Source organism: Hemiscyllium ocellatum, chromosome 23 (assembly GCF_020745735.1).
Source record: "Hemiscyllium ocellatum isolate sHemOce1 chromosome 23, sHemOce1.pat.X.cur, whole genome shotgun sequence".
Taxonomy (NCBI): domain Eukaryota; kingdom Metazoa; phylum Chordata; class Chondrichthyes; order Orectolobiformes; family Hemiscylliidae; genus Hemiscyllium; species Hemiscyllium ocellatum.
In genome coordinates, this window is record NC_083423.1 from 56529262 (window position 1) to 56666575 (window position 137314).

Consider the following 137314-nt stretch of genomic DNA (forward strand, 5'->3'; position numbering starts at 1 on the left):
TTGCCCGTAGTGTTAGGTAAGGGGTAAATGTAGGGGTATGGGTGGGTTGCGCTTCAGCAGGTTGGTGTGGACTTGTTGGGCCGAAGGGCCTGTTTCCACACTGTAAGTAATCTAATCTAATCTAATCTAAAATATATACCAATGAGGCTTTAGCCTCAGTCAGGAGAATACCATGACCACCTAAATCAAAGTTGAGATGTTGGCAAGTGGAGAATCGAGTAGGTGCAGGGTGAGGGGTCAATTCACGACAAGTTTCAATACACAGGCCCAGTTCCTGCCAGTCAGCAGGGATCAAAACCAAATTAGATGGGGCTTGTTACAGGACAGTAGATATTGTTGCACAGAGGTTCCAATCACAGAATTGTGACAGCAGAGAAACAGGCCTATCAGCCCATTCCTGTCAGCACTAGCTCTCCAAACAAGCTAGTTCCTTTGTGCTGATATACCATCTTCTCCCTGTAATCATACACATTCTTTCATTTTGGATCTCAGTCTAATAGCTTATTCAATGTTTCGATTGATTCTGATCCCACTACACTCTTGGGCAGGGGGTTCATTCATTTGTCGCATGAAACGTTTTTTCCTGATGTCACTTGTGGTTGTTTACCAATTACTTTAAATCTGTGTGATCGGTCCCTAATCCTTTCACAAGTGGGAAGTTTCTCCCTGCCCCCTCTGTCCAGGCCTGAAATGATTTTGAATATTGCTTCAATTCTCCCTTCAGCCTTCTCTTCTTCAAGGTAAACAGACTCAGCGACCTTAAACGTGTATGATGATCAGAAGATTAGATAGGGTAGACAGTGCAAGTCTTTTTCCTAGGATGATGACGTCAGCTTGTACGAGGGGCATAACTACAAAATTGAGGGGTGATAGATTTAAGACAGGTGTCAGAGGCAGGTTCTTTACTCAGAGAGTGGTAAGGGTGTGGAATGCCCTACCTGCTAATGTAGTCAACTCAGCCACATTAGGGAGATTTAAACAATCCTTAGATAAGCACATGGATGATGATGGGATAGTGTAGGGGGACGAGCTGAGAATAGTTCACAGGTTGGTGCAACATCGAGGGCCGAAGGGCCTGTTTTGCACTGTATTGTTCTATATCTCTCCAGGTTTGGATGAGATGTATCTCAGGCAACAGGGGAAAGCAAAGGTGAAGATAAGTTGAGGCCACAGTTGAGGTGCCAGGGGACTGCTAACATTGTTCCATTATTAAAGAAGGAAGGCAGAAATAGACCAGGAAATCACAGGCCGGTCAGTTCAACCTCCCTCCACACGTTCATCAATTATTAGAAAGAATTCTGAGGGATAGAATACATTTGCACTTGAAGAGACACAGATTAATCAGACAATGTCCTTGTGGATTTGTTAAGGAAAGGTCAAGTTTGATAGATTTGATCAAAGGTTTTGAGGACACAGCCAGGGGTTTTGATGAGGGCAATGCATTTAATAAAAATAAAGCTGAGATGAGGACAAATTTCTTCAGCCAGAGGATAGTGAATCTGTGGAACTCACTGACACAGAAGGCCGTGAGGCCACGTCATGGAGTGTATTTAAGACAGATACAGAGAGGCTACTGAATAGTAAGGGGATCAAAGGTTACGGAGTGAAGACAGGAGAATGGGGTTGAGAAACATATCGGATGGTGAAGCCAACTCAACTGGAGTTGCATGTAGTTCTGGTCACCACATTATAGGATGAATGTGATTAAATGATATTGGGTAGAGAGGAGATTTACCAGGATGCTGCATGGGCTGGAGGGTCTGCGCTATGAGGAAGAATGGATAGACTTGGAGTGTTTTCATAGGAGCAGTGAAGGTTGAGTCAGGACCTAGGCGAGGTGTATACGATCATAAGGTCCACAGACAGGGTGAATTGGAAGGCACATGTTTCATTATTAGAGGGGTTGGTTGAAGATTAGAGATAGAACGCTAAGGGGAAGAGTTGAGGATTATTTTCACTCAGCGAATGGTGAGAGTCTGGACTCACTGCCTGAAATGTGTGGTAGTGTCAGAAATCCTCATGCCGTTTAAATGACAATCAAATGTTGCTGTGCTCTCCAGGATAATGGGGCCAAGAGCTTGAAATGGGATTAGCCTTGTCAAATCTTTGTTAACTAAGGGACCTGAGGGGCAACCTTTTCATGCTCAGGGTGGTGTGTATATGGAATGAGCTGCCAGAGGAAGTGGTAGAGACTGATACAATAACAACACTTAAAAGGCACCTGGATAGGTGTATGAATAGGAAGGGTTTAAGAGGACAGGGGCCAAATGCTGGAAAATAGGACTAGATTAAGTTAGGATATCTGGTCGGCATGGATGAGTTGGACCAAAGGATCTGTTTCCGTGCTGTATGACTCTATGACCTGCATAGACATGATGGGGCCAAATGACCTCTTGCTGTAAATGTCTTTGGAAATAGTACCGAAATTTTCAATCTATCGTTTTAAATGAGGTTCCCTGGAGCTGTTCTCATGATTCTTCTCTGCCCTCACCAATGACTTCACATCCTTCCTAAGTGCAGAACTGGACATAACACTCCAGCTGAAGCTGTGACAGTCTCCTAATCAAAGTCAACATAACCTCTAGCTTGAGTTCTTGTAGTTCTGTATACCTTCTCAGAGGCTTTGTCTGCAACAAACTTTCTACTCATCAGAAACAAGACTTTTATTTCCATTATTTTAGTAAGGTATTGTGACCTCTGCTTGTTGAAAACCTGTACTGCTGTTGATTTAAGAAATATATATATATATAATATATATAGTAAAATGCCACTCTTGTAACTTGGCCCGTGTAAAACAAGGTAAAAACAATGACTGCAGGTGCTGGAAACCAGATTCAACAAGCTCAGGGTGTTTCACTCTCAACATTTTCTCATCTCATCAACTAACTCAAGGATTCATGAGAAAAGGCTCAAAACAATGTTAGGACGTAAGGGCACACACTCATTGTTTCATAGTGTGGAACTTTGTCAGGGTTTGTAGTTATGTTGATATGTGCTGAGATTTCAGATTGAGTTCAACTGGGCTGCAGCAAAACCGCCCCTGGTTTAGACACACACAGAGCAATTCCAATAACAAGACTGGCTATAAGGCCAAACAGCTCCCCCTGTTGGTGTGTCTCATTCACATGTGCAGAGGTTTCAGATCTCGTTTACCTGTCACATTCCCATAATCTCTATAAATCCTTTTACATCATTCAACTATCCAACTTAATCTTCAACCTGGGTGTTTCCTTGAACATGAAGACTGCTAGGAAATTCCATGATCTTGCACCTTCCCATGGCCATACTGGTTGTTGGTGCAGTGCAGATTGGAGTCGCTCAACAGAATTCCTGGTGCAGATAGCTGCTAGGGAATTGCCTTGCTGTTTTCTCTATGGCAATGCCTCAAGCAGTCAAGCTCAAATTGTATTTCCCTGAAATTAATGCAATTCTGTGGAAAGATATTAGTTGCAACCATGTGGAATCTGTATGGGTAGAGCTGAGAAACATCAAGAGGCAAATACAGCATGAGTGAGAATTGTACATAGACCCTCAAACTGTAGGAATAACATTGGGAACAACATTAAACAGGAAATTAGAGACGTGCAGTAAAGGAACGTCTGCAACTGTCAGTGATTTTAACCTGCATTTAGATTAGGCAAACCAAATCTGTAACCATGATTTGGAGATGATGGTGTTGGACTGGGGTGTACAAAGTTAAAAATCACACAACACCAGGTCATAGTCCCAACAGGTTTAATTGGAAGCACACTAGCTTTCGGAGTGACGCTCCTTCATCAGATACCACCTGATGAAGGAGTGTCGCCCCGAAAGCTAGTGTGCTTCCAATTAAACCTGTTGGACTAAAACCTGGTGTTGTGTGATTTTTAATTTCAAATCTGCAACAATACTGTAGAGGAGGAATTCCTGTAGTGTGTACAGAACAGTTTTCTGGACCAATATTTCCAAATTGAAATGGCTTAGAGGAGATGATAGTGTTCCCGTATATCTGCTGCCCTTCTCTTTCAAGATAGAAGTGGTTGTGGGTCTGAACGGAGCTGTCAAAGGATCTTTGATGAATTTCTGCAGTGCATCTTGTAGATAAAACACATTGCCGCTACTGAGCGTCAGTGATAGATGTTTGTGAATACGGTACCAATCAAATGGGTTGCTTTGACCTGGATGGTGTCAAGATTTTTGAGTGTTATTGGAGCTGCCCCCGTCCAGGCAAGTCGCAAGTATTTCATCACACTTCTGACTTGAGCCTTGTAGATGGTGTCAAAAGTGTGGTGCTGGAAAAGCAGAGCAGGTCAGGCAGCATCCGACGAGCTGGAGAGTCGATGTTTCGAGCATCAGGAATTCACTAGTTTCCTTATCTCCCCTCCCCCCACCTTATCCCAGATCTAACCCTCCAACTCGACACCATCCTCTTGAACTGTCCTACTTGTCCATCTTTGTTTCCACCCATCCACTCTACCCTCCTCTCCAATCTATCACCATCAATCCCCAACCTTCATCTACCTATCGCATTACCAGCTACGCTCCACCCAGCCCCATCCCCTCCCATTTATCTCTCAGCCCCCTTGGCCTCCAAACCACCCCCCAACATTCCTGATGAAGATCTCCTTCTCATAGGAAGGGTGTTGTGAAAGTTGGAAGGATTCAGAAAAGATTTACAAAGGATGTTTTCCATGGTTGGAGGATTTGAGCTGTAGGGAGAGGTTGAATCAGCTGGGGCTGTTTTCCCTGGAGAGTCAGAGGCTGAGGGGTGACCTTATAGAGGTTTATAAAATCAAGAAGGACATAAATAGGATAAATAGACGAAGTCTTTTCCCTGGATTTCGGGGAGATCAGAACTAGAGGGCATAGGTTTAGAGTGAGAGGGGAAAGATATAAAAGACACCTAAGGGGCAACTTTTTCACGCAGAGGGTGGTACATGTATGGAATGAGCTGCCAGAGGAAGTGGCGAAGGTTGGTACAATTACAGTATTTAAAAGGCATCTGGATAGGTATACGAATAGGAAGGGTTTGAAGGGAAATAGGCCGGGTGCTGGGAGGTGGGACTAGATTGGGTTGGGATATCTGGTCGGCACGGACGAGTTGGATCAAAGAGTCTGTTTCCATGCTGTACATCTCTATGACTCCATGACTCTAAGGGTTTATGCTCGATATGTCGACGCTCCTGCTTCTCGGATGTGCCTGCCCAGTTGGGCTTTTCCAGCACCACACCTTTTGACTCGAGTTGCTATATTATAAGTAATGCCATGACACTGCTTAAAGGGCAGGAGAGTCCTCCCACTGACTTGGCCAAATTTACTAATACACTTTCTCTCTTTTCTTTCCTTTTCTGATTTGCAGCCACTGATTGCCCTCCCTACCGGCGTTATAGGTCAACCTACAGCACAGCGGTTCAAAAGGTTACCTTCTCAAGGGGCAAGGGACAGCCATTAAATATTAGCTCAGTTAGTGACATCAATGTCTCAAAAATGAACATAAAAAACTCCGTGTTTTACTTCAGCTGGAATTGCTGGCTTGCAAATATTGCGGAAAATTTCCACTTGGGCTAAGTGTTGAAGACATTGCTCTTCTTGCTCCCAGATACCAGTGTGGTCTTGAGTGATTACAGACTAGGTTTGGTCTCTTTGGAAACTGAAGCAATCCATGTCCTTTGCAAAATCACCATTTGTGCTTTGTGGCAAAGACAAAATTACCCGCGATTATTAAAGCAAAACAATCTCGAATTCAGGACAGGGATTTTATTTTTAAACTGCTTTTGCTCAGGGATCTTCCTTGCTGATTACAGACTAGGCCTCATTGCTGTCAAACGTTAACCTGTCTGCAGCCAAGTAAAACCTTGCTTCCTTGTTCAGGGAAAATACATTTGCTCAGGTTTGCAACAGCACAATTAATGGTACAATGCTGCAACATAGAAAAGGACCTCAAACAAATAAACCTTCACATCAGGTTAGGCCAATAGTGCAGGCTTCACCCTTTCCCTGGGACTCCCCAGTCTTTCACACAAAGATGACTATGTGGAAAGCTGACATTACTGTCAATAAAGCATGTAGGAAGCAGTTTGGATTCATAGTAGCATCTTTTCATTTTCCACCCATCCCTCTTTGAGAATCACATTGTGATGGCTCTGGCCTCCTGCAATCAGTGATTGTGCTGAATCATCAGGAAGGCTAATGCAAGAGTCTCCAATCATAATTCAACACTGGGTTCATGTTCATTAATCTGCTGGAGCAAGTTGGCCTCTGTCCTTATGACCCATTCCAATCCTCAAACTGTGTCATAAAGTAAGGACTAGATATTTAAGATTGATTTATAACCTTTAGAGCCCAAAGAGATACATGTATTGAAACAGGATTCTATTTGTCAATATTTTTACTGATTGATATAACATAGTTTAGTAACAATCCTTTGAATACCCTGGGAAGTGTTACTATATTAAGAATGCGATATCAATACAATTTGTAGTTGTTAATGGAGTTTCGTTGTTACCTTTCTTCTTACTAATTTGTTCATGGGGTGTGGGCTTTTATTGGCCATGCCAGGTTGCCCTGGAGAAGGTGGTGTTGAGCTGCCTTCTTGAACCACTGTAGTCTGTTTGGTGTACAAACACACAGAATGCTGTTAGGGAGGGCATTTCAGGACTTTGACCCAACAACTGTGAAGGACTTACTTCCAAGTATGGAGTATCATTAGGAGCATTAAAATTCCCTATTTCCTCCCTAACACACATTGAGCTCTGGGTACCAATCACTTGTGGCCTGCAATTTGGTAGTTCAAGGCCATTAATCATCCTTTCTATGCCTCAGGGCCTGTCTAATTATCATCGAGCTGAGAATAGACCACTGGGTGAGTCTTAACAAGAAGAGACATTTATCTTACATAACAAGGCATTGTTTACTGTACAACAGCAATTCGTACACATTATATGAACTAATTTGGCATAATTACTGAAGAGATGACTGTGGATGCTGAAGATCTGAAACAAAAGTAGAAATTGCTGGAGAAACTCAGCAAGTCTGGCAGCACCTGTGGAGAAAGAGAAACATAGGTAACAGTTCAAGTTTTCAGAAAGAGGGAGCATGGATTCAAAACATTAACTCCTTTTTCCCATCACATTTGCTGCCAGACTGACTGTGTTCCTCCAGCAATTTATGTTTTTTTTTGCAACAGGTGTCTCCCTCAGGATCTCAAACAACACTGCTCAATTCTGCACCCAAAGTCTGTGTGGTAACATCAGACGAGGTGGAGCTTAGTGCAATTTCACATTAATTCTTTCTCAGCCATTACTTTCTGCAAAACACAACTTCCAAATAAGAATTTTGAGCCATTGTGTTTATAATTGGGAAGGATGTGATTCATATAAACACAAAAAACTCCAATCTATCCAATTGGCTGGTACAAACAGAAAGTGGCTCTCATTGGCCAGTGATGGAAACCGGCAGACGGTCTCAAAGGTTGCGCTCCCGGAGATGTGTGTTTAAAAAGGTTCTTCTGAGTTTTCATCAGAACTAAGTGAACTTCCTTCAAAGTCATCCTGTTTGCTAACCGGGGAAATAACGCTGCATCCTCAATTTCTCTGAGTCCAGTTCCTACCCAATCATGGGCTATCACTACAGGTTGAGCAGCAAGCCTAATTACTAATGAACATTTACTGAACTGAATTGAATTGAATTAGCTTTATTGTTACACGGACTCATGCGAGTGCTGTGAAAAGTTTACAAATTGCTACTTATGGCGCCATCTTAGCACAAGTACATTTCTTCAATACAAGTTCATGGGAAAATAAAATAGAAAAATGAAGAAACAAAAAGTGCAGCATTATAGATTGTAGGAATAAATTAATAAATAGAGAACTGAAAAGTTCCGAACAACAATCCTTCCAACCCAGTCCACACTGGCACCCAACCTCTCCTCCACCCTGACTCCAGCCCACTCCAAAGCCAGGAGACCATTCTGAAATCAACTCAAGCTGGAGGGTGCACACTGAGGCCATGTCAGGCGAGAAGGCCACCATGGGCCGCTGAAACCAACTCACCTTTGTGTTTAAACACAATGGAAAGGGGCTTTGAGAGTGAACAAGACAGTGCAGTGCAGAGAGGGATGAGGTGGGGAGGGAGGGCAACAAAGGAGTGTGATTGAGCACAAGCCAGGGGTGTGAGTGAAGGATAGATTCAATTGGATGGATTGTAGGACTAGGCTGCAAGGTTGGTGGGGAGCGCAATAAGTATGTAAAGGGCAAAGGCGAAAGCAGTTCACAATGAGAAAAATTAACTGCAAGGGAACCTATACAAAGGGGTGGGAGATGTAAAATAGAAAAAGCATTGGGAATTAGATTATTGTGAAAGAAAGAAGAAGGCTTTGATTTATATAGTGCTTTTCATGACCACTAAGGTAGTTATGTGCTGGGGTGGCAGAGTGGCTCAGTGGTTAGCACTGCTGCCTCACAGCATCAGGGTTCCAGGTTTGATTCCAGCCTCAGGGTGGACTTTGCATATTCTCCCCGTGTCTGCATGAGTTTCCTCATAGTCCAAAGATGTGCAGGCTAGATGCTGTGCTAAACTGCCCATAATGTGCAGGCTAGGTGGGTTAGCCATGGGAAATGCAGGGTTACAGGGACTGGGTGGGTCTGAGCAGGATGCTTTTCGGAGGGTTGCTGTGGACTCAATGGGCCAAATGACCAGTGTCCACACTGTAAAATTCAATCAATAAATTGTTGTAACAACATGTAATTTGCTACATGTCAGAAACAAATGAGATAGCAATGAATACTGTGTGGATGTGGTTCAGAATGAAGTTTTAAAAGAGACTGTGGAGTCCAAATTGACTCAACACTTAACAAATCCAGAGAAGCAACTAATTGAATTTTATTTTGAAAAAAATGTTTAATCATACTTTTTCCCTCTGGGACACTTTGGTCTATTTCCCCTCCATTCCCAACACGTATCCACATCCCCACGGCACCTTCCCAAGCAAACGCAGAAGGTGAATCACCTGCCTGTTTACTTCCTCCCTGCTCAGTATCCAAGGCCCCAGACACACCTTCCAGGTGAAGTGGTGACTTACCTGCACTTCACTCAATCTAGTCGACTGTATTCACTGTTCATAATGTGGTCTCCTCTTCACTGGCAAGGCAAAACACAGACTGGGTGACTGTTTTGTGGAACACCAATGTTTTGTCTGCAAAAATGATCCTGAGCTTTCTGATGCCTGTCACTTGAACACATCACCATGTTCCCTGGCCAGTATCTCCCATATCCCTACCCCACCCCCACACGTCAGGCCCTATCATCACATGGGCTGCTTTCAGCACAGGCAATCCCTTTTCACCTACTTATTGTACCCATTATCAACTTTTCTTCCTCACTGAATACTTAATACTCTGCGTAACTTGCTTTGTCTCTCTGGGTTCCATGTCTAGCTGTCCTGTTTTCCGTGTTTGCGGAGGTGATAACCTAGTGGTATTATTACTACACTGTTAATTTAGAGACCCAGGTAAAGTCCTGGGGACACGTGTTCGAATCCTGCCATGGCAGATGGTGCAATTTGATTTTAATTTTAAAAAAAAGAATTAAAAGTTAATGATGATCACAAATCCATTGCCAATTGTCGGAAACAGCCACTTGCTTCACTAATATCCTTCTGGGAAGGAAACTGTCATCCTTACCTGGTCTGGTCTACATGTGACTCTAGACCCATGGCAATTAGGGATGGGCAATAAATGCTGGTCCAGCCAGCGATGCCCTCGTCCCATGAATGAATAAAAAATAATATATGCCACCTTTTCCTAGCTACATTCAGTTCTGAAGCAGGGTCACTGGCCTTGAAATGCTAGCTCTGCTTTCTCTCCACAGGTGCTGCCAGACCGGCTGAATTTCTCCAGCAATTTCTGTTTCTGTTTTTAATCAACTTGCTCAGACCCACCTCTAGAGCAGTGGAACATGAATCTAACCCTTCCGACCGCTGCACCACAACAGGACATTACAGCAAAATCGACATTATAGTAACTTGCATTTTTTTAGTATATGTAATCTAATAGCAGCAGTGACCAAGTCAAAGGAGATAACAATGGAACTATACAGTGCTCTGATGGCCATTCTCTGAATGGGGGAGACTTTTCTGGAATTTTCAGAGTCATGGGTGTGAGTTATCAGAAACAATCAGAGAGACTTGAAAATTTCACTACAGCAAGGAAACCCTTTAGCAGTGATCCAATATAATATTTATTTTATAGAATTGTTGGATAACTATGGGACTGTGAAGGTAAATCTGGAAAATTACTTCAAATTAAATAGTGGATTTGGAATTAAAGGGGCAGGGGTTTGTGATGTCATATCATTTCTGAAGTCTTAACAGCACCAGAGTTTGTCTTATCATTTTCTAAACAGATTGCATTATTGATAAAGGAGACAATTACTGAAGTAAAGAGGGAGTGGTCATAGAGTTGTAGCGATATACAGCGCAGAAACAGACCCTGTGGACCAATCGTCCATGCTGACCAGATATCACACAGAAATCTAGTCTCATTTACCAGCATTTGGCCCATATTCCTCTCAGCATTTCCTATTCCTATTCATATTCCCATCCAGATGCCTTTCAAATGTTATAATTGTACCAGCCTTACTGGGGTTCCTTTGGCAGTTCATTCCATATATGTAACACCCTCTGTGTGAAAACGTTGCCCCTTAGTTCCCTTTTAGATCTTTTCCCTCTCACCTTAAACCTAGGTTTGGATTCCCCACTCCAGGGAAAAAAACTCATCTATTTACTCGATCGATGCTCTTCATGATTTTACAAACACCTATAAAATCAACCCCTCAACCTAGAAGGCTCTTCTCATGAGGGCATCTGGATTGAGCTTAGAAATAAAAAAGGCTGATTACTTTGCTGAGATTATACTACAGGCCTCCCAATGGTCATAGGGAGACAGAGGGGCAGATATGTCGGGACCTCACAGACAGGTGTGAGCGAAACAGACTTATACTTGTAGGGAGTTCAGCTTTGCTAATGTAAATTGGGATTGCCTTAGTGTGAAAGTATTAAACAAGGTGGAATTTTTAAGATGCATCCAGGAGAGCTTTTTGTGTCAGTACATAGATAGTCTACTGGAGATAGAGCAGTGCTAGACTGAATCCTAGGGAATGAAGCCAGTCAAGTGAGCAAGCATTTTAGGAATGGTGACCATAATGCTGTAAGTTTCAAATCATTATGGAAAGAATACGGGTAGTTTGGAAGTTAAGTGTCTAAATGGGGGGAAGGCCAATTTCAACATAATTAGCCAGGATCTGACAAACATAGACTGGGAGCAGCTACTTACAGGTCAGTCTATATTTGGAAAATAAGAGTCTTTTAAAAGTAATACAAGTGAGGGTTCAGGGCTGGCATATTTCTCTAAGATTGAGGGGCAAGGGCAGGAAATCCAAGGAGCCCTGGATGTCAAGGGATATTGAGAGTTTAATTTAAAAAAAGGAGGAAGCATATGTCAGGTATAGAGCATTAAAAATAGAGAGGCCTTTCAAAAATACAGACTTTGCAGAGGGTTGCTTGTAAAAGAAATTAGGAAGGTAAAGAGGGGCCACAAAATATCTTTGACAGATGGGATTAAGGAAAACCCAAGGTAATTTATAAATAAATTAAGAGTAAGAGGATTACCAGGAAAAGAGTGGAGCCTATCAGAGAGCAGAGGATGAGGGTGAAGTCTTAAATGAATATTTTTCATCTGTATTCACAATGGAGGAAGACACAGTAGTTGAAGCTTTCAGTTTAGATGGTGAGCTTCTAAAGCTTGTTAAGATTAATAAGGAGGAGGTATTCGATGTTTTAGGAGGCATAAAAATGCATAAATCCCCTGAGCCTGATGAGATATATTCCAAGTGATATGGGAAGTAAGGGAAGAGGTTGCCAAAGATATAGCAGACATATTTAACATTTCCGTTCTAAAGGAGGGTGAGTGGAACCAAACTTAATGTTAATTCTGCTTTCTCTCTAAAGATATTGCCAGACCTGCTGAGTTTTTTTCAGAATTTTCTGATTTGTTTTTGTTGTATTTAATACTACGCTTGGCCACAGGTGAAGTGCCAATGACTGGAGGATAGTTAATGCAGTTCCTTTGTTCAACAAGGGCAGCAGGGATAGGCCAGGTTATTACAGACCACTTGGTCTGCTGTCAGTGGTAAGGAAATTATTGGAAAAACATTCTGAAGATTGATCAACACTTAGAAAGACAGAAATTGATCAGGAATAGTCAGCATAGATTTATTAGAGGAAGATGCTGTCGGACTAACTTAGTTGAGCTATTTGGAAAGGCGACTAAGTATATTGATGAGGGTAATACAGTTGATATGGCTTACATGGACCTCAGTTAAGACCTTTGACAAGGTCCAGTTGGAAGGATGATGCAAAGGTAGGAACTCATAGGATCCAAGGCAAGTTGATAAGTTGGATCCAAAACATAATAGCTGTCCCTTGAATAAACTGCACATTTCTATTGTGCTCATGCCCTGCAGTTTCCTTCCCCATCCTAAATCTTGCCTGATCACATCGTAATTGTCTTTCCCCCAGCTGTAGCTCTTGTCCTCCGGTATATACCTATCCCTTTCCATCGCTAAAGTAAACAAAACTGAATTGTGGTCACTATCACTACAATGCTCACTTACCTCCAAATCTAACACCTGACCAGGTTCATTACGCCAGTACCAAATCTAATGTGGCCTCATCTAATTGGACAAAAACTGACTCGTCTAAGTACTTGAACTATAGTGTTCCCAGTCAATATTTGGGAAGTTGAAGTCCCCCATGACAGCTACCCTGTCGCTCTTGCTCCAATTGAGAATCATCTTTGCTATCCTTTCCTCTCCATCACTGGAACTATTCGGAGGCCTACAGAAAACTCCCAACAGGATAACCGCTCCTTTCCTGTTTCTAATCTCAGCCCATACTACCTCAAACATCGTTTCTGCCACCGTAATACTGTCCTTGACAAACAATGCCATACCCCAACCTCTTTTATCACTTTCCCTGTGCTTACTGAAATATCTAAACCCCGGAACCTGCAACAACCATTCCTGTCCCTGCTCTATCCATGTCTTCGAAATGGCCACAACATCGAAGTCCCAGGTACCAACCCATACTGCAAGTTCACCCACCTTTTTCTGGATGCTCCTGGCGTTGAAGTAGGCACACTTCAAATCAACTTCTTGCTTGCCCTTTTATGACCCTGAAACCTTATTTTGGAACTCCCTACTCTCAGCCTCCTCAATATTCCAATTACAATTCAGGTTCCCATTCCCCGGCTGAATTAGATTAAACTCACCCGAAGAACATTAGCAAATGTCCTCACCAGCGTATTGGTACCCCTCTGGTTCAGGTGAAGACCATCCTGTTTGCAGAGGTCCCACCTAACCCAGAAAGACACCCAATTATTCAGGAATCCAGAACCCTCCCTCCTGCACCATCCTTGTAGCCACATGTTCAACTCTTCTCTCTCCCTATTCCTCCCCTCGCTAGCATGAGGCACGGACAACAAACAAGAGATAACAATACTGTTTGTTCTAGCACTAAGCTTCTACTCTAGCTCCCTGAAATTCTTCCTTAAATCCCCATCTCTCTTCCAACCTATGTTGTTGGTGTCCATGTGGAACAAACTTGGGCTGCTCATCTTTCCCTGCAAGGATTCCAATTACACGATTAGCGACATCACGAACCCTGGCACCTGGGAGGCAACACACCAACCATGAGTCTCTCTCGTCCCCACAGAACCTCCTGTCTTGTTCCCCTAACTATGGGGTCCCAGTGGCTAATGCTCTGTTCCTCTTCCCTTCTGAGCAACACGGACAGACTCTGTGCCAGAGACCTGTGCCCATTGCTTACCCCTGGTAAGTCCCCCCTACAACAGTATCTAAAATTGTATACTTGTTGTTGAGTACTTGTTTAAGTAAAGGGTGTCCTTTAATAAAGGACACATACGCAGACAGGGTTAGAGTGGTGCTGGAAAAGCACAGCAAGTCAGGCAGCATCAGAAGAGCTGGAAAATCAACATTTTGGGCAAAAGCCCTTCCTCAGGAATGAATAGAGCTGTTAATGGGGAGTGTTAGTTGCTAATAACAGGTGGATAAAACGGAGAGTCTGGTTGATTGCTGATTATGGGAGCCCTACATCACATCAGTGACTACAAATGTACTCCACGATCTGCAAGATGCTTTGTCCTTGGGAGTGTTGGAGAGGGGTGTGAACAACACTATATAAATGTGAGTCCACCTTTCTTCAGTGATTGACTTACCTTTGACAGTTCTGGCTGAACCGAGTCTCTGATCCACCTTGATTCTTGGTTTCTCTTTCAGATCCTCTGATTGGACCACAGATCTGCTTCTGGGTGTGCTGCCGTTGGTCGATAATATACTGCCACTGGTCTGGCTCATCTTCTGATGAGCCTTCCTGGGTGCACAGATGGTCTTACATGCTGCTGTCGGCCACTGCTTCTTGTTGTAGGACACATCCTTGATGAGATCATTCCAGCTGTAGTTCAGGATGTTTTCCAGGCCCCGGGGGAAGGGGATTCCAGCAATCTTGCAGTGAAGAATCATTGCATCAATCTCACTCAACAGCGAAGGGGCGGCAATTTTCATTTTCTCGAAATACTGCATGTGCTCAACTTCGTCTGCAAACAGGGAACTGAAGGCATTGAGCACGCTGGCTCCTGAGCTGAGCCGGTCATGGGACCGAGTACCATCCTCCTTTTTCTCAGAAGAAACTGCTGAGGCTGTCAAAGACTTTTTGGCCTTTTGCGGCCTGAAAGTAATGGCAGAGACAAAGTGGGAAAAAAAGAATTAATGTCCCAGACATTGAAACCAGTGCCATCAAATAGAATGATGTGGTGCTTACAGCACAGACCAACTCATTCACATCTCCCATCTCCACAAACCCCAGCAAAGAAGTTTTCAGCTCCCTTCATTTGGTTTTAGTTAATTCATAAGGATGTGGTCATCAGTGGCTGGGACAACATTTATTGTCTCTCCATCCATATTTGCCCTAGAGGTTCTGTGGGTTTGGAGTCACATGTAGGCCAGACTCATGAATGGCAGATTTTCTAGAAACATAGAATCCCTATGGTGCAGAAAGAGGCCATTTGGCCCATCACATCTGCACTGACCCAGCAAAGAGCATCCCACCCAAACCCTATCCCGGTAACCCCATATTTAGCATGGCCAATCCTCCTAAGCTGCACATTTTAAACTGTGGGAGGAAACAGGAGCACCCGGAGGAGACTCACACAGACACAGGGAGAATGTGCAAACTCCACACAGGCAGTTATCCGATGGTGGAGTTATCCAAGTCCCGGGTACTGCGAGGCTGCAGTGCTAACCACTGAGCCTTCCCCAAAATGAACCAGTGGGATTCTATAACAATCAATAATGAAAACGCAGTCACCATTAGACTAGCTCTTTTATTATATTATATCTGCCATGCTGGGATTTGAACCCAGACCAAATTTGCATCCTTAAAGCCGCACTGATTCTTTGAATGAATGCTACTCCAATGTTGACTGCTGAACATCAGCTATTTAACTTGTGTACAAATAGGTCAACTGTGGCCATCTTATCTGCAAACTAAGTCAACAGTGACTGTCTTACCTGTGAACTACTTTAATTGTTTGTTGACCTTTGGGTTGAGTAATTGCTTCAAAACCTCTTTTAATTGGCTGCTTCCGTGGTTTTTTAAAATTCCTAAAACTTGCCTATTGGGAGAAAATTGGATTCTCACTATGGGACCCTGGTGATTGTTTAATTGATTTTAAAGAAGCTGCCATTTTCTTACCTGGTCAAAGAAAAACAAGTGGCTGATTTTCAAAGACATTGCAAAGATTGCACAGATCCACTGAAGTCACCTGTTTGGACAAACACATTATTTTAATTAAATCCTGTTTTGTGTTTTCTCGATATACGAGCAAGAAACAAGAAGCACCTTGAGAGTTTCTCACGTGTTGTGGGATCTTACTTTGCGGGACTGTGAATTGGAGAATTGATTTTTTTTGGCTCTAGGAGTTCTCTTCCACTCAATGAAAACCAATGGCCAGAAATGTAGGACTCATTGCAAATTAGCTGACAAGAGTTGGCCGAAACTAAAGTTTTGGTTAACTTTATAATGTTTCTAGCAGGCAGTTTTTGTTTCTTGTTTAATTTAGTTTGTTCAAAAAAAAACATGGAATTCTTCCTCCATGAAAATGCTACAATATTGTTTTACAGTAGAACCTTTGTAAATCTCTGAAAGTCATTTTGCTGTCTAATTCAACATGTGGACATTGTTATAAGTTGCCATTGTTGTCCTGACTCTTCACCTAGGTCACTTTTGGTATTCCCTGAGCATCCACCCTGGCTGTGATCTTATTTCTCACCTACATTGCTATCCTTCAGCAATGTCATGCAAAGGGACACTGTTAGATTTCATATGTTTGTAAATGTTCATTGATTCTACCATCCCTCAATCTCTCTCAATTTCACTAAATTGTCAATTTTTTTTTGACAAGCAATACTAGATGATAAAAATGCCTTTGACTTAAAGATTAGGGTGTTTGATTTTGTCACCACCACCTCCATCCCAATCCCTGGCTGAAGCCTTGCCATTGTATTTTAACCAACATGAGCATTTGACCACAGGTTCATGGTAACCCTGAGATCACCTATTTCCACCTTTGTTATATCATCCAAATTCATCGGTGACTTAGCTCATCTGTTGTTGAAACTTTCATTCATACCGTTGTTACTTTTAGACTGCACTATACTAACATATTCAAGTTCATTTCCAAGACTATCCCCTTTGGAAATTTCTGGCGATCCAAAGCTCTATTGTCCATGTCTTAACCGACTACAAGTCCTAATCAGCTCTCACCCCATTGCTTGCCAACATATACTGGCTCCTAGTCAACCATCCAATAATGTGAAGATATATTTTGGAAGCAGGAGTAGGCCGTTATATTCCTCAGGTAAAAAATGAGGTCTGCAGATGCTGGAGATCACAGTTGAAAATGTGTTGCTGGTTAAAGCACAGCAGGTTAGGCAGCATCCAAGGAATAGGAAATTCGACGTTTCGGGCATAAGCCCTTCATCAGGAATGAGGAGAGGGTGCCAGGCAGGCTAAGATGAAAGGTAGGGAGGAGGAACTTGGGGGAGGGGCGATGGAGATGTGATAGGTGGAAGGAGGTCAAGGTGAGGGTGATAGGCCGGAGTGGGGTGGGGGTGGAGAGGTTAGGAAGAAGATTGCAGGTTAGGAGGGCGGTGCTGAGTTGAGGGAACCGACTGAGACAAGGTGGGGGGAGGGGAAATGAGGAAACTGGAGAAATCTGAGTTCATCCCTTGTGGTTGGAGGGTTCCCAGGCGGAAGATGAGGCGCTCCTCCTCCAGCCGTCGTGTTGTTATGTTTTGCCGGTGGAGGAGTCCAAGGACCTGCATGTCCTCGGTGGAGTGGGAGGGAGAGTAAAAGTGTTGAGCCACGGGGTGGTTGGGTTGGTTGGTCCGGGCGTCCCTGAGGTGTTCTCTGAAGCGTTCCGCAAGTAAGCGGCCCGTCTCCCCAATGTAGAGGAGGCCACATCGGGTGCAGCGGATGCAATAGATGATGTGTGTGGAGGTACAGGTGAACTTGTGGTGGATATGGAAGGATCCTTTGGGGCCTTGGAGGGAAGTGAGGGAGGAGGTGTGGGCGCAAGTTTTACATTTCCTGCGGTTGCAGGGGAAGGTGCCGGGAGTGGAGGTTGGGTTGGTGGGGGGTGTGGACCTGACGAGGGAGTCACGAAGGGAGTGGTCTTTGCGGAACGCTGATAGGGGAGGGGAGGGAAATATATCCCTGGTGGTGGGGTCCGTTTGGAGGTGGCGGAAATGACGGCGAATATGTGGAACAGTCCATCTTCCGCAACTACACTGGCACCACCCCCCACCTTTTCCTCCGCTACATCGATGACTGTATCGGCGCTGCCTCGTGCTCCCACGAGGAGGTTGAACAGTTCATCAACTTTACTAACACCTTCCATCCCGACCTCAAATTCACCTGGACTGTCTCAGACTCCTCCCTCCCCTTCCTAGACCTTTCCATTTCTATCTCAGGTGACCGACTCAACACAGACATCTACTATAAACCGACTGACTCCCACAGCTATCTGGACTACACCTCCTCCCACCCTGCCCCCTGTAAAAACTCCATCCCATATTCCCAATTCCTTCGTCTCCGCCGCATCTGCTCCCAGGAGGACCAGTTCCAACACCGCACAGCCCAGATGGCCTCCTTCTTCAAGGACCGCAGATTCCCCCTAAACGTGATCGACGATGCCCTCCACCGCATCTCCTCCACTTCCCGCTCCTCCGCCCTTGAGCCCCGCTCCTCCAACCGCCACCAAGACAGAACCCCACTGGTTCTCACCTACCACCCCACCAACCTCCGTATACAACGTATCATCCGCCGTCATTTCCGCCACTTCCAAACGGACCCCACCACCAGGGATATATTTCCCTCCCCTCCCCTATCAGCGTTCCGCAAAGACCACTCCCTTCGTGACTCCCTCGTCAGGTCCACACCCCCCACCAACCCAACCTCCACTCCCGGCACCTTCCCCTGCAACCGCAGGAAATGTAAAACTTGCGCCACACCTCCTCCCTCACTTCCCTCCAAGGCCCCAAGGAATCCTTCCATATCCGCCACAAGTTCACCTGTACCTCCACACACATCATCTATTGCATCCGCTGCACCCGATGTGGCCTCCTCTACATTGGGGAGACGGGCCGCTTACTTGCGGAACGCTTCAGAGAACACCTCAGGGACGCCCGGACCAACCAACCCAACCACCCCGTGGCTCAACACTTTTACTCTCCCTCCCACTCCACCGAGGACATGCAGGTCCTTGGACTCCTCCACCGGCAAAACATAACAACACGACGGCTGGAGGAGGAGCGCCTCATCTTCCGCCTGGGAACCCTCCAACCACAAGGGATGAACTCAGATTTCTCCAGTTTCCTCATTTCCCCTCCCCCCACCTTGTCTCAGTCGGTTCCCTCAACTCAGCACCGCCCTCCTAACCTGCAATCTTCTTCCTAACCTCTCCGCCCCCACCCCACTCCGGCCTATCACCCTCACCTTGACCTCCTTCCACCTATCACATCTCCATCGCCCCTCCCCCTAGTCCCTCCTCCCTACCTTTTATCTTAGCCTGCCTGGCACCCTCTCCTCATTCCTGATGAAGGGCTTATGCCCGAAACGTCGAATTTCCTATTCCTTGGATGCTGCCTAACCTGCTGTGCTTTAACCAGCAACACATTTTCAACCGTTATATTCCTCAGCTTGCTCCTTCATTCACTAAGAACACGACTGATCGGTTTGTGTTCCGAGTTCCATGTTCCTATCTACTCCTGACAACACTGATTCCCTGTTTTCTGAGAAACTACCTACCTCCATCTTACTTCCACCACCTTCTGAGGCAGAATTATGATGTTGTACAACCCTCAGGAAAAACAAATTTACTTTGTCTCTGACCTAAATTGTAGCCCTAATTTTAAAAAGTTCTGGACTTACCTACAAGAGGAAATATTCTTTCTATATCCACCTTTCTAAGACTGTTCAGGACCTTATAAACTTCAATCAAGTCACCCCACACTCTTCTACATATCAGTGAAAACATCCAATCAAACCCAATCTGTCCAACCTGACCTTACAAAACAACTCGTTCGTTTCAATCAGCGATCTGGTAAAACCACTTCTGAACCACCTCCAACAAATTTACATCCTTTCTTATATAAAAAGACCAAAACTACACACAGTATTCAAGACATGGTCTCACCAGCACCCTAGGTAAATGAAGCATAACCTCCTCACTTTTACGTATAATTGCTTTCATAATCAAGGTTGATTTTCCATTTGTTTTATTAATTACTTGCTCTGCCTGCAAGCTAACATGTTGTGATTCATGCGCTAGACCATCCAAGTGTTTTGGCATTTCAGAATTCCAGTTGATCTCCATTTAAGTAATTAAGATGCTTTTTTATTCTTCCTGTCAATGTGAACAATTTCACATTATACTCCATCTGCCAGATTTTTGCCCACTCACTCAATCTATTTATGCCTCTCTACAACCTTCTTCTGTCTCCTGCATGACTTAAATCCTACTTCTCTTAGTATCACCTACAAATTTTGCCATCTTTGTTTCCATCATTTATATCATTGATATAAAGTGTGAAAATATGAGAACCTAGCACAGGATTCTTTGCAACATCCTGCCAATCAAAAAAAGACCTATTTGTTCATACTCTTTGTTTTTTTGCCAGCCAGCCAATCATCCATCCTTGCTAATATGTTGCCTCTACTTTATGTGTTTCTATTTTACACAATAATCTTTGATGTGACACCAAGTGACACCAGCCTTCTGGAAATCTAAGCACAGTTAATCTACCCCTTTACTGTCAACACCTGTTACTCATGAAAAGAACTCCAATAATTTGGTAAACATGATTGTCCTTTCACAACACTGTGGTGACTCTTCCAATAACCTTAAGTATTCCCAAGTGCCCAGCTGTTATCATCTTAATGATCAATTCTAACTCCAACCCTACAACAGATATCAAGCTCATAAACCCATAGGTTCTTATCTTCTACCTCTTCCTTTTAAAGAAATGTTATGTTTACATCCCAGTCTGATGGAGACTTTCCTGAATCTAACTTTGTTTGAAAAATTATTCAATGCAACTACTACCTTATTAGTCATCTCTTTAAAGGCCCTAAGGTGAAGTCCATGCGGACATGGAGATTTGTCAAACCCACAGCTCTTTCTGTGTGTGCAGTACCACTTCTCTCATGACTGTAATTTCAAAGATTCTTCTTTCCCTTCCATCTCCTGACTTATATTGATTACTGAAATGTTTTTGCATCCTCTATAGTGAAGACAAAGCAAACTATTTGTTCATTTCATCTGCCATTCCCTTATTATCTATTAATAATTCCCTGTTCTCATTCTCTAGACACTCATTTTACTTAAATGTTTCCTTATCAAATACCTGTTAAAAAAAAACTCTTGCTATCCCTTTTTACATTTCTAACTGGCTTCCTCTCATACTCTGGTTTGAGAGTACCATCACTAATTTCTTCATCCTTACGAACTTTTCGGTCATTCGTTGCATTCTTTATGTTCTGTCTGAGCTGAGCACGATGATGCCTTTTCCTTAAGTTTAACTTTTTTAGTTAACAATGGATGGTGGGTTCCTCCAAGGGACTTTGTCTTTACAGCAGGAATATACTTATTCCATGCAATGTGTAGTATTAAATGTCTTTCACTGTTTCTCTATTGATCTATTCAATTCACAGTTCAATCCAGCTAGGCCAGCTTTGATGCCCAGATATTTATCCTTGTTTATGTTTAAAATACTAGTCATAGGTCCACCCTTCTCCCTTTCAGAAGGCATGTATATATAATACATTTTACAATCACTGTTGCCTTAAGTATCTTTATTTGAGCTCATTAATTAATCTTGTCGCTTTATAAGATTTCAATTCTAGTCTAAACTGCTGTCTCTGGGTTCCAGAATGTGCTCATCTGAGAAACGACCTCTAAAGCATTCTATGATCGAGGTTTCATGCTCTTGTCTTTCTAATGGAAGTGGTTATAGGTTTGGAAAATTCTGTCCAAGGGTCTTTGGAAGGTTTCAACAGTGCATCTTGTATCTACTCACTGCTTCTACTGACTGTTAGTGGTGGAGGGAGTGAATATTTGTGGAAGTGGTGTCAATCAAGTAGGCTGCGTTGTCCTCAATGATGTCACATTTTTTGAGTGTTGTTGGAGCTGCACCCATCCAGACAAGTGTGGAGTATTCCATCACACTTCTGACTTGTGACTTGTAAATAGTGGACAGGCTTTGGGGAGTTAGCAGGTGCAGTATTGCTAGCATCTGACCTGCTCTTGTAGCCACTGCATTCGTATGGCCAACCCAGTTGAGTTCAGATCAACGGTAACCCTTAGGAAGTTGACTGTGGGGAATTGGTGATGGTAACACTACTGAGTATCAAGGTTAGACAGTCTGGATATGATCCTTGTCTTGCTGTATTTGGACATGGACTGCTTCAGCATTTGAGGGATCCAGAATAGTGCTGGACATTGTTCAATCATCAGTGAACATCTGCACTTCTGACTTGGTGATGGAGAGAAGGTCATTGATGAAACAGCTGAAGATGGTTGGACCTAGGACATTACCCTGCAGAACTCCTGCAGATGTCCTGGACAAGAGTTGATTGACTGCCAACGACCACTACCAATGACAAGTATGACTCCGACCAGCAGAGACTTTGCCCCTGATACACATTGATTCCAGTTTTGTCAGAGCTCCATGATGCCGGACTCGGTCGAATGCAGCCATGATGTCAAGGGCTGTCACTCTCACCTCCCCTCTGGAATTCAGCTTTTTTGTCTATATTTGAACCAAGGCTGTAATGAGTTCAGGAGCTGAGTGGCCCTGGTGAATAGGTGTCACTGAGCAGGTTATTGCTGAGCAGATGTTGCTTGATAGCAATGGCTGATGACACTTTCCACCACTTCACTGATGATTAAGAATAGACTAGTGGGTGGTAATTGGCTGGGTTGGATTTGTCCTGCTTTTTATGTACAGGATACAACTGGACAATTTTCTAAGTTAATGGCTAGATGCCAGTGTTTTGGCTGAACTGAGGTCAGAGGTTTAGGGTGAGAGGGGAAAGATTTAAAAGGGACATAAGGGACAACTTTTTCATGCAAACTGTGGTGTGTGTATGGAATGAGCTGCCAGAGGAATTGGTGGGGGCTGGTACAATTACAACCATTTAAAAGGCATCTGGATGGTTATATGAATAGGAAGGATTTAGAGGGATAGAGCCCAAGTGATGGCAAATGGGACTGGATTAATTTAGAATATATGGTCAGCATGGATGAGTTGAACTGAAGGGTTTGTTTTTGTGCTGTACATCTCTATAACTCTATGAAATGGCTTGGCTAAGGGAGTCCACATTCTACAGCACAGATCTTCAGTACTATTGCCAGAAAGTTTTCAAGGCCCATAGCCTTGCCTGCAACTATTTCTTGATATCATCTGGAGTGAACTGAATTAGTTGAAGACTGATATCTGTCATGCTTGGGACCACTGGAGGAGGCCGGGATGGATCATCAACTTGGCACTGCTGACTGAAGACTGTTGTAAATGGTTCAGCCTTATTAGATTAGATTAGACTAGATTAGACTTAGATTAGATTAGACTTACAGTGTGGAAACAGGCCCTTCGGCCCAACAAGTCCACACCGACCCGCCGAAGCGCAACCCACCCACACCCCTACATTTACCCCTTACCTAACACTACGGGCAATTTAGCTTGGCCAATTCACCTGACCCGCACATCTTTGTGACTGTGGGAGGAAACCGGAGCACCCGGAGGAAACCCACGCAGACACGGGGAGAACGTGCAAACTCCACACAGTCAGTCGCCTGAGTCGGGAATTGAACCCGGGTCTACAGGCGCTGTGAGGCAGCAGTGCTAACCACTGTGCCACCGTGCCACCCATAATTTATATTTTGCACTGATGTGCTGGAGTCTTCCAATATTGAAGATGGGGATATTTGTGGAACCTACTCCTCCAGTGAGTTGTCTAATTGGCTACCACCATTCACGATTGGATGTGGCAAGATTGCAGAGCTTAGATCTGATCCATTGATTGTGGTTTTGCTTAGTTCTGTTTATCACTTGCTGCTGATGCTGTTTGCCATTCAAGTAGTCCTGTTTGGTAGCTATATCAGGTTGACACCTTATTTTCAGGTATGCTTGGTGCTGCTCCTGGCATGGCCTCCTGCACCCTCCATTGAACCAGGGTTGATACACGAGCTTGATGGTAATGATTGAGTTGGCAATATGCCAGGCCATGAGGTTGCAGATTGTGCTTGAGTTTGATTCTGCTGCTGTTGACGGTCCAGAGCACTTTAGGGATGCCCAATCTTAAGTTGCTTGACCTGTTCGAAGGCTGTCCCATTTACCATGGTGATTGTGCCACACAACATGATGAGGTTATATTCAACGTGAAGGCAGAACTTTGCCTCCTCAAGGATTGTGCAGTGGTCACTCTTACTGTCATGTACAGATGCGTCGGCAGACAGCCGATTGATAAGGATGAGGTTGTGTGTTTTCCTTCTTGTTGTTTCCTTCACTACTTGTCATAGACGCAGTCTAGCAGCTATGTCCTTTAGGACCCAACCAGTCAGTAGTGCTGCTGCCAAGCGACCCCTGATGGTGGACATTGAAAAGCTTCCAAAAGTTTCATCAAGGAAGTTTAAGGCACATCATAAAGGGGATATCAGAGTTTGAGAAGTTTAGGGAGGGAGTTCCACCTATGACATTGGTACCAGTGTGGAGACGACCTCTGGATCTTACTTCTTCTACTGTTTGTTTTTCTCTAGCCTGGAGCAGATGTCCTGAACGAAGCAACATTTTAATTTTAAAATTCTCATCCTTAATTTTAAACTGCTCTACTGCCTAACTCTTCTCTACCTCTGGAATCTCATCCAGCCCCAACAATCCTGAGATTATTGAGATGCACTAACTTTGGCCTTATTGAGAATCTTCCATTTTAATTAATCCAACAAAGGTGGCTGTGCCAACATCTGCCTGAGCCCTCAAACTCTGAACTTTTTCCTAAGCATTTCAACCTCTGCCTCCTCCTTTAAGATGTACCTGATAAACCTCCTTCTTTGATTAAACTTTTGGCTATCTGCCTAATATACTTATGTGACTCCAAGGGGAGGAGGTCATAGGTTTAAGGTGAGGGGGCGTAAGGAACAAATAGCCAGAGGAACTGATTGAGTACCATTACAATTACAACATTTAAAATACATTTGGGTAGATACATAAATGGGAAAGATTTAGAGAGATATGGGCCAATCACAGGCAAATGGGACTAGTTCAGTTTAGGAAACCTGGTCAGCATGGATGAGTTGGGCCCTAGGTCCTGTTTCCACATTGTATGACTCTATAAGTCAATGTTCTTGTAGAATGTGTATGGATTCATCTTATTAAATTGAAAGCTCCCTAAACTTCACACTGTATCAGTTATGGGAAGGAGAAGTCAAAAGCATTCAGGAAATTTGGACACATCAACAATTTTGTCAATAATTGAATACACAAAATCATCTCCCTACGAAACACGTGGTGAAGCCTTAAATGACAGAACCTTATCTCCTAGTGCCTAATCTCTCCCTTTTTCTGCCATAGTCATAGAGTATGGAAACAGTCTAACTTCGGTCCAACCAGTCTATGCCATCACCCTCCATTGTCGTTTCCAACAACTTGTGCATAAGGCTCACAAGGCTTCTATGTTTCTTCCTCCCTCATTGGGCTGGTATCCTTGATTGACAAGACATCTCAGACCCCTCTGGATTAGATTAGATTACTTACAGTGTGGAAACAGGCTCTTCGGCCCAACAAGTCCACAACGACCCGTCGAAGCGCAACCCATTCCTCTACATTTACCCCTTCATCTAACACTACGGGCAATTTAGCGTGGCCAATTCACCTAACCTGCACATTTTTTGGACTATGGGAGGAAACCGGAGCATCCGGAGGAAATCCACGCAGACACAGGGAGAATGTGCAAACTCCACACAGTCAGTCTCCTGAGGCGGGAATTGAACCTGGGTCTCTGGTGCTGCGAGGCAGCAGTGCTAACCACTGTGCCGCCCACTTGGCTCTGGCTCATCACACAAAAAAACTTTCTGCGACCAACACATTCTATGGTAATTTTTAGTAGATCCCATGAAGCAACCCAGTCTTGGAGAACCCTGAATAGAGAATAAAGCTAACTACAAAGTTAATTTAAAAAAGAAATTTTAAAAACACTCAAAAGTCTTGATAGTATAAATAACAAAAGAATAATCAAAGCAAGAATGGCACCAGTTAAGGTTACAGAAGGGAAATATCCTTGTGGAGACTTATGATAATGTTAACTTGTGTACATGCTGTCGACAATCCTTTTTCCTATGCTAAACTAGGAACGTCTTAGTAGTTGTTCAGGATTAACCATAAATAAATCTCAATCAAAGAGGCTCTTACCTCAGATAACAAGATAAGGTTTAATACATCTAAGCAAATATTTAAGGTTACATTATATGATGGCAACATGAGTAGAAGACATGACTGTTCCCAATCACAACCGTCTGATAATGTGAACTGACCATGCTCTTTACAGCAGCTGTGTTATAATCTGTCTCAGAGTGGGCACAGCTTCAGCCTAGCTGTTGAATTAACCCTTTCACATCCACTACCTTCTACAAGAACCAGAGGATCTGCTAATTATGACAATCAACAAAGATATGTATGCAGTCACCATTAGGTTATGATTTATTTTTGATTTTTGTTAAATTCAAATTTCACCAATTGCCAGATTCCGGGACTATCGACTACAGTATCAGTCCAGTGATGTTACCACTATGCCATCACCTGTCCTTAGCCTTACTGGAAGTGATAAATCACGATCAAGCTTGTTGATGGTTAAGGAGGGCAATTAAGTTAATCTGCCTTGTACTTTCAAGAGGGGAGATAAATTTTGTGGCACTAAATAAGTTTTTTTGATCTAGAATGTTCTGCATGGTTGCAGATTCCAAAGAGAACTGCAATTGACAGGGAATTGTGCATACCTAAATGCAGCATTGAAGGCACACTCGGACGTTGAAATCTTGTTTGGATAATCCGTAATTCGGATAATTGATAACCGAGGTTTTTCTGTAAATACAAACTCTGGTAAAGACCCAGGAACAATGTTGTAAAAACTATGGTGAGTCATGGTAGATATTCCAGCCCCATTTCACTGCCCTTTGCTCATTCCTGACCAGGTTCAGCGAAATATAGAATCACAGAATGAGGCCATTAGACCCATCGCGTCCATGCAAGCAGCATTGCCCCTTATCGGATACAGATTGATCATAACCTTCTTGCTTTTGTACGCGATGCCCGCACTGATAAAGCGCAGAGTCGCAAACCCCTTACTAACGGTGCTCTCTCTCTCTCTCTCACTCACACACACCCAGTTACAGACTCACAGAGATTGGAGACAGTCGCTAACACAGGCACTCACGGTCACTCTGATATTTTTGGTCACACTCCAGCAGTCAGGATCCGGGCTGTCCCCCCTTCACCGTCTTGTGCCCACTCCCCACCCTCCCACCCCCACCCCTGGCTGCAGCTCCAGCTCCAGCTCCTGCGGCTAGAAGCCGGCTCCTTGTTCTCGCCTCTCCCGCCGGGGATCGGCGTCTGCTGGTTGCCTGGGCGACACAATGTTTAGTTCCAGTTCGACAGGGCAGGGCCGCCTGGACTACTACACTGGACTGGACTACACTGGACTTGGACTGGACTACAATGATCTGGACTGCACTGGACTTGGACTGGACTTGGACTAGACTACACTGGACTGGACTACACTGGACCGCACTATACTGGACCGCGCTACACTGGACCGTGCTACACTGGACTGGACTGCACTGGACTTGGACTGGACTACAGTGGACCACACTATACTGGACCGTGCTACACTGGACCGTGCTACACTGGACTGGACTTGGACTGGACTACAGTGGACCACACTATACTGGACCCCGCTACACTGGACTGGACTGCACTGGAGTGGACTACACTGGACCGTGCTACACTGGACCGTGCTACACTGGACTGGACTGCACTGGACTTGGACTGGACTACAGTGGACCACACTATACTGGACCCCGCTACACTGGACTGCGCTACACTGGACTGGCCTGCACTGGACTTGGACTGGACTACACTGGACTGGACTGCACTGGAGTGGACTACACTGGATCGCGCTACACTGGACCGCACTACACTGGACTGGACTGGACTGGGGCACAGTCTGAATGGTTTAGGCTGCTAGTCCCCTTGGGAAACCCAAATAATATTGATTTATAAAGAAATAAAATAATTGCAGATGCTGGAACATCTTCACAATGGAATATTAATCTCTAGTTTCTCTTACATTAATCCAATTTTATGCATTGCATACATTTTTATACATTATATACTTTTATTTTTTCTGTGGATTGCCACCTTGCTGTTTTGGAGGAGTTTGAGTGCTCCTTTGATCCTAAGAGTGACAGGCAAAGGTGAGCACTGTAGATGCTGGAGATCAGAGTCAAAAAGTGTGATTCCTCACGCTCAAAACATTGTCTCTTTGTTCCTATGATGCTGCCAGACCGGCTGTGTTTGTCCAGCACCACACTCCTAACAGCAATGCCATTGGGAGTTCTCAACTCCTGACAAGGTTATCCATGGATGGTGAGGGTCAGGGGGGAGGAACCAGACAAAACGCGAATGAAAACAAGTCTCCAATATCACCCATACAAAGATTCTAAACCCTGCTGGGTACACAAACTCTACAGTGATTGACGTTAGATGATGTGTGAGATCTGGCAGTGCCTAGCTTTGGACCTGCAACTGGGTTGTGGAGATTGACTCATTCCTTTCATTCTTGGAACAGAAACGAAATAGACATTTGGCAGCTCTCTCACGACTGAGCTGCCCATTTCAAGATCCACTCTGCTCACCCCACATGGGGAAGGGCTAGGAAGGGTTGAGGATTGGGCTCACAGAACCCTAGGGTCAATGGTACGGACTTTCCTCAGTGGACAACTATACTCATTGGCAGGTGATTGCTGAGTTTTATGATCTGTTAATTAGATTGGGCACTGTACTGAAGGTCTCAGGGGTGAGTGTTTAGAAACTAACTTGACATTTCATTCTGTACATGTGTCACAAGATCCTTTTAGTGACATGAATTATCTTTTTGCCATTCCCTTGTCAAGTCTGGGGTCTTTGAATCAATCTTGGTTTTTTTTGGAACAAATGGAACCTCTGGTCCAGATTTTCCTCTTCTAACCAAGAATATTCTGACACATCGGGCGACTGTGTGGAGTTTGCACATTCTCCTCGTGTTTGTGAGGGTTTCCCCTGGGTGCTCCAGTTTCCTCCCACATTCAAAAGATGTGCAGGTCAGGTGAATTGGCCATGCTAAATTGCCCATAATGTTAGGTGCATTAGTCAGGGATAAATAGAGGGGGCGATGGATATGGGTGGGTTGCTCTTCAGAGGGTCAGTGTGGACTTGTTATGCTGAATGCCCTGTTTCACACTGTAGGGAATCTGGAGGGAATCTAATCTAATCTATAAAACAGGTATTCAAACCAAGTAGTCATTCATTTGACAGCAGAGTAGCAGCACTTCATTCAAACTCCTGAGCTCGTTTGCCTCTGTATGCTTTTCTCCCTGTCTGCTTTTGCTTTTTTTTTTCTCTTTTTGTTGAAAGTCTTGTGCTTCAGTGAGACATTGGTGACAGGTCCTGCCCAAGCATATTCCAGGATCTGGTAATCAGAGGCAGCATATGGGCCCTCCTTGAGCATGTCCTGGGATCCAGCAGGGGACCTAGCAATCAGAGGTGACAAGCGAGCCCTGCCTGAGCATATTCTGGGATCCGGCACAGGATCCAGCAATCAGAAGCCGTTAGCGGGCCTTGCTTAAGCATGTTCTGGGATTCGGCAAAGGATCCAGCAATCAGAGACCGTGAGTGGGCCCTGCTTGAGCATGTTCTGAGATCCAGCTGCAGCTCTGATAGTTACAGAATTGGAGACATCAGCGGCAGCAAGCACTCAGCTCCTCCCGAGACTCCAGGCTGTAGCTTGGCTCAGGGGCCTGCAAAAAGACAGGCTTAAATAAGACTTTAATATCTGGATATTTATCATTCCTTTTTGCTTTGTTTGCTTCATTCCTGCTGATTCTTTTATTCTGGTTTTGCAATCAAGTGTTTAACTAAGATGGTGTCAGTTATGTTGGTGGAGGCAAGATGGTGCAGAGGAGTGGCAGCTGTCATTCCAGCGGCAGCCGTGTGGCAAAGGGGACTGATGCCTGACTGCCAGGCCCATGGCCTATGATGGGGCATTTAACAAGAAGGACTGTAAAATTGGACACTTTCTTTATTTCTTCATTTTTCAGCCTGCATATTCTATAGTTTGGTTTATTTTTCAGTGTTTTAAGATGGCGTCGGATAGAGGCGACATGGTACAACACTTTTCACTGTATTTTATAACTAGATACACATAACAATAAATCAATCAAATTAAATCATTATCTCTCACTTTGTGTATCACACCATGTGTTAAACTGCAAGAACTATAAGGGTAGCTGCAATATTCAAGGCAGTAAACTATACCCCATCATGATGACATTTTATAATTTTACATCAAAACAATTACAACAATGCAAACAGCGTAACTTTGCCTGAAACCGCTGGCATTCATGAACAATATATTGACACAATTTATAATGTATAGTTCTATATTAAGACTGCCAACATTACATCTCTTATATGGGTACAGCATATAACACAGTAATTGTATATGTCCACTGCCAATGTAACAGTAGCTTTATAAATTTGCAACCTTTAGTGGAGTAAGTTTATAAAAGAATCCTACAGTATTGGTTTACATGAACACAACGTCTACACTCAGTCGGGTTATATAGTTGGAACATATAATAGATTCTGCATATGGTTGGAATGACAATGTACATTTATGTAGCACCTTAACATAATAAATTACAAAGATTGAAGTAGCCAGGCTTTGAAGCAGTAGAGTGAGGCAGAGTAGATTAAAAACACTTCTTTTCCATACATTTTAAATACACTTAAAAGTGTAGTCACTGGATATTAGCTTTACCTAGTTTTTCAGGATGGAGAGATTTATTAGCTATTTCAGATAGACACCATAGCTCTATCTGATTCTATTATTTTCTATTTTTTCTCTCTATGTCTCCTGTCGTAAGACTGATAGAACTGGAATTAGATTTTATTCTGTACTCCAGGAGTACAGTGAAAAGTGTAAAAATCCAATATCCTGGCGCCATTTTAGATACAAAATCCTACGTATGAAGTAGAAAAATAAAGAAATAAGTTAAAAATTCAACATTACAGTCCTTCTTAACTGCTTAGCCATGGGCTCTTCCATCCCGATACAGTGACAAACACCAGCAGGAAGCAGTTGGCCAGCTGGAGTCATCATTCTTTGGTGCCATCTTGCTTCTGCTGTTACAAAGATGTGTACTGTACCTTTAAGAGAGTTAAAAGATAGCAGTGACAGCACCAAGGATTCTCAATAAGACACAATGTAACATGTGCTCTAGCTACTGGGGTAGCTAGGGTAACTAGTTGCCTGGAATCAATAAAACAGATTTGAATTAGGCCACTCAGTTTAAATTATACTTTGAGAAATACCAAACTCCAATCCAGTTTAAATTTAGGAAATTGACACAATCTGATGCTTTGGGGGGATATAAGACTGGGGAAAATTGAACATTTGAGAGGAGAACCGCCAAGCTACCAACATGTACACAATGTCTGAAAAATAGCTCCCTTAAAGGTACCTTTATCAATGAGTAACCTGTGAAGCAGAATCCCAAGAAGAAAACAAAACAAGAATACAGAGAAAACTGAAAGCTGTCTGGTTTTTAGATAAGAAGTTATGTTTTGTAAACCTTAATTGGGAGTTTTATCGGGCTAGTATTGTAGAAGGGGAAGATAAAAGATAGGTTAGAGGTAGGACTTGTAGATAGTTGTTAGTTATACTTTGTTATACTTTGAGAAATAAAGTTGTTAATTTTTTACTTTATATAGTGCTTGGCCTTCCGAATTTTCACAGATTACTGCATGGAATAAATCTTTTCTGTGTTGTGGGTTTTAAATTAGCAGAGGGGTTTACCCCATGTTGTAACGCTACCAATGATGTCATCACCACGAGTCCACATTGGGCCAATCTCGGTAATGCAGCCACTGCTGAAGTTACCAGGCATTATTCCCAAATTTGTTTCCCTCTGTCACTGCCAGGAACACACTCTCACTTCCCTCCTTCACGATAACTTGGGAGGACAAACTCAACTCCCTCTGCCACCAGCAGCAGGAAGAAATCTTGCATCAGACGTGAAGTCACAGAAGGTGAGTAGGCTAAAGTAAGAAAAAAGCAGTGAAAGAAGAAACAAAGTACAAGCAGACAGAACCACTGAGCTTGGGTAGCATTGGATGAAAGGTTTACTAGGTATCTGACCCAATTTTTCAATGTGTGATCAGACCACAGGTTTAATGGCAAATTCAGTAGACAATTCGAAATTCAAGGCAGATGATAGGTTGATTTTAACTTTTGGTCAGTTGACTATTCTAAAGGTAAACGTTTGTGCCCATTGGGGCTTTTGTTTGACCATAAGTTTATGGAGGACAGAATAAGAGTGTATGCCTGAGCATTGCAATAATTGTGCCTAGAGATAATGAAGGCATGAATCGAGGTTTTCAGAAGCAGATGAGCTGAGTTAGGAGCAAAATTGAGTCAGGAAAAAGAATCGAGTCAATGTTTGGAAATGGAGTTTGAAGAAGGGAGCAAAACAAATAGTCTCTGGCAGATTAATGCCCTCCACATATCTCCGTGCCATCGTAGAATCCCTACAATGCAGAATTTAGCCATTTGGCTCAGAGTCTAAACTAACCCTCCATAAAGCATTCCTCCCAGACCCCTACCCTATACCTCACATTTTCCATGGCTAACCCACCTAGCCTACACTGGGCACTATGGACAATTTAGCATGCCCAATCTTCCTAATCTGCACGTTTGGGTTGTATGAGGAAACCAGAGCACCCAGACACAGTCGGGGATGGGGGAGAGCATGCAACCTCCACAGAGACAGTGACCTGAGGCTGGAATGGAATGCAGGTCCCTGGCGCTGTGAGGCAGTAGTGCTAACCATTGAGCCACTGTGCTGCCCATGCGGATCCACCGCAGTGATGGTAAGAGATGTTTAATTCCCTGAAGCTGGAGCTACTCCAGATGATTGTGTTTTGCAAATGGTTGTTCAAGACAAGTGAGGTCCATTGAATGGACTGAGGTAGCCTGTCATCCCTATATTTAGTCCCATTGTTGGTCTTACTGTCCAGTATTGACCCTGAATCTGGATGCCTTCAAAATCCCAGCTATATGATGAAGATTTTGGTCACACTCCTGATCTTGCCACCAATGTTTTGGTCATTCTGACAATTCCTAATACAAAAATGCTGGAAACACTCAGCCTTTGAACATGTGGACAGTGTAACCATCCGTCTTGGATGCTGCCAAAGGCGCAGTTACTGTACCCTGTACAGCAGGATTTACGGTGCCACCCCTTTACCGTAATTCACAGACGATTGGTGCAGCAGAGACTGACGTCTGACGTCTGACGTAGCCACCCTTACGGCCTGGCACCGCGCATGCGCAATCGGTGCTCGAGCCAAGATGGCGGAGCAGGCAGTGCTGCTGGAGGCCGGAGGCGGCGGTGAGGGAGCGGCCGACAGCCCGCACTTGCTCAACGGTGTCCCCCACGATGAGGTGACCGAGGAGAGCACCAAGAAGAAAAAGAAGAAGAAGAAGAAGGGCAAGAGCGGTAAGGAGAGGCGGGCGCGGGGTTCGGTCGCAGGGGGAGAGCCTGGGCCCGGAGTGTCCTCACGCGGAACCCCCGGCTGGCGCTGAAACAGCCCCGGGGCCGGTCACAGCGACCGACTGTAACACAGCCTCCCTCCTACACACACTGTCCCTTCACCGCACCGCCCCCCCAAAACAAAACATCAACTCTGCCGTTTTCCTTCTCACTTCCCCAATTCCCTCCCCCACCCCCCCATCCCCATCCCCATCCCCCACCCCCCCATCCCCATCCCCATCCCCCACCCCCCCATCCCCATCCCCATCCCCCACCCCCCCATCCCCATCCCCATCCCCCACCCCCCCATCCCCATCCCCATCCCCCACCCCCCATCCCCATCCCCATCCCCCACCCCCCCATCCCCATCCCCATCCCCCACCCCCCATCCCCATCCCCCAACCCCCATCCCCCATCCCCCACCCCCCATCCCCCATCCCCATCCCCCATCCCCACCCCCCATCCCCATCCCCATCCCCCAACCCCCATCCCCATCCCCCACCCCCCATCCCCCACCCCCCACCCCCCATCCCCCACCCCCCATCCCCCACCCCCCACCCCCCATCCCCCACCCCCCATCCCCCACCCCCCATCCCCCACCCCCCATCCCCCACCCCCCATCCCCCACCCCCCATCCCCCACCCCCATCCCCCACCCCCCATCCCCATCCCCCACCCCCCCATCCCCATCCCCACCCCCCCATCCCCACTTCCCCCTCCTCCCCCCTCCCCCACCTCCCCCCTCCCCCACCTCCCCCTCCCCCACCTCCCCCACCTCCCCCCTCCCCATCATCTCCCCCCCACCTCCCCCATCATCTGCCCCCCACCTCCCCCATCATCTGCCCCCCACCTCCCCCATCATCTGCCCCCCACCTCCCCCATCATCTCCCCCCCACCTCCCCCATCATCTCCCCCCCCACCTCCCCCATCATCTCCCCCCCACCTCCCCATCATCTCCCCCCCCACCTCCCCCATCATCTCCCCCCCCCACCTCCCCCATCATCTCCCCCCCCACCTCCCCCATCATCTCCCCCCCCACCTCCCCCATCATCTCCCCCCCATCATCTCCCCCCCACCTCCCCCCATCATCTCCCCCCCCCACCTCCCCCCATCATCTCTCCCCCCCCACCTCCCCCCATCATCTCTGCCCCCCCACCTCCCCCATCATCTCCCCCCCACCTCCCCCATCATCTCCCCCCCACCTCCCCCATCATCTCCCCCCCACCTCCCCCATCATCTCCCCCCCCACCTCCCCCCATCATCTCTTCCCCCCCCCCACCTCCCCCATCATCTCTGCCCCCCCACCTCCCCCCATCATCTCCCCCCCCACCTCCCCCCATCATCTCTCCCCCCCCACCTCCCCCATCATCTCTGCCCCCCCACCTCCCCCCATCATCTCCCCCCCACCTCCCCATCATCTCCCCCCCACTTCCCCCATCATCTCCCCCCCACTTCCCCCATCATCTCCCCCCACCTCCCCCATCATCTTCCCCCCCCACCTCCCCATCATCTTCCCCCCCCACCTCCCCCATCATCTTCCCCCCCACCTCCCCCATCATCTTCCCCCCCCACCTCCCCCATCATCTCCCCCCCCCCCCACCTCTCCCATCATCTCCCCCCCCCCCCCCCACCTCTCCCATCATCTCCCCCCCCCCCCCCCCCCACCTCTCCCTCCCTCCCTCCCCTGTCCCTGGTCACAGGCCTCCAGTCTGAAAAACAACCCTCTGCCACCACCCTCTGTCTTCTACCTTTGAGCCAGTTCTATACCCAAATGGCGAGTTCTCCCTGTATTCCATGAGATCTAACCTTGTTCACGAGTCTCCTATGGGGAACCTTGTTGAATACGTTACTGAAGTCCATATAGATCACATTTACCGCTCTGCCCTCAACAATCGTCTTTGTAACTTCCTCAAAAACCCAATCGAGTTTGTGAGACGTGATTTCCCATACATAAACCTATTTTGACTATCCCTAATCAGTGCCTGCCTTTCCAAATGTGGGCTCAGCGGTTAGCACTGCTGCCTCACAACACCAGGGTCCCAGTTTTGATTCCAGCCTTGGGCGACTCTGTGGAGTTTGCATGTTTTCCCCGTGTCTGCGTGGGGTTCCTCCGAATGCTCCGGTTTCCTCCCACAGTCCAAAGATGTGCAGTTCAGGTGAATTGGCCATGCTCAATTGCCCGTAGTGTTAGGTGCATTAGTCAGAGGGAAATGGGTCGGTGTGGACTGGTTGGGCCGAAGGGCCTGTTTCCACACTGTAGAGAATGTAATCTAATCAAATACATGTAAATCCTGTCCCTCAGGATTCCTTCCAACAACTTGCCCACCACCGATGTCAGGCTCAATGGTCTATAGTTTGTCCTTACTACCTTTCTTAAACAATGGCACCTTGAAGTCTTGCCCATTTTTACTGTGAATAGGGAAAAGTGAATTATAACTTGATTTCCTTTGTATTCACGTCACAGGGTGAGCAGTTATATATGACCTTTTGCTCACTGGCTGAGATGTATCAATGTGCAGCAATAAACGGAATGTGCTTGTGATTGGTGTTGGTAGCAGGCATCGGATGTCTTCCGTCCTTCCAGCTGCTGTAGTCTGTAACATTTAAAACTCGTTCTCTCAAGGAGTGCAGAATGAATGTGAAAAGGAATCTGCAGGAACTGATGATGTCACAAAACAGCTGGAAAAGCAAGTCCTTGAGGACAAGGAAAAAGATGAAGATGGGGAAGAAGGCAAGTCAGACGTTGAAGAAAAGGAACTTGTGTTGCATGCTTTAGTTACGTTAAAGTTAAAGACACTTGTTAATTGAAAATCTGTGTCACCAACAGAAGGAGATGGTGAGGGTGAAAACTCCACAGGCAAAAAGAAGAAGAAAAAGAAAAAGAAGAAAGGACGTGAGTGGGTTTTGAATACTTTGTTGAACAAAGTGTTGCAGCAGTTCAGGAACTACTCAGCACAGAAGTGGGCCACTCTGTCCAAACAATCCCTGCTGGTATTTATTCTCTACTTAAGTCTCCAATGGTCTTTCCTCATCAAATTCTATTAATATAACCTCCTATTCCTTTCTCCTTGTGAGCTCCTTAAATAGATCTGTACTATTTGTCTCAGCTACTCCCTGTGGCAGTGGATTATTCCACAGTCTCATCGCATTTGAGGTATAGATTTTTTTTTCTGATCACCTTGTTTGTTTTCTTCGTCACACCTTATGGTTGGTGTTTAGTTTAGTTCTCCAAAAGTGGAAACAGTGTCTACACTGAGCAAAACTCTTCACAATCCTTTGTTTTCAAAAGCAAACCCCAGCCTGTTCATCCTCTCCTGCTGGGAAAAAGAAATCTTGCATTTCTGTTGTCATCTTTGTAAATTTTCTTTCATACTTTCCTCAGCCTCCTTTTTTTTTTAAATCCATAACTGTGCACTCATCCAAATGATGACCAAAATATGAGTAACCTCACTTTGTAATTCCTTTCCTCTCAAATTAAACCACAGTGCAAGGTTTGCTTTTACTAACTGACCGTATTGACCTTTGCCCTTGTTATAGGGGATTTGTGTACTTGTACTCCCAGATCCTTTCACTTATTGACCTCATTTAGATTCTTTCTTTCGAAGTAACATGCAACTTTATTTCTCTCTCCTGTTCAACATTCCTTATAAAGTGTAGTTATTGTGTGCAGTACCTTGAAATGTTTGTACTGTCTCACACTCGTTACTGACTTTAGAGGAATGTCTCAGTGGGATGCTGCAAGTTTCTCCTCCATTGTACACCCATGCGGTTTTGTGACAACAATTCTCTGATTGCTGTTCTATGAAATTAGCTTGGTGACTATTTTGCACACTTGTCAATTGCACCCTGTAATTTATTGCAGTCCTCCTCAGAATTGGCTTTCACCCAACTCCCATTTTGTCATTTACAATGTTAGAAATTGTTTTTTGTTCACTCCCAAAGTCTGCATCATTAATATAAATTGTGAACAGTACTGATCCTTGTCAGCCCTACATCTACCTTCTATCTTTCTGTATGCTGGCCTTTATTCCTGCTGCTTGTTTTCTGTCTAGCAATCCATTCTATTTGTTCCTAACGTTGCATGCTCTGACATGCAATTGTCTCATAAAACATCTTATTAAAGACCTTTTTGAAAATGAAGGTCAACTATGTCCACTGCAGTATGCTTGTTTATGGCAATGATGCTAATCAACATGAATTTATTTTGAAGTCTGAAGTAGCCATTCATGAGTTTTGCTTTGTGTTTTGTCTGATTACTCTTTTCCTTCTGCTGGAAATAACAGGTCAATCTCTCTTAAAGATAATACTGGGGCACAGCATTTTGTTGTTTGTTAGTGGGGTGGATGAAGCAACGGAGAGCCACATGTTCAACTTCTTGCTGATGCTGAGATGGGGCTGGAGTACACAGTGTAAATGGGAGCAGCATTATAAAGAGATGTGAATAAGTTAAGTGGGTCAGACTCTGGCAGGTGGTTTTCAGTGTGGGGAAGTGAGAGCTCACCTGTTCGGAGTTGAGAAAGAGAAATGAGTGCATCCTGGAAATAGTCAGAAAGTCAGGGTTGTGGAGAAGCTGAGATCCAGAATTGAAATTGTTTGTAGCCAGTAGACAGATACTGGATAGATTACAGTTCAGATTTGCCAAAACGATACTTGGGCTGCTAGCCTGTTTTGTAGACTCTGGAGTTGTAGGACACTGAAGGGTAATTTAACTTCAAAGTATTAAGTATGATTAAAGGAATTGTTCAAAGCAGATACAGGAAATATTTCCTTTGGTGCAAGGGTCCGGAACAAAGGGAAGTATCCTTAAAGTTTGAGCAGGAAACACCTTTCTCCTCAAAGTGTACTAGAACTGTCAAAAAAATGCTGCAAAGACTTGAGTTTGACCATTTCAATGGGCTCCCATTTTTAAGCTTTTCTTAAACAGCAAGTTAAGGTTTGTGGATTGTAGAGTTAAAGAACAAACATGATTAAGTTAAATAACAGTTTGGAGGGCTGGATAGCTGCCTGATCCTCTGTTATGGAACAGAGTTTAATGCAACTTGTTGTTTTACAACACTGTTAATCTATATCTTAAGATGCTTTTATCTATGAGCAGCAAAGGTTCAAACAGATCCTCCTTCCATTCCGATTTGTGAGTTGTTCCCTACTGGGGCCTTTCTTAAAGGGCAAGAATGTGAATATCCGCCTTTACAAGATGGGTAAGTTCTTCATCCAAGCAATAATGTACTTTTATTATATTTACCAATTAAGTTCTTTACATCTCTTGGTTTTAATCTAGAATTGTTATATGTCGGAAATGCCTTCTGGTCTGTTTTGTTTTTTCCATGTGTTTTGTTGGTGCTTATTGCTCGCTGAAGGTGGCTGCTCTTCACTAGAAAGTGCAAACAAAAGGCAATTTGATCTGGTCTCTCGTACTCAGAACGTGTTATTGAAGGCTTCAATAAGATTATACAATATAGAAGAGACCCTTCAGCCCATTGGGTCTGTACTACCAAAAATATACTACTACCCACACTAGTCCCACTTTCCCACACTAGGCTCATCCAAGTACTTTTAAGTATTGAGGTTACCTGCTTCAACAACACCCTCAGTTGGTGCATTCCAGTCTTTCTCCATCCTCTGGGTCAAATGGTTCTTCCTCAAATCCCCTCTAAACCATCTGCCTTTCACTTTATAAATGTGCCCCCTTGTTATTGACCCTAAGGGGAACAGCTGTCTCCTGTCCATGTCCCTCATAATCATATACACCTCTATCCTCCCTCAACCTTCTCTGCTCCCAAGTAAACAACCTGAGCTTAACCAGCCTCTCTCCATATCTAAACTGCTCCATCCCAGGAAACATCCTGGTGAATCTCCAGTCCTTCCTATGATATTGCACAGAGTACTCCAGCTCTGGGCTATTCAAAGTCCTGTACAGCTTCAAATAACCTTCCTGCTCTTGGCAAGCATTCTGTGTGTCTTCCTAACTACCCCATTAACCCGTCATGCCACCATCAAGGATTTGTGGACAAACATCCCATGGTTCCTCTGAGCTTCCTAATGCCCTGCCATTCGTTGAATGAATGACAAAAGGGTCATTTATGAGTGACACCATCAAATACATGTGACTGTTTGGAACTGGTGTTGAGTAGTTCCAGATCAAATATAGACACAGTTTAAATTTCACTATTCTTACTTGAATGACTGCCAACCTCATTATGCCTGCCCTCGCTATGCAATGCTTCCATTTCTCATCCTTTGACATCTGACTGATGAGGGTGCGATGTTTTCCATATAAGAAGGCCACTAGGGTAAGAGAATATTGTGCCATCAAAGCTTAATTGACACCTTATGCACCACTTCCCCAGTTCATCACCAGTGCACAATGGCAGGGTGTACCATCTACAAGATGAAATCACCAAGGCTTTCAAGCACTTGACCTCTACAGCCCCAGAAGTACAAGGGCAGCAAATGTTCCAAACCCCACATCATCTTGATTGCAAAGGGGATCAAAGCTTACAGGAAGAATGTGGGGAAAATGGGGTTGAGAAACCTATCAGCCATGACTGAATGGTGGGAGAGAGACACAAAAACAGCAGTTGCTGAAGTACAAAACAGACCAGCAGGAAGCTGGAAGAACGCAGCAAGCTAGGCAGCATCAGGAGGTGGAGAAATCAATGTTTCAGGTGTAACCCTTCAGGAGAAGAGCTCAACCTCTCCACCTCCTGATGTTGCCTGGCTTGCTGTGTTCTTCCAGCCTCCTGCCTGCCATGATTGAATGGTGGAGCAGACTTGATGGGCTGAATGGCCTAATTTCTGTTCCTATATCTTATGAATATGGAACTATAACAGTCTTCCCACACTCATTGGATCAAAATCCTGGAACTCCCTTTAAACAGGACTGTGGGTGTGTCCATGCAAATGAACTGAGTGGTTCAAGAAGGCAGCTCACCACTAACTTACCAGGGATAAGTAGGGTCAAACTATAAATATTGATCTGTCCCACTGCCCAGATAAATAAAGAAAACCATATTTGAACCTGTAAGATTAATTCTGAAACAGAAATTTCTGTATCGTTTCTTTAAAACTGATTTAATGCATTTGACTCCATTATAATAATTCTGCAGGAAACCTGTACAATTCAAAATTGAGTTTTGAACCTAGCTGGTTATATTTTCCAAGAAGTTTATTCCAATACGTTTTGTATGATTAATTTTTTTTAATGCCTGTCTGGCAGCATTAATGGTTGCACATTTAAACTGGTTCCTATGAGCTGCTTAATTCATTGTCGGGAATATGGGTTGTAGCTTTAAAGAATAGGTCACTTGTTTATTTTTGTTATATCATGCAGTTGACCCTGTTCAGGATGGTTTGGTGGAGCCTGGCAGTAACATCTTTTCATTAGACATTGTGATTGTCATGCCAGAAAATGCAATGACACTAAACTGAGTGTCAGTTACAAGAGGTGCAAACAACAGAAGAGTGTCAAAATGATTGAGTTTTTAATAAAGGGATGTTGCACTTTTAATATGTTGTCTTTGCTCATAATTAGCCAATTGTTTTGAGATCAGTGACCTTTATTCAATTCCCCCTCACCATTTCTTGTATTTAGTCGTACTTCTGCTTGGCGCATGACTAGTGAAGAGAAGAAGGTACTAAACCAGGCTAGTGAAGAGATCTGGAGCGATTTCAGACAAGCAGCTGAAGCGCACAGACAGGTGCGCAAATACGTCAGGAGCTGGCTCAAGCCTGGCATGACCATGATTGAGATTTGGTAAGTGAACGTTTCTGTCATTAATGGAAAACATTAGGTACGGTGGCTGTTGCCAGACTTGTAATCCAGAAAACACATAGCTAAACTCCACAAAAGTGGTTTGAGAACTTGAACTCTAATTTTCTTATGATACTCAAATGGATGTGAAGGATGTGATACAAACTCAACTCGTTCAGGAGTACCCTTCATGGAAGGAAACCTGTCCTTTAAACCGAGACCATAACAATTACATTTAAAACAAACTGTTAGCTCCCTTGATTTTCTCATTCAGAGTGAGATGGCTGAGCATCTGATCTGCTGCCCAGTCATTAACTGACTGCTGAGGCAGCCACAATAGCGAAGGTCTTTAAAGCTTAATACTCCACTTTACTGATGCTTTCTATCCTGGATCATTGTGGAACAGTGGTTGAAATGTGGCTACTCTTTCTGACTGTGCCTGATGATTTTTCTTTAAATAATGCTTAGGATTATTGACAACATATAGTTGGGGGCTTTTCTAAGGAGCTATATTGACACAAATGATTTTCCAGGTATACCGTTAATACTGTCACTGGATTTCTCTCCTCCCTTGTAACTGGCAGCCTGCAAGCATTATATTGCTTGGTTTTTAACCTCGATGACATGTCGCATCGAATGTAGGTACGTGAGTATAGTAGGTACATTACTGAACTATTAGTATAGAGATCTGCATGAGACTTCAATTCAAAATCCTGTATGGCAGCTAGGACATTTACATTCAGTTGTAAATAAATTCAGATGTAGGAAAGATTTCCTGTAGAGTCCAGAATCAGGGGTCATGGTTCAAGGAAAGGGGTAGACTGCTTATGGTTGAGATGAGACATTTCTTCACCCAGACAAAGGAGCCGAGGAGTCTGGATTTCTTTACCACAGAAAGTGGTTAAGGCCAAAAGACAATGTTTTCAGGAAGGGGTTGGATTTCATTCTCAGTTCTAAAGAGATTAAAGGGTATGGGGAGAAAGCCGTAACAAGGTACAGAGTTTAATGATTAGCCATGATCATATTAAAAGGTGGAGCTGGCTCAAAGGGCTGAATGATCACCTTGTTTTTGTTTCTATTAACCAAAAGTTAATATATGTAACAGTAAATGCTGCATTGCTGTTAATTTTTAAAAATGCATGTTCTTTAGAGAAGGAGAGCTGCTATCCTCCCCTAGCCTGACTCCGAGCAAGAAGGGTGACTGGTCCCGAAATCTTAACTCTGCTTTCTCTCCACAGATGCTGCCAGACCTGCTAAGTTTGTCCAACAATTTCTGTTGCTGTTTCAGGCCAAACCTTTATTCTTGATACTCATGGTAGACCTTTTACAATTGGACCTAATGTACTGTCTGACACAAAGGAATCAGTGCAGATCACCTGGTGTATGGTTGTTGTGGAGATGCCATTATACCTCCCTGAGGGGGAAAAAACTAAAATGCAGCTTTGATTTTGCAGTGAAAAGCTGGAAGATTGCTCCCGTAAGCTGATCAAAGAGAACGGACTGAGTGCTGGCTTGGCTTTTCCGACTGGCTGCTCCCTGAACAACTGTGCAGCTCACTACACGCCAAATGCCGGAGACCCCACCGTGCTGCAGTACGATGATGTCTGCAAAATTGACTTTGGAACACACGTCAACGGTTGGGCCACATTTTGTTTTATTTCTGAAATGTTTTAAGTCTTGAGATTTCATTTTAAGTTAACACCTAATTTGATTGTTCTCTTCCGCAGGCCATATCATTGACTGTGCTTTCACAGTTGCATTTAACCCTAAGTATGACAAGCTGATAGAAGCTGTTAGAGATGCTACTAATACTGGTATAAAGGTAAGCTGGAAATATAATAACATTGTCCATACTTGGAACCTGAGTTGAAAGCAGGTGGCAGCTTGGTTAACGCTTTGGACCTGAACCCGATAGATACTTTCTAATCAAATTGTTCAGCAATGTCATTGCACATTCAGGTGGAATTGGAACCTGGGACTTCCAGCTGAGAGGTAGAGACTCTCACTGTGCCACAACAGCCTTACCTGAGCCCTTTAGTTTTAATATATTACCTGCATTCTTTAGAATTGGATGAATGGTGTGCAACTGATACATTTGCTGCTGTATTCCCTCCTGGGTGATTAACAACATTGTATTTATGATTAATGAATGTATTTTTAACACATCAACTCCACAACTGACATGACGTTTCTGTTGCCTCCGCTGAGACCAGCATGTAGCTGGGACTTTCCTGTTATCCTGTTCAGTTATGAAGATATGAACGTGTATTCTAATGCAGTTCATAGCAATGTTTATGTAAAATCAAAATTCGATGTAATACATAAAAATACTCCTGCAGTGGCTTATTAACCTGAATAGGATTTCAGGCTTCAGTCACGTAGGTACCTGTATTGAAAATTCAAATCTAAAGGAGTAATTCAGATTTGAGCAGAAGTTTAGATTGTCCATGTTAAATTAAGTTCCACATATCTGGTGTGTTAACCTAATTCAGTTGATAGTATTGCCAGTTGCTGTGACATATGACACCCATCCAAGCTCATGAGTAGGAAATGGGTTTGAGTCTTCTTCTCAGGAGTTGCTCCCATGGCCTAAGCTGGCACTGCAGTCCAGTAGTGAGGGAGTGCAGCCCAGTTGGAAAATGTAATTTGGTCCAGCACAGTACAACAATACAACACAAACATATTGTTTGTGAGATTGGCTAACTCCTCTCATTTCTGACTGTCTGCCCTGTACTTGAGCAACAACCTTGCCTACAGCATGGTTACCGTGTACCAAATGTCTTGCAAGTGGATTTGGTGAGAAGAAAAACTGAAAATGGTATTTAACATTCAACCTTTTTAGTGCAAGTAAGGCAGATAAATATCCTGGTGTTATAGACCTAGGATTAGAAATATACCCGTATACAGAGCATTCCTATTGGTCATCATCTGAAAGGCTGTGGTTAAGACCACAATTGGATTAAGAGGAGGTAGTGGTCGAGAAAGCTGGACCATGGCAGATTCCTGTGAGCTTCCGTAACCAATCCCCTAGCCAATGACCCTTTGTGATGGCTCTGTATCTGAAGGGTATTTGAAAGAATATGTTCTCACCTGTCACTCAAATCTGGAAAAATTCTTTGTTTTAGAATGCAGGAATTGATGTTCGCCTTTGTGACATTGGTGAATCCATTCAGGAAGTCATGGAATCCTATGAAGTTGAAATTGATGGCAAAACATATCAAGGTATCAGCTGGACATGCTAACTCTGAGTTACATTGGAGTTGTCGTTGTCCTTTCTTCAGTGCCGGGCCAGCTGCATTGAGGCCATTTGTTGCATTCCTGTTGTCACCTCAGCTCGAACCCGCGATCTGTGCAGTTAAGAACCGCCTCTTAAACCTGTCGAGTCCTCACTGACCTCAAATATTCATGTGTATTTTGAATAGATCGCTCATTACTTTCAGAGTTCTATTGTGATGCTGTGGCTGAGGCTTTATTGATATATTGGCATATACAACAGTGCTGCAATTTTGTTTCATGTTAGACAGCAGAGATCAAATGAATCTTTAGAGTATAAAGGCAGTGGGAGTATATTTGAGGGAGATCAGGAGGGCAAAAAAATGACATGAGATAGCTTTGGCAAATAATGTTAAGGAGAATCCAAAGGGATTTTATAAACACATTAAGAACAAAAGGGTAACTAGGGAGAGATTGGGGCCCCTCAAAGATCAGCAAGGCAGTCTGTGTGTGGAATCACAGGAGAGTGAGCAGATACTAAATAAGTATTTTGGATCAGTATTTACCGTGGAGGAGAATGTGGGGAAATAAATAGCGACATCTTGAAAAATGTCCATATTACAGAGGTGATGGTGCTGGATGTCCTAAGATCTATGAAAGTGGATTTATCCCTGAGACTTGATCAAGTGTACCCTAGAACTCTGTGGGAAGCTAGGGCCTCTTGCTGAGATATTTGTATCATCGATAGCCACAGATAAAGTGCCAGAAGACTGGAGGTTGGCTAACGTGGTACCACAATTTAAGAAAGGTGGTAAGGCAAAGCCATGGAACTATAGACCGGTGAGCTTGACGTCGGTGGTGGGCAAGTTGTTGGAGGGAATCCTGGGGGACAGGTTGTACCTGTATTTGGAAAGGAAAGGACTGACTAGGGATAGTCAACATGGTTTTGTGCGTGAGAAATCATGTCACACAAACTTGATTGAGTTTTTTTGAAGAATTAGCAAAGAGGATTGATGAAGGCAGAGTGGTGGATGTTATCTATATGGACTTCAGTAAGGTGTTCGACAAGATTCCCCATGGGAGACTGGTTAGCAAGGTTAGATCTCATGGAACACAGGGACAACTAATCATTTGGATACAGAACTGGCTGAAAGGTAGAAGGGGGTGGGAGGGTTGTTTTTCAGACTGGAGTCCTGTGACCAGTGGAGTGCCACAAGGATCAGTACTGGGTCCACTTTGCTTCATTTATATAAATGTGTTGGATGTGGACATAGGAGGAAGGTTTAGTCCGTTTGCAGCTGACACCAAAATTGGAGATGTAATGGATAGTGAATAAGGTTCCCTCAGAGTACAATGGGATCTTGATCAGATGCCCAATGGGCCGCAGAGTGGCAGATGGAGTTTAATTTAGATAAATTAGATAAATGAGGTGCTGCATTTTGGAAAGGCAAATCAGGGCAGGACTTAAACACTTAATGGCAAGGTCCTGGGGAGTGTTGCTGAACAGAGATCTGGAGTGCAGGTTCATAGTTCCTTGCAAGTGGAGTTGCACGTAGGCAGGGTGGTAAAGAAGGCATTTGGTACATTTGCCTTTATTGGTCAGTGCACTGAGTATAGGAGTTGGGAGGTCACGTTGTGGCTGTACAGGGCATTGATTCAGCCACTTTTGGAATATTGTGTACAATTCTGGTCTGCCTGCTATAGAAAGAATGTTGTGAAACTGAAAAGGGTTCAGAAAAGATTTAGAAGGATGTTGCCAGGGTTGGAGGATTTGAGCTATAGGGAGAGGCTGAATAGGCTGGAGCTGTTTTCCCTGGAGTGTCGGAGGCTGAGGGGTGACCTTATAAAAGTTTCTAAAGTCATGAGGGGCATGGAAAGGGTAAATAGACAAGGTCTTTTCCCTGGGGTGGGGGAGTCCAGAGTTAGAGGGCATAGACTTATGGTGAGAGGGGAACTATTTGAGAGATCTAAGGAGCAACTTTTTCTCAGAGGGTGGCGAGTATGTGGAATGCATTGCCGGAGGAAGTAGTGGAGGCTGGTATAATTAAGATATTTTAAAGGCATCCGGATGGGTATATGGATGGGAAGGCTTTAGAGAGACATAGGCAAAGCTGGTGCAGGACCAGTGTGCCAAATGGTCTCCCTCTGTACTGATAAATTCTGTGATACCTAGTGTCATCTTTATTTCCATTTGTAACTTTCCCACCCCACATCTCTTTAATCTCCAACTCCTCTGTGCCTTTGTAATTCTGGCCTGTTACGCCTCCAGGGCCATACTTAATTGTACTCATGCTAGGTGTCCTGGATGCTTTATTATATTAAAGATGCATTAAAAATGTTATCTCTTGTCAAGAATGTGTGTATTCCCTAAAGTTTGATTTTGTACCTTCACAGTAAAACCAATTCGTAACTTGAATGGTCATTCCATTGGGCAGTACAGGATACACGCAGGAAAAACTGTTCCAATTGTCAAAGGTGGAGAAGCCACCAGAATGGAGGTAAAATACATTAAATTCTGTTCTTTCTTCAAACTTTTGGCACAGCACAGAGGCAGTGACAAATACTGCCTTTCATCTTTGTTGTATATAGTTCATCGGTTCTTTTTCTAGTCTCCTTCAGAATTGCTTGTATAGACGAGAAAAATGGTTAGCTTTGCCCTTTCTTGTTCCTTTAAAATTACTTCACAGGAGCAAATGGAGGCTGTTTAGTCTGCATTGTGACGTTATAAGATCGTCGCTAATTTGCTCCATTGATACCCTGATCCAAAAAAAGCTGCAATTTTGCAAAGGGGTTGTGCCAGGTCAGGAAGGTATCCCTGAGGTGTCAATGAAATAAACTGAAAGATGTAAGTCTGAGGGGACACCTAGAGGTTAAAACAAAGATTGCATTTAGATAGGGTCTGCCACAACCCCTCAGCGTCTTGTCTGACCACTGATGAAGTAGTGCTCAAGTTTTAGTATAGGATATAAAAGACTGTGTAGCCAATGGAGATTAACATGTTACTGAGTATAATTAAAGGAGTTATTGGGAGCTTCTCCAGTCAGTTGTACAGTAATCAACAAAGAGGGATGTTGGAAAGAAATAGTGAGTGGGTGTGAAGATTAGATTACTTACAGTATGGAAACAGGCCCTTCGGCCCAACAAGTCCACACCAACTCGCCGAAGCGCAACCCACCCATACCTCTACATTTACCCCTTACCTAACACTACGGGCAATTTAGCATGGCCAATTCACCTGACCTGCACATCTTTGGACTGTGGGAGGAAACCGGAGCACCCGGAGGAAACCCACGCAGTCATGGGGAGAACGTGCAAACTCCACACAGTCATTCGCCTGAGTCGGGAATTGAACCCGGGTCTCAGGCGCTGTGAGGCAGCAGTGCTAACCACCGTGCCGCCCACTAGAGTTCAAATGCAGTTGGAAGCTAACTGGGAGGATTGGGATTTACTGGACCAAAAAACCTCTTGTGAACATGACTTCCAAATAGTTTCCCACAATTTGCAGTTATGAATGACTACTGACCAAACAGCAAAGATTCAGACATCCTGAAGAAAAAGCCACCCGCTTTTTTAGTCTCGTCTTACGGTCATGAATTGCTTCCTCACCAAGTCTAATGTCTCGTGCTTTGGTTCATCATGGTGGGAGTGGGGGAGTTGAAGCTTAAAGGTTCAGCCATTGTTTCCATGTTTCCTGTTTAGGAAGGAGAAGTGTACGCAATAGAGACTTTTGGCAGCACAGGGAAAGGAGTTGTTCATGATGATATGGACTGTTCCCACTATATGAAGAATTTTGATGTTGGCCATGTCCCGATAAGGTAGGTCTGTAAGTATTCTGCATGGATGATCAGTAGGATTTGTCCCTTGATATGCCAAATAGAGATGTGTGGGGTGTTTAAGATTCTTGGTAATATCATCCCACTCAGGTGTTCCTTTCATTTAGCAAGTGTAACTGTTTTATTATTTTTAAACTAAATATGATTACATTGTGCCAAAATTGGTGTATGATAAATGGCTTGTGTTTTAATATTAAACTCTTAATGTTCCTGTTGATAGGGCACACTATAAATGTCTTAAATGGAGTCATCATTCCATTTGAGTAAAAACTAAAGGCCTTTTTTAAGCATCAAGATCTGGAGCTTCTGCTCAGTAATGCAAACTTGGCAAACCAGTGCAAGGATTTGTGCACATATTACATTCAGCAGAATTTGTGTTTCCATTGTTTTAAAAAAAAATTAAAGTATGGCTATGCCTCCAATCACAATCATTGTTCCACTAAATGTACCTCTATGCAAATAGACAATAGGTGCAGGAGTAGGCTATTCTGCCCTTCGAGCCTGCACCACTATTCAATATGATCATGGCTGATCATCCTTAGTCAGTATCCTGTTCCTGCCTTATCTCCATAACCCTTGACTCCACTATCCTTGAGAGCTCTATCCAATTCTTTCTTAACTGAATCCAGAGACTGGGCCTCCACTGCCCTCTGGGGCAGAGCATTCCACACAGTCACCACTCTCTGGGTGAAGAATTTTCTCCTCATCTCTGTCCTTAATAGTCTACCCCATATTTTTAAGCTGTGTCCTCTGGTTCGGCACTCACCCATCAGCGGAAACATGTTTCCTGCCTCCAGAGTGTCCAATCCTTTAATAATGTTATGTCTCAATCAGATCCCCTCTCAAGTCTTCTGAACTCAAGGGTATACAAGCCCAGTCGCTCCAGTCTTTCAGCGTAAGGTAGTCCCGCCATTCCAGAAATTGACCTCGTGGACCTACGCTGCACTCCCTCAATAGCCAGAATGTCTTTCCTCAAATTTGGAGACCAGAACGGCACATAGTATTCCAGGTGTGCTCTCACCAGGGCCCTGTACAGCTGCAGAAGAACCTCTTTGCTTGTATACTCAATTCCTCTTGTTATGAAGGCCAGCATGCTATTAGCTTTCTTCACTACCTGCTGTAGTGCATGTTTACCTTCATTGACTGGTGTACAAGAACACCCAGATCTGTTTGTACTGCCCCTTTACCTAAATTGATTCCATTTAGGTAGTAATCTGCCTTCCTGTTCTTGTCACCAAAGTGGATAACCATACATTTATCCACATTAAACTGCATCTGCCATGTATCTGACCACTCACCTAACCTGTCCAGGTCACCCTATAATCTCCTAACATCCTCATCACATTTCACCCTGTCATCCAGCTTAGTATCATCAGCAAATTTGCTAATGTTATTGCTAATACCATCTTCTATATCATTAACATATTATAAAATGCTGCGGTCCCAGCACTGATCCCTGCGGTACCCCACTGCCTGCCATTCTGAAATGGAGCCATTTATCACTACTGTTGGCTTCCTGTCAGCCAACCAACTTTGAATCCAAGTTAGTACTTTGCCCCCAGTACCATGCACCCTAATTTTACTCACTAACCTCCTACATGGGTCTTTATCAAAAGCTTTCTGAAAGTCCAGGTACACTACACCTACTGGATCTCCCTCGTCCATTTTCAGAGTTACATCCTCAAAAAATTCCAGATTAGTCAAGCATGATTTCCCCCTTCATAAATCCACGCTGACCCTGACCTATCCTGTCACTACTATCCAGATGTGCCGTAATTTCATCCTTTACAACAGACTCCAGCATCTTTCCCACCACTGAGGTCAGACTAACTGGTCTATAATTTCCTGTTTTCTCTCTCCCACTTTTCTTAAAAAGTGGTACAACATTAGCCACCCTCTAATCCGCAGGAACTGATCCCGAATCTATCGAACACTGGAAAATAATCACCAACGCATCCGCGATTCCTCGAGCCACCTCCTTCAGTACCCTGGGATGTAGACCATCAGGCCCCGGAGACTTATCAACCTTCAGACCTAACAGTGTCTCCGACACCAATTCCTGGCAAATATAAATTCCCGTCAGTTCAGGTCCTTCAGCCTCAGGAAGATTGCTTGTGTCTTCCCCAGTGAACACAGATCTGAAGTACCAATTCAATTCTTCTGCCATTTCTTTGTTCCCCGTAATATATTCCCCTGTTTCTGTCTTCAAGGGCCCAATTTTAGTCTTAACTATTTTTTTGCCTTTCACATACCTAAAAACGCTTTTACTATTCTCCTTTATATTTTTGGCCAGTTTACCTTCGTACCTCATTTTTTGAGTATTTCCTTCTTAGTAATCCTCTGTTCTTTAAAAGCTTCCCAGTCCTCTGTTTTCCCACTTATCTTTGCTATGTTATACTTTTTCTCTCTTAACTTTATATGTTTCTTAACTTCCCTTGTCAGCCACGGCCGCCCATGCCTCCTCCTGGGATCTTTCTTCCTTTTTGGAATGAACTGATCCTGCAACTTCTGCATTATACACAGAAATATCCGCCATTGTTCCTCCACTGTCATCCCTGCTAAGGTATTGTACCATTGAACTTTAGCCATCTCCTCCCTCATAGCTCCATAGTTCCCTTTATTCAACAGTTTATTCAACAAATCTCCCAGAAAGCTCTAAATATTAAACATTATTTTGGCGCATGGATACAAATGGACATGTTTTGAATTTTTACTCCACTAAAGCTAGAGTACACCATTGTAACTGACAAATAGTTGTCATTTTCACTGTTAAATATCTGGTTATTGTGGATGTGATTACTTTTATTGTGGTACAAAATACAATGGGTCAAATGGCCTTTGTGCGTTCTAACAATGGGAACTTTTTTTAAAAAAAAACTGAAAGAACTGTGGATGCTGTAAATCAGAAAGAAAAACAGAAATTGTTGGAAAAGCTCAGCAGTCCTGCAGAGTGTTACAAGGGGACATAAATTTAAGGTGAAGGGTGGAACGTATAGGGGAGATGTCAGGGGTGGGTTCTTTACCCAGAGAGTGGTGGGGGCATGGAATGCGCTACCTGTGGGAGTGGCAGAGTCAGAATCATTGGTGACCTTTAAGCGGCAATTGGATAGGTACATGGATAGGTGCTTAAGCTAGGACAAATGTTCAGCACAGCATCGTGGGCCGAAGGGCCTGTTCTGTGCTGTATTGTTCTATGTTCTAAAGCTCGCCAGACCGGAAGCGTTAACTCTGATTTCTCTGCACAGGTGCTGCCAGGTCTGTCGAGCTTTTCCAGCAATTTGTTTTTTTGGCTTCTGTGAATTTTAAGCTGTTATTAATCAAACTGCCAGTTTACCTATCTATACTATATTAAGGAAGTTGTGTTGAAATAAACGTTTGAGTGCATTCTAAAATGTGCTCTGATTTGGCATATACAACATCAATGATGGAATAGGTTTGCCAGAAACTCCGCAGCGAGTCGGGTGGGAAAGGAAAACACCTCAACTGGTGCAGATTGCAACCAATTACTGATTGCATCCAAAGAATAAACTCTACCTGTCACCATTAAAGTAGAAAGCAGTTAAGAATTTTTTTTGTTCATCTGATGTGTTTCCTCTGAAACCCCACACCAGAGATCAAAAAGATTTGGGTTGGTGCTAACTTAGAGAATGGATAGTTCAGCTTGACTGAAAAATCATTTTACTGCTGAATAAATGCTATCTCGGCTGATGAAAATGAGCGATTGCCTCAGATGTACCTAGCAATTAATTTTTAACTGTTGAGGAATAGGTTTACTTAGCTGATCATTTAATGCTGTTCATTTTGCTGTATTTTAGACTTCCACGAGCAAAACACCTCCTGAATGTTATCAATGAGAACTTTGGGACTCTTGCTTTCTGCCGCCGGTGGCTAGACCGTTTGGGGGAGAGCAAATACCTCATGGCCTTGAAGAATCTCTGTGATCTGGGTATAGTGGATCCATACCCTCCATTGTGCGATATCAAAGGCTCATATACGGCACAGTTTGAGCACACTATTCTGCTTCGCCCGACGTGTAAAGAAGTTGTGAGCCGTGGGGACGATTACTGAGCATCTCCATCATTTGACTTTGCTGTACTGACCAGCACTGTGTGATTGGTTCCATCTGCATCGTTCTACCAGTTTGTTTTATGATGGACCAGGTTTAGGTTTGCCATGTTTTAGAGGGTAACAATGAGGAGGATGAGCCTGTATTTCCATCTGCTCCAAAAATTTTTAATAAAAGGTTTCTGATGTCTAGGAACTTTTATGTTGACAGGACTTGTTCCTTGCACTTTCCCACTGATGGATTAATATAAAACATAACTGAATACTGGCATCTCCAAGTGGGTTGGAATATCTGCCCACAAATTGCTGCTGGATTAATGCAGAAAGTCTAATCGGGTACTGACATGTTCAGGAGCATGGGGTGCTGCTTTGTTGTAAGAAAGATTAAATGCACCTCGGAGTCCAACTTTCTCCAGTATTTTGCAGAGGCTTTTTATATAGAAAGTGGTATTGAATATAACTTATGCAAATACCTTCATTCTTGACTGTCTTCTAATACCCCAGCAAACAATTTAATAAAAATAAAAGTTAATTTCTGTTGTGATGTTACTGGTTCTACTTGTCCTTGAATATGTCACACTGTAGAAGGTGAAGTTCCTGGAAGAAATGGAAATGCCTGCATGATATCCCAGTGTAGGTGGGTTTTATTTATGAACTGTTTCTACATGAAAATTTGAACCTCAAGTTCTATTCAGGGCCTCCACATTGACTTGCTCCCTGTCTGGACTGCCAGATTGAGATTTGTAAATTCCTCTTGGGGTTTTGCTAAATAGTTCTTGATTTCACTGCTGCTGAGTCCTTTACTAACAAGGAGTCAGTCCCCTATACATTTGTGCCCATTCCAGTGCTGGTCTGTCATGAAGCACTGGGAGAAAATGATTTTAAGACTGAAATGCAATGTTAGAGGATTGGACGTTTGAATTTGTAAGCACTAGTTAAATTAAAAGTCTTTTTTAATCAACTTAACATTTCAGACAACCCACTCAATTCTCACTGATTTGTTGAGAATATTGTCAATTTTTTAAAAACAAAATACTATCCAGATTACTGAGTGTCAGTTGCTTTATGGAGAAAAGATTCAAAGTTCAATTTCTCCCTTTGGAATGTTATTGAGGGTATATGTGTACTAGCCACCATTGTAGCTATTGCCACTCCTGTTATTGTGTCACTGCTATACCTTCAGACAATGAATGTTCCTCATTGAATTGGTGAAGATGCTGCTGCCAATTACTCACTTCACTCCCACCCTTGAAAAGGGATAGGACACAGTTGGCAAACCTGCAACACTTAGCAATTAACATTTGATTTCAACCCTAACTTGTGGACTGGTACTTAAATTTATCATATCAGTTAACTGAATTTACCTAGTCTGACCTACATGATTTAAATCCTAGGGGGAATGAGCTGTAATTGTAAATAATGCCAGTGTAAATAATTTACACTGGAGTTGCAAAAAAAGCATTATGAATATAAAACATGCTCCTTTTTATCAAACTAAAGTCAAGACAAAGGAAGATTGTCTCATGTGATAGTTTACCAAAGTGACAATTTTGCCACACCAAATTGGGATAATGTGCTTGGCAATAGGTAATGAAAACCTTTTTATAACAATCTTGATGATAAGGGTGAATCTAAAATAGCAAGGTGGTACACAAGTTATGCTGCAAAGATCAAATTCAATGCACAAGGCAATTGATTGTGTGCATTCTTTAGCCAAAGACATTTAATTGAAAAATTAACAATTCACCTGGTGACTATGGGGTTGTAGCTCACTAGTCAGGAATGACAAAGTACCACATGCATTTTAATGGATACTGCACTTCTACCTGCATCTCCCACTCTTATAAATTTAAAACACTGAACAATGCTCATAGCTGTCTTTTGTTTTAAAACATCATTTTATTGAGGTAAAATATCTAGAAGTTGAGGTAACAATTTTGCATAGAATTAATTTATGACAACCAACAATTTACAACTAGCAACAAGTTTGTCAATTAACAAATCAGGTTTGAAAGCAAGATTTTTCTACTCTAAAAAATGAACTATGTGACTAGTTCAACTTGTTCATTAATGCACAAACTGTACATGCAAGAAATTCAACTGGGATACTAGCTGCATATTTGAAAAGCAGAAGCTCAAAAATGAAAACCCTTGGTTGAGACAGACAATCTTCTATTTTCTGCTTTATTTGCTTGGTGCCCTAATTCTTTTGGCACAACTATTAAGTATTTTCACTATTGTTCAGAATTCCCTCATCTCCAAGATCGCAAAAAAAAATCCCTGTAGGTTGCTTGAAGTCCAGTAAAAAAGTCCCAGAGACGTGGTCAACAGAATGTAATAATTTTAAGAAAATAGATAAAAATTTAGTCCTCAAAGCACTATTGTTCAAACAGAATTTTAGAAATAATATAGAACTGACTATTAAGGAATACTTTACAACCAGCAGCTGAGGCTGGATGAGAAAGTTATTATACTACCATGATCAAATTATGAGCAATCCAGGGACTTTGCACAGCACAAGGTTAGGCAAGTTGATAATATTTCAAATGTCGAAACCAACCCTTACTATAATAAAGTGATATGTAGGATGGCATGACATTACAATCTATAATGAGCCATTTAATGAGTTAATTATTGTTACTGTACCCTTAGACACTAGCTGAGAAATTAGTTTAAAAAGCTTTTCAAAATATAATCCAGTATTTGATTTTAGCAATTTGGAGTATGTGGATTCACAGTCACATTATGACTCACTTCCAAATGGACCAGCAAAAAAAAGAGGAAAATTCTAGAGTGATGAGACAGGTTACTTACAACAGAATCTGGGTGCAGGGTGAGACTGGAAAATAACAGGCACGGAAAAGTAATGATCTAAAGCAGATCTTTACAGGGTCTGGATCATATCCACTGACAAGTGAAAACTAGATCAGCAGCAAACCTAACATTAAATGCCCCAGGACAGGTTTCTGTATCTGAATGTCAAAGTGGACTTAAAATTAGAGATCACATGTTGAGAATTTATATACACAACAAAATACACACTGCAACACTCCTAAACTAGCTAAAACAAAATGTTTTAGATTTCCAACATCTAAGATGATCAAAAAGCTGGAAACACTCAGTGTGTCTGTAGTGAGAAACAGTCAATGGTTATTGCATCTGAAATGTTAATTCTTTCCACAGTTGCTACTGGTCTGCTGAAAATGTCCCAATATTCTCTGTTCACATCAAAAAAATAACAATCGAAGCTTTCAAAAATTTGAACTTTTCAAATTATGATAAGCTGGTTTGTCGTCATCATAAAATGGCACAAATAGTAGAATCCAAAAATACAAAAATTTGCTCAATTGACTCTGCACTGTGATTGACTTCTGTACTTTTTTAATGTGTGCAAAACCTGAGCAAAGGGAATAAAGCTACCTTAAATGTAATTTTACATGTTCAGCAAATGCATTATTGCACATTTACCTAGAATGTGGGTCAGTGTCCATCAATTTGGCCATAAATATCTGCACAAGGAACATTTTACTCTGTGCAGTCAGCATTTTGAAACTTCCAAGTTCCACAAAGGAAGGTTATACACCATGTCCCTTTAAAGTACAGGGTACCTCAAAATGTATCCTGATTTTCACAATCAACTTACTCAAAACACAATACTACTGGGATGTTTCTTTAAAAATTGTTATATAAATGCAACTTATCATTTCTATATTAAACAGATTGAGAGTCTCCAGTATGTTACATTCAAGTTTAGACTTTCCACTCAACTTGCATTGGATTTCATGACATTGTTTAGAGATATATTGTTCCAAGGTACAGGTTTGAACAGCATTTGAAAAACAGAAGCATGGCTCAAGATGGTCACAATAAAGCAAAGGAAGACAGAGCTCGAGACAGGCAGGCAGTGGATGACTTCAGGATTCCTTCAGTAGACAGTTGGCATAGATATGATGGATTAAATATCTGCCATACCGCTGTGGAGAAACATGTGGAGAAAAAGGTTCAAGGTGCAGCAGAGAAAGCTGCATTTAGGCATTCACATTTTTACAATCCATGATGCAGGTCTCATGTTTGCCAAAATGTTTACAAATCAGCAACTTTACCCTCTGCTCTAAGCACAAACCTCTGAATGCAGGGAAAATTTGGTCAGAATCAGAGTTTAAATGTCTTGTTTTGCTATTCTTTGGCAGTATACATCAGTATCATTCAAACATACTACAACAAGTATTTAAATGGCAAATAACCATATACATGTGGGCAGGATAAATATATAGGTAAAAACAATGACTGCAGATGCTGGAAACCAAATTCTGAAAAAGCACAGCAATTCAGGCAGCATCCGAGGAGGAGTAAAATCGACGTTTTGGGCAAAAGCCCTTCAGGATAAATATATGTCAAAGCAAAGTACTGTAATTGGGAAATAAATTCAAATCCATTAATAAAAAAGCCAGTCTGTTTTCTTTAGGATACAAATAGAAGTGTCGTGAACAGAAAGGATAATAGGTGACTACTTTCAGTCGTTAAGGTACCTATGATGAGAGAACATACAAAATTGTACAAGATTTAGATAAAAAGGCAGGAGCCCTTTTTCCTCCATTGAGGTGGGAGGTTGTGGAATTCTCTTCCAGATTATTAGTTGCAGTTGTACTATAATAGTTCAAGTTTAGCTAGAAAGCAAATATGGTCAGTCTTATTTGTTCACCTGCAGGTTAAGCACTGAATGATTGATGGACTTGTTTCAGTTCTGTAACTTCCAGGATATTTCCACAGGTATTCATAAACAGAACCAAATTTTGAAGGTATGGTAACTTCAGTGCTATCTTGGGCTGTTGTCCTCAACATTCCTCAGGACACAGCAGAGCTGCTGGGATACAATAAGCTTGGAGTTCTGGATAATGGCTTGCCAATGTAAAGAGTGTTCATCATCTATAGGAGCCACATTGCTGTGTCTAGTATGGGTGCTTGATGAGTTCAGGGCCAAGCCCTTCAACAATTGAATACTTACAATGCACATATGATTTGATTAGATTACCTACACTGTGGAAACAGGCCCTTCGGCCCAACCAGTCCACAGTAATCCACCCAGACCCATTTCCCTGACTAATGCGCCTAACACTATGGACGATTTAGCATGGCCAATTCACCTGATCTGCACATTTGTCATCTGAGAGAGGAAACTGGAGCACCTAGAGGAAACCCACACAAACAGGGAGAATTTGCAATCTCCACATGGACAGTTGACAGAGGCTAGAATTGAGCCTGGGACCCTGGTGCTGAGGCAGCAGTGCTAACCACTGTGCCACCGCAAAGGTTCAGGACTGACAGCAGCCTTCAATTTCAATTTCAGATGCTAGGTGGCAGCACTAAACCATGACATGAAATATAATAGTCTGGACTACATAGGGAAAAACAAGAGTCCCAGACAGCAGTGAGGCAAACAGTGAACTGAGAAATCACAATGTAAAAAGACTAAGGCCATTTGGCCCTCAAGCCTACCGTGACATTCAATAAGATTATGGCTGCTCTGAATGTGGCCTCAACTCCCCTCTTCAATCTGCCCTCCATAGTTCTGGACTCCCCAGTCAATAAGTAAGCTAAGTCAGCCTTGAAAACATTCAATAAGATAAGACTCCACTGCTGTGAAGTGAAATGAAATGCTAAACATAACTCAGAAGAAATGCCTCCTCATCCCCACCTTGAATAGGAGACCCTATGTTTTGAACCACTAGCTCTATCTTTAAAGGGAAACACTTACCCCACCCTTTCTCAAAACCTCAGACTTCAATTAGATCACCTGCCACTCTTCTAAACTCCAGAGGGTATAGGCCCAATTTATCCACATAAGACAAACACTCTCATCACAGGAATCGAATTAACTTTGTTGCTAAAGGACAAGACACCCACACACAAACAAAACTCCAGAGTCCCAAAGTCACAAGCACAAGGCAGAATGAATTCTCAACTGGGTCACTGTCTCCATTGGCCAGTCCCAAAAACAGATCATAACCTGTGACAATTTGTTCTTTTCCAGTGAGAACAAGCCCAATTTACAGAAATTGTTTATGATATTTCAATGCTTCTATGTTTCGCGATATGGATTTCAGTCCTTCCAAACTGTCACAGATCAGATAGTACAACAAATATTGTTTTAACCAGCCCAACATTATCGATAAAAGTGGCAAAAATTATATGACTATTGTATTCTACTGAAATTTACTGCATTATTCTGTCCAATTACTTTTTAAAAAAATTTATCTCAATGTAAATTACTTGTTGTTCAATCAAATGGCCATACAAATTATCAATAGCTGATTCAAGTTAGAGTAATTTCTCTTCAAATATCACAATCTACCACAATGTCAGTAGTCAGAGGGAACCTTCAAGGTTCTGTGGTGGTACATTTTATTTAAGGCAAAGTTGCGTTATTATTTAAGTGGTTTATGCTGTAAATAAAGTACAACAGTGATGTATATTCCCCCTAAATATTTTTCTATTATTTAGTGTGCTTTATATTGATTACATGGGCCTCTTGATCAACTGGAGTATTTGATTAACTAGCACACTTCTGGCCAGATAGGTGCCAGTTAATAAATTCTGCTGTAATGATGGGGTTCTGCATAAAATTAAATTTCTTAGATACTAAAAGTTGATCAAAGATAAAGTGGAGGGATATAGAATGTAGATAACAGTTCACAAAGGCTAGCACTTGGTCAGGAAGATAGGAAAGCAGTCATACAACATTGAACATTACTTTTCCATTTTAAAGTTATGGAGAGGAGCCACTCCTGAGCGATTCCACTGGTTGTGCTTGGTTAACTAGAGCATGTATGGTACAGCAAAGGGCCATCTTAGCATTGCAGAAAGGAGGTGAAAGTAGAATGTTAAATCAAATAACGCTGCATATCACTGTAAAGCCAAGCTAGTGAATCTGTAAGCATTACAGAAATACAATTCAGTGTGAAGGAAGAATGAGGAACAAGTTAGTCTCATTAATACCTTACCAAACAGCATATTGTCTGTCAGATGGGGTGAGCTGCTAATATTACAGTGAGCTCATCTATTGAATCCTCTCTCTCTATCAAATGTATGAAAAATAGAAATTCTCTGCTATATGGCTATTACTAAAACAATACTGTACGTAAGAGAATAGAAGCATTTACTCAAATTACTCCCAAGTAATTCTCTGGCAAGATAAAAAATACACTACAAAACTTATGACTATACTGTACACATTCGATAGGAAAGTTACAACTCCATCTGTGTAAAATGTCTGTAAAGTACTTTTCCACAGAATCCTCAAGATAGTTGAAAATCTTTCGAACAATGTTGCCTCCAGGCACGGACTGTGTTGAGAAAGTAGCGGCACTTCTGAGCTGCATTCAAGTCGATGCTGGTGTTGAATCATTCCCAGGCGAGGCAGGTGGTGATGGTACTTTAATGTTGTGAGGCAGACGGTGAGTATAGAAGAGAATATAGGCCTGGGCTTTACAGACTTCATCCACAGTGCAGATCGTTACTGTGGAATCGTTACAATGGACCCACAAACCTACCAGAGGCAAAAATCCCAATTAGAAGTAAATTAGTGACATAACATTGAATGTGCATTATTTCAACAAAAATGAAATTTATTCATGTCAGCTTGGTGCCTTATACAGGACAAGCTTCCTAAGATCCACAGTCAGATATCTTCTGGATCTAGGAAAGGGGAAGGCAGGAATTCACAAACTACCACTTTTCAAATGGCAGATTCAAACTGAAACAACCCAAGTATTTCTTGCTAAAGATGTCCAAGGACAAGTCAGGGTCACACACAGCCAATCTCCACTGCTCACTCAGTCCCTTATGAGGAAATATTCATTGTTGCTCATTACCAAGGAGTGCCCCTCAACAGACTAATCAGCTTACATCGAGCAAATTGAGTCAGAGGTTTAAGGCACAGAAAAAAAACCCTTCAGCTCATTGCATCCATAGCAGTCAAAAAACCTGACCTATTCTAATCTCAGTTTCCAGCGCTTGGCCCATAGCCATGTATGCCTGGGCATCACGAGTGCACAGCTCAATGCTTGCTCGGTATTCTGAGGATTTCTGCCTTTACCACCTTTCCAAGGAATGAGTCCCAGAATTTAGTGGGACTCACATCTCCACTAAACCTTCTGCTCCTAACCTCAAATCTATGCCCCCAGTCATCAATTCCATCCATCAAACAGAAGAGTCTGTTTCGACCCTACGCCCCATAATTTTCTAAATCTCAATCAAGTCCCCTTTAAATCTCCTCTGCTTGGAGGAAAACAATCCCAATCTCCCTTCAGAGCAAACTGTCCAGCCCAGACAACATCCTGGTAAAGCTCCTGTGCAGCCACTCCAGTGCTATCACATCCCTCCTAGAATGTGGATTCCAGAACTGCACACAACACTCTAGCTACAGCACAACCAACACTTTATACAGTTTCAGCAAAACCTCTCTGCTCAAACTCTATGCCTCAACTATTAAAGACAAGTATACTAAATATCTTAACCATTTAATCTATCTATCTATCCTGACAAGTTAAGCAACCAGTTACATGCACACCAAAGTCCTCTGGTCTCTGCTTCAAAGGATCCTATCATTCATCATAGAACATAGAAAAATACAGTGCAGTACAGGCCCTTTGGCCCTCGATGTTGCGCCGATCCAAGCCCACCTAACCTACACTAGCCCACTATCTTCCATATGCCTATCCAATGCCCGTTTAAATGCCCATAGAGGGAGAGTCCACCACTGCTACTGGCAGGGCATTCCATGAACTCTCGACTCGCTGAGTAAAGAATCTACCCCTAACATCTGTCCTATACCTACCACCCCTTAATTTAAAGCTATGCCCCCTCGTAATAGCTGACTCCATACGTGGAAAAAGATTCTCATTATCAACCCTATCTAAACCCCTAATCATCTTGTACACTTCTATCAAGTCACCCCTAAACCTTCTTTTCTCCAATGAAAACAGCCCCAAACGCCTCAGCATTTCCTCATATGATCTTCCTACCATGCCAGGCAACATCCTGGTAAACCTCCTCTGCACCCGTTCCAGTGCCTCTACATCCTTCCTATAGTATGGCGACCAAAACTGCACACAATACTCCAGATGCGGCCGCATCAGAGTCTCATACAACTGCAACATGACCTCAGGACTCCGGAACTCAAATCCTCTTCCAATAAGAGCCAATATGCCTTCTTCACAGCACTATTTACCTGGGTGGCAACTTTCAGAGATCTGTGTACATGGACACAAAGATCCCTCTGCTCATCCACACTACCAAGTATCCGACCATTAGCCCAGTACTCCATCTTCTTGTTACTCTTACCAAAGTGAATCACTTCACACTTACCTACATTGAACTCCATTTGCCACCTTTCTGCCCAGCTCTGCAGCTTATCTATATCCCACTGTAACCTGCCACATCCTTCCTCACTGTCAACAACTCCACCAACTTTCGTATCATCCGCAAACTTGCTCACCCAACCTTCTAGCCCCTCCTCCAGGTCATTTATAAAAATGACAAACAGCAATGGTCCCAAAACAGATCCTTGCGGAACACCGCTAGTAACTGCACTCCAAGATGAATCTTTACAATCAACTACTACCCTCTGTCTTCTTCCAGCCAGCCAATTCCTAATCCAAACCTCTAACACACCCTCAATGCCATACCTCTGTATTTTTTGCAGGAGCCTACCATGTGACCCTTTGCCAGTTTTCAAGTTTCTTCACCCTATCTGAAGAGATCTATTTATATCAGGCAATGGGCCACAACTTCAAACCTGCACTTAATGCCATGAACAAAGTGAGTCACAGATAATTCTTAGTGGTGTAGCAGTGTACTCCTAAAAATGAAGGAAAGGCAAATTCTTCAAATGATTGGAGTAAGGAAAGAACTGGCCCCTGGACAAATCTCACTCTTGACTTGGAGTTAGAAGTGTCATCACATCTGCCACCTCCACACTTGTAATTAAGTACTTGGCATAGTCCAAACGACAACTGGCCTCCCTCTCTCTGCTGTAGTGAAAGACATCTGGGTACGTATAGTATGAAGGGCACCACTCCACCAAAAAGAGTGGGACAGGTGAGGAGGCAGGACTTTCATGAACTACTACAGCTGCTAAGCGATTAAAAATGTACACTGCCAACATTATTCAGCATCATGCCCTAATCATCTACCACAGTGAACGAACTGAGCTCCCAGATTTATTGTTAAGTGGAATGGATACAGCTGTGACTTCTATCAACACAGGAAGATCTAGGTTTGGGCCACACGCTGTTTCATAAAAACTGCAGAGGTTATGGAGGAAACAGGAAATGGAAACCACAGTGCAGCCACTTCTTTCCCCAGCCAGTGTGTTTTTGCTTTAAATACTGTTGTTGCTCCCAGAATTTATTTATATGTAGAGTTGAGCTCAGTATTTCTGGGCAAATATGCATTCAGTAAGTTTAAGAAACTTGAATTCCACAAGTTATCAAGTAATTATCTAATAGATTTAATTTGTTTTCAAATCCTATACTACCCATTTCCCAACTGGGTAAGTTCAATGCAAACAAAAAGCACATACCTCCATCTGTACTGTAGCAGTATGCTGTATAATGTCCAGAGCCAAAACCCTTTCCGTGGTGCATGACCACAGCTGCCAGGTCATATATGAAGCTGTTGGACCCAAAGTCTCCTGCCAACTCTCTGCAGCAGTATGGTTCCATATTTAATAGCTGGTCGAAGTTCACATGTACTCCTATCTTCTCACGGTGATTGCGACCAGACCACCTACAATGCGCAATGACAAACTGCATAAATTACAAACAGCGACAAATCCAATTACAAACCAAACGCATACAAACAGAATACAGTTAAAACTTCCTTTCTAGAAGTTTGTGTAAAAAAAACCTAACTTTTAAGACAAAAACCAGTTTAATTACCGAAAGCGTTTGAGGTGTAGTCGCATAACCTGAGGTAGCTTGTGGACCATTAGCTGTTTCTGAGCTTCAGTCAGGACCAATGGTTTTGAAGATGACTTCCTGCGGTTTCCTAGAACATCAGACAATATTTGAACATCATACTTGATAAAAGGCTCCAATGTAATTCATTAAATGCTGCATCACTGATGGACGGTAACTGCATCAGAATTCAAATTTAGCAGTATAGTCAATTCTCGGTTACAATGTTGAGTTTTAAATGTGAAATAGATAAAGCTGGTGCCAGACATGAAGCCTACTGAATGATTTACAATGAACATTTCAAATTCCAGGGCACATTGAGCACATCAACCAGGATGATATAACACAAGCAATGAGTGTTTCTGGCTGCTAACCCAGAAATCCCAGGTGTCACTTTCACTGGCATTAGGAAGATGTGGTGGTATCGAAAGGCTAGAACAAAATGTTCGCAGCCTAAACTCTCCAAAGGATTATAAATTTGTTGACAAATGTAATAAGAATTGAGAAAAGTATCTTTGAAAATACTCATACAACATCATTTTTGGCAGAGTGTTAAAGGGGAATCCAAAATCAGAAATATTTTAGTATTTGTGTTGAAAAAGCTTTGCATTTTCTCTGCTGTCTTTAGTCATTATATTTCTCAGAACTAATTCACTATGAAATACTTTAGGACACACAGTTCTGTCTGAATGCAAGTTAATCCATACCTAACACATGGAATTGAGCAAAATTAGAATTTAAAATATTGGGCACAATACAGGTTGTTCTGCTATAACATGCGCTCTGTTAACAAATTCATCATAATACGATTGATGAATTGAGGACACTTTCTACAGGGCGAACCTTTAAAGCGTGTATTGATTATAACGTGATTCGGGTCCCATTAGTTTAAATGGTGTTATGTGAATTTATTATAACATGGGACTGCACAAGAACAGAACTCCTGTATTATAGCAGAACTGACTATTTTGAAGCTAAGAAGTGCTGTGGTGGCAATTACAATTTTAAGTTCTGACAACCATGTCAGCATTGAACAAACTCAAGGGTAGCAATTTTCCACATCCAGTAGAGATGTACTCCATTACTTTTTGGAATACAAAAAGGAAAAAACATGGAACAGGTACAAAAGGAGGAAAACAGAGGCCCGTCAGGAATAAAGTGCTGTGTGGGAAGGGACCTCAAGAAAGCAGTTAGGAAACCAAACAGTGGCCACGAAAAGGTAAGATTACAGAGAACCCCAAGATAAGCTTACAGGTCTGTCCCCTGTGGGAAGAGAATAACCAAGGAAAGTGTAGGGCCTACTGGGAAGCATGGGGCCAGTCTTTGCAGGAAGCCAGAGGACATTGATACTGTTAAAGTGAATACTTCACATCTGTCTTTACTCAGTAAGAGGAGGATGCAATAGTTCTGAAGAGTTGTGCTCCAGAACTTGGCACCCCTAGCCAAGTTCTTCAGGTTACAACATTGGCATCTACCTGACATGGTAAAATATCCAGGTATGTCCTGTACACAAAAGGGCAGGACAAATCTAACCTGGCAAATTACTACCTCAGCCTATTCTCGATCATTAGTAAAGTGATGGAAGGTGCCAACAGCAGTGCTATCAAGCAGCACTTGCTCAACAATAGCATCCTCAGTGGCTCCCAGTTCAGATTCCAATCAGCTCCTGACCCTCATTACAGCCTTGGTCCAAACATGGACAAAGAGCTGAATTCCAGAGGTGAGGTGAAAGTGACAGCCGTTGACATCAAGGCTGCATTTGGCTGGGTATTGCATCAAGGAGCCCTGGCAAAACTGGAGTCGACAGGAATCAGGAGGAGAGTTCTCCATTGGTTGCAAGCACACCTGGTAAAAAAAAGTTATGTTGGAAATCATTGACTCTACTCATGGACATCCTTGCAGTATCCCTTAGGGTACTACCCTCGGACCAACCATTTTGAGTTGCTTCATCAATTACCATTCCTCCTTCAAACAGTCAGAAGGGAGGATGCTCGCTGCCAATTGCATAATGTTCAACACCATTCGTGACTCCTTAGATACTGAAGCGCCCATGCTCAAATGCAGCATGACGTGGACAAATGGTGCCACACAAGTGCCAAACAAATACCCTCTCCTACAAGCCCCCTGATATTCAATGGTGTCACCATCACTGAATCCCTCACCATTGATCAGAAAAGGAAAAGCACTATCCATATGAATATTGTGGCTATAAAGAGTAAAAAGTGAGGTCTGCAGATGCTGGAGATCAGAGCTGAAAATGTGTTGCTGGTTAAAGCACAGCAGGTTAGGCAGCATCCAAGGAATAGGAAATTCGACGTTTCGGGCCAGAGCCCTTCATCAGGAATGGGAGCCCTTCATCAGGATTCAGCTCATTCCTGATGAAGGGCTCTGGCCAGAAACGTCGAATTTCCTATTCCTTGGATGCTGCCTAACCTGCTGTGCTTTAACCAGCAACACATTTTCAGCTATTGTGGCTATAAAACCAGGTCGGAGTCCAGGAATACTGTAGTGAATAGCTCACCTCCTGACCTCCCAATAGTCTGTCCACTATCTACAAGGCCTAAGTCAAGAGTGTGATGGAACACTCCCTACTTGCCTGGACAATAGGCGCTCCAAAGACACTCGAAAAGCTCGACATCACCCAGGACAAAGCAGCCGCTTGATTAGCGCCACGTCCACAAACATTCACTCCCTCTACCATCAATATTCAGCAGCAGTGCATACTATCTACAAGATGCACTGTAGAAATTTACCAAGGCTTCTCAGACCACACCTTCCAAAGCCATGACCATCTCCATCTAAAAAAAAACAAGGCTGGCAGATACATGGGAACACCATCACCTGTAAGCTTCCCTCCAAACAATTTTCAATCCTGATCTGATATTTCTTAGCGTTCCTTCAATATCGCTAAAATGGTATTTTGGGTTTCCCTATCCCAAATGAGGTGGGCTAAAAATGGCTATGGACCTAATGCAGGAAGGTGGGACTATAATGGCACATTTATGGTGATGGGCTATAGGACGACTTCTGTACTGAGAGTCTATGATCCCATGATTCTAAGGTAGGTGACCACAATCTTTTCAAGGACAATTCAAGACTGGGAATAAATGCCAGTCCAGTCCAGACAGTGACACCCACATCTAAAACAAGATTTGAGCAAGCCCAGAACAATGATAATTGAGGTCAAAGGTGGTTCTCTGAACAAGGAGGGGAACCAGAGTTCCCTAGTGATCAAAAATGCAAAAAGTCAAACAGTGGTCATAACAGCTCATAAAACAGGGCCACTGGAGAACATTAAACAGAGACCTGCTCTCTTGCAATGGCACACCCAAGATAAACAGCTGAACTGAGGAACTGGTCTGAAATATTAGATTAGAAAACCCACATCATTTAATCAGTTCAAAATCTGATAATGAGGGTTGTGAACGGAATTCAACAAATCTGGTATTTGGTGGTAATTCTAGGAAAGAAAACAGTAAACTTCACCTGGTCTACACTAATGTTTTCCAGGGAAGGGAGCTCATTACCCTTAGCCAGTCAGGACTGCAATCAATTCCAATCCCTTACTAAGTATGCCTTATGCTATAGCAGAATAACCGAGTCATTAACAATGGTCACGTAACAGCAGTTATGGGTTATTTTGTGAAGATCACAATCATGAGCCTCCAGCAATAAACACCAAATTCGTTTCCAAGAAATCTTTATTTTATCAATGAAAAACTACAGATACGGACTTACAAATTCCTTGCGACAAAGCAACTACCAATATGGCCCCAACCAGCAGAGACAGTTTGCCCTCTGATTCCCCATGATTCCTGTTTTGCTAGGGCTCCTTGACATCCCACTTGGTCAAATGCTGCCACTGCTCTTTATTCCAAGTTTAAATTTAAATTTCCTAAGATTATATTGAATTAACAGCATGAAAACCAGGCTATACAGCCCAATAGGCACATGTTGATTAGGCTTCACATGCATTCCCTCTGACCCTACTATCCAACAATGCTTTCATTTTCTTCATTGCACGTACTTACTTAACTTCCCTGTAAATGTATTTATTTGCTCGTCTCAACTACTCTATAAATATGAAGGGCGAGCTGGCTAAGGTAGATTGGGACATTAAACTGGAAGATGTGTTGCCAGATATGCAACAGCAAATATTTAACTGATCAGTTAACAGTTTGCAAGAAATAAATCTCCTTAAGGAATAAAACCCCACAGGAAAGGCAAAGTGTCCTGCCTACAGATACCAAGTGAAGATAGCACCCCACATCCTGCTCCCTGCCCTTCATCACTGTGGCCTCCAGGCTCGGGGCACGAAGAGCAACTTTGCCCTACAGTATGAAGTAGTGGAGGGAATCAGCAGACAGAGGGTGGGTCAGGGACAAGCAGAGGCCCATCCAAAATGGAGCCAAATCGGGTCACGCAGGCAGAAGTCAGACCCAACACAAAACAAACTTAAAACTCAACTTCTAATGCCAGACTACATACAGGCTCTGTCAAGTGACCAACTTTAAAGAGGAACAGCTTAAATTGGAGCAACTTAAAATGGAAATTTGCTGCACTGGGAATAAGGAAGTAGTGGAGACAACAAACAAGCATCTAGTTTCATCGAAGGCAACCAACAGTGTGAAGATCAGTAAATAAGTAATCCTGACAAAAATAAATGGGACTAGAAATGGACATACCCCCAGGCCAGATTCTTAGGATTTTTGATTGCAGCCTTCAAAAATTCCCCAATTTCTTAACTGTTGCCATGGATTACAAGACTATTCAGCAGTAGAGGAGAAAAAAGGAGACTATAGGCTAGTCAGCACAAAATCGATTGTCAGGAAATTGTTGGAATGATTAAGAGCATGGTAATGAAAGTATAGAGTCACAGGTTTATGAACGGTAAATCCTGTTTGTGTGGAAGTCGTCTAAATAGTAATTAATAAAACAGTAGAGGAGGAACAGCATATTATGTATTTGAATAAGGTACACAATCCTGACTAGAGACTGGAGCAAAAAATTTAAACAAGAATTGAGGATTAGACAAAGAAGAAAGTGTGTTGGAATAAAGGGAGCATTTTCAGATCAGCAAGCTGTTCCGAGTGTGTATCACAAGGCAAGCCAGAAAGATTGGGCAAAGTCAACAAAAAATGTGATAGGAAGGATATTATTAAACTGGAGAGGGTACAGCTAAGATTTACCAGGATGCTGCTGGGAATGGAGGGTTTGAGATATCAAAATAGACCAGAAAGATTCGGACATTTTTCACTAGAACACAGGAAGTTGAGGGATGACCTTATTGAGGTTCATAAAATCTTGGGTATATACATATGGTGATGGACAAGGGTCTTTTCCCTTTTCCATAGGGGGAATTCGAAAATAGGGAGCTTTTTTTTAAAGGAGAGAAGTGAAAAAAAAATTTAAGAGGACATGAGGGACAACCTTTTCTTAAAAAAAAATGGCTCAATGTATGGAATGAACGGTCAGAGAAAGTGATGGATGCAGGTACAGCTACAATATTTAAAAGGCATTTGGATACCGGCAGCACGGTGGCTCAGCAGTTAGCACTGCTGCCTCACAGCGCCAGGGACCCAGGTTCGATTCCAGCCTCAGACAACTATATGGCATTTGCTCCCTGTGTCTGCGTGGGTTTCCTTCGGGTGCTCCAGTTTTCTCCCATAATCCAAAGATGTTCAGGTTAGGTGAATTGGCCATATTAAATTGCCCATAGTGTTCAGGGATGTGTATGTTAGGTGCATAGGTCAGGGGTACATGTAGAGTAATAGGGGAGAGGAATGAATCTGTTTGGGTTACTCTTCAAAGGGTTGGTGTGGACTTGTTGGACCAAATGGTCTGTTTCCACACTGTAGGGATTCTATGAAGTTCATGACTAGAAAAGGCTTGGAGGGATATGAGCCAAGCACAGGCAGGTGGTGTTTGGGAATTTGTAGGTGTGGACTATTTGGACTAAAGGGTTTGTTTCCATGCTTGTTGACTCCATGACTAACTGATCCTATCCAAACCTGCAGAAAGCCAAGTCTGCAATCAGACTTCAAAACCACATTAGAACAGATAGATGATACTACACATACATGAAACAATCATTTTCAGTCACAGAAACAGATGACTGCCCAGAGTATCAGTGCTGGGGTCCAGCTAGTCACTACCTGTATTACAGAGTTATAGGAGAGGACTGAGTGGAGGATTCTCAAGTTCACTTGATACAAAGTTCAATGGGAAAGTAAATGGAGGTAGATGCAAATACGCAATTCTTAAGTGCGTGAACAGGAAAATAGCAAATGGGGAAGTGCTAAGTTATTGGTTTGGAGGGAAAGATAAATGAGCAGAATAGATTTTAAATGGTGAAAGAATGTGAGCTGTTGGTATGCAGAGAAATGTGTGAAACATAAGCTTACCTCAGTAATGAGAACCATAAACTAATTTTGATATTATTGTTGTAAAAATCTAACTCATTCATTAAGGGAAAGAAATTTGCTATCTGGTCTTTATGCAACTCCTAACCCACAGCAATGTGGTGGATTCTCAACTGCCTTCTGAAATGGCCAACCTTGAACTAAGAGGTATATTTTCTTTACCTGCTGCACCACATTAAATTGAACTTTCTCCAGTTTAGGACACAGCTGCTATTCAATTTTAACAGTCTGATACTAAACAGTGATGCAAATACAGAAAGAATACCAGATTGTTCTTTAATTCTAAATCTCCAGGAAACATATCCAGTACACGCTCTTTACTCACTGTTGCACTGGTTACAGGCATAAATTTTCCCTTCCAAGGCTTCTGTCTCTGTGAATTTTGCCAACATTTCTGTCAATGAACAAGGATACTGGGAAGCAGCTTCTTTCCCATTGCAGTGGTATCTCTCAGGAAATTCTAGAGAAAGGTCCCAGAAGGATTCAATCGTGTTGGATTTGTTGTCACAAGCAAGGCATGTAACCTGTTTCAGAAAGATACAAAGCAGTGATATAACTACTGATTGACCTCTCATAATTCACTCCTAATTGAATAAAGTGCCCAGTTTCATATTGTAAGGAACATTCCAAGTTCATAAAACAGAAATCTCTGGGAAACCTTAGCAGGTCCGGCAGCATCTGTGAACAGAAATCAGAAATTACATTCAGGGTACAGCAACCTTCATCAGAACTTCAAAAGTTCATATCTGAGTTGCGTTTGTAGACTAGCCTAGTAGCATTTCAAATAGAAATAGGTGCTCATATGAAGCTGGATCGAGTTTATATTTAAATGCAACAGAAACTTACATGATTAATAGCTTGCTTCCATGTTTTTGAATTTTATGAACATTAGCCAATTTTGTAGCAAATACACAAACTGGCTTAATGCTCCTGTTAACAAGTTAAAGCATTTTTTCCTGGATTTTCTGGATCAGTCTACCAAAGAAATATTTTTAAAGCAGTGGTGGGTATTTCAGTATCCCAGGCAAAAGGATAGTCAGAAACAGGGGTTGTCTCTCAAGACAGGCATGTTCAATGTGTTCCACAATATCAAAGTCCATCTCAATGCAAGTCTGTCATTGCAACTAAAAATTCTTTGAGAATCATTGTTAACTTGCTGGTATATAGGTTACTATAACAGCACTAGTTGATAAGAGGCTGGTCAAGCAATTCAGCTGGCCTCTGTGCTCGAGTGGATGCACACACAGGACTAGCCGGTACCACACCTGATTGGGCATATCACAATGCCAACATTAACAGGCTCAGGACACCGATGCAAGGATAGATTTTGAATCAATAGTCCTGATCAGTGGCAAACTTAAAAATGCACACTGGTTCCTTCCAGCCGGTCAGAAATGACAATGCAACATTAGCCTGTGAACTGCTTGCACATGTAAACTATGAATGACCGGATCGGTCAGGAGCCAACTACTTCAGCGAATGTCAAATGTCCCAAAATTCAAATCTCTTAAATTAACTGTGCATTCCACCCATCTATTTTCATTTGTTTTCCATCTCCCAATGAGGTCCCCCCAAATTCACTAACTGCATCCAAGATGTGCACCAATGTAGTCACGCTTGCAAACTCTGCTAAGATGCTCACAACATGCTAGAAGAAAGTGAGGACTGCAGATGCTGGAGATCAGAGCTGTAAAAGCGCAGCAGGTCAGGCAGCATTCAAGGAGCAGGAGGATCGATGTTTCGGGCATCTTCAGGAGTGAGGGGGGTGTGCCAAGCAGGATGAGATAAAAGGTAGGGAGGAGGGACTTGGGGGAGGGGCGTTGGGAATGCAATAGGTGGAAGGGGGTTAAGGTGAGGGTGATAGGCCGGAGAGGGGGTGGGGACGGAGAGGTCGAGAAGATGACTGCAGGTCAAGAAGGCAGTGCTGAGTCCGAGGGTTGGGACTGAGAAAAGGTAGGGGGAGGTGAAATGAGGAAGCTGGAGAAACCTGCATTCATCCCTTGTGGTTAGAGGGTTTCCAGGCGGAAGATGAAGCGCTCTTCCTCCAGCCGTCGTATTGCCATGGTCTGGCGATGGAGGAGGCCAAGGACCTGCATGCCCTTGGTGGAATGGGAGGGGGAGTTAAAGTGTTCAGCCACAGGATGGTTGGGTTGGTTGGTATGGGTGTCCCAGAAGTATTCTCTGAAACGTTCCGCAAGTAGGCGGCCTGTCTCCCCAATGTAGAGGAGGCCACATCGGGTGCAGCGGATGCAGTAAATGGTGTGTGTGGAGGTGCAGGTGAATTTGTGACGGATATGGAAGGATCCCTTGGGGCCTTGGAGGGAAGTGAGGGGCGCAAGTTTTGCATTTCTTGCGGTTGCAGGGGAAGGTGCTGGGAGTGGAGGTTGAGTTGGTGGGGGGTGTGGACCTGACGAGGGGGACAGGACCGTGTCAAGGTATGCAAAGATGAGTTTGGTGGGGCAGGAGCAGGCTGAGACAACGGGTTGGCCGGGGCAGTCAGGTTTGTGTATTTTCGGCAGGAGGTAGAAACGGGTGGTGCGGGGTTGTGGGACGATGAGGTCGGAGACGGTGGATGGGAGATCCCCTGAGGTGATGAGGTTATGGATGGCCTGGGAGATGATGGTTTGGTGGTGGGAGTTGGGGTCCTGGTCAAGGGGGCAGTAGGTGGTGTCCGCGAGCTGGCGTTTAGCCTCAGCAATGTAAAGATTCGTGCGCCAAACTACCACCTCGCCTCCCTTGTCTGCCGGTTTGATAGTGAGGTTGGGGTTGGAGTGGAGGGAGTGGAGGGGTGTCCAGGAGGATGGTGGATGTGGCAAGACATCAAACAATTCTTCTGCCGCCTCACCTCCGCACCTACTACTTCAACCAGGATTCTCGCCCACCCTCTAATGACCACTTCTCCCGCCTCCAAAACACCCCATTCCACCTAGACACCCTGTGCTGGTCTCTTACCCGCCCTCGGTCTCTTCATAGAGAACTGCCGCCGCGACATTAACCGCCTCAACCTGTCTACCCCTCTTACCCACTCCAACCTCTCACCCTCGCAATGTACAACCCTCCACTCCCACCCCAACCGACAGACAAGGGAGGAGAGGTGGTAGTTTGGTGCACCAATCTTTACATTGCTGAAGCTAAACGCCAGCTCACGGACACCTCCTCCTACTGCCCCCTTGACCATGACCCCAGCTCCGACCACCAACCATCATCTCCCAGACCATCCATAACCTCATCACCTCAGGGGATCTCCCATCCACCGCCTCCAACCTCATTGTCCCACAAGCCCACACCGCCCGTTTCTACCTCCTGCCCAAAATCCACAAACCTGACTGCCCCGGCCGACCCATTGTCTCAGCCTGCTCCACTGAACTCATCTCTGCATACCTCAACATGGTCCTGTCCCCCTTAGTCCAAGAACTCCCCACCTACGTTCGGGGCACCACCCACGCCCTCCACGATTTTCGCTTCCCCGGCCCCCAACGCCTTATCTTCACGGTGGACATCCAGTCCCTATACACCTCCATCTCCCATCACAAAGGCCTCAAAGCCCTCCGCTTCTTCCTTTCCCACTAACCCAACCAGTACCCTTCCACTGATACCCTCCTTCGACTGACTGAACTGATCCTCACTCTGAACATCCTCTCTTTCCAATCCCCCCCAACTTCCTCTAAACCCCCGCATTGTCCCCAGTTATGTCTGCCTCTTCGGATATGTGGAACAGTCCATCTTCCGCAGCTACACTGGCACCACCCCCCACCTTTTTCTTCGCTACATCGATGACTGTATCAGCGCTACCTCATGCTCCCACGAGGAGCTTGAACAGTTCATCCACTTTACTAACACCTTCCACCCCGACCTCAAATTTACCTGGACTGTCTCAGACTCCTCCCTCCCCTTCCTAGACTCCTCCATTTCTATCTCGAGCGACCGACTCAAACGGACATTTACTATAAACCGACTGACTCCCACAGCTACCTAGATTACACCTCCTCCCACCCTGCCCCCTGTAAAAAGGCCATCCCATATTCCCAATTCCTTCGCCGTATCTACTCCCAGGAGGACCGATTCCAAGACCGAACAACCCAGATGGCCTCCTTCTTCAAAGACCACAATTTCCCCTCAGACGTGGTTGACGATGCTCTCCACCGCATCTCCTCCACTTCCCGCTCCTCCAATCGCCACCAGGACAGAACCCCACTGGTCCTCACCTACCACCCCACCAACCTCCATATACATCGTATCATCTTTCGTCATTTCCGCCACCTCCAAACAGACCCCACCACTAAAAATATATTTCCCTCCCCTCCTCTATCAGCATTCCGGAAAGACCACTCCCTCTGCGACTCCCTCATCAGGTCCACACGCCCCACCAACCCAACCTCCACTCCCAGCACCTTCCCCTGCAACCGCAAGAAATGCAAAACTTGCGCCCACACCTCCCCCTCACTTCCCACCAAGGACCCTAGGGATCCTTCCATATCCATCACAAATTCACCTGCACCTTCACATACATTATTTACTGCATCCACTGTTGGCCTCCTCTACATTGGGGAGACAGGTCACCTACTTGCGGAACGTTTCAGACTACACCTCTGGGACACCCACACCAACCAACCCAACCGCCCTGTGGCTGAACACTAACTCCCCCTCCAATTCTGCCAAGGACATGCAGGTCCTTGGCCTCCTCCATCGCCAGACCATGGCGACACGACACCTGGAGAAAGAGCACTTCATCTTCCGCCTAGGAACCTTCCAACCACAAGGGATGAATGCAGATTTCTCCAGCTTCCTCATTTCCCCTCCCCCCACCTGATCTTAGTCCCAACCCTCGGACTCAGCACCGCCTTCTTGACCTGCAATCTTCATCCCGACCTCTCCGCCTCCACCCCCACCCCCACCCCCTCTCCAGCCTATCACCCTCACCTTAACCTCTTTCCTCCTATCGCATTCCCAACGCCCCTCCCCCAAGTCCCTCCTCCCTACCTTTTATCTCTGCCTGCTTGGCACACCCTCCTCATTTCTGAAGGGCTTACGCCCGAAACGTCGATTCTCCTGCTCCTTGGATGCTGCCTGACCTGCTGCGCTTTTCCAGCAACAGAGTTTTCTGCTCACAACATGCTATCTTGTACTGGCCCATTAACTGTTCAAGAGCAGAAATAGCAAATGCTATGTTTTACTCAAAAGACACTGAAAGAGCTCATATTGCAGAATATCATTCACAGCATGTGGAGAAGAGATATGACACAGATAGTGCATTGGCACTATTTACCTTTAAAGAACTCTACAACATATTTTGTAACTTTGATAGATATTTTAATAAAGGATGTTTCATACTTGCACAGTTCATGTGTTACACCTGAAATGATTGGGAATAGCCTCTCAAAAGTTAGCAATCTGTCCTCCTAGAACTGAGATACTAGAGCCAAAATGGTACAAATTATCCACTATAAACCAATCAGACGATAATGCTTTTTTCCCTATATAGGGTCACTGAGTCCTATAAGTAGGGCTTACATGAGTGCACGCCTCTACACTTACTGAGTTCTGTCCATGAATGAGTTAAAGACTATGCCAAAAGTCTGAAATAACTACACCTAAGTCACTTGAAAAGACATACTGATGCTTTTAACAACTGAAACATCAACATTGTTGGAAATGGAAAATGACTCCTAAAGTTGCCCAATTTAACATCAAACTCAAGCGATAACCTGGAGGAGTTTCAGTTTATCTGACGCCTCTTAATGTCCACACACACAATGAGAGACATTAAGACTTGGTCGGTCTTAAATTCTAATTCACTAATTACTTAAAGCAAGGACAAAAACAGCAACCAACATTCAAATTTTCTTACCATAAATGTATACAATATAGAATCATTTTGTATGAATCAGCAGAATATATAAGCTCAAGTCAGAGCTTGGTGTAAACTTGTCTGGTGTGCGCTGCCTTCATGTCCACAAACCCTAATAGTAAAACAAACAGGCTTAGATCAAAAGTATGATTTGTAGATGAGGGAGCACTGAAGTATGAAGTCAGTTTAATTGCTCTTTAGATTGGAAATTGAAACCCAGATGAAGAAATACATCAGCATCATACCTCAAAAGATCTTTTGATTTGTTCATAGAAGGTGAGCATTGGTAAGATCAGCCCTAAGGGCTTGTTAGCCCATTTTAGGCCCATTGCAGTGACCTTGGAGTCAAATATAGGCCACATCACATCAGGACCGGTTTCTTTCCCTGGAGGAAATTAGTGACCTGGATGTGTTTTCCAACAACTTTGTATTAATCAATACCACTGAGATGGCTTTTATTTAAAGGACTTTTTAAAAAATTCATTGAATTTAAATTGCACCAGCTTATACGCTAACCATGCTTTCAGCCCTGTTGGGGCACATTCCAAATCAGCCTCAGTGGAATTTATACACAAGTGGGTTTTCCTCCTCTCCAGCCTGTGATAGGATAGGTTCTTAGGATCATGGACACAGTGCAGCACGGGGTGCCCTCACCTACCTATCATCCACTCACCCTCTTGTTCCCACCACACTGTCACCTGTTGGTCAAACCTGTTCAGACTCACTCATTCAAACAGCTGTTGCCTGCTAATGAAAAGTGGTACATTTAGCATATATTAAATATAACCACCTTTTTGCAACATTGGCAAAAGTTGTGTATAGTATTCCTCCAATTTAAAAAGAATTGAACACTACCTGCACGAGCTATTCTGAAAAACCCCGGAACTAAAACAAACCCAGACATGTAATTCTTGGATACGGATTTCAAACTTGAAGCACAAATTTTTTTTTGCAACTCAGTGCAGTGTACAAACAAATTAATGCTGGTTCAGGAAATGATTTACTTGTACCTGATGTTAAAAGCTACACCAAACAGAATAAAGCACTGTACATTAAACAGTACACTGGCCTCTCTCTGCCCTTCCACTAATTATTTGATTTATTGTTAGCAATGGTAAAATATTCAGAGCAAATATACTGATATACTTCAGGCATTACAATTTCAAACAGATTTCTAGACCACAAAGCATTATGAAAACAAATAATTTCCTGCTGCCATTAAGGTTTAGGGACCTACCAAGATCTGGAAATTTACAGAAACCAACTGATCTGAAAAGGAACTGTTGTGAACAGGAATTGACTGACGCATGCTACTCTGCAAACACATTTTCTTCAATAAAAGTGGCTATCATGATCAAGGTTAGACTAAAGTGGTTAGTGATTAAACTAAATGACTAATAAAATAATTAACACAATTACTGTTTGCGTGCAAGTCAATACTGTTAAAAACAAAGCAATTTGGATTTTCAGATAAAAGGCATTTAAAGAAATCCCAGGCTTCAGGAAGTCATAGCACATCTCAAATGCCCTGCAACAATCATCCAAAATTTTAAAAAAGACTTTAAAACAGATGACTCCGTAACTAAAGAATTAGTTCCTTGGTACTACAGAACTTGAGAGATTTTTGACAAAGCTTTCCATTTTGCATGCATCAGGATAATTTCTAAGAGATAATGTAAAAGGAAAGAGCATTCATACAACAGGATAGTGCTATTTGCTGCCATGTGTACTCTGATTAACAATGACCAACACAGTTAGCTGCCAACCTCTGTTGAAATTTTAAACCGGGTAGACTAATTGGTCATGGCACTGCCCTGAAACTGATCGAGAATGGCTGTCACCTACTTGTTTTGTTGAACTGAAATAAACAATGCATATGCATGTTCTGTTATGGACTAGGCCAGACCACTCAAAACATTAAGTAGGCAGCTCCAACCACAACTTGGCAATTTATTTCAGTAAGTGTACAGTGAAAATTATCCGCAGTAAGTTAGCTAAGTTGACTACCAGATTTTAAAACAGAAAATATTATTCACAAAATTACACAATGAAACACAAAGAACAGAATAAAGAACCCATTCAGAACTCAGTCTATCCAAATGAACTTAATTATGCTGTTCCAAATATATACAACAGTCCCAATAAGCAAACCCCTTAAAACACAGTAAAAGTGAAACAAAGGTTTACAGATCGAAGTTAGAAGGGCAGAAGGAGAGACAGAGATTAGCAGCCTGTTTCCACACAGCTCCACAGCTGAATCTGACTAGTTCTGGACTGAACTGCTCAGCTAGAGAGCTGGCCATGCCCTCTTGACTTATACAGGTTACTTCTAGAAACATAAAAGCTTTGGCCTAAAAGACCCATTTGTTTACATATAAACAAAAGAGGCCTTTCATCTCTGCATCAAACCCAGCTGTTTTGGAGCCCAGAGTCTTTAAGACCCCTCTGAAAAAAAACCAAAGGACAAAAGAAAAGGAACAGCTTTTCAAAAAAAGGACCAGCTTTATGACAGTTATATCTACAAAGCCCAGGGCCCAGCATATTGAACACAAGTTGAACGAGCTGTGAGCCCAACAAACAATCCTAAACTGATTAATAATTCTTCACATACTGAGTAAATGCTGTGTAAGCGCTGAATCAGAGGAATATGGGAACACAAGTAGGCAATTCAGCTTAGACCTGCCTTGCCTTTCAATATGATCACAGCTGATTGAACACTTCAATGTCTTACTCAGACCGTCCCCATAACCCTGAAGGTCACTGGCAATCAGAAATCCATCAATTTAAACATATTTAAAGACACAGTTTTGACAAAGGTACAGAATTCCAAAGGTGCACAGCCTTTAGCAAAGAAAAAATCCTCGTACGGGACCAAAATTAAGCCCCCGGTTCTAGAATCCCCCACCAGGGGAAACATTACCTCCATCTATTCTGCCTGCCCTTTAGCTATTTTGCAAGTTTGAATAAGATCACTGCTCACTCTTTAAGCCTTGAGAGAATACAGGTGCAACTTACCTAATTTCTCTTCATAGGTCAGTCCTAACCATCCCAGGAACAAGTCTCATTTACTTTTGTTGCACTCCATCCTGTCAACAGCAATGTTGTCTTTCCTGAGATGTGGAGGTCAAAACTACACAGTACACAGATGTGGTCTAACTAAGCTCTGATACAACTGGAACAAGACTCCACTATTCCTGAACCCCATTCCTCTTGCAGTAAAGGCTAACATGTCAATAGCCTTCTTAACAGTTTGCTGCATTGACATATTAGTATTTAGTGACTGATCAACAAGGGCACCTAAGTCTCTCCGCGCATCTCCACTTTCCAATCTCTAACTATCTAAGGAATACTCTGTACATATATTGGTCCTATCAAAGTGGACAATTTTAACTTTCCCACATTACATTCCATCTGCCATGTTCCTGCCCATTCACTAAAACCTATCCAAATCTTCTTGAAGCCATTTCATACCTTCTCAATACACATCATCTGCAAATGTGAAAATATTACAATTGGTTTCTACCCCCAAATCATCGACACACTGACAGCTGTACTCATCCTTGCAGTACCTCATTAGTCATTGTCTGCCAACATGAGAACAATCCTTCCTTTGGCTGACCATGTCAAGCCAGTACATTACCTCCTATCCCACATGATTGAATATTTTTCAACATGAGGGACTTTATCAAAAGCCTTCCAAAAATCCAGGTATACTCCATCCATTGGCTCTCCTTTATAAATTTTGTTGGTAAAAACTTAAAAAAAAGTTTGTCAAGCATGATTACCCATTCACAAATCCAGGTTATACCCAATTAGAACATTACCAGATACATGTCTATTCATAACACCCTTTACAATAGATTCTAGCATTTTCCCTACTAATGTAAATCGACCAGGTTTGTACTTTCCAGTTTTCTCACTCCCTTAAATATTAGTAAGACATTTGCTTGCTTTCAATAAGTAGCCATCATTCCAGAATCTCTCAGAGTTTGGAATGTAATCACCAATGCATCAACTAGCTCTGTAGCAAATATTCGAACGCAGATGACCAGGTCCTGGGGGATTTAAAAACTTTCAGCTACATTAATTGCTCCAGTACAGTAATCTTACAAATAATCATTTCCTTTAACTCCTCATTCATCCTAATCACTTGGATCTCTGATTTAAGGAGATTTCTTGCATCTTTTTCAATGAAAAAGAGACAGTAATCATTATCTTCAGCAGTTAACTGCGATACAACAATATCCTCATCACAGACACTACAGCTGAAGTCAGGAGAGCCTGAAAGACCTCTGCTTTTTTTCTCTTCTGTGGGTCCAACCAGATCCCCCTCCACTGACACGCTTATTTGCCTGGCAAAACTGATCCCCACCCTCCACCTTTCATTTGATTCTTCTCACTTCCTACAAACCAAAGGGATACCTATGGGCACACAAATGGGCCTGAGCTATGGCTGCCTCTTTGTAGGTTTCGTGGAACAGTCCCTCTTCCAAAACTACAACAGCACCTTCCTTCACCTCTTCCTCTACTATATCGATGACTGCATTGATGCTGCCTCATGCTCCAGTGAGGAGCTCAAGCAGATCATTAACTTAGCCAACATCTTCCACACTGCCCTCAAATTCACCTTGACCATTTCTGGCACCTTCCTCCCCTTCTATAGGGCACTCAGTCTCCTGAAACTGATTCACCAAGAATATCCATTTCAAATTCACTGACTCCCACAACTACACCTCCACTCAGCCAACCTCCTGTAAAAACACTATCCCATATTCCCAATTGCTCCACCTCCGCTGTATCTGCTCCTAAGATGAGGCACTCCACTCCAGGACATTCCAGGTATCTTCCTACTTTAGGAACTGTAATTTCCATTTCTCAGTAATGGAGACTGCCCTCAATCGCATCACCTCCATTTGATGCACTTTTGACCTCAAACCTCCTGCCCCTGCTCCCTCCACCCAGCCCCCTCCCACAACAAGGGCAGAATCCCTCATCCTCCCATATCACCCCACCAACCTCCAAATCCAGCGCATCATCCTCCGACATTTGTCACCTACAATCAGACCCTCCCATCCAAAAAAAATTTCCTCCCCCACCCCGTCCACTTTCTGCAGGGACCACTCATTCCACAACTCCCTCGCCAACTCTACATTCTCCAACACAACAGGTACCTTTCCATGCAACCGCAAGAGGTGCAACATTTGCCCCACACCCACACACCTCCATCCAAGACCCTAAACAACCCTTCCAGATTCTACAGAGATTCACCTGCACATAATCCAATCTCATCTATTGCTCCAGACATGGACACCAAACATCGACGCGGGGACCAGTCGGTGTAGCATCTGCGCTCTACACGCATTATCTACCCCGACCTTTAGTTGCCATCCACTTCAATTCGCCCGGCGACACGTCCATCTTTCCCTTCCTCCACTGGCAGAGAGGGGCCAAATGGAAACCAGAGGAACAACACCTTATATTTCACCTGGGAAACTTACTGACCAATGGCCTCAACACAGACCACCAGTTTCAAAGTCCCTTCTTCCCAACCCTATCCTATGTCAAGCCCCATCCCCCCCTCCTCACTTCCCTGACCGATCCATCGTGCTACTACCTGTCAGCACCACCCTTCCCATTGACCAATCACAAAAACCCCTTACTTGCATCTACTTATCACCATCACACTTATTCTCTCTAGTCCCGCTCCCCCTCTCTACATACTTTTGGATTCCCTCCCTCTCCCCAGTCCTAATGAAGGGTTTGACCCAAAATATTGACTTCCCTGCTCCTTGGATGCGGTCTACCCTGCTATGCACTTCTAGCTTTGCATCTGTTGACTCCAAGTTCCCACATCTGCATCCCTTACCGTCTCAGTCACTAACATCCATGCAGACAATAACTTGAGGAGAGTCACTATAGACTGGGCTTGCTATTAGGGTTAGCAGCTGGAAATTCCCCAAAGAAATAAAAGCACTCTTAAAAATTCAATAACTTTGCTTATCTCAAATAACTAATCTGGATGGTTGCCTCAATCCATTGGATCTTTATTGGCTGCTGCTGTCTTCTTGATCACACACAGCATTTCTCTAAGAACATGGCTTACTTATAAAGGGAAAATCTTCCATGGCTGAAGCCAAGTCAATCTTGCATCAGAAAGCAGAACCAAACATTTACTGAAGTAAAATACCTAGACTTGAAAACTCTAAGTATTGAGTTTGATTGTATTGATAAATACTCCTTAGCATTCAGACTGATTATAGAGGTCTGAGTCAGCCATTTCATACTACAGCCCACATCAAGATAGATATGGAACACAAATAAAAAAAGGTAGCCTTTTTGAGCCTATTCATAACACCACAGTAAGATGATGAAGGGTTATGAGGAAGAGACGGGCGGCACGGTGGCACAGTGGTTAGCACTGCTGCCTCACAGCGCCAGGGACCTGGGTTCAATTCCCACCTCAGGCGACTGACTGTGTGGAGTTTGCACGTTCTCCCCATGTCTGCGTGGGTTTCCTCCGGGTGCTCCGGTTTCCTCCCACAGTCCAAAGATGTGCGGGTCAGGTGAATTGGCCATGCTAAATTGCCCGTAGTGTTAGGTAAGGGGTATATGTAGGGGTATGGGTGGGTTGCGCTTCGGCGGGTCGGTGTGGACTTGTTGGGCCGAAGGGCCTGTTTCCACACTGTAAGTAATCTAAAAAAAAAATCTGTTACGAGATATGTCTGGCACACAGTCAGCCCTCATTGAGCTGGCTCTACGGAAATATCTAGGGAAAATGGGCAGATAATAAGCATATCCAACCACTTAAAAAGCTAAGAGCCTCGGGTGGCTGACTGTGTGGAGTTTGCACATTCTCCCAGTGTCTGCGTGGGTTTCCTCCGGGTGCTCTGGTTTCTTCCCACAGATCAGGTGAATTGGTCATGCTAAATTGCCCATATAGTGTTAGGTGCATCATTCAGAGGGAAATGGGTCTGGGTGGCTTACTCTTCAGAGGGTCGGTGTGGACTGGTTGGGCCGAAGGGCCTGTTTTCACACTGTAGGGAATCTAATCTAGGGCAGCATGGTGGCCCAATGGTTAGTACTGCTGCCTCACAGCACCAGGGTCCCAGGTTCAATTCCAGCCTTGGGTGACTGTGTGGCGTTTGCACATTCTCCAATTTCCACAGTCCAAAGATGTGCAGGTCAGGTGAATTGGCCATGTTAAATTGTCCATAGTGTTAGGTGCATTAGTCAAAGGGAAATGGGTCTGGGTGGGTTACTCTTCAGAGGGTCAGTATGGACTGGTTGGACTGAAGGGCCTGTTTCCACACTGTAGGGAATCTAAGAAATTGCACCACCTCCTCTAAATCTGCTCTGAACAGTAAGACCTGGCTTACAGTAGCATTAAAAAGTAATATTGGAAGCTTACAGGTTGAAGAGGGAGGAAGCCCAGGCCACTGAAGAGGTGTTAGTGAAAGTACAGGTAATGAAAGTATGAGATGAAGAATATTGAAGCAGCTTCAGAGCACAGGGGTCAACTGGTTGTCAAGGCGTAGAAAGCATGTCCAAAATATGCCTCAAGCACAGTACCCTCCAAAATTAGGCTGGGCTATGTTCAACTTCAATAGGGAACACAAAATATCCAGAATGGACTCAGAAGATTTCTCCAAAGTGGTCTGTAACTTCTAAAAATCAAATTAAAAGAAAATGGTATTGTGGTACATTTAAACATCTGCTTGATGACGCCAAAGAATTTAGGAATGCTACTGAAAAATAAAGACAGAAAAGCCAAAATACGTGTGTTCTGGTGAAATTAGTTTGGCTCTTGCACAAGATTATTACTCAAATATACAGATGGAAAATTAGAAATCGATTAAGTTTAAGATGAGCTTGCTTGTCTAGACAAGTGCATGACGAAATGCATTGTATATTGTGGTACTAACCTACCCACGCTTCTTTAGTTTGTCATCTGGTTGCATGTCAATGCATAAGTGATGACTGAGCAAGCTCACAAACAAGACTGGCATCATGTCAGAGTCAGGAATTGCCACTTTGAAAGGTTAATATAGTAACAGTCCCTCAACAATATAGAAAATACTATTACTTCAGGACTCACTTGCGAAAAGAATGAGTGACATATCTGTCTCTGTATGTAAATAGCCTCAAATGAGCTAGACAGGCTCCAGTGACAGGGATTTAAACAAAAGAAAAATCCATGTTTCATGGGGACCATTTCAGGATGGTGTCCCAATCAATAATACTGAATGCTACCCCTTTAAATGGGTCACATTTACATCCCCAAGCTGTAACAAATGACTTCATCACAATTTAGATAGCTTTAAGGCAATATAGTTCACCTTAGTGTGACTAATCTTATCTTAGTAGGGACTAGGAAGAAAGGATAAAAAAAACAAGAAAATTACCAGTCTCTTATTAACAGCTCACCCATAACATTTGGTAAAAAGTGCACATGCAGAAAACACGTCAGAGTTCGAGTGTTAGAAACAAGGCTTCAGCTCAGTTGGTCCATGCTGACGTTTAAGTTCCACATGAGCCTTCACAACCAGCTTCTTCTAATCAAAGATATTTCACAGTGTTGTTAAGGAACAAAGTACACATTTTGTGCTGTGAATATTCTCCTAGTCACTTAGTGTTAAAAGTTCCAATGTTCTATCTTCTGAAATGAGTCACTATTTCCTAGAGTTGAGCCTTACTGCCTGAATAAATTGCAGAAGTAGCAAGGGACATTCTTTGTAAAGTGGTTTTGTCATTAGGATTTGCCAAGTAATAAAACTTGGATTTACAGTGGAGGTTTTCACGACCTTAAGATGTCCTAAAGCCCTTTGAAGTCTTCAAGCTTTTAAGAAGTATATTCACAATAGTATAGGGCAAGATAGCTTCTGAGTTAGTAAGAATGCTCCTCAAACCTACCCAGAAGCTCCCTTACAGGTTCAACATAAGTTGACTCCCCTGCATTACTGCAAATAAGAAACACACAAGACATCTAAAAGATCTGCACACTTCAATGTCTGGGCCACACACTGGGAACAGAGAATGTTAGGAACAAGGTGGAGCACTGTTAAACTATAATGCTCTGAATGACTTGCTGTCCATTCACAATTGATAAGAACTACAAAGACCTATCTTAGGATGCCAGAGCAATGCAGCATTTATTTATTACTATACAGAAAATAAAGATTTGCCTGAATCTTGTCTAAACCTACTCAGAGGAATCAGCAACAAGAATGAACTTGATACAGGTGTCTTTAACAGTACCAGGACCAAGAACAATCTGGCAAATATATCAGGACTCAGTAAGTGTCTCTTCTCTTTTCGCAGATAGGTGAGCATTTATTCAAATGTTAGGTTTGCACTTAAATAGCACATTTTAAGAACAGTATTTCAAAGTACTTCAGACACTGGGCAAGGCTGATACTCTAATGAGAGGTGAGACTGTTTTAAACACAGGCATGAAAATCACAAATGTTAACTTGTCAGACCAACAGTCAAAGTAAGTTATGAAGACAGAAAAATAATGGATATGTGGCATGTAATGTAGGATAGAGTAGACACACAAGCTTTGAATTGTCTAAGTTGACAGATATAGAATGGGAGGCGAGCTAATAAAATACTGAAGTTAATCAAGTCTGAAGGTGACAATGGTATGTATAAAGGTTCCTGCAGACAATGAACTGAGACAGAGGCAGATTAAGTGATGAAAGTAGGTCCTTCAAAAGGTATAATGTAGAATCAGAAACTCATCTTAGAACAGGATTTCAAAAGGATCCTTTCAACCCCAAGGTGACTGTGGAAGGAAATACAATTTTGTGCACATATTTTGAGATGAGCTAAAGACAATGACCTTGATTTAGCTGGGGGAAATAGCTCAATCACGATCAGATATCAAATTAGCAGTCTGACAGAAATTATTGAAGATGGGGTGAAAAGCAAGAGCTATATATGGAGGTCATCCTTATGGCAAGGATATCATGTTGAAGATGTTGTGATTAGGGGTGGGTCAAGAAGCAGTGGAACGAGACTGTGGGTTCAAGAAGTTTCGGGATAGCTGTGGAGAAAACGGGAACAAATTACAATACCAGAGACAGGAAGGGAAGCTGAACGCCTAGGTATTTAAAGGGAATGGATGGGATGAACTGCAGATGAGTTAACTCAATCACGGGAGTGCAAACAAGAATAATGAATGCTCATGGCCAGACAGGAGGGAAACTGGGGAGGCAGAACATTCTCAGTTTGTTGGTCTTTATAGTAAGGCTTTACTTCTGTAAAGCCGCCTTCCTGCTATTGTATAGAGTAATAGCAAGACTGCACCTCAGGTATTACGTACAGTTTTGATTTCCTTCCCCAAGGAAGCATACACTTCCATAGAGAAAGTGAAACAATAGTAAACCAGATTAAATTTCTGGGATGTAGATCATCAGGTCCTGGTAATTTGTCAGCCACTGACTCCATTGATTTTCCCAGTACCATTTCCTTACTAATACTCATTTCCTTCAATTCCACCCGCCCATTACAGCCTTGGTGCTCTAACATTTCTGGAAGGGTTTTTCTGGTTTCTTTTGTGAAGACTGAATCAAACTATGTATTCATTTCTTTGGTGCCAATTATAATTTGTCTGGCTTCTGATAGTCTTTACTAGACATCATCTCTTCACATATTTATTGAAACTGACTGGAAACACTCAAAGTTCCGTTCAATTTCACATTAGTATTCTCCCCTGTTAATCAAACATTTGTCCTCTTTTGCTCAATTCTAAAATACTCCCAATCCACAGACTTCCTGACTTTTATGGCAATTTTATTTATCTTCACTTCTGATCTAACACTACCTAATTTCTTTTGTAAGCATGTTCAGAGCAAACTTTTTAGATTAAAGACTAAGGGTTAAAAAAAGCAGAAATATGGAATTGAGAAGGAGGATCAGATGTGACCACATCGAATAGCAAAGCAGACTCTGAGCTGAACAGCCTACTCCTGTTCCTGGTTTCTGTGTTTCTACCACCTACTTAAGAAAAAAAAACTTCAAATGAAAGCAAAAATTCATACAGCATATGACAAGGGTCCTGACTGGCCAGACAATGGCTGGCATGGAAATGCAGCTGGAATTCTTTTTGTTCCTTTGTGGCTATCATTGGTTGGGCCAAAATTTGATCCCAGCTGCTGCAGTCCTTGGGTGTAATGACAAAGAGCTGTTCGGAAGGAAGTTCCAGGGTTTTGACACAGCGGCAATAAAAGGAACAATGATATAGCGTGTAGTTAACAGATTAAATTCAAACCACACAAAGTCAACTGAATGAACACAAGATGTAGGAGAAACTCAGCAAGTCCAACATGAACTCAGCTCTGTGAAGAGAAACAGTGTGGAGTCCAACTCTTTCAGCCTTGTGCCTGCAAAGAATGTAGCTTCTAGCATTAAAAATGGAATCACACTTGAGTTGAACTTTGAAAGTCAAGTGCTTAAAGGCAGTTAAGTTGGTATATTTCCAACCTTACAAGTTCATGACTTTCAAAATTCCCCGGAAACATGGATGTTTGAGGAACCTCGCCCACCCTCTTAACTCCATCACCATCTTAATTCCTAAAGATAATGTCAGCTAGACAAAAGAAAAGCTTTATTGTTCCAAAAGACAAATTGTGGAATAATAGGAAAGTGAACACTGATTTAGAAAACCCACTAAAACCAGAAAACCTTAGATCTCTGCAATTCCTTTGTGGGTCTGAGAACCTAGGGAACAGAAAACTATGCAGATAAAACAGAGAATGAGTGTACAAGGGCAGAAGTAGTTAGTTGGATTTACACTAAAAGTCAGTTAAGGAGAGAGAGGACAGAGTCAGATGTACAGCATGGAAACAGACCCTTCGGTCCAACCCGTCCATGCCAAACAGATATCCCAACCCAATGTAGTCCCACCTGCCAGCACCAGGCCCATATCCCTCCAAACCCTTCCTATTCATATACCCATCCAAATGAGTCTTAAATGTTGCAATTGTAGCAGCCCCCACTACTTCCTCTGGCAGCTCATTCCATACACGTACCACCCTCTGCGTGAAAAGGTTGCCCCTTAGGTCTCTTTTATATCTTTCCCCTCTCACCCTAAACCTATGCCCTCTAGTTCTGGACACCCCACCCAGGGAAAAGACCTTGTATATTTATCCTATCTATGCCCCTCAATTTTGCAAACCTCTATACGGTCACCCCTCAGCCTCCGACGCTCCAGAGAAAACAGTCCCAGTCAGTTCAGCCTGTTCCTGTAACTCAGATCCTCCAACCCTGAAAACATCCTTGCAAATCTTTTCTGAACCCTTTCAAGTTTCACAACCTCTTTCCGATAAGAAGGAGGCCAGAATTACAAGCAATATTCCAACAGTGGCCTAACCAATGTCCTGTACAGCCATAACATAACCTCCAACCCCTGTACTCAATACTCTGACCAATAAAGGAAAGCATACCAAACGCCTTCTTCACTATTCTATCTACCTGCGACTCCACTTTCAAGGAGCTATGAACCTGCACTCCAAGGTCTCTTTGTTCAGCAACACTCCCTAGGACCTTACCATTAACTGTATAAGTCCTGCTAAGATTTGCTTTCCCAAAATGCAGCATCTCGCATTTACCTGAATTAAACTCCATCTGCCACTTCTCCAGTGGCCCATCTGATCAAGATCTTGTTGTAATCTGAGGTAACCCTCTTCGCTGTTCACTACACCTCCAATTTTGGTGTCATCTGCAAACTTACTAACTGTACCTCTTATGCTCACATCCAAATCATTTTCTATAAATGATGATAAACAGAGGACTCAGCACCGATCCTTGTGGCACTCCACTGGTCACAGGCCTCCAATCTGAAAAACAACCCTCCACCACCACCCTCTGTCTTCCACCTTTGAGCCAGTTCTGTATCCAAATGGCTAGTTCTCCCTGTATTCCATGAGATCTAACCTTGCTAACCAGTCTCCCATGGGGAATCTTGTCAAACGCCTTACTGAAGTCCATACAGATCACATCTACTGCTCTGCCCTCAATCTTCATTGTTACTTCTTCAAAAAAAAACTCAATCAAGTATGTGAGACATGATTTCCCATGATAACATCAAAATTAAACAGACTGAAAGTGAAACATAACAATCTAGTAAGCACAGATTTGACACTTTGTGGTTATTCTTAGCATTTTACAGAATTACTATCATACTAATAAAGCTATTAAGGTAAGTAGTAAATACATTACAGGAATCTAGACAATCATCCCAGGAGAAAAGAGATTTCTACAATCTTCTTCGGAGTTAAATCAGTCTAAGTTTCAAGGAATGGCCACATTGTAGATAATATTTGATACATCTTTCACAACTCCAAGTGTGAACCCATCCAAGCAGGTGTTCACACTGTCACTGCACAGACCATCCCTTATTGAACACACAAATGAAACTGTTACTAGAATAATGTAAACCACCCGCTCATCTTTCTCCACCTTCTTGAAGTTTATGATAACTATTGACCACATGATGTTCTATTATAAAGCTGTTAGTACTGCCTTGCCTGCTTCCATTACTCTACATCAATGCATCTCCTATAAAGGCTTCTCTCTACTCCACGACCTTTAGACTCCCCTTAAGCATTCCTAAGCTTTACCTACAACGGGTCATTTGTACACTGAAAGTTCAGCTCTAACTCAGCATCAAGAGAGTTGGTGCTCAGATGAACAGATTTTTTTTCTCCCACCAATTAAACAGTAGAAAGGTTAAAGCCATTATCTTTAGTGTCCATCACAAACTCTGGTAAGGTTTTCTGAAATAATCATGGGGCAGGTGGGAATGATATCAGTGTATTTGAAAGGACTCTACAAATGAAAGTCAGTAAAAAGCAGATCATGCTTGGTTAGTTAGATTGAATTTTTCAATGAAGTAACACATTAGACTGAAGGGACAAAAACTGAACTTGTTCTGAAGAAGGGTTACTGGACCCAAAACATTAATGCTTGCTTTCTCTCCACAGGTGCTGCCAGACCTGCTGGGTTTTTTGCAGCAATTATGTTCTTATTACTGATTTCCTGCATCTACAATTCTTTTAGTTTTTTTTGTTTAGTTTGAACAGGAATTTGCAATGGATGATGTCTATATGGAAGTTAAGAAAGCATTTGGCCAAGTGTCACTGATTAACAAACAGACGCTGAGGAAGTAGGAGGGTCAGCATCCTATTAGAACAAATAAAATTGCTTAAGATCAGGAAACAACAAGTCATGATCGCAGATCATTTTCCAGACTGGTGCATGGGTTAATGCTAAGATCACTTTATTTTTGAAATTTCCAATGTCACAGTTAATGCTAAACTTGGAGGTATGATAAAGAGAATGGCACCAGTCAACGGCAGCAGGGCATGGATGGGTGAGCAGCATGAGCAGCTCAGTGACAGATGGAGTTTAACTCCGAAATGGGAATGATACAATGTGGCAGGACAGATAGATATATACAAGACATTAACAGTGCAGTTGTAAAGACTATGCAGAACCTGGGAATTCATGCAGACACATTTTATCGGGGAAATCTTGAGAGCAAATAGAGTCATACAGCCACAAGACAGAATCAAGTATACAGCAAAAAGTCCGAAGCTATTCAGTCAATCACACTTGGGGCATGGAAGCATTTGATCTCTCAACTCCAATATATGCCTGTCCTTCCATAATCCTCGATTCCTCTGTCAATCAAAAATCTACCTAATCCATGTATAAATTCGGTGATATTACTTCACTAAATTTCCAGAGAAAGAATTCCTGAAACCAACAAATCTCATCATCACAATCTTAAAAAGGAAGGTCTCTTATTCTTAAACTGTTGTGCCTTTCTGGTCTCCTTGACAATAGAATCCCTATAGCATGGAAACAGGCCATTTGGTCCAACATGAGGAAACAACCTACCGGTATCCACCCTATCAAGCCCCCTCAGGGGGTCCTAAGTTTGAATATTAGGAGCACAGCACTGGGGAGCAGGATTAGGCCATCCAAGCTACACCACTACCTGTGCTAGCATTCAGAGAGCTACCCATTTAAAGTACTTTGTTCTATCCCTCCCATAATTTCCCTTTTCTGACATTTAATTGCATTTCAAAGGCTACATATTGCAATAGCCTGAACTGAAATATTTAGTACGGAGAGACTTTGTCCTCAAAGAAAAGACCACTTCTTCAGACTTCAAGGAAACAAATCCTACCTCTGGATAGTGATGATCAGCACAACCCTGATTACGCTCCCTCATTTATTTCAAAGTAAACAGAGCCAGCTAAGTTCAGCAGGGACTGGAGAATTTTCCAGGGATGATAACTCCTGACAGTGAACAGTTCGTCTTTCACTGCTTGGGACTATAGTTTTATTTTAAAGACTCAGCCTTGACTCAATATGTCCAACATTAATAATGGCAAGTGGTGATCAGAGGTTATACACGCTCAGCAAAATCTCAGGGCTATTTTCTTGTGCAGCCTCAAGTTATTGAATTAGGAGAGTAAAGAGAGGAGCAAAGTGAATCAAAATGTTGCCATTGTTGCAGAACTGAAATGCAAGATTTTAATTATGATTTCTGAAATTAATTCCATACTGCATTCTCATTTGTCAATAAACAGAAAATGCCACTATAAAGCCTTGCTCAGTAATACGGCCATTACCTGACTGAGTAGTTGTCCATGGAAAATGGTGTTAACCACAGTCAGAACTTTCCTGATTATCTGTTGCTGCGATATGGGGATCGGGGCTGTGCACATCGTTTTTGCAGCTTCCAACTCCTGCTGGACTTTATCCAATAGCTCACACAGGAATTCTTGAGCATCCTGTTGGGCATATCCACGGAATGTTGGGATCAGTCGCCATACACAGTGAAGCATAGCAAAGGGAGATACCAAAGCCCACTTGCCAGACCACATGACCAGAAAAAGGGTGTGGAGTTCATGACACAGAGAGATGTGCTTCGAGCTTGGCTCCTTCAACTGGATTAGCTCCCTATTTCTGCTACTTGATGCTCCCCCACTCAATCCTTCAGAAAGACTGGGTCGTCTCAAAATCTTATCCTCATCTATCGAAGATGTACTTGAATTAATATCACTAACCAAATATTGCTGGTTCAAGGGCCTTGTTTTCCCATTTGCTGTACTAGCCAGCAGCTCCTGAGTTTGACTCAAATCAAAATGCAAGAAACACTCGCAAAATATTTGCAGATGACTTAGCACTTGCAGAATGGAGTTCATATAGCAGGTATTTCCTAAGTTTCTCAGTCCTGTCACACCAGGTGTGACTGTGGGTCTCCGTTTAATAGGAGAATCACCAATTTTTTTCAATCTAACTGCACTTGACGTAAGGGCAGTTGTTACAGCTGGATATTTTGCTGGTGATCGTAGAGGTGCCGGGTCACTAACTTGAGAGAGTTCGTTTAAACGGGAACTTTTGCGTGGTGGTGCACTCAACAACTCGGCATGTAGCCGCTGCTTTAGCTCTTGTCGCCTTTTTCTGGCTTCTTCCCTTTTCAGTTCAGCCTCTTCTTTTAGCCGTTCTTCTTCAAGCCTCAGTTTTCCACTGCTTGTCAGAGCGAACCAAGACTGGAACACCTTAGACAAAAGCAGTTTACGGCGATGCCAAAGTGCAGTGAACATCCTATCCTCATTTCGCAACTGTGCCTGTGCACAACCCCGAGAAAGATAAGTGTCATCACTTCCTGCCATTGACCGTAAAGTCCTACCACTTCGAGTTGTACAGTCATAGTTCTGGCTCTTGATCGCACTTAATGTGCTCCTCAACAATTTGAGATCACCTGTTGCATTATCATTCAGCACATAGTCATCACAAACATAACAAAATACATAAAATTCATTTACTTCCAAGGCTACGGGGTGTTTGCTTTCCTGAAAATGTTTTAGTGCATGCTCTTCATTATAGCGCCCACAGGCAACATGTGAACAGCTGAGACATGCCCACATCGACTCTGTAGTATTGCAGTCCACACAATGCCATTTTTGGGGGTTTAAGATCGAATGATCCTGGGCAAGCCGAAGCCGCCCTACGTGCTTGCATTTATCCATTGATTTTGAGTGATATCATTCTCGGAGATACATGACAAATATCCAATTTGTTAACCTGCAAGATATACAAAAGAGAGGATAATGAGGATTAAGTTCAACTTCCACAAGCAGGAAATGTGTGGCACAACTTGTTAGCATTACATTACCAAAATGCTAAGGTAAAAGTACAATTGTTCCACGTGGAAATATGATCATCCTCAACACTGGTTCAATAAAGAGTGCAGGATGGCATGTCAAGAATAGCACTAGGCCTAGCTAAAAATAAGGTATCAGTCTAACAAAGCCACAATTTAGAACCATTTGTACGCCTCCTAGCAGAGTGCTTTAGGGAACATCTCTGGGACACCCGCAACAGTCAACCACACCGCCCTGTGGCCCAACATTTCAACTCCCCTGCCCACTCTGCTGAGGACATGGAAGTCCTGAGCCTCCTCACCACTGTCCCCTCACCACCAGACGCCTGGAGGAAGAACGCCTCATCTTCCGCCTCGGAACACTTCAACCCCAGGGCATCAATGTGGACTTCAACAGTTTCCTAATTTCCCCTTCCCCCACCTCACCCCAGTTCCAAACTTCCAGCTCAGCACTGTCCCCATGACTTGTCCTACCTGCCTATCTTCTTTTCCACCTATCCACTCCACTCTACCCCCGCCCTATCACCTTCATCCCCTCCCCCATTCATCTATTGTACTCTATACTACCTTCTCCCCACCCCACCCTCTTCTCATTGATCTCTCTACCCTTCAGGCTCTCTGTCTGTATTCCTGATGAAGGGCTTTTGCCCGAAACGTCAATTTTACTGCTCCTCAGATGCCACCTGAACTGCTGTGCTTTTCCAGCACCACTCTAATCTAGACTCTGGTTTCCAGCATCTGCAGTCATTGATGTACAAATGGTTCTAGGTAAAAACAAACAACAGAATTAGTACACAATACACCAAGTTAAACAGTCCCGTAGCTAACAGATTAGATCAAAACTCCTCAATCCTGTCACATCAATTTGTAAATTATGGTGGGCAATTGAACTAACTTGTGGAGCGCGGGGGCTCCTCAAACTTCCCATCCTCAAGTAGTGCAGGAGTGCAACACATATGTAGGCAATTGTTCTGTAGCATATATCTTCAGTACAAGTCCTAGTCATGCTGCTCCAGTCCAGCTACAACAGAGGCATCTCCCAAATAATGTGGAAAATTGCCCAGGCACGTCCTGTCTACAAAAAGCAAGTCAAATTCAACCTGGCCAATTACCACCTCAACCAGCTTGGGTCCAAACATATGAAAAACAGCAGAAATCCATAGGTGAGGAGAGTGATAACGCTGACATTGAGGCCAGATTTGACTGAGTAGAGCATCAGGGAGTTCTAGCAAAACTGTAGTCAATGAGAATCATGCCTACAGCTACAGCACTAGGGGGTAAACATATCAGACCCAGAAAATTTTTGCAGGGTAGAGTCCTAGACCCAATCACCATAAGCAGTTTCATCTCTAGCCTTCCCACCATCATAAATCAGAAGTGGGGATACTCAATGACTGCATAACGTTCAACACCATTGTAAGTCTTTCGACAGAATCTGCACCTATACCTGGGCAACGTCCAGGTTTGGTCTGAAAAATGGCAAGTAACATCCAAACCACAACTCACAGGCAATGAACATTTCCAACACGAAACAATCTAACCATCTGCCCCAACATTCAACAGCATTAAAAAATGTTACAAACATATCTCTCTACAAGTGTGGTGCGAAGATTTGTAGCTCGGGTGCTTGTTGTTGTGGTTCTGTTCGCCGAGCTGGAAGTTTTTGTTGCAAACGTTTCGTCCCCTGGCTAGGCGACATCATCAGTGCTTTGGAGCCTCCTGCGAAGCGCTTCTTTGATGTTTCTTCCGGTATTTATAGTGGTCTGTCCTTGCCGCTTCCGGGTGTCAGTTTCAGCTGTCCGCTGTAGTGGTTGGTATATTGGGTCCAGGTCGATATGTTTGTTGATGGAGTTTGTGGATGAATGCCATGCCTCTAGGAATTCCCTGGCTGTTCTCTGTCTGGCTTGCCCTATGATAGTAGTGTTTTCCCAGTCGAATTCATGTTGCTTGTTGTCTGCGTGTGTGGCTACTAGGGATAGCTGGTCGTGTCGTTTCGTGGCTAGTTGATGTTCATGAATGCGGATTGTTAGCTGTCTTCCTGTTTGTCCTATATAGTGTTTTGTGCAGTCCTTGCATGGTATTTTGTAAACTACATTAGTTTTGCTCATGTTGGGTATCGGGTCCTTTGTTCTAGTGAGTTGTTGTCTGAGCGTGGCTGTTGGTTTGTGTGCCGTTATGAGTCCTAAGGGTCGCAGTAGTCTGGCTGTCAGTTCTGAAACGCTCCTGATGTATGGTAGTGTGGCTAGTCCTTTTGGTTGTGGCATGTCCTCGTTCCGTGGTCTGTCTCTTAGGCATCTGTTGATAAAGTTGCGCGGGTATCCGTTTTTGGCGAATACCTTGTATAGGTGTTCCTCTTCCTCTTTTTGCAGTTCTGGTGTACTGCAGTGTGTTGTGGCCCTTTTGAATAGTGTCCTGATGCAGCTTCATTTGTGTGTGTTGGGGTGGTTACTTTCATAGTTTAGGACTTGGTCTGCGTGTGTTGTTTTCCTGTGTACCCTTGTGGTGAATTCTCCGTTCGGTGTTCTCTGTACTATCACGTCTAGGAATGGGAGTTGGCTATCCTTTTCTTCTTCTCTCGTGAATCAGATTCCTGTGAGTGTGGCGTTGATGATCCGGTGTGTTTTTTCTATTTCCGTGTTTTTGATGATTACAAACGTGTCATCGACATATCTGACCCAGAGTTTGGGTTGAATTTGCTGTAGGGCTGTTTGCTCTAACCTTTGCATAACTGCCTCTGCTATGAGTCCCGAGATTGGTGATCCCATGGGTGTTCCGTTGATTTGTTCGTATATCTGGTTGTTGAATGTAAAGTGTGTAGTGAGGCACAAGCCCAGTAGTTTAAGTATGCCGTCTTTGTTGATAGGAGGCGGAACCTGTTTTCTGTTCTGTACGTCCAGTAGGTTGGCTATTGTTTCTCTGGCTAGGGTTTTGTCAATCGAAGTGAACAGTGCCGTCACGTCGAATGAGATCATGGTTTCTTCTTTGTCTGTGTGTATTCCTGATGACGTCCAAGAATTCCTGTGTTGATTGTATGGAGTGTTTGGATCCGCTGACCAGGTGTTTCAGTTTCTGTTGCAGTTCTTTGGCCAGTTTGTACGACGGTGTCCCTGGTAGTGATACTATGGGTCTGAGTGGGATGTCTGGTTTGTGTACTTTAGGTAGTCCATAGAATCTGGGGGTGTTGTTGCTTTCAGGTTTCATTCTTTGTAGGTCAGCTTTGGTTATCTGTCCGTTTTTTTGGAGATTCCTTAGTGTGTTATTTATTCTATTGGTGAGTTGTGGTGTGGGGTCAGATTCCTTCATTTGGTAGGTGTTGGTATCTGCGAGTAGTTGTTGTGCTTTTTTAATGTAATCTGATTTATCTAGGATGACCGTCATTCTGCATTTATCTGCTGGTAGTATGATTATGTTCTTATCGTTTCTTAGTGCTTTCAGTGCTTCCCTCTCCTTGGTGTTGAGGTTATGTGTTTGTCTTTTTCTTATCATCATAGGTACGACCGTTTGTCTCACTGTTTGTTGTGTCTCTTCTGTCAGTCCATTGTTCCTGAGTGTGCATTCTAGTGCTGCTAGGAAGTCTGCTGTCTTGGCATCCCTGTGGTTGTAGTTGAGTCCCTTGGCCAGTATAGTTCTCGTTCCTTTTGAAAAGGGCCACAACACACTGCAGTACACCAGAACTGCAAAAAGAGGAAGAGGAATACCTATACAAGGTATTCGCTAAAAATGGATACCCGCGCAACTTTATCAACAGATGCCTAAGAGACAGACCACGGAACGAGGACATGCCACAACCAAAAGGACTAGCCACACTACCATACATCAGGAGCGTTTCAGAACTGACAGCCAGACTACTGCGACCCTTAGGACTCATAACGGCACACAAACCAACAGCCACGCTCAGACAACAACTCACTAGAACAAAGGACCCGATACCCAACATGAGCAAAACTAATGTAGTTTACAAAATACCATGCAAGGACTGCACAAAACACTATATAGGACAAACAGGAAGACAGCTAACAATCCGCATTCATGAACATCAACTAGCCACGAAACGACACGACCAGCTATCCCTAGTAGCCACACATGCAGACAACAAGCAACATGAATTCGACTGGGAAAACACTACTATCATAGGGCAAGCCAGACAGAGAACAGCCAGGGAATTCCTAGAGGCATGGCATTCATCCACAAACTCCATCAACAAACACATCGACCTGGACCCAATATACCAACCACTACAGTGGACAGCTGAAACTGACACCCGGAAGCGGCAAGGACAGACCACTATAAATACCGAAAGAAACATCAAAGAAGCGCTGATGATGTCGCCTAGCCAGGGGACGAAACGTTTGCAACAAAAACTTCCAGCTCGGCGAACAGAACCACAACATATCTCTCTACACCAGGGCTTCCCAAAGTGATGGTTGGGATTCCAAATGCTAACATTTTTGAGAAGCTGAATTACTGAAAAGCTGAAATTTCAGGACCATGGAGTTCCAAGTTAGCAATGGCTTCTACAGAGCTTTATGCCCTCCTGTCTGAGGTCCTCCCTTTCCACCATCCACTCTATCATCAGCCACGAATCATACAATCTTCAAGTTTCTAAACGCTCCAAATCTATGCCTCTATCTTTGTGTCTATTTCTCCACCTTTCATTCTTGATTTCTCTCCAGCTCTCTTTCACTTTTCTCTCCTTTTGCACTGGTGATGAGCAGACCCAAGGCTTTCCGGATAAAGTTTGTTTTTTTAAATACCAGCCATGGTATATTAGAGAAAAAAAATCAGCAACATATATCTTGAGGGCAGTAACACAAAAGGCAAGTACTTGTTTTATAATTATTTTTGTTTCAGCAAATAATTTAAACATGCTCCCAGTTCATGTGTGTGTGTTTCAGGCATTCTTATTCCAAAAATCCAGAATCCTCCAAAATCCAAAATGATTCAGTCCCAGACATTCTGGATTGGATTCAAATTCAATTAGGCAGCTGTAGAAGTGGTAAGAAATAAATATGTCTGACTGTAAATAAGTATTAGACTTAGAAACATTAAAATGGAGTTATCAAAAAGCAATAAGAATAAAATGCAATGTTTTTTAACATAACTGCTAAAATGCAACTGTGTGAATAGACTATCAGAATCAACTTCAGACTCAAGAACTGAAATTCACCAATGATAGTCCAGTTTACTAAACATGGTGAATACAAAATTAAATATGCTATATCAGAATTGAGCAACAGACTAATCTGACAAGACTTCTGCATAAATCTTAGCTTTTAAACCCACACAAGGAACTCAGCGGGAAGTGGTTCCATAAAGGTCTGTAAACTGTACACGGATGATACTGTGGAGAGGAAACAGGAAATGTGCACAATAAGTAACATGCAGTTTCAAATTACTCATGACTTGTGCCAGGAGGAGTGCTATGGAGCACTGAACTTACAATGGTCAAAGATTTGAGACATGCAACATGAATGTCAAAATTCAGCTCCAATACTCATGTGACCTCCCAATGCACCCATGATGAACCAGAGGTTATCGAAACTCTGCAGTCTATATCCTAACTTACAGCAAGTTCCACTCACCCACCATCCATCTGCACCGTGACCTACACTGACTCCCAAGCCAGCAACACCATCGAAATTTGCATCCTTGTTTTCAATTGTCGAGTGCACAAACAATAAGGCAGTAATAGCATGGAATTTCAATTCTTCTAGTAATAGGGCAAAAGGCACAGGTAGCACAGAATTCTTAACAGACAGGTTAAGAGCAGTAGAAGGCTATTCAACCTCTTGAGCCTGTCATGCCATTCAATAAGATCATGGCTGATGTGACTAATCTACATTCCTGACTCCCCTTTCGCTGTCTTGCCCATCAGGTATCTACCTATCTCTAATTTTAAAAGTTTCAAAGACTTTGTTTACACTACAGTTTGAAGAAAGTTCCAAAGACTCATGAACCTCAGAAAATGATTCTCCTAAAGTGGGGGACCCTTATTTTTAAAGAACAACTCTTAGTTCTAGACTCTCCTAGAAGAGGAAATATCTGTTCCACATCGATGCTGTCAAGGCCCTTTAGGGTCTTATTTGCTTAAATCAAGTCACCTCATTCTGCTAAACATATGCATACACTCAAAAGCACAGTTTTTGCCTATACACAGAAAACCTAAAGACGATGGACAGTTCCAGCTTTAGTTATAGGAACAAAGTTGGTCAGGTAGGAGTATCGTCAATGGGACTGTATCTTTGTCACAGTGATCAGAATTGAGTTTGGTTTAGCGCAGTTGTGAAGGCAGAAGACAGAACAAGTCAAAGCTTTAAACAGAGAACAGACCAATTTTAATAAGGTATAATTAGGCAAAGTGGTCTGGAATCAGCTCCTGGAAGGTAAATTAGTGTTAGAGCAGCAGGATATATTCACTGAAGAGATAGATGCTGCTCAGAAATATATAGCCATGAAAGACAAAGGCAAGACTCCCAAATTTAGATCCCACCTCCACCATAGATGTCAAAGAGAATATAACATAGGATAAGAATGTTTGCCAGATGAGAACATCTCAATACAGTTGAAAGCTTAAAATAAAGAAAACGAGAGTTAAATTAAAACATTTTTTAAAAAAAAATTTTAAAATCCAGCATGAAATTTACTGTCAAGCAAAATCAAGGCAAATACAAAACTCAAATATATAAAGAGCATGTTAGGGATCTGACTGCAGTGATAGCATCCCTACCCCTGAACCAGAAGGTCAAGATTCAAGTCCCACCTGCCCCAGACGCATGTGATAACGTCCCTGAACAGACTGAAAAATATCTATAAAGACCAAAAAGATAACTAATGGAAGAACAGAAGAGATTAGAGACTATGTACCCTGAATCTGTCTTCACAAATGAAGGCAGATAACGCAGATGTCATTGTTTGAAAGTGTGAAATACTGGAACAGCATAAACATTAAAAAGTTTATCATCTTTGGCTGAATTAAATGAATCCCTAGATGCTAAGAAAAGCAAGGGACACTGGGATAAACTGACCGTTGTTTTCCAACAATCCTTGATAACAGGGTGAGTGGCAGAGGATTGATGAACAAGTAATATTGTTTAAAAAGGAAGGGATGAACGAAATAATTAAGTGGCAGTAAGTCTAGCCTCGGTAGGTAAATTATTGGAAAAATCTAAGGAACAGAATAAACCTTCATTTAGAAAAGGACAGATTAATCATGGACAGGTAGCATGGATGTGTTAAAGAAAGGTCACGGTCAAGGTGACTTGACTAAAGTATGAGGAAAGGGCTCAAGAGAAAGAAACTCTTGCTGTGTTTAACAGTACTAGGAGATACATTTTAAGTGTTGCAACCTACAGGGCTATTGAGCAAGAGGTGGAACATAGATTTGGGTTGTCTAGTTCTTTTAGACTGGCTTGTGCAAGATAGGGGGAATGACGTTCTTCAATCTGTGAATCCCACCGTGGCCTCAGCACTCCCTATTTCAACAACAAACCCCATTTCTACAATCAATATCCTTTTTTCCCTTCTGTGCACAGCTGTTCCATACAATATAGTGTCTTAAAACTGCTGACATGCATGCATCTTCTGCATGGCTCATCCCTGATCTTCACACAACCATGCTTTGAGGAAACATCATTGTCAATATCACTGTCCAGCATCTTTTACATGCTGGATGCGCATTTCTCCACCAGTGACAACTGCTCCTTCATCTCGCTATGCTATGGAAATACAAGTTTGACACATGGCACATTAAGTGATTTGGGGTCATGAAGGAATGCAGCAAATGCACCACAGAGGGTGATGGTGGAGGATTGTTTTTCAGGCTGGAGACCTGTGGCCAGTGAAGTGTCACAAGGATCAGTGCTGGCCCTCTACTTTTCATCAATTACATAAATGATTTGGATGTGAGCATAAGAGGTATAGTTAGTAAGTTTGCAGATGACACCAAAATTGGAGGTGTCGTGGACAGTGAAGAAGGTTACCTCAGATTACAACGGAATCTTGATCAGATGAGCCAATGGGCTGAGAAGTGGCAGATGGAGTTTAATTTAGATAAGTGTGAGGTGCTGCGTTTTGGGAAAGCAAATCTTAGCAAGACATATATACTTAATGGCAAGGTCGTAGGGAGTGTTGCTGAACAAAGAGACCCTGGAATGCAGACTCATAGCTCCTTGAAAGTGGAGTCACAGTTAGATAGGATTGTGAAGACGGCGTTTGGTATGCTTTCCTTTATTGGTCAGAATACGGAGTACAGGAGTTGGGAGGTCACGTTGTGGCTGCACAAGACATTGGTTAGGCCACTGTTGGAATAATGCATGCAAATCTTGTCTCCTTCCTATCAGAAGGATATTGTGAAAGTTGAAGAGGTTCAGAAAAGATTTGCAATGACGTTGCCAGGGTTGGAGGATTTGAGCTATAGGGAGAAACTGAATAGACGAAGGCTGTTTTCCCTGGAGTGTCGGCTGCTGAGGGGCAACCTTATAGAGGTTTACAAAATTATGAGGGGCGTGGATAGGGTAAATAGACACAAAGTATTTTCCTTGGGGTCAGGGAGTCCAGTCCAGTCTAGGTTTAGATGATGGGGGAAAAGATATAAAAGAGACCTAAGGGGCAACTTTTTCAAGCAGAGGGTGGTATGTGTATGGAATGAGCTGCCAGAGAAAGTGGTAGAGGCTGGTACAATTATAACATTTAAGAGGCATCTGATTGGGTATATGAATGGGGAGGGTTTGGAGGGATAGGGGCCTGGTGCTGGCAGGTGGGACTAGATTAGTTTGAGATATGGACAGGTTGCCATGGACAGGTTGGCCCTAAGGGTCGGTTTCCATGCTGTATATCTCTACAACTGTAAATGAGTTTACAATTTTTTCCACCGTGTCAGGTCAGAGTCAGTAAACTTCACAACACAATACAACAGCATGAGAGATAAAACAAATGAAAACTAGCTATGAACCAACATACAAAAAGTGGAATTTTGATAATGTTTAAATTTATCTCTTACAAATCAAGTTAAACTGCACACATAGCAAAGGAGTTTCAAGACATTAAGCAAAACACTCCCATTCCCTTTTGAGGTTCTGTAGGCATCCTTGTTCTGCAACCACCCAGTATAGTCTATCACCCCCAACACCCTGTCCTCTGAACACATACCTCCTTTACACCTCTCTCTTCTCACCCAATTAACACTCCGTTTGACCTGTCATTTAACCTGTATTTGATCCAGCCTTTCCCAATCATTTTTTAATGGGAAATACTTCCAAACTAGTTTTAGCAAACTCAAGTGCTCCTCAGTTATGTAGTAGGGCCTTACAACAACCTAAAATGATTGCTATCAAGTAGAAACACACGAAATTTGACTGATGCAGGTGACACTCTAAATAGACAACAGCCTGAAGATAACTGGGGAGAGAAGAGGACAACAGAGGAGAGAGATGGGAAGCTCTCTTACACAGACTTCTGACCCTATGGTAGGCTAGCTTATGCAATGGGAACAGGTGAGTGAAATAAAAAGTCTTGCATTTCAATAGCATCTTTTGCAGCTTCAGAAAACTACATTTTTATGTAGCATGTTTAAACACAGTAACATAAAAGCAGGATGAGGTCAATCAGCTCCTCAAGCCTGCTCTGCCATTCTAGATCATGGCCAATCATATACTTCAGCACCAGATTCCCACTATCCCAAAATCCCCCATCTGATCAATTAGAAATCTATCAAACTAACTTAAACTTGCATAATGACCGAGCTTCCACAACCCAGGGACGGTATACTAAAGATTCACCACAAGGAAATTCCTCTTTGTCACAGTCCTTATCTCTTATTTGGAGATGTGTTCTCTTATTCTAGATCCCACAGCCAGGGGGAAATACCCTTTCTGCATCCATGCTGCCTATTTATACAAGGACATTTATTAAGTTTCTATGAGATTGCCTTTCATTCTTCTAAACTCCAGATAACACAGGCCCTGTCTCCTCAATCTCTCCTTGCAGGACAGTCTTACTGTCCCAGGAATCAGTCTGGTGAAATATATTCCCCCGATAAACATATCCTCTCTGCGGCAAGAGGACCAGAACTGTACCCTCATGAATGTTCCAAACAATTAAAGACCTCTTTGATCCTGTATTCAAATCCTTTTGGGATAGCCCTGTGTGAAAGTCAGCATGATTCAGGAATTAAATTTTAATCCCATTATTTTTTCCAATTCTGGTTTATTTTAAAATAAATACTCATTTTTTCACTTCCACATACTCACAGGACTCCTTATTTCAGGGAGACTTCCTGTATTGCCCTCATTTGGGGTCCATTGCTCTCTGCCCTATTTGGTCTCTGCTTATAATTGTTAAGATGATGTGGGTGTACTTTAAGAGAGTTAAAAGCAGCAGAACTACCGGACAGAGCGCCAAGTATTCTCAATAAAGGTAACAGTGTAACACTTGGTCAAACAACTCAATTCGCTCCTTGCCTGGAGTAAAAAAACATACTCAAATTAGGCCAATCAGTTTAAATTCTACCCCGAAAAATACCACCTCCAATCCAGTTTGGATTTAGTATATTGACAATCTAAAAAGCCAATGATGCAATCCAATGCTTTGGGGGTATAAGACCCAGGAAAATTGAACAGTTGAGAGGAGAACTACCAAGACCAGCATGTAAACAGACTGCTTGAAAAATAGCTCTCTTTTCAATCTGTAACCTGTGATGACCAGAAACCCCGAAGAGGAGCAAAAGACAACACAAGAAGATCCAAATAGAAGAACCAAAATCTGCCTGGTTTTTAGATAAGTAGTCTTGTTTTGTAAATCTTAATTGGGAGTTTTATTAGACTAGTATTATAGAAGGGAAGGTAACAGAGTAAGGAATTGTAAATGGTTGTCAGTTAATCATTCTGTTATACTTTAAGAAATAAAGTGGCTAATTTTTACTTTAAAAATAGTTCTTGGCCACTCGAATTTTTATAATTACTGCACGGGATAAATCTTTTCTGTGTTGCTGATTTTAAATTAAGGAGGGTTTTCCCCCATGTCGGAACATAGTGGACTGAAATTTGTCACTGCCAATCTTTTTCTTTTTACATACCGACAGGATTTTACAATGCATTTTGTTTCTTGCTATTTTAGTCATATCTATTCTTTTTACTACTTTGCTACTTTCTTAAAATTCTGCTAAGCCGCAAGCTTATAACTGTTTTTGGCAACAATATAAACCTTACAAGATTATAAGATACAGCACCAAATTGAGGCCATTTAGTCCATCAAGTCTGCCCCATTTGATCATGGCTGATCTGTTTCTCAACCCAATTCTCCTTACGTTTGATATCCTTACCAATTAAGAACCATATTTCTGTCTTAAATGCACACAACAACTTGGCTTCCACAGATTCACCACCCTCTGGTTGAGGAAATTCATCCTCATCTCAGTTCTAAGAGATCATCTCTTCGCTGAGACCGAAAACATCATTTCCATTCTATCCAGGACTCTCCGTATTCTAAGTCTCAATTAGATCCACTTGTATCCTTCTAAATTTGGAGTACAACCCAGATACTTCAACTACTTCTCATATGGCAATATCCATATTTCTTTTTCTAATGGGTACTTTTTCTTCTTTATATAAAAAAAAGATGCTTTCTGAAAACCAAGTACTAAATTAGACCACAATACATAGAGCAAAAGTAGGCCATTCAGCCCATCAAAACCATTCTACCGATCAATGGGATCAAGGCTGAACAGATAAACTTCAGCTCCACTTTGTTACACTTCACAGATGATCGATTTTCTTACCATTCAAAAAATCAATTTCAGCCTTGAATTAACTTAACGACACAAGATCAACAGCCTTCTACAGTAAAGACTTTCACTGATTCACCACCTTCAGAAGAAATTCCTCATCTGCCTTAGACCCCCTTATTCTAAGATTATGCCCTTGTCCCAGGCTCTCACATAAAGGAAAATAACTGTTCTGCGCCTACTTTGGCCAGTGCTTTAAATCTTTATGTTTCAACAAGGTCATCTCTCATTCTTTTGTATTTCAAAAGAGCCCATACTACTCAACCTCTCCTCATAATGTAATGCCCCACACGTGGGATCAGCCAAAGGAACTCTGTGGATTACCTACAGTGGTCAGTACATTTTTACTTAGATCAGGGGCCCAAAAATATACAGCATTCCAGCTGTGGTCTGAATGTGCATTAGATGGTATTCGCAAAACTTCCTTACTTTTAAATTCAATTCACCTTGAAACAAAACAAGTCAATTAGCCTTTGCTATTACCCAATGATCTTGAATTCTTTAAACACTTGCCACTTCTGACTGACTTCAAACCTTTTAAAGAAGATCTACAACATACCTTCATAATTTCCCTTTAAGTTTAACATCTTAGTTTCATATTGAACTACACCTTCAAACAATGGAAAATATCATACCAAGATCAATCCTCCTCAAGTTTATTTTACAAGATTTAGCAATTAGCCATTTATCATTGCCTAACAGTTTACCTAAAATATCCCATGCCCTACTTGGTCACTCAAGACCTTGTCTCAGTCAAATCCCTCAAACTCAGCACCGCCTTCCAACCTGCAATCTTCTTCCTGACCTCTCCGCCCCCACCCCACTCCGGCCTATCACCCTCACCTTGACCTCCTTCCACCTATTGCATCTCCAACACCCCTCCCCCAAGTCCCTCCTCCCTACCTTTTTTCTTAGCCTGCCTGGACACTTTCCTCATTCCTGAAGAAGGGCTTATGCCTGAAACATCGATTCTCCTGCTCCTTGGATGCTGCCTGATCTGTTGCGCTTTTCCAGCAACACATTTTCAGCACTCAAGACACTACTCCAGAGGACTATCTGGAGCAGATTACAGTACAGTGTCAACACTAATTATATTTGTTCTGTCAACATGCAGATTGAAGTCACCTCAGAATCCCCTTAACCCAGCAGACCTCATCTTTCCTTCCATACCCAGGATGCCAGTCCTCATCACACTCCCCTTTATCTGGGATCCTCTGCAAACAATCCTGAAGCAGCTCACACCCCTCTGCTCCTCCCATCGAGCTCTCCCTTACTCGGGGAGGCACATTTCCAACTCTGCTCCGCAGGCAGCCTCAATCTCACAGAAGCCCGTGCTCTTCCATCCTCCAGCTTATCCACTTCGGAATCCAGCAACTGCAGTTTTGTGTGTCCCTAACCCCATTTCATACAACCCTTCCTCAGAACACTCCCCTCATCCTTCCCCCAATCCCCCCCCTCCCTCCCTCCCTCATCCTTCCCCCAATCCCCCCCCCTCCCTCCCTCCCTCATCCTTCCCCCAATCCCCCCCCCTCCCTCCCTCCCTCATCCTTCCCCCAATCCCCCCCCCTCCCTCCCTCCCTCATCCTTCCCCCAATCCCCCCCCCTCCCTCCCTCCCTCATCCTTCCCCCAATCCCCCCCCCTCCCTCCCTCCCTCATCCTTCCCCCAATCCCCCCCCCTCCCTCCCTCCCTCATCCTTCCCCCAATCCCCCCCCCTCCCTCCCTCCCTCATCCTTCCCCCAATCCCCCCCCCTCCCTCCCTCCCTCATCCTTCCCCCAATCCCCCCCCCTCCCTCCCTCCCTCATCCTTCCCCCAATCCCCCCCCCTCCCTCCCTCCCTCATCCTTCCCCCAATCCCCCCCCCTCCCTCCCTCCCTCATCCTTCCCCCAATCCCCCCCCCTCCCTCCCTCCCTCATCCTTCCCCCAATCCCCCCCCCTCCCTCCCTCCCTCATCCTTCCCCCAATCCCCCCCCCTCCCTCCCTCCCTCATCCTTCCCCCAATCCCCCCCCCTCCCTCCCTCCCTCATCCTTCCCCCAATCCCCCCCCCTCCCTCCCTCCCTCATCCTTCCCCCAATCCCCCCCCCTCCCTCCCTCCCTCATCCTTCCCCCAATCCCCCCCCCTCCCTCCCTCCCTCATCCTTCCCCCAATCCCCCCCCCTCCCTCCCTCCCTCATCCTTCCCCCAATCCCCCCCCCTCCCTCCCTCCCTCATCCTTCCCCCAATTCCCCCCCCTCCCTCCCTCATCCTTCCCCCAATTCCTCCCCCCCCCTCCCTCCCTCATCCTTCCCCCAATTCCCCCCCCCTCCCTCCCTCCCTCCCTCATCCTTCCCCCAATTCCCCCCCCTCCCTCCCTCCCTCATCCTTCCCCCAATTCCCCCCCCCTCCCTCCCTCATCCTTCCCCCAATTCCCCCCTCCCTCATCCTTCTCCCAATCCCCCCCTCCCTCATCCTTCTCCCTCCCTCTTACTCTCAGGGACACCCTCCCCACTGGGAGGGTGAATGGGGGCTCCTCCTTTGAGGTGCCCACCTCCCCTTTCTCTCTCCGTCACACTCTCTCGGAGCTACCGCCATCCTCCTCTTCCGCCCTGGGTAATATGTGCCCCTGATCCAGGCCTGCTCCTTACCCTGCTGGCCTGTGGCCGGGTGCTCTTGGCTTCCATGTCCCGCCCGAAGCCGCCGTTTCAAAGCGCCGCCATCTTGTAGCGTCACCGCTTTAAGGCGGGAGCGCGCGGGCTACGTTTCGCGTCACCGCGTAGCGACCCGCCTGGCGTCGAGCGTCACTGCATATGGCCCCGCCCAGCGTGGGCGCCGACTTGGTGCGGGTATGGCCCCGCCCCTCAGAGAGCTGTCAATCACCACATTTAGCCCCATTGCCCAAACATCAAGGCTTCATCAATCAGATTTAAATATAATTTGAGGGACAGAGTTGGGAGGGCGGTGGTGAGGATATATACCTATGACCAAACTTTTTCTATTTTAAAATGTAAACCAATTTGCGAAATCAAATCAAACTAGAATTGACATACCCTAGGAGATGCTGCCAAATTACTACATCATCTAGAGCGGTGATGATGTATCCTAAAGCCTTGTGTCAGCACAGGCCTAAGGCTTTCTGGTGGATTACTCACACCACCATTCCCTAGATACCCAGGTACGGATTTAACCATGTCAGAGATGCAGGGATTTGGGTGCAACATCAGTGATCTCAGCCCATGGCCTGGGTCTGTTAATGGAAACAAACCCGGGCTTAAAGCCAGTAGTTGGAGATGGGTATTGACCAACAGGCCTTTACTTTAGCCAAAGATGTCAATTATATTTCTAATATAGACGAGGTCTGTACCTGAAAAGCAATTTATAATTTATTAAACCTGAAAAGATGTTCTAAAGATTAGAGGAAGTGCTTTTTAAACTCTACTTTCTCTCTATCTGTCAAATCACTTTGCTGCCACAGCACCTGCATAACTAGCTGCTGTTTAGCGACTACATTGTCTTTGACCAGTCCTATCATGTCAGGTTATCACCCATCAAAGTGGGGTTGTTGAAGAGACATCAATCACTGAACGTGTTGATTCTTACTGTGCTGTTGGCAGATACCTGCTCCCAGCCAACTAACCTGTGCATTTACATGGATGGAGGATGGAGAATGGTATCAGCTTCAAGTACTATCTGAGAGGTCAGTGGTGGGAAATTAGTGATGGAAGTGAGGATTTGGTTGGTGAGAGTATGACGGTGAGAATGGGGACAAGGGGGCATTAGGATCAGTATGAGAATGAGAATGGGTTGAGAATGGGGGATGTGAGAATGGGGGATGTTAGCATTGGAGTTAGAAAGAAGCTGAGAATAGTGCGGTGTTAGAATTGATGTGAAATGGGGTTGTGAGAATATGGGGAATGAGAATGGGAGGTCTGAGAATGGGAGTGTGAAAGAAAGGGGGAGTGTTAGAATTGGAGTCAGAATGATGCTGAGAATGGGGATATATTAGAATTGTTTTGAAATTGGGTGTGTGGGAATGGGGGTTGAGAATGGTGGTGTGAGAATGGGGAGGTGTTAAGATTGGAGTCAGAATGCTGCTGAGAATGGGGGTATGTTAGGATTGATGTGAAATGGTGGGTGTGAGAATGGGAAAATGCAAAATTGTTGTGTTACGATTAGAGTCAGAATGGGGCAGAGAACGGGTGGGGTGTGAGAATGGAGTATGAGCACCTTATTCTCTCACACATTTCTCCAAGCCTTTTTTCACTCCCCTATTCTCAGTTTCATTATCACACCCACTTCTCATTGACTATTCTCATCCTCCTATTCTCAGATTCCACTATCTCCTTCTCACAGCTTAATCTCGATGTCATGTTCTCAGACAAATATTTTCAGCCCCATTTTCAATGCTCAGTTTCTGAACCATACTTAGAGTCCTATCAGCATTCACAACCTCCATTCTCAACTTACCCCATTCTCACCCTTTATTCTCAAACACCGCTATTCTCACCTCCCACACTCCAACACCCCTATTTTTACATCCCCATTCTCACTACTCCATTCTCACACCCCTATTCTTAACATCATATTCACACACCCTCATTATCATTCCCTTTCTCACCTCTCATACTCACAACCCATTCTCTGCACCCCAGTCTCAACCCTTGTGAGTGACCCTCCCTCCATCATAACATCAGAAATGGGGGTGTTTGCTGATGATCGGACAAAGGTCAGCATCATTTGTAACTCCTAAGATACTGAAACAGTCCACGTTCAGATACAACAAGCTCCAGGCTTTTGCTGACTAGTGGCAAGTAACATTTGCGCCACACAAATGCCAGGCAATAACTATTTCCAATAAAAGACAATCTAACCATGGCTTTTAATTGTTTTACCATCTATCTCCCACCATCAACATCCTGGGGGTTACCATTAGAACATAGAACATAGAAAAATACAGCGCAGTACAGGCCCTTCGGCCCTCAATGTTGCGCCAACCAAATCCTACCTAACCTACACTAGCCCAATAACTTCCATATGCCTATCCAATGCCTGCTTAAATGACCATAAAGAGGGAGAGTTCACCACTGCTACTGGCAGGGCATTCCATGAACTCACAACCCGCTGTGTAAAGAATCTACCCCTAACATCTGTCCTATACCTACCACCCCTTAATTTAAAGCTGTGTCCCCTAGTAACAGCTGACTCCATTAGCGGTAAAAGGTTCTCAGTGTCTACCCTATCTAAACCCCTAATCATCTTATACACCTCTATCAAATCTCCCCTAAACCTTCTTTTCTCCAATGAGAACAGGCCCAAGTGCCTCAGCCTTTCCTCATACGATCTTCCTACCATGCCAGGCAACATCCTGGTAAACCTCCTCTGCACTCGTTCCAATGCCTCCACATCCTTCCTATAGTATGGCGACCAAAACTGCACACAATACTCCAGATGAGGCCGCACCAGAGTCTTATACAACTGCAACATGACCTCAGGACTCCGGAACTCAATTCCTCTACCAATAAAGCCCAGTACACCATATGCCTTCCTCACAGCACTATTTACCTGGGTGGCAACTTTCAGAGATCTGTGTACATGGACACCAAGATCCCTCTGCTCATCCACACTACCAAGTAGCCTACCATTAGCCCAGTAATCCATCTTCTTGTTACTCCTACCAAAGTGAATGACTTCACACTTAGCTACATTGAATTCCATCTGCCACCTTTCTGCCCAGCTCTGCAACCTATCTATATCCCGCTGTAACCTGCCACATCCTTCTTCACTGTCCACAACTCCACCGACCTTTGTGTCATCCGCAAACTTGCTCACCCAGCTTTCAAGCCCCTCCTCTAGATCATTTATAAAGATGACAAACAGCAACGGTCCCAAAACAGATCCCTGTGGTACACCGCTAGTAACTGCACTCCAAGATGAACCTAGTCCATCAACTACTACCCTCTGTCTCCTTCCAGCCAGCCAATTCCTAATCCAAACCTCTAATGCACCCTCAATGCCATACCTCCGTAGTTTTTGCATTAGCCTACCATGGGGTACCTTATCGAATGCCTTGCTAAAATCCATATACACCACATCTACTGCTTTACCCTCATCCACCTCCTTAGTCACCTTCTCAAAGAACTCAATAAGGTTTATGAGGCACGACCTGCCCTTCACAAAACCATGCTGACTATCCTTGATCACATTATTCCTATCCAGATGTTCATAAATCTTATCCCTTACAATTCTCTCTAAGACTTTGCCCACAACAGAAGTGAGATTCACCGGCCTATAGTTACTCGGGCTGTCCCTACTCCCCTTCTTGAACAAGGGGACCACATTCGCTATCCTCCAGTCTTCTGGTACTATTCCCGTTGACAATGACGACATAAAAATCCAGGCCAATGGCTCTGCTATCTCCTCCCTAGCTTCCCATAGGATCTTAGGGTAAATGCCATCAGGCCCAGGAGACTTATCTATTTTCATCCTTTCCAGTATTCCCAAAACCTCCTCCCTACATACTTCAAGGCCATCCATTCTAATCACTTGTGACTCAATATTCACACCAGCAACAGAGTCCCGTTCCTGAGTGAATACTGACGAAAAGTATTGATTTAGTGTCTCACCTATCTCCTCCGCCTCCACGCACAACTTCCCACTACTATCCTTGACTGGACCGATACCTACCCTAGTCATCCTTTTATTCCTGACATACCTATAGAAAGCCTTTGGGTTTTCCCTAATCCTACCAACTAAGGACTTTTCATGTCCCCTTCTCGCTGCTCTTAGCTCTCTCTTCAGATCCTTCCTGGCTACCTTATAACTCTCAATTGATCAGACACTCAACTGAATACGCCATATAAATACAATGGCTACAAGAACACGTCAGAGATATGTGTGAATGGGGCTGTGAGAATGGTTGAGAGAATGGGTTCTGTGAGGAAGGGAGTTCCAGGATTTTGACCCAGTCACAGTGAGGAAAGAGCAATATATTTTCAAGTCAGGATGATGAGTGGCTTAGAGCAGAATTTGCAGGTGGTGGTACTCCTATATATCTGCTGCTCTTGTCCTTCGAGATTGAAGTGGTTGTGGATTTGGAAGGTGTTCCATTTTCACTATTCCATACTCACCCCGTTCTCACACCTCACACTCGCCCCTATTGTCAAGCATGCTAATTCTCCCCTCCCCCATTCTCTCACACCCCATTCTCAAATCTCCCCTCTTCTCAACCCCTCATTTTAAACCCCTACCCATTTTCTAATTCAAATTCTCAGAATTCTTCTCTCAATATCAGAATCCCATTCCAGCCCCCCTAGTCCATACTGACCAATATCATCTTGCCCCCCCTCCCCCAAATTCCCACCCATACTCTGAGACCCTACTGTCACCTCCATATTCTCACTGTCCTATTCGCAATGACTCATACCCCTTTCTCTCACACCCCATTTTCACAGGCCAGCTTCCACCTTTGGGCTTTGTAGTGACCTTTTATTATGTAGGGAGAAGTGTTCACATTTCCCATGTGCTCTGAGCAAGCTCCCCATTGGAGGAAATAGGAGCAGGTGGCCATTCAACCCATCATTGTCTGCTCTGCCATTCAATACAATCACTGATATTCACCCTTTGCACAAGTGTCCTCCATTATCCCTGTATTGACCATAAGATATAGGAGCAGAAATAAGCCATTCAGCCCATTGAGTATACTCTGCCATTCAATGAAATCATAGCCGATCTGATAATCCTCAACTTCACTTTCCCCTATGACACTTGATTCCCTTCCTGATTAAGAATCTGACTATGTCAGCCTTGAAAATATTTAAAGAATTCAACAGATTCTCAATCTTCGAAGAGCAAATAAATCCCTCCTCATCCATTTTGTAAATTTGCACCCCGTTCCTAAGAGATAATACTCTCTGGTTTTAGATTCTCTCGCAAGGGGAAACAATGCCCCCACCACCACCACCCCCCCTTAACCATACCTAACCTGACAAGTCCCTAAAAATCCCATATGTTTCAATAAGGTCACCTCTCGTTCTCTAAACCCTCGTGAATACCATTGATGCCTTTTATTGTTCTCAGTCTTGAACATATTCAATGATTGAGGCACTGGTGCCCTCTGGTGGAGGGAGTTCCAAAGATTCACCAGGCTCTGGTTGAAGAAATTCTTCCTCATCTCAGTCCTAAATCAGCACCTCTTATTCTGAGACTGTATGTCCACTTCACCCCCTCCCCAGTTCTAGACATCCCAGCCAAGGAGGAATACCCTTCTGCATTCCCATATATACGTAATAAAACCATACGTAATAATATGGTTTAATGAGATCACGTCTCATTCTTCTAAAGTCTTCGAATTCAGGTCCACTCTCGTCAAACTCTCCTCTTCGGACAGTCCTACCATTCCAGGAATCAATCTGGTGGACCTTTCTTGCAATGTTGGTTGAGGGTTAAATATTTGTTCGGGTTCTGAGGAGAGAATTGCTTTACATCTCTTAAATAGCACTGTGGGATTTTTATCATTGACAGGGAAGGCTGCAACTGGAAATGCGCAACAGGTCAGGCAGCATCCAAGGAGCAGGAGAATTGACGTTTCGGGCATGAGCCCTTCTTCAGGAAGAGCAGGCTGCAGCCTCCCTCAGGTTGCCATCTCCAAGGGAATTATTGTAGCTTCTCTCCTTTCCCATTTGTTGCCTCCTGCTAAAGTTGGATGAAAATACTGTTGCAGTGGAATTTGAATGAGCTCCCCCTGTCAGTCTGGGGACTCTCACTGTCTGACAGTTCAGGAAGTCTGCAGTCAGTAAATCCTGATGTCTTGGACAAACAGCTCAAATTGGGTGGCATGGTTGCTTGGTGATTGACTCTGCTGCATCACGGTGCCAGGGTTTGATTGCACCTTCAGGTGACTACCTGCGCGGAGTTTCCACATTCTCCCTGAGTCTGCGTCCTCTGGGTGCTCCGGTTTTATCCCACAGTATGAAGATGTGCAGGTTAAGTGGATTGGCTGTGCTAAATTGCCCATAATGCCCAGGAATGGGATGTTTGCTGGAGGGTCAGTGTGAATGTGATGGGCTGAATGGCTAACTTTTACTCTGTAGGGAATCTGACTTCCCTGCACAAGAATAGGCCATCAGTCCGAACAGCACTTGAATTGGCCCTCAGCTAAGTCAGGGAATTGCCCTTCACTGCTATGGTACCCAAGGATTGGGATTTCCACCACCCTGGGCACAGGCCCAGGCAGGTGGGATAAGGGGAACAGGGTGTCTTGTTCACTACAGTCTGTTCTGCTATCATGCAGTAGGTGCTCTCTCATGTGACCTCATGTTATAGAAAATAGCGCAATTCAAATAAGGGGGCCTATGGGAAAAACAGGGTTGGGCAAACCATCAAAAATATCAGTAAAAATCCAAATAAAAATAGTAGTTTGTCAAACACAAATGATAGCACAGTCTAAGTGAATGTTGAAATCATATATGTAAATGAAATAATACAATAAATTTAACACATTAAAGGGTTTCTGAGTTACAGTACTCTATTAGATTACTTAGAGTGTGGAAACAGGTCCTTTGGCCCAACAAATCCACACTGACCCACCCAGATGCATTCCCCTACACCTAACACTACAGGCAATTTAGCATGGCAAATTCACCTGACCTGCACATTTTTGGACTGTGGGAGGAAACCCACACAGACACAGGGAGAATGTGCAAACTCCATACAGTCAGTCACCTGAGGTGGGAATTGAACCTGGATCCCTAGCACTGTGAGGCAATAGTGCTAACCACTGTACCACCATGCCACCCCCAGGGGCTGTGGGTCATTATCAGCATCATCATTACTTTCAGGTGCAGTTCTGGGTGCAGGCTTACAACAAAAAAAGTATTTAGTTCAGAAGTGGATGGCTGTGTTTAATTGATCTCAGACTGTTTCTTGGGGTCAGTTTAAAAAAGGCACCTAGTTTTTGCTGCTTTGCCATCTTTCTTCTTTCATGAAGAAGCTGTTCATAGGGTGACAGGTAAGACTTTACACCACAAACTGCTGTCCTGATGCATTCGGCATTGTAGTCATGCTCTTCTAAGAGCAGCAACTGCTTCTCAACTTCCCTCAGGATAGAAGACAGAAGAGGAACGTTCTCCTGGTGCTGCATCCTGGACTTTGTCGTCTTCATCCTGAACTTCAATTTCCTTCACAGCAACAAGTTGTTGTCGATCAGTCTCCAATTCTTTAAATCCAATGCGCTTTACAAGAGCAATGCACTGTTCTTTGATTTCTGGAATCTCCTTCAATGGTTCAATGCCTTTAAAATCATGAAGAAAATCTGAGAGAAGCTTTCGCCAGACATTACTGACATCACCCCAGGCCTCTACAATGATGTCAATAGCATTCTTAATGTTAAAGCTCTTACAAAATTGAAGAACACTATCCTCATTATCCCCCTCAGTAGCTGCAATCTGCTTACTGAATGTGCACCTCAAATAATAAATTTCAAAAGCTGCTATTGCACCCGGGTCCCTGGGTGGAATGTGGGAGGTTGTGTTTGTAGGTAGAAATAACACTTAGATATTCTCAGAAAGCTCACCAATGGTGGGAGGATGGCTGGGTTCAGAATGAAGAGAATCTTAAAATCCAAATGTTTTCTCCCGCAATAATTTCTAAAAACATCATCAAAAACATCAATAAAAAAGTCAGAAAAGATTTGCCCTGTCATCCAACCTCTTTTGCTTAACCTAAAGTAAACACCTAAAACACTATAAAGTGAAGATAACAGGGGATGGAATCATTTCATGGCAAATGGGAGTTTGCATTTTTTTAAAAAAGTTGCCCAACTCACCAATCGCATTACAAATCACGTTGACAAATCGCTTTAGAGGAGAATGACTTGTATCTCTCTCTCTCTCGTTGAGAATGGATTCTTATACATTCAGGCAGTAGGTGGCAGAATTGCTTTGTTTTGTTTCCTCCTTCTCCAGTTCTCTACCTAAAGGCAGCTCCAATACACACACACACCCAGCATGGGGTAAGGTAGGGGCAAGGGTCATGAATCAGCGGAGCCTGTTGGCACTAATTTGATCCACGCAGGCAGCCACATGAAATCCAAGTTGCCATGGTAATGTACATTTACCCTGGAGCTCCAGACAGTGATGGTGGAGATCTCCATCTCTGGGAGGGTGTACGGGTACGAGGTCTCACTCACAGGTTGTCCCATCTTCAGGTCCTCGAGTGGGATTCAAACCCAGAGCTACTAGCTCAGAGCCACTACCCCCTGGACCATGACATATTGTGAACTTCTCCAGGAGGGGGTTGCAGTAAGGAAGTTGCACAGCCAGGTTCAACACAAACACACACATACACACAGACATCCATTCAAACACAGACACCACACAGACATTCAATCTAACACACATACAGAGACATACATGCACGCACACACACAGGCATCCATTCAAACATACATAGACACATACAGAGGGACATATACCCACGCAGAGAGACAACACCTGCACTCATACACACAGAGAAATTCCTTTAAACATATACGCACAAACATGTGCATGCAAACACTCACACACACTTATGTACATGCCTTCACAGATGTGCACACATACGGATATGCACACATTCACACACACACATTCCACACATACTCATAAATGCACACACACTCAGATACATACACTCACTAACATGCAGACACATACACATGCACACGCATACACATTCTCACATGCACAGAAATGCAAACATTCAGATACACATTTTTTTTATTTCAAAAATATACTTTATTCATAAAATTATTTTGATATCTATACAATTGGTGATGCCATACATACGTATACATTCCATTTCTTTACATACAGAGATCGGTATTAATCATTCGTGCATGTAAGTCTGTACATTGACTATCCATATATTTAGCTGAGGCGTCAGCGGAGCCCAGCTACTGAGTGGGCCCCCTGTTCTTCGTAGGCAGGCAAACCTTATACGGTGGTCTTTCTGCACCGTGCCTTGGAGGCAGCTGCCCCAAGCTTCAGCGCGTCCCTCAGCACGTAGCCCTGGACCTTGGAATGTGCCAGTCCGCAACACTCAGTGGGGGTCAACTCCTTCAGCTGGAAGATCAACAGGTTTTGGGCACACCAAAGAGTGTCTTTCACCGAGGTGATGATCCTCCAGGCACAGTTGATGTTTGTCACGGTGTGCATCCCGGGGAACAGACCATAGAGCATGGAGTCCCGCGTCATGGAGCTGCTCGGGACGAACCTTGACAAACACCACTGCATTCTTCTCCAGACTTCCTTTGCATAGGCACATTCCAGAAGGAGGTGTGTGACAGTCTCATCCCTTCCGCAGCCGCTTCGAGGGCAGCATGCAGTGAGGCAGAGAGTCCAGGCGTGCATAAAGGCATTCAGATACACATGCACTCTCACAGACATACACACACATTCACATACATATATGTACTCTCACAGACATACACACACATTCACATTCTCACAAATACCAGTTAGGTTAAGGTGGGACAGCAATAATTGTATTACATCTCCCTCTGGTCCTTCAGCCCCCACAGAATAATTAAAAATAAACATGTTAAAACCTTTGTCTGCAGTCAGGAAAATTACACCCACCTTTGAAATTCCAACATTCTGTTTCCTTCATGTTTGTGCAAGATTTTAACTCTCTTAGTGCTGCAGGTCTTTTAGAAATCTGAGTTTCAATTGCATCGTGTCTGACTCTGCATTTGAAAGCACAAGATTTTGAAGTGGAACTTAAGTTGTGCCTGAAAGTAAATCCTCTTACTTTGAAGTCAGGAGTGGCAGGTCTAAAAAGGATGCCCTGAATTGTCAACACTGGGCCCTGTGAATGGGGGAGGGGGAGGTGATGCAGTCAATCACTGTCAGCGCCTGGATGAACACAGCCATTTATCCAGTGTGGTCTCATGAACGCACTCAGGAGTGTACCACAGTGATTTACAAGAATGGTTTAAGGGATGAGAAACTTGGAGATTGATTGGAAAAGTTGGGATTGTTCTCTTTAGAGAGGTCATCAAGGCTGAGGGAAGATCAGATAGAAGTTTTCTGGACAGAGTGATTTGGGATAAACTGTTCTCATTCTTAAATGGAATCTGAAAAAGAAGCGAATACAAAGTGAGAAAAACTAGTTTTCTTCTGCGAGTAATCGGGGTATGGAATGTACTGCCTGGACATGGAGGCAGTTTCAGGCAAATGATTCAAGAGATCATTGGCACAGTGGTTAGCACTGCTGCCTCACACTAATAGGGTCCCGGGTTCAATTCCAGCCTGAGGCGACTGTCTGTGTGGAGTTTGCACATTCTCCCTGTGTCCATGTGGGTTTCCTCGGGGTGCTCTGGTTTCCTCCCACAGTCCAAAGATATGCATGTCAGGTGAATTGGCCATGCTAAATTGCCCACAGAGGAAAATGGGTCTGGGTGGGTTACTCTTTGGAGGGTTGGTGTGGACTGGTTGGGCTGAAGGGCCTGTTTCCACACTGTAGGGAATCTAATCATGATTATTTAAACAGAAATAATGTGTGAGGTTATGGGGAAAAGGCAAGAGATTGGCAATAAGTTAAAATGCTCAGACAGCTGGTGCAGACATGATGGGCCCAATGGTTTCTCTTTATACAGGAACACTCCTCTGAATCTGTACTACTATCGCTTCCCCCGCTCATTTAGCTTTTAGCCCTGGGCACTCTCCCTATCTGTCCCAGTTGCTGCTCTTCCCCTTGTTCAGGTTCAAACCCATAGTTTTTCAGCTGCCCACATTTCTGAACAAGAATCATACCAGACTTGGTTAACTTGGTTTCTCTCTGCACAGATGCTGCCAGACCTGTATTTTCTGTCTTTATTTCAGATTTCCAGCAATAGCAGAATTTCATTTTATCTCTCAGTTTGTCCAGCCTGCCCTGTATTTACACGGAACGGAGAGGCGCAACTCACCTTGTTCAGACAGCCTAAGTTGCATTCAAACAATAGACAATAGCCAATAGGTGCAGCAGTAGGCCATTCTGCCCTTCGAGCCTGCACCACCATTCAATATGATCATGGCTGATCATCCTTAATCAGTATCCTGTTCCTGCCTTATCTCCATAACCCTTGATTCCACTATCCTTGAGAGCTCTATCCAACTCTTTCTTACAACAATCCAACAGGTTGCATTGCTTCTGCATTTGACATCAATGCTGTCTGTTGATCCAGTAGCCGTGACTTACCTACGAATCCATTCGCAACATAGCATCCTCCTTCCTTAATACATCCTCCTGCCTTCCCTTCCTTCTTCATCTTTGCTCCATCTACACTTCCCACTGCCTCGGGAAAGCAGCAAACATAATAGAACTTGGGAAGTTATGCTGCACTTGCGCAGGAGGTTGGTGAGGCAGCACTTGGGGTATTGTGTTCAGTTTTGTTCGCCTTACTATCGGAAGGATGTTATTAAACTGGAAAGGGTGCAGAAGAAATTTACAAAGATCTTGCCAGGTCTGAGTTATAGGGAGAGGTTGGACAAGGAAGGACTTTTTTCTTTAGAGCATAGACTGAGGGGGGAATCTTATAGAAGTGTATAAGATCATGAGTGTCAGGAATAGGGTGAATGCACTCAGTCTTTTTCCCAGGGTTACGGAATCGAAGACGAGAGGGCATCAGTTTAAGCTTAGAGGGGAAAGAATAAAAGGGAACCTGAGGGGCAATGTTTTTCCACAGAGGGTGGTACACATGTGGAATGAGCTGCCAGCAGAAGTGGTTGAGACGGGTACATTAACAACATGTAAAAGGCATTTGGACAAATACATGGATCGGAAAGGTTTAGAAGAGTATGGGCCATGTGTAGGGAAATGGGATTGGCGTGGATGGGCATTTTGGTCAGCATGGACCAGTTTGGGCCAAAGAGCCTGTCTCATTGCTGTAAGACCCTAAGACTCAATGACTCTATAATCAAAGACCCCTCCCACCCCGGTTATACTCTCTTCCACTCTCATCCATTGAGCAGATGATATGAAAGTTTGAAAACACAGACCAATAGATTCAAGAATAGCTTCTTCCCCAAATGAACAGACCTTTCATATATTAGAATTAATATTTCTCTGCCCCTTCTCTAGCTATAACACTATATTTTGCATTCTGTTTGATTACCTTGGTATACTTACGTAAGGCATGATGTTTGGCTAGCACACAAAATAATATTTTTCACTGAATCTCATGACAATAATAAATTAAATCAAAGTGTCTGTATTTGTTATCCATGATTCAGTGATAACTCTCTCTCCTGTGGGACACAAGGTTCTGGCTTCAAGCCCTTATTACACAGACTGCAGCAAAGATGCTTGTCTGGCAGTGTTGAGGGAGTGCTGCTCTGTCTGTGGTGTCACTTTTCAGATATGTCAGATTGTGCTGGTACCAGTCAGAGAGGAGCAGGAGCAATCTCCCAGTGACCTGACCACCCTGATACTAACAACATGGGTGGCACAGTAGCTCAGTGGTTAGCACAGCATGAGGGACCCACATTCAATTCCAGCCTCGGGTCACTGTCTGGGTGGAGTTTCACAACCTCCTTGTGTCTGCATGGGTGTTCCAGCCTAAAGATGTGCAGGTTAGGTAGAATACTAAATTGCTAAAGAGTCCAGGGATGTGCAGACCAGGTGGATTAGTCATGGGAAATGCGGGGTTACAGGGATAGGAGTGGGTCTGGGTGGGATGCTTGCCAGAGGCTCACTGTAGACTTGATGGACCAAATGGCCTGCTTCCACATACAAGGGATTCTAATATTATCTGGCCTTTAGCACTTTGCAGTTTGTATGTAATTCTCTGTGGGGGTCATGATCAGACTGAAGGATTGTCAATCAGCATACAGTTTGCTTTAGGCATGGCTATTTTCAAAGAATAAACTTTATCAACAAATACCAAATTTGGATTTATACGGCCATCTTGCAGTTCTTTCTTCTGCCTTTTGAAGATAAATGATTTAACTCTTTAAAACAGCATTTTGAAGTATTCTTAACTTTAACTGAACTGAACGTTAACTGGAGACAAGCTTTCATTTTTGTACTAATGTGGAAAGTGCAGGAGAAACACTGCAGGTCTGGCAGCACATGTGGAGAGAGAATCCCACTTGTGTACTGTTAGACCAGCTCACTGGCTGACGCGAAATGCTTTTTGCTGTTGGTCCATTTCTAATCTTTCGAACAGCTTCATTTTCTTCAAACTTTGTTTAATATCAGCACCAGGTGTCCTTTATAAACTTCCACAACACTGACTGGTCTGTACTATCTCTTATTGTGCTATACCGTGTCTTGGAAACTGTCTTCTTATCTTAGGACATGTCCTGACTGTTTAGCATTCTCTTGTCTTTTGAGTTTTCCAAAAGTCCTTATTTGTACATTATCACCTTTCCCCCATATTCACTGTCAGCCTCCAATACAAACTGCGAGGATACTTTTAGGAGAAAGTGAGGACTGCAGATGCTGGTGATCAGAGCTGCAAATGTGTTGCTGGAAAAGCACAGCAGGTCAGGCAGCATCCAAGGAGCAGGAGAATCAACGTTTCGGTTTCATGCCTGAAATGTCGATTCTCCTGCTCCTTGGAGGCTGCCTGACCTACTGCGCTTTTCCAGCAACACGTTTTCTGCTAGGAAACTTTGGCCATTTAAACATTTTAAAAATATTCTGACATGGGGGATCTTTGTCAAAGCAGTTGCGGCATTTCCTACATGCAACTGTGATGATTTCAACAATGATTCACTGGCTGGTAGAACACTTAGCAACATCCTAACACCATGACAGGCACTATATAAATGCAAGTCTTCAAGTTTCCTATTGATCCTAACTACGGGGTCCAGAGGACACCACATTTGCAGGTGAATGTGTGTCAGTTACAGACTGGTCCAAATGTGTGCAAACAGGAATAGAGTAGAGATACAGTGCAGAAAAGGCCCTTTGGCCCATTGAGTCTGAACTGACATAACTACCACTACAAGTGCACTAATCCCAATTTCATGCACTTGTCCCATATCCTTGAATGTTATGACATTTCAAGTGCTCATCAAAATATTTCTTTTAGATTGCCAGGTTTCCAGCCTCCATCATCTTCCCAGGCAGTGCATTGCAGATTTCCACTACCCCCGGAGTGATAAGTGTTTCCTCTCTGAATCTCCTGGCCCTTACCCTAAAACTGTGGCCCCTCATGATTCACCCCTCAGCCAAAGGGACTAGCTACTCCTTATTCACCCTGTCCATGCCCATAATTTCGTATTCCTCAACTATGTCCCCCCTCAGTCTTCTCTGCTCTAAAAAAAACCCATCCAAGCCTATCTAGTCTCCATCCCAGGAAACATCCTAGTAAACCTCCTCTGTACTAACTCCAGTGCTATCATATCCTTCCTGTAGTGAGGTGACCCAAACTGCACCCCATGCTCCAGTTCTGGCCTGACCGACACACTGTACAACTCCAATATTACCTCATAAAGACTGAAAGGACTGTAAATCAGAAGCAAAAACAGAAGTTGCTGGAAAAGCTCAGCTGGTCTTGCAGCATCTGTGGAGAGAAGCCAAAGTGAATGTTTCAGGTCAGATGATCCTTCCTCAGAACTGATGGCAGCTAGGAACATGTTGGTATACAGTACATGTTGGTGACAGTGACTGTCATTGATACAATGGCCTGATGTGCCATGGTTGGGTGATGGTCCAGGGGGAGATAGGAGGAGGTCTGTGAGACACTGCAATGTAGGGGTCAGTACGCCAGACTACAGCAGCACCACCCTTAACAGCAGGTTGAATAACAAAAGTCAGGGTTGGAACTAAGCACATGGAGTGCAGTCAGTTCAGATGGAGATAGGTTGGTATGGATGGTTGGGGGTGGGTGGGAAACCAATGTCACACCAATACTTCTCAATGAACAGATGGAGGGCAGGTAAAAGGCCAGAGGGAGGGGTCCAGGTGGAGGGAGAGTGCTGGAGCTGGGTGAGGGAGTATGTGGGACAGGAAAAGGACTCATGTCTAAAGAAATGGTCACAGAGTTAAAGAGCACCGAAGAAGAGTTCAACACCATGTCGTGCCCTAAACTCATTAAAGGTGGGGTCGCAGGGGGATAAAGCTGAGACCTTTGTTGGGTACAGAGTGTTCAGCGTCTGGGAGCAGAAGGTTAGGAGGGATGGTGAATACACAACAGGCGATGGGGTTGAGGGCGGGGATGGAGTCAGAGGGAAGGGGAAGGGAAGATGTTTCCAGAAAGCAATGGGTACCCCTGAGTTGTTGCATCTTGTGGATCTTGATGCTTGAAAGGAAAACAGAAAGTTTCTCAGTTAGTACGGCAGATCAGCAGCAGGGTGAAGTGGAACTGCAGACTGGTACAGCCCTGATCCAATGTGTTATGATACTGTTGGAGAGAAATGCGACTGAGTGCCACATGGTCCTGAGTGTGGATCTCAGGATACAGACAGAGCAGCTGTCTGTGGAACATTGAACATCACGGAGATGCCTGTGATCCTAGGTGGTTTCAAAGCACAAAGGATGAAACTTCAGTTGGAATCCACATGGGGTGAGTCTGAGCTGGAGGTAGTCACTGAGGAATGTGATGTGGCTGTGGAAACAAGTTTTAGCAAATGCCTGGTCAAACATCGAGAGTGACAGTGAGATTAATGTTGGTGGATAAGAGAAAAGATTGGAACGGAAATCCCATCAGAGAGAGGAGCAGAATTTCTTCAAGATCGGCGTGCCAAGAAAACATGTGGCAGTGAGTTAAATATTAAATAAAAACTGAAAGAACTGTGGATGCTGTAAATCAGAAACAAAAACAGAGGTTTCTGGAAAAGCTCAGCAGGTCTGGCAGCATCTGTGGAGAGAAATCAAAGTTAATGTTTCCCTTGTCCTTCCCACCAGCACCCACATCAAGAAGATTATCACCCTCCATCCCCAGCGAGATGCCAGGTTCCCCTCCCCTTCCTTGTCTATCTTCAGAGGGGACCATTCCCTCCGGGACACCCTGGTCCAATGTTCCTTCACTCCCACCACCTCCCCCCCCCACCCCACCCCCAAACAGCCCCACAACACCTTCCCCTGCAACCGCTGAAAGTGTAACACTTGCTTATTTACGTCCCCCCTCCTCAGTATCCAAAGGCCCAAACACACCCCTCAGGTGAAGCAGCACTTACTTCTACCTGCATTTCTCACAATCTAGCCTATTGCATTCACTGCTCACAATGTGATCTCCTCTACATTGGGGAAACAAAGCGTAGGCTGGGAGACTGCATCACAGAACAACTACATTCTGTCCACCAAAAAACACCCTGAGCTTCCAGTTGCTGCCACCCTGTTCCCTGGCCAACCTCTCTGTCTCACATTGCTGCAGTGCTCCAGCAAAGCTCAGCTCAAGCTGGAAGGACAGCACCTCATTTTCTGCTTGGGGGCCCTGCAGCCCTCTGGGCTCAATATCAAGTTCAATAATTTTAGGGTCTGAACTCCCCTGATGTCTTAGCCCCCGACCACACCCACCAGGCCTTGTTATTACGCAGTCAGCCATTACATATTACCCATTGTTAGCCACTAACAGTCTCCATTAACAGCTATTCATCCTCCCAGCCAGATCATTATCCACTCCTTTGCCTGTCCTTCTCTCTTTTTGGGTCCTATCCCCATCTATCGTTCAGTACTTGCCCCTTCTTCTGCCCTCTCTCGTCCAGAATTGGAAATGTTCATCAATTTCGCTTCCAATTTCCACCCTGCCCTCAGTTTCACCTGGTTTATCTCTGATTCCTCCCTTCCCTTCTCTGACATCTCTTTCCATTTCTGGGACTAGACTGGCCTCTAATATCCACTGTAAACCCACTGACTCCCACAGCTACTTGGACTACACCTCCTCGCACTGGGAGAAAGTGAGGACTGCAGATACTGGAGAGTCAGGTCAGGCAGCAGCTGAGGAGCAGGGGAGTCGATGTTTCAGACATGAGCCGTTCATCAAGAATGGTGTGCTTTTCCATTGCCACATTTTGTGACTCCATACATCCTCGCACACTGTTTCCTGTAAAGACTCCATTCCATTCTCCCAGTGACTCCGTCTCTGTTGCATATGTTCTGATAAGGCCAATTTTGACAAGGGGGCCTCCAAAATATCCACCTTCTTCAACAGAGGATTCCCCAGCACCGTTGTTGACAGGGTCCCCAACTGGGTCCAACTCATCTCCCACACTTCCGCCCTCATCCCCCATCTTTCCTCCTGCACCAGTGATAGAGTTCCCCTTGGCTTTACCTACCATCTCACCACTATCCACATCCAGAAGATCATCAATTGCCACTTCCGCCACCTCTGACAAGATGCCACCACCAGACATATATTCCCCTCCCCTCCCTTGTCTGCCTTCCTCAGGGACCATTCCCCTGGACACCCCAGTCCATTCTTCCTCCACTCCCAACACCCCCCTCTCCCCCACAGCCCCACAGCACCTTCCCCTACAATCACCGAAGATGTAACATCTGCCCATTTACCTCCCCCCTTCTCAGTAACCAAGGGCCCAAACATACCTTACAGGTGAAGCAGCGCTTTACCTGCCCTTCTCACAGTCTATCCTGCTGCATTCGCTGCTCACAATGTGGTGTCCTCTACATTGAGGGAACAAACTATAGACAGGATGACTGCTTCACAGAACATCTACGTCCTGCCCGCGATAAAGACCCCGAGCATTCATGTGCCTGCCATTTTAATACACCACCCTGTTCCTTGGCCAACATCTTTCTCTCAGGCCTGCTGCAGTGTTCCGGCAAAACTCAGCACAAGCATTTTCTGCTTGAACTCTGCAGCCATGGACTCATAGAGCCATAGAATGTACAGTATGGAAAAAGATCCATCGGTCCAACTTGTCCATGCCGACCAGATATCCAAAATTAATCTAGTCCCATTTTCAAGCACTTGGCCTATATCCCTCTAAACCCTTCCTATTCATATACCCATCCAGATGCCTTTTAAATGTTGCAATTATACCAGCCTCCACCACTTCCTATGGCAGCTCATTCCATACACGTACCACCTTTTGCACGAAAAGGTTGTCCCTTAGGTCTCTTTTAAATCATTCCCCTCTTACCCTGACCTTTACCCTCTTGTTCTGGACTCACCCACTCCAGGGAAAAGACCTTGTCTATTCATCCCTTCAATGTCGCTCATGATATGAATCAACTTCTATTAGGTCATCCTTCAGCCTCTGACTCTCCATGGGAAAATAACCCCAGCCTATTTAGCCTCTCCCTATAGCTCAAACCTTCTAACCCTGGCAAAATCCTTGAAAAATCTTTTCTGAACCCTTCCAAGTTTCACAGCATCCTTCCTATAGGACAGAGACCAGAACTGCACACAATATTCAAAAAGTGGCCTAACCAATGTACTGTACAGCTGCAACATGACCTCTCAATTCCTAAACTCAATGCTCTGATCAGTAGAGGAAAGCATACCAAGTGCCTTCTTCACTGGGCAGCACAGTGGCACAGCACCAGAGACCCAGGTTCAATTCCTGCCTCATGCAACTGTCTGTGTGGGTTTCCTCCGGGTGCTCCGGTTTCCTCCCACAGTCCAAAGATGTGCAGGTTAGGTGAATTGGCCATGCTAAATTGCCCGTAGTGTTAGGTGTAGGGGAATGGGTCTGGGTGGGTTTCTCTTCGGAGGGTCGGTTTGGACTTGTGGGCCGAAAGGCCTGTTTCCACACTGTAAGTAATCTAATCTAATAATTTTAGGACCTGCACCCACCACCAACAATGTCCCCAACAACCCCCACCATGTCCGAGCTCCCTTCCAAACCCACCAAGCCTTGTTGTCACATAATCTACCATTACACACTACTTATTGTAAGCCACAAACAGTCTCCATTAACAGCTATTGGAGTCATAGAGTCATAGAGATGTACTGCATGGAAGCAGACCCTTCGGTCCAACCCATCCATGCTGACCAGATATCCCAACCTAATCTAGTCCCACCTGCCAGCACCCTGCCCATATCCCTCTAAACCCTTCCTATTCATATACCCATCCAGATGCCTTTTAAATGTTGTAATTGTACCAGCCTCCACCACTTCCTCTAGCAGCTCATTCCATACACGTACCACCCTCTGTGTGAAAAGGTTGCCCCTTAGGTCCCTTTTATATCATTCCCCTCTCACCATAAACCTATGCCCTCTAGTTCTGGACTCCCCCACGCCAGGGAAAAGAGTTTGCCTATTTACCCTATCCATGCCCCTCACAATTTTGTAAACCTCTATACTGTCACCCCTCAGCCTCCGACGCTCCAGGGAAAACAGCCCCAGCCTGTTCAGCCTCTCCCTATAGCTCAAATCCTCCAACCCTGACAACATCCTTGTAAATCTTTACTGAACCCTTGAAATTTATAGTTATGGTTTATATTTTAAGTTTAATCAAGATACATATCTCCAAAAACATATAATCAAGAAAGAACCCACTCTACTCACTACTGAAGCCTTTCTATTGGACACATTTAAAACAACGATTAACTTATCTGATTCTGTGTTGTGAACTTCAAACAAGTTCCTCCAAGATTAATTGTGAATTTCACTGTTTGTTAATTTTCCCAGATGCACTCCGATGTCTAGCGATACATCAATTCAAATCAGCAAAGGCAGTAACTATGCAGGTTCTCTCTCTTTCTCTCTCTCTCTCTCTCTCTCTCTTTCTCTCTCTCTCTCTCCTGGATGGTGTCAAGCTTCTTGAGTGTTGCACCCATCCAGGCAAGTGGGGAGTATTGAAATATACCTTGTAGATGGTGGATAGACTTTGCGGTGTCAGGAGGTGAGTTACTTACCACAGTATCCCTAGCCTCTGACCTGCTCTTGTAGCCATTGTGGTTGTGGTGAGTCCAGTTGAGTTTCTGGTCAAGGAGATTGACAGTGGGGTATTCAGCGTGTCTCTTATTGGTGATGGGCATTGTCTGGTATTTATGTGGCGCGAATGTTACTTGCCACTTTTCGACTCATGCCTGGATATTGTCCAGATCTTGTTGCATTTGAACACAGACTGCTTCAGTATCTGAGGAGACGCGAATGGTGCTGAACACTTCTAATCATCGGCGAACATCCCCGAGAAGGTTGTTGATGAAGCAACTGAAGATTGTTGGGCCTAGGACACTACCCTGAGGGACTCCTGCAGAGATGTCCTGGAGCTGAGATGGCTGACTCTCCACAACCACAACCACAAGGTGAAGCGATGGCCTAATGGTATTATCACTTGATTATTAATTCAGGAAACCCTGGGGACTTAGGTTCAAATCCTGCCACAGCAGGTGGTGGAATTTGACTTCAATAAAAAAATCTAGAATTAAGAGCCGACTGGTGAACATGAAACCATTATCAGCAAAACCCATCTGGTTCACTAAATGATGGACAGACCTTGGGGAGTCAGGAGGTGAGTTACTTGTTGCAGTATTCCTAATCTCTGACCTGCTCTTGTTGCCACTGGATTGATATGGTGAGTCCAGATAAGTTTCTGATCAATGGTAACCCCCAGGATGTTGACAGTGAGGGATTCAGTGATGGTAACACCAATGAATATCAAGGGGTGGTGGTTTGATTCTCTCTTATTGGTGATGGTCGTGGCCTAGCATTTGTGTGGAGCAAATGTTACTTGCCACCGGTCAGCCCAAGTCTGAATAAAACCCAGATCTTGTTGCATTTGACAATGGAATGCTTCAGTGTCTGAGGAGTCGTGAATAGGGTTGAACATCGTGCCATCATTGGCGAACATTCCCACTTCTGACCTTATGGTGAAGCTAAGGTCATTGATGAAGATGTTGAAGGTAGTTGGGCCTAGGACACTACCCTGAGGAAGAAGGGATGGAATTCTTAGAGCTAGAGAACTTTCAAATGAGACACTGCTGATATTTCCACATGAACTGAAGTATATCCTGCAGAATGTAAGTTCTTGTGCATTTAAATACTTAATAGCCTGCCTGAAATTGCAATGAGTAGTTATGGACCTGAAACATTTACCCTGTTTCTCTGTCCACAGATGCTGTCAGTCTGCTGAATAATCTCAGCACTTTCTGTGTTTTCAATATTTTGTTTTCACATCTGCTGCTGTGATGGTGATTTTTAAGTACTCACAGGTTCATGTGCTAGTCTTTTACTAGTCTTTCCCTGCCTCAGTCACTTTTATACACAGACTCCAAATGCCTTCCTTTCTCAGAACTTTACCTGCAAGTTCAAAATATGTCACAGAATTCTGCCAGCCTTCTTGTGTCGGTCAATTAAGTTTCCAATTGGGCTGAAGAATTCCTGAACTTTAATTCCCCTTGCCACAAAGGGCAGTTTAAACACAGGAATGTGACTTGAACAAAAACAAAAATGTAATTGTTTAGCACACAAACACTGTATTGTCTGGGTTTAATCTGTCAAGGTCATTTCTTGACTTATTGTAGCGATAAAGTAGCAAACTGTGACAAAATTCTTTTATCTTAAACACCAGGGTTTGGATTGGAATGAGTTCTCTTATCGAAAGAATCACAAGAATGCATTTCCCAAGAGTCTGAGTCCGCACAGTTAAGTAGCTCTACCTCAGTGCTAGTGTCACCTTGGCAGAACTAGCATTCAGGAACTGGTCAAATGTTCCACTGTAGCTCAGTGGTAACATGCTTGTCTCTACTGCATTTTAAATCAGTGTTGTGAATTTATAACCCCACTCCAAGGGGATTCCTGAGAGAGTGCTGCCCTGTTACACTGACAAACTGAAGGAGGTTGGAGAATACATTTTGATTAGAATCCCTACAGTATGGAAGCAGGCCATTCACCCCATTGAGTCCACACTGACACTCTGAAGAGCATCCTACCCAGATCCACTCCCTTATCACCGCGCATTTCCAATGGCTAACCCATGTAAACCTGCACATCCCTGGACATTATGGGTAATTTCCCGCGGCCAATCCGTCTAACCTAAACACACCTGTGGCACAGTTTGACGAAGAGCAAAGAGAGTTCACGTCCTGGCCGATATGCACTTAAACAGATTACTTGGTTGTTTATTTGATGGTCCTGGGTGGGATCCTGCTGTGCGTAAATCCGTTGCTTGTTCCTTTCACAGCAGCAGTAACTCCACTTTTTCCTTTTTTTGTCATGCCCCTTAGGATGTTCCGAGGTTGGTGAGAATCATCGAATCCCTACGGTCTGGAAACAGGCCCGTTCGGCCCAACAAATCCACACCAACCCCCTGAAGAATATCCCACCCAGATCCATTCCCCTCCCCTATTACTCTACATTTACCCCTGACTAATGCACCTAACCTACCCACGCCTGAACACTTTGGGCAATTTAGCTTAGCCAATTCACCCGACCTGCACATCTTTGGATTGTGGGAGGAAACCAAAGCACCCAGGGGAAACCCATGCACACAGACAGTCACACGAAGATGGAATCGAACCAGGATCCCTGGCGCTGTGAGGCAGCAGCGCTAACCACTGTGCTACCCCTAAGGGCTGAAGAAGGGTTACACCTGAAACATTGACTTCTCCATCTCCTGATGCTGCCTGGCTTGCTGTGTTCTTCCAGCCTCCTGCCTGTCTATCCATCAGACTTCCTGGCAGTGCACTCCATTCTCTACCTACTCGCTGAGTGGACTGGTATTTCCTCACTTCCCCCTTGCTCCTTTTGCAGCTCTGCAACAGGAAGGATATTAATAAATTGGAAAGGGTGCAGAAAAGATTTAAGAGGATGTTGCTGAGACTGGAATATTTGTGTTATAAGGAGAGGCTGGATAGGCTGGGCCCTTTTTTAAGTGGAGTCTGGGAGGGCGAGAGGTGACCTTACAGAGATTTATAAAATCGTGAGGGGCATAGATAAGGTAAATAGCCAAGGTCTATTCTCCAGGGTAGGGGAATCCAAAGCTAGAGGGCATAGGTTTAAGGTGAGAGGGGAATGATTTAAAAGGGACCTTGAGGGACTTTTTCACGCAGATGGCGGTGAGTGTGTGGAATAAGCTGCCGGGGGAAGTGGTAGATGCAAGTACAATTACAACATTTACAAGACATTTGGGCAGGTATGTGCATAAGAAAGGCTAAGAGGGATTTGGGCCAAATGCAGGAAAATGGGACCAGTTTAGTTTGAGAAACTTGGTCAGCAAAGACGGGTTGGACTGCAGGGTCTGTTTCCATGCTGGATAACTCTGACTGTATGATTGCTTTTGTTTGTTTTACAAGCAGGAACAGTGTCTCCCTATCTACTCTGCCCAGCCCAGCCTTGATTTTCAAAACGTCCATCAGATCTCTTCTTCGACATCTTCTCTCCAAGGAGAACAGTTGACAGGTCATGTTGCTGATGCACAGGATTTTAATGCTGTCCTGTGATCTCCCCACACAAAGAGGCTTTGGAGAGGGTAAACAAAGAGGTTTATAAGAAGTTGACTGTATTCTCTGTGAGGAGAGGTTGAACAAACTTGGGTAGTTTTTGCGAGAACATTGGAAGCTGAGGGGTGGGGGTTGGGGTGGGGGTGAGGGTGTGTTGGGGGGGCACCCTGATAGAAGTATATAAAATTACGAGAGGCCTGGATTGGGTGGATAGTCAGAGTCTCATTCTCAGTGTGGAAATATCAAATACTAGGGGACATAGTTTTAAGGTGAGAGTGGGAATGTTGAAAGGAGATGTGGCTGATACTTAATAGAAACTTAAACAGCAGGTCTGGATGTTCTGACGTTTAGTCACACTAGACTTGAAAAATTATCTCTGTTTCTGCTTCCACAGATACTGCCAGACCTACTGAGTTTCTCCAGCACTTCATGTGTTTCTTTCAGATTTCCAGCACCTGTGGTATTTTGACTTATTTGAGTGATTGGTTCTTCATTGTCGTCTGAAATGACTTCAGCAAGACCCAAGATTCAAGGGCAACAAATGCTGGTCTTGCCAGCGAAGGCCACATCCCATGAAAGAATGAAGAAAACCTCCAATGGATTAGACATTTTGACATGAAGTGCTTTAAGGAAGTGATTAAAAGCCTGAAGTAACATTCTGTCATATCTGATTACCACTCTTCCATGCTCTGTTCAGTTTGATCCGTATAATGTTTGTTGTGGTTCTGTTCGCCGAGCTGGGAACTTGTGTTGCAGACGTTTCATCCCCTGTCTAGGTGACATCCTCAGAGCTTGGGAGCCTCCTGTGAAGCGCTTCTGTGATGTTTCCTCCGGCATTTATAGTGGTTTGTACCTGCCGCTTCCGGTTGTCAGTTCCAGCTGTTCGCTGCAGTGGCTGGTATATTGGGTCCAGGTCGATGTGCTTATTGATTGAATCTGTAGATGAGTGCCATGCCTCTAGGAATTCCCTGGCTGTTCTCTGTTTGGCTTGTCCTATAATAGTAGTGTTGTCCCACTAATGTTTCTTTTTTTAAAAGGTTGTATAGAATAACAATGGTGGCATCACACACATGAAACCCCTTTGTACTGTGGTGTAACTCAGCACCTTACTGGTGTTTGGTTGACAGGGCAGTGAGCACTGCTGAATATCCATCTATTGTCTACTGGAGCATGTGTGAAGTTCATTTAAATTCAACATAAAGGCAAATTTTTCCTCATATCACAATTGTGTTCTGCCCTCAGTTTAAAATTCTGAGCACCGCTCCTATTTTCTTTTTGGGGTCAGTGTAGATGTTGGGCATTTATTGCTTTAGGGAGTGATTGGTCCCAAATCAGTCTGATACTCTCACCAAAGTGTTGCATTAATTGGAAGGGTCAATTCTGCTGTGTGTAGCCAATATCCCTTTGCCTACACCCCTATAGGCCTGCAAATCATCTCTTTCCTCTGGTTACTAAAAGCACTTTCGTATTTATTGAACCAAAACCACACCTAGAATCCTGTGTAAAGTACTGGTCACTGTACTTATGGAAGGAGGTTCACTGGAAGCAATTCAGATAAAATTCATGAGTCTAATACCTGGTACGAGTGAATTGCCTTATGAGGAAAGGCGAGACAGGTTAGGCTTGTATCCTCTGGAATTTAGACAAGTCAGAGGTCACTTAATTGAAAGATATAAGATCCTGAGGGGACTTGATATTGAAATGTTGAACTTGGGTTGTTGAAAGGATATTTCTGTTGTGGGAGAATCCAGAACCAGGGGTCACTGGTTAAAGAAAAGTCACCCATTTAAGACAGAGATGAGGAACCATTTATTTTTCTCAGAGGGTTGAGAGTCTTTGGAATTCCCTTCCTTCAAAGCGTGAATGGAGTATCTTGAAGTACATTTTAAGGCAGAGGTAGATAGATTCTTGATGCCAAGGGCTTGAAAGGTTACTGGGAGGTGCAGGAATGTAGAGTTGAGGTTAAAGTCAGATCCGCTGTGATCTTATTGGATGGCAGGACAGACTGGAAGGGCTGAATGGCCTACTCTTGTTCCACGTTCATAAACCATTCTTGGTTTTAGAATTTCTGATCAATGCTTTGCTCATCGCCATTCCCTCCACATCACTGATGTCCCTCATCCCAGGACTGTTCTGCCAATCATTTTCCAAAACCTTGATCTCATTCTGAAAGAATGAAGCTCCGAACGAAGCACAGTTCTCCTGCTGAGAGTAAACTGGCATTTTCAGGAAGGTTTAAAGCAACATTGTCACTTTTATATTCTAGGCTTTTATTCATAAAATCAAGGATTCCATTTCAGGTTCTTTAACTTGTTCAGTCGTCGAGTCTTGGTATCCAAAACCTCTGATCCTTTTTGGTTCCTTTTGAAAACAGCACCATTCAGCTCCCAATTCAGCTCCTCATCCTCCTACCAAAATGGATCACTTCGCATTTCTGAGTTTTATTGCTAATTTTAAAAACTGAAAGAACTGCAGATGTTGTAAATCAGAAACAAAAACAGAAACTGCCGGAAAAGCTCAGGAGATCTGGCAGCATCTGTGGAGAGAAATCAGAGTTAATGTTTCAGGTGGAGTGTCCCTTCCTCGGAACTGAGGAACTGAGTTCTGAGCAAGGATCACTCGACCCGAAACATTAACTCTGATTTCTCTCCACAGATGCTGCCAGACTTGCTGAGCTTTTCCAGTAATTTCTGTTTTCATTTATTGCTAATTTCTCTGCCCATGTCACCCCTCAAGTCAGTTACTATTCTCCACAGAGCTCACAACATTCCAGCGTTTGGTGTTGTCCACATACCTGCGTCTCGGACATTGATATATATCAACAAGAACAGTGGTCCTAATACCGTCTCTGGGGAGGCACCACTGCACATTCCCCTCCAGTGTGCATAACAATCATTTACCTCCTTTCCTCACCCTTTGCTGGCCTGACCTAATTTTGTGTCTATGCTACGACTTGTCTTTATAATTCCGTGAATTTTCAATTTTTTAAAGTTTTGGTCTTTTGCTTTATATTTAATGGGAGGAGAAGTTACTTCCTTTTGTTATTTGTATGGGACCAGCAATGTAACAATAAGAGACACTGTGGTGCTTGAAGGAAGGGGAGGTCAGCTGAGGCAAGCCAGGAGTTTAGCTGTGATGTATCAGAACGGCAAACAAGTTGCTTAATGTCCAATTGGGCATTCAGTTCTCTCCTGTGAATTCAGTACCTGTTATGTGACCGGTGTAGAGAGACTTGTGTCTGTGTGGGTTTCCTCCGGTTGCTCCAGTTTCCTCCCACAGTCCAAAGATGTGCAGATTAGGTGGATGGGCCATGCTGAAATTGTCCACTCTGTCCAGGTAAGGTGGGTTAGTGATGGGAAATGCAGGGTTACAGAGATAGGGTAGAGGAGTGGGTTTGGGTATGATGCTGTGCGGAGGGTTAGTGTGGGCTCGATGGGCTGAATGGCCTACTTCCATGCTATAGGGATTCTATGATTCTATTCTGAACTGTCTGAAGCATCTGTTTATTGGATCCGGTTTGTAACTTGCTGACGAGCTCAACAGTAAAACTGCCCAGTTTCAACTTTGCCATTTATTTTTAAATGCATTTTTCTTCTTATCGTCATCGATAGAAAGTCAAGTACAAAATAGGAAATGATATCTTGTGACAAAATAAATTCACAGTGAATTACAAACAGAACAAATACTTATCTATTTTTAGGAATTATCTGCTGAGGTAGTTGCAATTTGAAGAGTTTTTTTTAGTCTTTTCCATAGTTTCCAATTTGAGAAATTAAAGCCACATTTCTCTGGTGAGGTCTCTCCTTCATTTACTTAGCTTGACACTCTCCAAGATATTAAGCCTCGAGCCCTTTCTCTGATTAAGTAAATCCATGTGTCAAAGTACTTCTCCTCAGGGTGAAGTCAGCAACAAGCGCCTGCTAAAGACTGTTCCCATTTGACTGCTAAGGCTTTTTCAAACCTGGACATTTAAAATGGCTGTGGCCATTTGTGGTTACATTATTGGAATCACTACAGGCTTTTTGCACATTTATGTTGTCAGGGTTGGATCTGAGCTACACGGAGAGGCTGAACAGGCTGGGGCTGTTTTCCCTGGAGCGTTGGAGGCTGAGGGGTGACCTTAGAGAGGTTTACAAAATTATGAGGGGCATGGGATAGGACAAATAGGCAAAGTCTTTTCCCTGGGGTTGGGGAGCCCAGAACTAGAGGGCAGGGTTTAGGGTGAGAGGGGAAAGATATAAAAGGGACCTAAGTGGCAACTTTTTCACACAGAGGGTGGTGCGTGTATGGAATGACCTGCCAGAGGATGTGGTGGAAGCTGGTACAATTACAACACTTAAGAGGCATTTGGATGGGTCTATGAATAGGTAGGGTTTGGAGGGATATGTGCCAGGCGCTGACAGGTGGGACTAGATTGGGTTGGGATATCTGGTCGGCATGGACGAGTTGGACCGAAGGGTCTGTTTCGATGCTGTACATCTCTATGACTCTATAACTGCTTTCTCTCATCTCAGTTTAGCTGATGCTACTTTCCATTAGTCTGGAACCTGTTGCCAGGCAGCTATTTTCCCCCAAAGACACCTAAGCATTGAAACCTAGCTTCCAGAAAAAGAACACCACACAGTTCTATGTTCCTGTGAAAAATAAAATGGCTTATTCACTGCAACAAATGAGTCCCAAACTTCGATTGTTTTCCTACTAATATTTCCAAATAAACATACGCAATCCTTACTTTCCAGTAATTAATAATGGCTATGGAATCACAGAGGTACATAGCATGGAAAAAGACCCTTCGGTCCAACTCATCCATACCAACCAGATATCCCAAATTAATCTAGCCCGTTTGTCAGTATTTGGCCCATATCCCTCTAAATCCTTCCTATTCATATACCCATCCAGATGCCTTTTAAATGTTGTTAGTGTACCAGCCTCCATCACTTCCTCTGGCAGCTCGTTCCATATACACATGTGATGATGCTGCTCCTTTAACAAGGTTGTGTTGTCCTTGGTTGTATTTTCCAGAGGGGTTGTAGACCCAGAGTCTCCGGGAGGTCTAGGTTTGAAGGGCTTTCGGGCCAGTCTGATTAAAGCTAACAGATACTGCCTCAGGCAAAAGGTTTTCAAGTATATATAAAAAAAACACTTGTACAATGAAAGGGAAGTTGCCAGTTCTACCAGCTCAGCTTTTTTCTGGTTTGGTTTGTTTTTTATTAGGCAATCAGTTGTGAAGCTGCTGGACCCGAAGAAGCAGCTTCATGCTGACCCTCCCTGTCTCTAACATCTCTCCTGTAACACTCTGCATTGCATTTTCCTTTTTTTTGCAAAGAGGTGTTTATGGGGATTGTTGAAAAGATTGGGAACAGCATCATTAAGCTGGATAATTGTTAGGTTTTTGGATAGGTTAAGTAATTCTGTATTCTGTTCTCTTTTGTTTGTGTTTCATTCGGTAATCTTGCAAATAAATTCTGTTTTGTTTAAAACTAAGTGGTTGAGCCAGCTGTATCATTCCTGGGATATCCACATATACCTGTTCAAAACAACCAGCAAAGTTAGGGTCCAGGTTCTTTTCTAGAAATGTTTTGAAAGGGTCTGGCCTGGTGCACAACACATACCAGTTTCTGCATGAAAAAGTTGCTCTTAAGGCCCTTTTAAATCTTTCCCCATAAACCTATGCCAAGAAATACTTGAACTCAAACAGCAAAGGCAGTAGCTTTTTTTCCCCCAAGTTCCAAAACAATGCAACAGCATATAAAACAATAATTACTGCTCCTGGAATTCAAGGAAATCAGCTCCAACACCTAAAATACCTCAAAAAAGGAATAGCTCTTTACAGCCACAATTTGTTTTCCATCCTCCATCTTGGATTTTCCCTGGAGTGTGCGAGTCCAGAACTAGAGGACATAGATTTAGGGTGAGAGGAGAAAGATATAAAAGGGACTTAAGGAGCTACTTTTTTACACAGAGGGTGGTACGTGTATGGAATGAGCTGCCAGAGGAAGTGGTGAAGGCTGTTACAATTACAACATTTAGAAGGCATCTGGATGGGTATATGAATAGGAAGGGTTTAGAGAGATGTTGACTAAGTGCTGGCAAATGGGACTAGATTAATTTAGGATATGTGGTTGGTGTGGACAAGTTGGACCGAAAGATGTGCTGTACATCCCTATGACTCTATGCCCTCTAACTTTGGGCTCCTTTACTCTGGGGAAAAGACCTTGGCCATTCAACCTGCCAATGCCTCTATCCCCTAGTAGTATCTCTGCACTCAGCTTTGTGAGCTGCTGCTTACTGATAACATCTCACGAAGGTCAATCACAGCAGTTTGTAGCTTGGTTCTCTCAGGCCTACAAGGAGCTGGATGGATAGTCAGCACTAGAAAGGCTGAGCTTATGACCCAGGACATAGAGATTCAGCTTCCATTGACATTGACGTTGACATGAAAACGTAAAAACTGACTGT

The 137314-nt window shown here is 43.6% G+C and overlaps 2 protein-coding genes across 2 annotated transcripts; one reads left to right on the forward strand and one right to left on the reverse strand.

Moving 5' to 3' along the window:
- The first annotated feature begins 33300 nt into the window (after positions 1-33300).
- On the forward strand, positions 33301-52921 carry metap2a (methionyl aminopeptidase 2a). The gene is made up of 11 exons (XM_060843049.1): positions 33301-33479; positions 36135-36242; positions 36339-36404; positions 38607-38709; positions 41103-41264; positions 42716-42897; positions 42989-43083; positions 44387-44483; positions 46869-46972; positions 48174-48289; positions 52123-52921. Exons 1-11 carry the CDS (start codon positions 33332-33334, stop codon positions 52373-52375), a joined length of 1434 nt encoding a protein of 477 aa, XP_060699032.1. The 5' UTR covers positions 33301-33331; the 3' UTR covers positions 52376-52921.
- A 1421-nt stretch (positions 52922-54342) lies between these two features.
- On the reverse strand, positions 54343-107269 carry usp44 (ubiquitin specific peptidase 44). The gene is made up of 6 exons (XM_060843050.1): positions 107187-107269; positions 91245-92703; positions 70078-70276; positions 63313-63421; positions 62955-63160; positions 54343-59918 (listed from the first exon to the last, which is right to left on the reverse strand). Exons 2-6 carry the CDS (start codon positions 92646-92648, stop codon positions 59752-59754), a joined length of 2085 nt encoding a protein of 694 aa, XP_060699033.1. The 5' UTR covers positions 92649-92703; positions 107187-107269; the 3' UTR covers positions 54343-59751.
- Between the last annotated feature and the right edge of the window lie 30045 nt (positions 107270-137314).

Coding starts and splice junctions, on each gene's coding strand:
- metap2a (XM_060843049.1), top strand. CDS start 33,332: ATGGCGGAGCAGGCAGTGCTGCTGGAGGCCGGAGGCGGCGGTGAGGGA. Junction 42,898..42,988: donor CTTTGGAACACACGTCAACG/GTTGGGCCACAT, acceptor TCTCTTCCGCAG/GCCATATCATTGACTGTGCT. Junction 46,973..48,173: donor GAGAAGCCACCAGAATGGAG/GTAAAATACATT, acceptor TTTCCTGTTTAG/GAAGGAGAAGTGTACGCAAT.
- usp44 (XM_060843050.1), bottom strand. CDS start 92,648: ATGGATAAATGCAAGCACGTAGGGCGGCTTCGGCTTGCCCAGGATCAT. Junction 70,277..91,244: donor ATGGACAACTACTCAGTCAG/GTAATGGCCGTA, acceptor TTTCTGAAACAG/GTTACATGCCTTGCTTGTGA. Junction 59,919..62,954: donor CTGCTACAGTACAGATGGAG/GTATGTGCTTTT, acceptor TGCCTCTGGTAG/GTTTGTGGGTCCATTGTAAC.